A 144,179-nucleotide genomic window follows, 5' to 3' on the forward strand; every position below is an offset into this window, starting at 1 on the left:
GCCCTATAGTCTTCAAAGGGATCCGAAATATCTGTTCTCAGATTCCACAGAAATAAGGCTAGCAAAGAGATCCACGAAATACAGATGTAACTCTGTGAGATGAATTAACAGAACACTCAGCAGTTTCTCAGAAAGCTTCTTTCCAGATTTCATCTGAGGATATTTCCTTTTTCACCATAGCCCTCTATGGGCTTCCAAATATCACTTTGCCAATTCCACAAGAACTGTCTTAGCGAAAGGCTTCTTGAGGGGAAAGCTGTAACTCTGTGAGATGATTTCACAGAACACAAAAAGTTTCTCAGAAAGCTTCTTTCTCTTTGTTATCGGAGGATATTTCCTTTGGCCCTATAGTCTTCAAAGGTATCCGAAATATCTGTTCTCAGATTCCACAGAAATAAGGCTAGCAAAGAGATCCACGAAATACAGATGTAACTCTGTGAGATGAATTAACAGAACACTCAGCAGTTTCTCAGAAAGCTTCTTTCCAGATTTCATCTGAGGATATTTCCTTTTTCACCATAGCCCTCCATGGGCTTCCAAATATCACATTGCCAATTCCACAAGAACTGTCTTAGCGAAAGGCTTCTTGAGGGGAAAGCTGTAACTCTGTGAGATGATTTCACAGAACACAAAGAAGTTTCTCAGAAAGCTTCTTTCTCTTTGTTATCGGAGGATATTTCCTTTGGCCCTATAGTCTTCAAAGGGATCCGAAATATCTGTTCTCAGATTCCACAGAAATAAGGTTAGCAAAGAGATCCACGACATACAGATGTAACTCTGTGAGATGAATTAACAGAACACACAGCAGTTTCTCAGAAAGCTTCTTTCCAGATTTCATCTGAGGATATTTCCTTTTTCACCATAGCCCTCTATGGGCTTCCAAATATCACTTTGCCAATTCCACAAGAACTGTCTTAGCGAAAGGCTTCTTGAGGGGAAAGCTGTAACTCGGTGAGATGATTTAACAGAACACAAAGAAGTTTCTCAGAAAGCTTCTTTCTCTTTGTTATCGGAGGATATTTCCTTTGGCCTTATAGTCTTCAAAGGGATCCGAAATATCTGTTCTCAGATTCCACAGAAATAAGGTTAGCAAAGAGATCCGCGAAATACATATGTAACTCCGTGAGATGAATTAACAGAACACTCAGCAGTTTCTCAGAAAGCTTCTTTCCAGATTTCATCTGAGGATATTTCCTTTTTCACCATAGCCCTCTATGGGCCTAAAATATCACTTTGCCAATTCCACAAGATTGTCTTAGCGAAAGGCTTCTTGAGAGTAAAGCTGTAACTCTGTGAGATGATTTCAAAGAACACAAAGCAGTTTCTTACAAAGCTTCTTTCTCTTTGTTATCGGAGGATATTTCCTTTGGCACTGTAGTCTTCAAAGGGATCCGAAATATCTGTTCTCAGAATCCACAGAAATAAGGCTACCAAAGAGATCCACGAAATACAGATGTAACTCTGTGAGATGAAATAACAGAATACTCAGCAGTTTCTCAGAAAGCTTCTTTCCAGATTTCATCTGCGGATATTTCCTTTTCACCATAGCCCTCTTTGGCCTTCCAAATATCACTTTGCCAATTCCACAAGAACTGTCTTAGCGAAAGGCTTCTTGAAGGCAAAGCTGTAACTCTGTGAGATGATTTCACAGAACACAAAGAAGTTTCTCAGAAAGCTTCTTTCTCTATGTTATCGGAGGATATTTCCTTTGGCCCTATAGTCTTCAAAGGGATCCGAAATATCTGTTCACATATTCCACAGAAATAAGGCTAGCAAAGAGATCCGCGAAATACAAATGTAACTCTGTGAGATGAATTAACAGAACACTCAGCAGTTTCTCAGAAAGCTTCTTTCCAGATTTCATCTGAGGATATTTCCTTTTTCACCATAGCCCTCTATGGGCTTCCAAATATCACTTTGCCAATTCCACAAGAACTGTCTTAGCGAAAGGCTTCTTGAGGGGAAAGCTGTAACTCTGAGATGATTTCACAGAACACAAGGAAGTTTCTCAGAAAGCTTCCTTCTCTTTGTTATCGGAGGATGTTTCCTTTGGCCCTGTAGTCTTCAAAGGGATCCGAAATATCTGTTCTCAGATTCCACAGTAATAAGAGTAGCAAAGAGATCCACGACATACAGATGTAACTCAGTGAGATGAATTAAGAGAACACTCAGCATTTTCTCAGAAAGCTTCTTTCCAGATTTCATCTGCGGATATTTCCTTTTCACCATAGCCCTCTATGGGCTTTCAAATATCACTTTGCCAATTCCACAAGAACTGTCTTAGCGAAAGTCTTATTAAGAGGAAAGCTGTAACTCAGTGAGATGATTTCACAGAACACAAAGAAGTTTCTCAGAAAGCTTCTTTCTCTTTGTTATCGGAGGATATTTCCTTTGTCCTTATAGTCTTCAAAGGGATCCGAAATATCTGTTCTCAGATTCCACAGAAATAAGGCTAGCAAAGAGATCCACGAAATACAGATGTAACTCTGTGAGATGAATTAACAGAAAACTCAGCAGTTTCTCAGAAAGCTTCTTTCCAGATTTCATCTGAGGATATTTCCTTTTCAACATTGCCCTCTATGGGCTTCCAAATATCACTTTGCCAATTCCTCAAGAACTGTCTTAGCGAAAGGTTTCTTGAGGGCAAAGCTGTAACTCTGTGAGATGATTTCACAGAACACAAAGAAGTTTCTCAGAAAGCTTCTTTCTCTTTGTTATCGGAGGATATTTCCTTTGGCCCTATAGTCTTCAAAGGGATCCGAAATATCTGTTCTCACATTCCACAGAAATAAGGCTAGCAAAGAGATCCACGAAATACAGATGTAACTCTGTGAGATGAATTAACAGAACACTCAGCAGTTTCTCAGAAAGCTTCTTTCCAGATTTCATCTGAGGATATTTCCTTTTTCACCTTAGCCCTCTATGGGCTTCCAAATATCTCTTTGCCAATTCCACAAGAACTGTCTTAGCGAAAGGCTTCTTGAGGGGAAAGCTGTAACTCTGTGAGATGATTTCACAGAACACAAAGAAGTTTCTCAGAAAGCTTCTTTCTCGTTGTTATCGGAGGATATTTCCTTTGGCCCTATAGTCTTCAAAGGGATCCGAAATATCTGTTTTCAGATTCCACAGAAATAAGGCTACCAAAGAGATGCACGAAATACAGATGTAACTCTGTGAGATGAATTAACAGAACACTCAGCAGTTTCTCAGAAAACTTCTTTCTCTTTGTTATCGGAGGATATTTCCTTTGGCCCTATAGTCTTCAAAGGGATCCGAAATATCTGTTCTGAGATTCCACAGAAATAAGGCTAGCAAAGAGATGCCCGACATACAGATGTAACCCTGTGAGATGAATTAACAGAACACGCAGCAGTTTCTCAGAGAGCTTCTTTCCAGATTTCATCTGATGATATTTCCTTTTTCACCATAGCCTAATATGGGCTACCAAATATCACTTTGCCAATTCCACAAGAACTGTCTTAGCGAGAGGCTTCTTGAGGGGAAAGCTGTAACTCTGAGATGATTTCACAGAACACGAAGAAGTTTCTCAGAAAGCTTCTTTCTCTTTGTTATCGGAGGATATTTCCTTTCGCCCTATAGTCTTCAAAGGGATCCGATATATCTGTTCTCAGATTCCACAGAAATAAGGCTAGCAAAGAGATCCACGATATACAGATGTAACTCTGTGAGATGAATTACCAGAACACTCAGCAGTTTCTCAGAAAGCTTCTTTCCAGATTTCATCGGAGGATATTCCTTTTTCACCATAGCCCTCTATGGGCTTCCAAATATCACTTTGCCAATTCCACAAGAACTGTCTTAGCGAAAGGCTTCTTGAGGGGAAAGCTGTAACTCTGTGAGATGATTTCACAGAACACAAAGAAGTTTCTCAGAAAGCTTCTTTCTCTTTGTTATCGGAGGATATTTCCTTTGGCCCTATATTCTTCAAAGGGATCCGAAATATCTGTTCTCAGATTCCACAGAAGTAAGGCTAGCAAAGAGATCCACGAAATACAGATGTAACTCTGTGAGATGAATTAACAGAACACTCAGCAGTTTCTCAGAGAGCTTCTTTCCAGATTTCATCAGAGGATATATCATTTTTCACCATAGCTCTCTATGGGCTTCCAAATATCACTTTGCCAATTCCACAAGATTGTCTTAGGGAAAGGCTTCTTGAGAGGAAAGCTGTAACACAGTGAAATGATTTCACAGAACACAAAGAAGTTTCTTAGAAAGCTTCTTTCTCTTTGTTATCGGAGGATATTTCCTTTGGCCCTATAGTCTTCAAAGGGATCCGAAATATCTGTTCTCAGATTCCACAGAAATAAGGCTACCAAAGAGATCCACGAAATACAGATGTAACTCTCTGAGATGAATTAACAGAATACTCAGCAGTTTCTCAGAAAGCTTCTTTCCAGATTTCATCTGAGGATATTTCCTTTTTCACCGTACCCTCTATGGGCTTCCAAATATCACTTTGCCTATTCCACCAGAACTGTCTTAGCGAAAGCCTTCTTGAGGGAAAAGCTGTAACTCAGTGAGATGATTTCACAGAACACAAAGAAGTTTCTCAGAAAGCTTCTTTCTCTTTGTTATCGGAGGATATTTCCTTTGGCCCTATAGTCTTCAAAGGGATCCGAAATATCTGTTCTCAGATTCCACAGAAATAAGGCTAGCAAAGAGATCCACGAAATACAGATGTAACTCTGTGCGATGAATTAACAGAACACTCAACAGTTTCTCAGAGAGCTTCTTTCTAGATTTCATCTCAGGATATTTCCTTTTTCACCATAGCCCTCAATGGGCTTCCAAATATCACTTTGCCAATTCCACAAGAACTGTCTTAGGGAAAGCCTTCTTTTGGGGAAAGCTGTAACTCCGTGAGATGATTTCACAAAACACAAAGAAGTTTCTCAGAAAGCTTCTTTCTCTTTGTTATCGGAGGATATTTCCTTTGGCCCTATAGTCTTCAAAGGGATCCGAAATATCAGTTCTCAGATTCCACAGAAATAAGGCTAGCAAAGAGATCCACGAAATACAGATGTAACTCTGTGAGATGAATTAACAGAACACTCAGCAGTTTCTCAGAAAGCTTCTTTCCAGATTTCATCGGAGGATATTCCTTTTTCACCATAGCCCTCTATGGGCTTCCAAATATCACTTTGCCAATTCCACAAGAACTGTCTTAGCGAAAGGCTTCTTGAGGGGAAAGCTGTAACTCTGTGAGATGATTTCACAGAACACAAAGAAGTTTCTCAGAAAGCTTCTTTCTCTTTCTTATCGGAGGATATTTCCTTTGGCCCTATAGTCTTCAAAGGGATCCGAAATATCTGTTCTCAGATTCCACAGAAATAAGGTTAGCAAAGAGATCCAGAACATACAGATGTAACTCTGGGAGATGAATTAACAGAACACGCAGGAGTTTCTCAGAAAGCTTCTTTCCAGATTTCATCTGAGGATATTTCCTTTTTCACCATAGCCCTCTATGGGCTTCCAAATATCACTTTGCCAATTCCACAAGAACTGTCTTAGCGAAAGGCTTCTTGAGGGGAAAGCTGTAACTCTGTGAGATGATTTAACAGAACACAAAGAAGTTTCTCAGAAAGCTTCTTTCTCTTTGTTATCGGAGGATATTTCCTTTGGCCCTATATTCTTCAAAGGGATCCGAAATATCTGTTCTCAGATTCCACAGAAATAAGGCTAGCAAAGAGATCCACGAAATACAGATGTAACTCTGTGAGATGAATTAACAGAACACTCAGCAGTTTCTCAGAGAGCTTCTTTCCAGATTTCATCAGAGGATATTTCATTTTTCACCATAGCCCTCTATGGGCTTCCAAATATCACTTTGCCAATTCCACAAGATTGTCTTAGGGAAAGGCTTCTTGAGAGGAAAGCTGTAACACAGTGAAATGATTTCACAGAACACAAAGAAGTTTCTTAGAAAGCTTCTTTCTCTTTGTTATCGGAGGATATTTCCTTTGGCCCTATAGTCTTCAAAGGGATCCGAAATATCTGTTCTCAGATTCCACAGAAATAAGGCTACCAAAGAGATCCACGAAATACAGATGTAACTCTCTGAGATGAATTAACAGAATACTCAGCAGTTTCTCAGAAAGCTTCTTTCCAGATTTCATCTGAGGATATTTCCTTTTTCACCGTAGCCCTCTATGGGCTTCCAAATATCACTTTGCCTATTCCACCAGAACTGTCTTAGCGAAAGCCTTCTTGAGGGAAAAGCTGTAACTCAGTGAGATGATTTCACAGAACACAAAGAAGTTTCTCAGAAAGCTTCTTTCTCTTTGTTATCGGAGGATATTTCCTTTGGCCCTATAGTCTTCAAAGGGATCCGAAATATCTGTTCTCAGATTCCACAGAAATAAGGCTAGCAAAGAGATCCACGAAATACAGATGTAACTCTGTGCGATGAATTAACAGAACACTCAACAGTTTCTCAGAGAGCTTCTTTCTAGATTTCATCTCAGGATATTTCCTTTTTCACCATAGCCCTCAATGGGCTTCCAAATATCACTTTGCCAATTCCACAAGAACTGTCTTAGGGAAAGGCTTCTTTTGGGGAAAGCTGTAACTCTGTGAGATGATTTCACAAAACACAAAGAAGTTTCTCAGAAAGCTTCTTTCTCTTTGTTATCGGAGGATATTTCCTTTGGCCCTATAGTCTTCAAAGGGATCCGAAATATCAGTTCTCAGATTCCACAGAAATAAGGCTAGCAAAGAGATCCACGAAATACAGATGTAACTCTGTGAGATGAATTAACAGAACACTCAGCAGTTTCTCAGAAAGCTTCTTTCCAGATTTCATCTGAGGATATTTCCTTTTTCACCATAGCGCTTTATGGGCTTCCATATATCACTTTGCCAATTCCACAAGAACTGTCTTAGCGAAAGGCTTCTGGAGGGGAAAGCTGTAACTCTGTGAGATGATTTCACAGAACACAAAGAAGTTTCTCAGAAAGCTTCTTTCTCTTTTTTATAGGAGGATATTTCCTTTGGCCCTATAGTCTTCAAAGGGATCTGAAATATCTGTTCTCAGATTCCACAGAAATAAGGCTAGCAAAGAGATCCGCGAAATACAGATGTAACTCCGTGAGATGAATTAACAGAACACTCAGCAGTTTCTCAGAAAGCTTCTTTCCAGATTTCATCTGAGGATATTTCCTTTTTCACCATAGCCCTCTATGGGCCTAAAATATCACTTTGCCAATTCCACAAGATTGTCTTAGCGAAAGGCTTCTTGAGAGTAAAGCTGTAACTCTGTGAGATGATTTCAAAGAACACAAAGAAGTTTCTTAGAAAGCTTCTTTCTCTTTGTTATCGGAGGATATTTCCTTTGGCACTGTAGTCTTCAAAGGGATCCGAAATATCTGTTCTCAGATTCCACAGAAATAAGGCTACCAAAGAGATCCACGAAATACAGATGTAACTCTGTGAGATGAAATAACAAAATACTCAGCAGTTTCTCAGAAAGCTTCTTTCCAGATTTCATCTGCGGATATTTCCTTTACACCATAGCCCTCTTTGGGCTTCCAAATATCACTTTGCCAATTCCACAAGAACTGTCTTAGCGAAAGGCTTCTTGAGGGCAAAGCTGTAACTCTGTGAGATGATTTCACAGAACACAAAGAGGTTTCTCAGAAAGCTTCTTTCTCTTTGTTATCGGAGGATATTTCCTTTGGCCTTATTGTCTTCAAAGGGATCCGAAATATCTGTTCTCAGATTCCACAGAAATAAGGCTAGCAAAGAGATCCACGAAATACAGATGTAACTCTGTGAGATGAATTAATAGAACACTCAGCAGTTTCTCAGAAAGCTTCTTTCCAGATTTCATCTGAGGATATTTCCTTTTCAACATTGCCCTCTATGGGCTTCCAAATATCACTTTGCCAATTCCACAAGAACTGTCTTAGCGAAAGGTTTCTTGAGGGCAAAGCTGTAACTCTGTGAGATGATTTCACAGAACACAAAGAAGTTTCTCAGAAAGCTTCTTTCTCTTTGTTATCGGAGGATATTTCCTTTGGCCCTATAGTCTTCAAAGGGATCCGAAATATCTGTTCTCATATTCCACAGAAATAAGGCTAGCAAAGAGATCCACGAAATACAGATGTAACTCTGTGAGATGAATTAACAGAACACTCAGCAGTTTCTCAGAAAGCTTCTTTCCAGATTTCATCTGAGGATATTTCCTTTTTCACCATAGCCCTTTATGGGCTTCCATATATCACTTTGCCAATTCCACAAGAACTGTCTTAGCGAAAGGCTTCTGGAGGGGAAAGCTGTAACTCTGTGAGATGATTTCACAGAACACAAAGAAGTTTCTCAGAAAGCTTCTTTCTCTTTTTTATAGGAGGATATTTCCTTTGGCCCTATAGTCTTCAAAGGGATCCGAAATATCTGTTCTCAGATTCCACAGAAATAAGGCTAGCAAAGAGATCCGCGAAATACAGATGTAACTCCGTGAGATGAATTAACAGAACACTCAGCAGTTTCTCAGAAAGCTTCTTTCCAGATTTCATCTGAGGATATTTCCTTTTTCACCATAGCCCTCTATGGGCCTAAAATATCACTTTGCCAATTCCACAAGATTGTCTTAGCGAAAGGCTTCTTGAGAGTAAAGCTGTAACTCTGTGAGATGATTTCACAGAACACAAAGAAGTTTCTCAGGAAGCTTCTTTCTCTTTGTTATCGGAGGATATTTCCTTTGGCCCTATAGTCTTCAAAGGGATCCGAAATATCTGTTCTCAGATTCCACAGAAATAAGGCTAGCAAAGAGATCCACGAAATACAGATGGAACTCTGTGAGATGAATTAACAGAACACTCAGCAGTTTCTCAGAAAGCTTCTTTCAAGATTTCATCTGAGGATAATTCCTTTTTCACCATAGCCCTCTATGGGCTTCCAAATATCACTTTGCCAATTCCACAAGAACTGTCTTGCGAAAGGCTTCTTGAGGGGAAAGCTGTAACTCTGTGAGAATATTTCAAGGAACACAAAGAAGTTTCTCAGAAAGCTTCTTTCTCTTTGTTATCGGAGGATATTTCCTTTGGCCCTATAGTCTTCAAAGGGATCCGAAATATCTGTTCCCAGATTCCACAGAAATAAGGCTACCAAAGAGATCGACGAAACACAGATGTAACTTTGTGAGATGAATTAACAGAACACTCAGCAGTTTCTCAGAAAGCTTCTTTGCAGATTTCATCTCAATATATTTCCTTTTTCACCATAGCGCTCTAAGGGCTTCCAAATATCACTTTGCCAATTCCACAAGAACTGTCTTAGCGAAAGGCTTCTTGAGGGGAAATCTGTAACTCTGTGAGATGATTTCACAGAACACAAAGAAGTTTCTCAGGAAGCTTCTTTCTCTTTGTTATCGGAGGATATTTCCTTTGGCCCTATAGTCTTCAAAGGGATCCGAAATATCTGTTCTCAGATTCCACAGAAATAAGGCTAGCAAAGAGATCCACGAAATACAGATGGAACTCTGTGAGATGAATTAACAGAACACTCAGCAGTTTCTCAGAAAGCTTCTTTCCAGATTTCATCTGAGGATATTTCCTTTTTCACCACAGTCCTCTATGGGCTTCCAAATATCACTTTGCCAATTCCACAAGAACTGTCTTAGCGAAAGGCTTCTTGCGGGCAAAGCTGTAACTCTGTGAGATGATTTCACAGAACACAAAGAAGTTTCTCAGAAAGCTTCTTTCTCTTTGTTATCAGGGGATATTTCCTTTGGCCCTATAGTCTTCAAAGGGATCCGAAATATCTGTTCTGATTCCACAGAAATAAGGCTAGCAAAGAGATCCACGAAATACAGATGTAACTCTGTGAGTGGAAGTCACACATCACAGAGCAGTTTCTCAGAAAACTTCTTTCCCGATTTCATCTGAGGATATTTCCTTTTTCACCATAGCCCTCTATGGTCTTCAAAATATCACTTTGCCAATTCCATAAGAAAAGTCTTAGCGAAAGGCTTCTTGAGGGGAAAGCTGTAACTCTGTGAGATGATTTCACAGAACACAAAGAAGTTTCTCAGGAAGCTTCTTTCCCTTGTTATCAGAGGATATTTCCTTTGGCCCTATAGTCTTCAATGTAATCCGAAATATCTGTTCTCAGATTCCACAGAAATAAGGCTAGCAAAGAGATCCACGAAATACAGATGTAACTCTGTGAGATGAATTAACAGAACACTCAGCAGTTTCTCAGAAAGCTTCTTTCCAGATTTCATCTGAGGATATTTCCTTTTTCACCATAGCCCTCTATGGGCTTCCAAATATCACTTTGCCAATTCCACAAGAACTGTCTTAGCGAAAGGCTTCTTGAGGGGAAAGCTGTAACTCTGTGAGATGATTTCACAGAACACAAAGAAGTTTCTCAGGAAGCTTCTTTCTCTTTGTTATCGGAGGATATTTCCTTTGGCCCTATAGTCTTCAAAGGGAACCGAAATATCTGTTCTCAGATTCCACAGAAATAAGGCTAGCAAAGAGATCCACGAAATATAGATGTAACTCTGTGAGATGAATTAACAGCACACTCAGCAGTTTCTCGGAAAGCTTCTTTCCAGATTTCCTCTGAGGATATTTCCTTTTTCACCATAGCCCTCTAGGGGCTTCCATGTATCACTTTGCCAATTCCACAAGAACTGTCTTAGCGAGAGGCCTCTTGAGGGGAAAGCTGTAACTCTGTGAGATGATTTCACAGAACACAAAGACGTTTCTCAGAAAGCTTCTTTCTCTTTGTTATCGGAGGATATTTCCTTTGGCCCTATAGTCTTCAAAGGGATGTCATATATCTGTTCTCAGATTCCACAGAAATAAGGCTAGCAAAGAGATCCACGAAATACAGATGTAACTCTGTGAGATCAATTAACAGAACACTCAGCAGTTTCTCCGAAAGCTTCTTTCCAGATTTCATCTGAGGATATTTCCTTTTTCACCATAGCCCTCTATGGGCTTCCAAATATCACTTTTCCAATTACACAAGAACTGTATTAGCGAAAGGCTTCTTGAGGGCAAAGCTGTAACTCTTTGAGATGATTTCACAGAACAAGAAGAAGTTTCTCATAAAGCTTCTTTCTCTATGTTATCGGAGGATATTTCGTTTGGCCCTATAGTCTTCACAGGGATTCGAAATATCTGTTCTCAGATTCCACAGAAATAAGGCTAGCAAAGAGATCCACGAAATACAGATGTAACTCTGTGAGATGAATTAACAGAACACTCAGCAGTTTCTCAGAAAGCTTCTTTCCAGATTTCATCTGGGAATAATTCCTTTTTCACCATAGCCCTCTATGGGCTTCCAAATATCACTTTGCCAATTCCACAAGAACTCTCTTAGCGAAAGGCTTCTTAAGGGAAAGCTGTAAATCTTTGAGATGATTTCACAGAACACAAAGAAGTTTCTCAGAAAGCTTCTTTCTCTTTCTTATCGGAGGATATTTCCTTTGGCCCTATAGTCTTGAAAGGGGTCCGAAATATCTGTTCTCAGATTCCACAGAAATAACGCTAGCAAAGAGATGCACGAAATACAGATGTAACTCTGTGAGTGGAAGTCACACATCACAGAGCAGTTTCTCAGAAAGCTTATTTCCAGATTTCATCTGAGGATATTTCCGTTTTCACCATAGCCCACTATGGTCTTCCAAATATCACTTTGCCAATTCCACAAGAACTGTCTTAGCGAAAGGCTTCTTGAGGGGAAAGATGTAACTCTGTGAGATGATTTCAAAGAACACAAAGAAGTTTCTCAGAAAACTTCTTTCTCTTTGCTATCGGAGGATATTTCCTTTGGCCCTATAGTCTTCAAAGGGATCCGAAATATCTGTTCTCAGATTCCAGAGAAATAAGGCTAGCAAAGAGATCCACGAAATACAGATGTAACTCTGTGAGATGAATTAACAGAACACTCAGCAGTTTCTCAGAAAGCTTCTTTCCAGATTTCATCTGAGGATATTTCCTTTTTCACCATAGCCCTCTAGGGGCTTCCAAAGATCACTTTGCCAATTCAACAAGAACTGTCTTAGCGAAACGCTTCTTGAGGGGAAAGCTGTAACTCTGTGAGATGATTTCACAGAACACAAAGAAGTTTCTCAGAAAGCTTCTTTCTTTTTGTTATCGGAGGATATAACCTTTGGCCCTATAGTCTTCAAAGGGATCGGAAATATCTGTTCTCAGATTCCACAGATATAAGGCTAGCAAAGAGATCCACGAAATACAGATGTAACTCTGTGAGATGAATAAACAGAACACTCAGCAGTTTCTCAGAGAGCTTCTTTCCAGATTTCATCTGCGGATATTTCCTTTTTCACCATAGCCCTCTAAGGGCTTCCAAATATCACTTTGCCAATTCGACAAGAACTGTCTTAGCGAGAGGCTTCTTGAGGGGAAAGATGTAACTCTGGGAGATGATTTCACAGAACACAAAGACGTTTCTCAGAAAGCTTCTTTCTCTTTGTTATCGGAGGATATTTCCTTTGGTCCTATAGTCTTCAAAGGGATCCGAAATATCTGTTCTCAGATTCCACAGAAATAAGGCTAGCAAAGAGATCCACGAAATACAGATGTAACTCCGTGAGATGAATTAACAGAACACTCAGCAGATTCTCCGAAAGCTTCTTTCCAGATTTCATCTGAGGATATTTCCTTTTTCACCATAGCCCTCTATGGGCTTCCAAATATCACTTTGCCAATTCCACAAGAACTGTCTTAGCGAAAGGCTTCCTTAGGGGAAAGCTGTAACTCTGTGTGATGATTTCAAAGAACACAAAGAAGTTTCTCAGAAAACATCTTTCTCTTTGTTATCAGAGGATTTTTCCTTTGGCCCTATAGTCTTCAAAGGGATCTGAAATATCTGTTCTCAGATTCCTCAGAAATAAGGCTAGCAAGGAGATCCAAGAAATACAGATGTAACTCTGTGAGGCGAATTAACAGAACACTCAGCAGATTCTCCGAAAGCTTCTTTCCAGATTTCCTCTGAGGATATTTCCTTTTTCACCATAGCCCTCTATGGGCTTCCAAATATCACTTTGCCAATTCCACAAGAACTGTCTTAGCGAAAGGCTTCTTGAGGAGAAAGCTGTAACTCTGTGAGATGATTTCAAACAACACAAAGAAGTTTCTCAGAAAGCTTCTTTCTCGTTGTTATCGGAGGATATTTCCTTTGGCCCTATAGTCTTCAAAGGGATCCGAAATATCTGTTCTCAGATTCCACAGAAATAAGGCGACCAAAGAGATCCACGAAATACAGATGTAACCCTGTGAGATGAATTAACAGAACACTCAGTAGTTTCTCAGAAAGCTTCTTTCCAGATTTCATCTGAGGATATTTCCTTTTTCACCGTAGCCCTCTTTGGGCTTATAAATATCACTTTGCCAATTCCACAAGATATGTCTTAGCGAGATGCTTCTTGAGGGGAAAGCTGAAACTCTGGAATATGATTTCACAGAACACAAAGACGTTTCTCAGAAAGTTTCTTTCTCTTTGTTATCGGAGGATATTTCCTTTGGCCCTATAGTCTTCAAAGGTATCCGAAATATCTGTTCTCAGATTCCACAAAAATAAGGCTAGCAAAGAGATCCACGAAATACAGATGTAACTCCGTGAGATGAATTAACAGAACACTCAGCAGTTTCTCAGAAAGCTTCTTTCCAGATTTCATCTGAGGATATTTCCTTTTTCACCATAGCCCTCTATGGGCTTCCAAATATCACTTTGCCAATTCCACAAGAACTGTCTTAGCGAAAGGATTCTCGAGGGGAAAGCTGTAACTCTGTGAGATGATTTCAGAGAAAAAAAAGAAGTTTCTCAGAAAGCTTCTTTCTCTTTGTTATAGGAGGATATTTCCTTTGGCCCTATAGTCTTCAAAAGGGATCCGAAATATCTGTTCTCAGATTCCACAGAAATAAGGCTAGCAAAGAGATCCACGAAATACAGATGTAACTCTGTGAGATGAATTAACAGAACACTCAGCAGTTTCTCAGAAAGCTTCTTGCTCTTTGTTATAGGAGGATATTTCCTTTGGCCCTATACTCTTCAAAAGGATCTGATATATCTGTTCTCAGATTCCACAGAAATAAGGCTAGCAAAGAGATCCACGAAATACAAATGTAACTCTGGGAGATCAATTAACAGAACACTCAGCAGTTTCTCCGAAAGCTTCTTTCCAGATTTCATCTGAGGATATTTCCTTTTTCACCATAGCCCTCTATGGGCTTCCAAATATCACCTTTCCAATTACACAAGAACTGTATTGGCGAAAGGCTTCTTGAGGGCAAAGCTGTAACTCTTTGGGATGATTTCACAGAACAAGAAGAAGTTTCTCAGAAAGCTTCTTTATCTTTGTTATCGGAGGATATTTCGTTTGGCCCTATAGTCTTCAAAGGGATCCGAAATATCTGTTCTCAGATTCCACAGAAATAAGGCTAGCAAAGAGATCCACGAAATACAGATGTAACTCTGTGAGCTGAATTAACAGAACACTCAGCAGTTTCTCAGAAAGCTTCTTTCCAGATTTCATCTGAGAATAATTCCTTTTTCACCATAGCCCTCTATGGGCTTCCAAATATCACTTTGCCAATTCCACAAGAACTGTCTTAGCGAAAGGCTTCTTGAGGGCAAAGCTGTAAATCTTTGAGATGATTTCACAGAACACAAAGAAGTTTCTCAGAAAGCTTCTTTCTCTTTCTTATCGCAGGATATTTCCTTTGGCCCTATAGTCTTCAAAGGGATCCGAAATATCTGTTCTCAGATTCCACAGAAATAACGCTAGCAAAGAGATGCACGAAATACAGATGTAACTCTGTGAGTGGAAGTCACACATCACAGAGCAGTTTCTCAGAAAGCTTATTTCCAGATTACATCTGAGGATATTTCCATTTTCACCATAGCCCACTATGGTCTTCCAAATATCACTTTGCCAATTCCACAAGAACTGTCTTAGCGAAAGGCTTCTTGAGGGGAAAGCTGTAAGTCTGTGAGATGATTTCACAGAACACAAAGAAGTTTCTCAGAAAGCTTCTTTCTTTTTGTTATCGGAGGATATATCCTTTGGCCCTAAAATCCTCAAAGGGATCGGAAATATCTGTTCTCAGATTCCACAGATATAAGGCTATCAAAGAGATCCACGAAATACAGATGCAACTCTGTGAGATGAATAAGCAGAACACTCAGCAGTTTCTCAGAGAGCTTCTTTCCAGATTTCATCTGCGGATATTTCCTTTTTCACCCTAGCCCTATAAGGGCTTCCAAATATCACTTTGCCAATTCCACAAGAACTGTCTTAGCGAGAGGCTTCTTGAGGGGAAAGCTGTAACTCTGGGAGATGATTTCACAGAACACAAAGACGTTTCTCAGAAAGGTTCTTTCTCTTTGTTATCGGAGGATATTTCCTTTGGTCCTATAGTCTTCAAAGGGATCCGAAATATCTGTTCTCAGATTCCACAGAAATAAGGCTAGCAAAGAGATGCACGAAATACAGATGTAACTCTGAGAGATGAATTAACAGAACACTCAGCAGTTTCTCAGAAAGCTTCTTTCCAGATTTCATCTGAGGATATTTCCTTTTTCACCATAGCCCTCTAGTGGCTTCCAAAGATCACTTTGCCAATTCAACAAGAACTGTCTTAGCGAAAGGCTTCTTAAGGGGAAAGCTGTAAGTCTGTGAGATGATTTCACAGAACACAAAGAAGTTTCTCAGAAAGCTTCTTTCTCTTTGTTATTGGAGGATATTTCCTTTGGCCCTATAGTCTTCAAAGGGATCCGAAATATCTGTTCTCAGATTCCACAGAAATAAGGCTACCAAAGAGATCCACGAAATACAGATGTAACTCTGTGAGATGAATAAACAGAACACTCAGCAGTTTCTCAGAGAGCTTCTTTCCAGATTTCATCTGCGGATATTTCCTTTTTCACCCTAGCCCTCTAAGGGCTTCCAAATATCACTCTGCCAATTCCACAAGAACTGTCTTAGCGAGAGGCTTCTTGAGGGGAAAGCTGTAACTCTGGGAGATGATTTCACAGAACACAAAGACGTTTCTCAGAAAGCTTCTTTCTCTTTGTTATCGGAGGATATTTCCTTTGGTCCTATAGTCTTCAAAGGGATCCGAAATATCTGTTCTCAGATTCCACAGAAATAAGGCTAGCAAAGAGATCCACGAAATATAGATGTAACTCTGTGAGATGAATTAACAGAACACTCAGCAGTTTCTCAGAAAGCTTCTTTCCAAATTTCATCTGAGGATATTTCCTTTTTCACCATAGCACTCTAGGGGCTTCCAAAGATCACTTTGCCAATTCAACAAGAACTGTCTTAGCGAAAGGCTTCTTAAGGGGAAAGCTGTAAGTCTGTGAGATGATTTCACAGAACACAAAGAAGTTTCTCAGAAAGCTTCTTTCTCTTTGTTATTGGAGGATATTTCCTTTGGCCCTATAGTCTTCAAAGGGATCCGAAATATCTGTTCTCAGATTCCACAGAAATAAGGCTACCAAAGAGATCCACGAAATACAGATGTAACTCTGTGAGATGAATAAACAGAACACTCAGCAGTTTCTCAGAGAGCTTCTTTCCAGATTTCATCTGCGGATATTTCCTTTTTCACCCTAGCCCTCTAAGGGCTTCCAAATATCACTCTGCCAATTCCACAAGAACTGTCTTAGCGAGAGGCTTCTTGAGGGGAAAGCTGTAACTCTGGGAGATGATTTCACAGAACACAAAGACGTTTCTCAGAAAGCTTCTTTCTCTTTGTTATCGGAGGATATTTCCTTTGGTCCTATAGTCTTCAAAGGGATCCGAAATATCTGTTCTCAGATTCCACAGAAATAAGGCTAGCAAAGAGATCCACGAAATATAGATGTAACTCTGTGAGATGAATTAACAGAACACTCAGCAGTTTCTCAGAAAGCTTCTTTCCAAATTTCATCTGAGGATATTTCCTTTTTCACCATAGCACTCTAGGGGCTTCCAAAGATCACTTTGCCAATTCAACAAGAACTGTCTTAGCGAAAGGCTTCTTAAGGAGAAAGCTGTAAGTCTGTGAGATGATTTCACAGAACACAAAGAAGTTTCTCAGAAAGCTTCTTTCTCTTTGTTATTGGAGGATATTTCCTTTGGCCCTATAGTCTTCAAAGGGATCCGAAATAACTGTTCTCAGATTCCACAGAAATAAGGCTAGCAAAGAGATCCACGAAATACAGATGTAACTCTGTGAGATGAATTAACAGAACACTCAGCAGATTCTCCGAAAGGTTCTTTCCAGATTTCATCTGAGGATATTTCCTTTTTCAACATAGTCCTCTATGGGCTTCCAAATATCACTTTGCCAATTCCACAAGAACTGTCTTAGCGAAAGGCTTCTTGAGGGCAAAGCTGTAACTCTGTGAGATGATTTCACAGAACACAAAGAAGTTTCTCAGAAAGCTTCTTTCTCTTTGTTATCGGAGGATATTTCCTTTGGCCCTATAGTCTTCAAAGGGATCCGAAATATCTGTTCTCAGATTCCACAGAAATAAGGATAGCAAACAGATCCACGAAATACAGATGTAACTCTGTGAGATGAATTAACAGAACACTCAGCAGTTTCTCAGAAAGCTTCTTTCCAGATTTCATCTGGGAATAATTCCTTTTTCACCATAGCCCTCTATGGGCTTCCAAATATCACTTTGCCAATTCCACAAGAACTCTCTTAGCGAAAGGCTTCTTAAGGGAAAGCTGTAAATCTTTGAGATGATTTCACAGAACACAAAGAAGTTTCTCAGAAAGCTTCTTTCTCTTTCTTATCGGAGGATATTTCCTTTGGCCCTATAGTCTTGAAAGGGGTCCGAAATATCTGATCTCAGATTCCACAGAAATAACGCTAGCAAAGAGATGCACGAAATACAGATGTAACTCTGTGAGTGGAAGTCACACATCACAGAGCAGTTTCTCAGAAAGCTTATTTCCAGATTTCATCTGAGGATATTTCCGTTTTCACCATAGCCCACTATGGTCTTCCAAATATCACTTTGCCAATTCCACAAGAACTGTCTTAGCGAAAGGCTTCTTGAGGGGAAAGATGTAACTCTGTGAGATGATTTCAAAGAACACAAAGAAGTTTCTCAGAAAACTTCTTTCTCTTTGCTATCGGAGGATATTTCCTTTGGCCCTATAGTCTTCAAAGGGATCCGAAATATCTGTTCTCAGATTCCAGAGAAATAAGGCTAGCAAAGAGATCCACGAAATACAGATGTAACTCTGTGAGATGAATTAACAGAACACTCAGCAGTTTCTCAGAAAGCTTCTTTCCAGATTTCATCTGAGGATATTTCCTTTTTCACCATAGCCCTCTAGGGGCTTCCAAAGATCACTTTGCCAATTCAACAAGAACTGTCTTAGCGAAAGGCTTCTTGAGGGGAAAGCTGTAACTCTGTGAGATGATTTCACAGAACACAAAGAAGTTTCTCAGAAAGCTTCTTTCTTTTTGTTATCGGAGGATATAACCTTTGGCCCTATAGTCTTCAAAGGGATCGGAAATATCTGTTCTCAGATTCCACAGATATAAGGCTAGCAAAGAGATCCACGAAATACAGATGTAACTCTGTGAGATGAATAAACAGAACACTCAGCAGTTTCTCAGAGAGCTTCTTTCCAGATTTCATCTGCGGATATTTCCTTTTTCACCATAGCCCTCTAAGGGCTTCCAAATATCACTTTGCCAATTCGACAAGAACTGTCTTAGCGAGAGGCTTCTTGAGGGGAAAGATGTAACTCTGGGAGATGATTTCACAGAACACAAAGACGTTTCTCAGAAAGCTTCTTTCTCTTTGTTATCGGAGGATATTTCCTTTGGTCCTATAGTCTTCAAAGGGATCCGAAATATCTGTTCTCAGATTCCACAGAAATAAGGCTAGCAAAGAGATCCACGAAATACAGATGTAACTCCGTGAGATGAATTAACAGAACACTCAGCAGATTCTCCGAAAGCTTCTTTCCAGATTTCATCTGAGGATATTTCCTTTTTCACCATAGCCCTCTATGGGCTTCCAAATATCACTTTGCCAATTCCACAAGAACTGTCTTAGCGAAAGGCTTCCTTAGGGGAAAGCTGTAACTCTGTGTGATGATTTCAAAGAACACAAAGAAGTTTCTCAGAAAACATCTTTCTCTTTGTTATCAGAGGATTTTTCCTTTGGCCCTATAGTCTTCAAAGGGATCTGAAATATCTGTTCTCAGATTCCTCAGAAATAAGGCTAGCAAGGAGATCCAAGAAATACAGATGTAACTCTGTGAGGCGAATTAACAGAACACTCAGCAGATTCTCCGAAAGCTTCTTTCCAGATTTCCTCTGAGGATATTTCCTTTTTCACCATAGCCCTCTATGGGCTTCCAAATATCACTTTGCCAATTCCACAAGAACTGTCTTAGCGAAAGGCTTCTTGAGGAGAAAGCTGTAACTCTGTGAGATGATTTCAAACAACACAAAGAAGTTTCTCAGAAAGCTTCTTTCTCGTTGTTATCGGAGGATATTTCCTTTGGCCCTATAGTCTTCAAAGGGATCCGAAATATCTGTTCTCAGATTCCACAGAAATAAGGCGACCAAAGAGATCCACGAAATACAGATGTAACCCTGTGAGATGAATTAACAGAACACTCAGTAGTTTCTCAGAAAGCTTCTTTCCAGATTTCATCTGAGGATATTTCCTTTTTCACCGTAGCCCTCTTTGGGCTTATAAATATCTCTTTGCCAATTCCACAAGATATGTCTTAGCGAGATGCTTCTTGAGGGGAAAGCTGAAACTCTGGAAGATGATTTCACAGAACACAAAGACGTTTCTCAGAAAGTTTCTTTCTCTTTGTTATCGGAGGATATTTCCTTTGGCCCTATAGTCTTCAAAGGTATCCGAAATATCTGTTCTCAGATTCCACAAAAATAAGGCTAGCAAAGAGATCCACGAAATACAGATGTAACTCCGTGAGATGAATTAACAGAACACTCAGCAGTTTCTCAGAAAGCTTCTTTCCAGATTTCATCTGAGGATATTTCCTTTTTCACCATAGCCCTCTATGGGCTTCCAAATATCACTTTGCCAATTCCACAAGAACTGTCTTAGCGAAAGGATTCTCGAGGGGAAAGCTGTAACTCTGTGAGATGATTTCAGAGAAAAAAAAGAAGTTTCTCAGAAAGCTTCTTTCTCTTTGTTATAGGAGGATATTTCCTTTGGCCCTATAGTCTTCAAAAGGGATCCGAAATATCTGTTCTCAGATTCCACAGAAATAAGGCTAGCAAAGAGATCCACGAAATACAGATGTAACTCTGTGAGATGAATTAACAGAACACTCAGCAGTTTCTCAGAAAGCTTCTTGCTCTTTGTTATAGGAGGATATTTCCTTTGGCCCTATACTCTTCAAAAGGATCTGATATATCTGTTCTCAGATTCCACAGAAATAAGGCTAGCAAAGAGATCCACGAAATACAAATGTAACTCTGGGAGATCAATTAACAGAACACTCAGCAGTTTCTCCGAAAGCTTCTTTCCAGATTTCATCTGAGGATATTTCCTTTTTCACCATAGCCCTCTATGGGCTTCCAAATATCACCTTTCCAATTACACAAGAACTGTATTGGCGAAAGGCTTCTTGAGGGCAAAGCTGTAACTCTTTGGGATGATTTCACAGAACAAGAAGAAGTTTCTCAGAAAGCTTCTTTATCTTTGTTATCGGAGGATATTTCGTTTGGCCCTATAGTCTTCAAAGGGATCCGAAATATCTGTTCTCAGATTCCACAGAAATAAGGCTAGCAAAGAGATCCACGAAATACAGATGTAACTCTGTGAGCTGAATTAACAGAACACTCAGCAGTTTCTCAGAAAGCTTCTTTCCAGATTTCATCTGAGAATAATTCCTTTTTCACCATAGCCCTCTATGGGCTTCCAAATATCACTTTGCCAATTCCACAAGAACTGTCTTAGCGAAAGGCTTCTTGAGGGCAAAGCTGTAAATCTTTGAGATGATTTCACAGAACACAAAGAAGTTTCTCAGAAAGCTTCTTTCTCTTTCTTATCGCAGGATATTTCCTTTGGCCCTATAGTCTTCAAAGGGATCCGAAATATCTGTTCTCAGATTCCACAGAAATAACGCTAGCAAAGAGATGCACGAAATACAGATGTAACTCTGTGAGTGGAAGTCACACATCACAGAGCAGTTTCTCAGAAAGCTTATTTCCAGATTACATCTGAGGATATTTCCATTTTCACCATAGCCCACTATGGTCTTCCAAATATCACTTTGCCAATTCCACAAGAACTGTCTTAGCGAAAGGCTTCTTGAGGGGAAAGCTGTAAGTCTGTGAGATGATTTCACAGAACACAAAGAAGTTTCTCAGAAAGCTTCTTTCTTTTTGTTATCGGAGGATATATCCTTTGGCCCTAAAATCCTCAAAGGGATCGGAAATATCTGTTCTCAGATTCCACAGATATAAGGCTATCAAAGAGATCCACGAAATACAGATGTAACTCTGTGAGATGAATAAGCAGAACACTCAGCAGTTTCTCAGAGAGCTTCTTTCCAGATTTCATCTGCGGATATTTCCTTTTTCACCCTAGCCCTATAAGGGCTTCCAAATATCACTTTGCCAATTCCACAAGAACTGTCTTAGCGAGAGGCTTCTTGAGGGGAAAGCTGTAACTCTGGGAGATGATTTCACAGAACACAAAGACGTTTCTCAGAAAGGTTCTTTCTCTTTGTTATCGGAGGATATTTCCTTTGGTCCTATAGTCTTCAAAGGGATCCGAAATATCTGTTCTCAGATTCCACAGAAATAAGGCTAGCAAAGAGATGCACGAAATATAGATGTAACTCTGAGAGATGAATTAACAGAACACTCAGCAGTTTCTCAGAAAGCTTCTTTCCAGATTTCATCTGAGGATATTTCCTTTTTCACCATAGCCCTCTAGGGGCTTCCAAAGATCACTTTGCCAATTCAACAAGAACTGTCTTAGCGAAAGGCTTCTTAAGGGGAAAGCTGTAAGTCTGTGAGATGATTTCACAGAACACAAAGAAGTTTCTCAGAAAGCTTCTTTCTCTTTGTTATTGGAGGATATTTCCTTTGGCCCTATAGTCTTCAAAGGGATCCGAAATATCTGTTCTCAGATTCCACAGAAATAAGGCTACCAAAGAGATCCACGAAATACAGATGTAACTCTGTGAGATGAATAAACAGAACACTCAGCAGTTTCTCAGAGAGCTTCTTTCCAGATTTCATCTGCGGATATTTCCTTTTTCACCCTAGCCCTCTAAGGGCTTCCAAATATCACTCTGCCAATTCCACAAGAACTGTCTTAGCGAGAGGCTTCTTGAGGGGAAAGCTGTAACTCTGGGAGATGATTTCACAGAACACAAAGACGTTTCTCAGAAAGCTTCTTTCTCTTTGTTATCGGAGGATATTTCCTTTGGTCCTATAGTCTTCAAAGGGATCCGAAATATCTGTTCTCAGATTCCACAGAAATAAGGCTAGCAAAGAGATCCACGAAATATAGATGTAACTCTGTGAGATGAATTAACAGAACACTCAGCAGTTTCTCAGAAAGCTTCTTTCCAAATTTCATCTGAGGATATTTCCTTTTTCACCATAGCACTCTAGGGGCTTCCAAAGATCACTTTGCCAATTCAACAAGAACTGTCTTAGCGAAAGGCTTCTTAAGGGGAAAGCTGTAAGTCTGTGAGATGATTTCACAGAACACAAAGAAGTTTCTCAGAAAGCTTCTTTCTCTTTGTTATTGGAGGATATTTCCTTTGGCCCTATAGTCTTCAAAGGGATCCGAAATATCTGTTCTCAGATTCCACAGAAATAAGGCTACCAAAGAGATCCACGAAATACAGATGTAACTCTGTGAGATGAATAAACAGAACACTCAGCAGTTTCTCAGAGAGCTTCTTTCCAGATTTCATCTGCGGATATTTCCTTTTTCACCCTAGCCCTCTAAGGGCTTCCAAATATCACTCTGCCAATTCCACAAGAACTGTCTTAGCGAGAGGCTTCTTGAGGGGAAAGCTGTAACTCTGGGAGATGATTTCACAGAACACAAAGACGTTTCTCAGAAAGCTTCTTTCTCTTTGTTATCGGAGGATATTTCCTTTGGTCCTATAGTCTTCAAAGGGATCCGAAATATCTGTTCTCAGATTCCACAGAAATAAGGCTAGCAAAGAGATCCACGAAATATAGATGTAACTCTGTGAGATGAATTAACAGAACACTCAGCAGTTTCTCAGAAAGCTTCTTTCCAAATTTCATCTGAGGATATTTCCTTTTTCACCATAGCACTCTAGGGGCTTCCAAAGATCACTTTGCCAATTCAACAAGAACTGTCTTAGCGAAAGGCTTCTTAAGGGGAAAGCTGTAAGTCTGTGAGATGATTTCACAGAACACAAAGAAGTTTCTCAGAAAGCTTCTTTCTCTTTGTTATTGGAGGATATTTCCTTTGGCCCTATAGTCTTCAAAGGGATCCGAAATATCTGTTCTCAGATTCCACAGAAATAAGGCTAGCAAAGAGATCCACGAAATACAGATGTAACTCTGTGAGATGAATTAACAGAACACTCAGCAGATTCTCCGAAAGGTTCTTTCCAGATTTCATCTGAGGATATTTCCTTTTTCAACATAGTCCTCTATGGGCTTCCAAATATCACTTTGCCAATTCCACAAGAACTGTCTTAGCGAAAGGCTTCTTGAGGGCAAAGCTGTAACTCTGTGAGATGATTTCACAGAACACAAAGAAGTTTCTCAGAAAGCTTCTTTCTCTTTGTTATCGGAGGATATTTCCTTTGGCCCTATAGTCTTCAAAGGGATCCGAAATATCTGTTCTCAGATTCCACAGAAATAAGGCTAGCAAAGAGATCCACGAAATACAGACGTAAATCTGTGAGATGAATTAACAGAACACTCAGCAGTTTCTCAGAGAGCTTCTTTCCAGATTTCATCTGAGGATATTTCCTTTTTCACCATAGTCCTCTATGGGCTTCCAAATATCACTTTTCCAATTCCACAAGAACTGTCTTAGCGAAAGGCTTCTTGAGGGCAAAGCTGTAACTCTGTGAGATGATTACACAGAACACAAAGAAGTTTCTCAGAAAGCTTCTTTCTCTTTGTTATCGGAGGATATTTCCTTTGGCCCTATAGTCTTCAAAGGGATCCGAAACATCTGTTCTCAGATTCCACAGAAATAAGGCTAGCAAAGAGATCCACGAAATACAGATGTAACTCTGTGAGATGAATTAACAGAACACTCAGCAGATTCTCAGAAAGCTTCTTTCCAGATTTCATCTGAGGATATTTCCTTTATCACTATAGCCCTCTACGGGCTTCCAAATATCACTTTGCCAATTCCACAAGAACTGTCTTAGCGAAAGGCTTCTTGAGGGGAAAGCTGTAACTCTGTGAGATGATTTCAAAGAACACAAAGAAGTTTCTCAGAAAGCTTCTTTCTCGTTGTTATCGGAGGATGTTTCCTTTGGCCCTATAGTCTTCAAAGGGATCCGAAATATCTGTTCTCAGATTCCACAGAAATAAGGCTACCAAAGAGATCCACGAAATACAGATGTAACTCTGTGAGATGAATAAACAGAACACTCAGCAGTTTCTCAGAGAGCTTCTTTCCAGATTTCATCTGCGGATATTTCCTTTTTCACCCTAGCCCTCTAAGGGCTTCCAAATATCACTTTGCCAATTCCACAAGAACTGTCTTAGCGAGAGGCTTCTTGAGGGGAAAGCTGTAACTCTGGGAGATGATTTCACAGAACACAAAGACGTTTCTCAGAAAGCTTCTTTCTCTTTGTTATCGGAGGATATTTCCTTTGGTCCTATAGTCTTCAAAGGGATCCGAAATATCTGTTCTCAGATTCCACAGAAATAAGGCTAGCAAAGAGATCCACGAAATACAGATGTAACTCTGTGAGATGAATTAACAGAACACTCAGCAGATTCTCCGAAAGGTTCTTTCCAGATTTCATCTGAGGATATTTCCTTTTTCAACATAGTCCTCTATGGGCTTCCAAATATCACTTTGCCAATTCCACAAGAACTGTCTTAGCGAAAGGCTTCTTGAGGGCAAAGCTGTAACTCTGTGAGATGATTTCACAGAACACAAAGAAGTTTCTCAGAAAGCTTCTTTCTCTTTGTTATCGGAGGATATTTCCTTTGGCCCTATAGTCTTCAAAGGGATCCGAAATATCTGTTCTCAGATTCCACAGAAATAAGGCTAGCAAAGAGATCCACGAAATACAGACGTAAATCTGTGAGATGAATTAACAGAACACTCAGCAGTTTCTCAGAGAGCTTCTTTCCAGATTTCATCTGAGGATATTTCCTTTTTCACCATAGTCCTCTATGGGCTTCCAAATATCACTTTTCCAATTCCACAAGAACTGTCTTAGCGAAAGGCTTCTTGAGGGCAAAGCTGTAACTCTGTGAGATGATTACACAGAACACAAAGAAGTTTCTCAGAAAGCTTCTTTCTCTTTGTTATCGGAGGATATTTCCTTTGGCCCTATAGTCTTCAAAGGGATCCGAAACATCTGTTCTCAGATTCCACAGAAATAAGGCTAGCAAAGAGATCCACGAAATACAGATGTAACTCTGTGAGATGAATTAACAGAACACTCAGCAGATTCTCAGAAAGCTTCTTTCCAGATTTCATCTGAGGATATTTCCTTTATCACTATAGCCCTCTACGGGCTTCCAAATATCACTTTGCCAATTCCACAAGAACTGTCTTAGCGAAAGGCTTCTTGAGGGGAAAGCTGTAACTCTGTGAGATGATTTCAAAGAACACAAAGAAGTTTCTCAGAAAGCTTCTTTCTCGTTGTTATCGGAGGATGTTTCCTTTGGCCCTATAGTCTTCAAAGGGATCCGAAATATCTGTTCTCAGATTCCACAGAAATAAGGCTACCAAAGAGATCCACGAAATACAGATGTAACTCTGTGAGATGAATAAACAGAACACTCAGCAGTTTCTCAGAGAGCTTCTTTCCAGATTTCATCTGCGGATATTTCCTTTTTCACCCTAGCCCTCTAAGGGCTTCCAAATATCACTTTGCCAATTCCACAAGAACTGTCTTAGCGAGAGGCTTCTTGAGGGGAAAGCTGTAACTCTGGGAGATGATTTCACAGAACACAAAGACGTTTCTCAGAAAGCTTCTTTCTCTTTGTTATCGGAGGATATTTCCTTTGGTCCTATAGTCTTCAAAGGGATCCGAAATATCTGTTCTCAGATTCCACAGAAATAAGGCTAGCAAAGAGATCCACGAAATATAGATGTAACTCTGTGAGATGAATTAACAGAACACTCAGCAGTTTCTCAGAAAGCTTCTTTCCAAATTTCATCTGAGGATATTTCCTTTTTCACCATAGCCCTCTAGGGGCTTCCAAAGATCACTTTGCCAATTCAACAAGAACTGTCTTAGCGAAAGGCTTCTTAAGGGGAAAGCTGTAAGTCTGTGAGATGATTTCACAGAACACAAAGAAGTTTCTCAGAAAGCTTCTTTCTCTTTGTTATTGGAGGATATTTCCTTTGGCCCTATAGTCTTCAAAGGGATCCGAAATATCTGTTCTCAGATTCCACAGAAATAAGGCTAGCAAAGAGATCCACGAAATACAGATGTAACTCTGTGAGATGAATTAACAGAACACTCAGCAGATTCTCCGAAAGGTTCTTTCCAGATTTCATCTGAGGATATTTCCTTTTTCAACATAGTCCTCTATGGGCTTCCAAATATCACTTTGCCAATTCCACAAGAACTGTCTTAGCGAAAGGCTTCTTGAGAGCAAAGCTGTAACTCTGTGAGATGATTTCACAGAACACAAAGAAGTTTCTCAGAAAGCTTCTTTCTCTTTGTTATCGGAGGATATTTCCTTTGGCCCTATAGTCTTCAAAGGGATCCGAAATATCTGTTCTCAGATTCCACAGAAATAAGGCTAGCAAAGACATCCACGAAATACAGACGTAAATCTGTGAGATGAATTAACAGAACACTCAGCAGTTTCTCAGAGAGCTTCTTTCCAGATTTCATCTGAGGATATTTCCTTTTTCACCATAGTCCTCTATGGGCTTCCAAATATCACTTTGCCAATTCCACAAGAACTGTCTTAGCGAAAGGCTTCTTCAGGGGAAAGCTGTAACTCTGTGAGATGATTTCAAAGAACACAAAGAAGTTTCTCAGAAAGCTTCTTTCTCGTTGTTATTGGAGGATGTTTCCTTTGGCCCTATAGTCTTCAAAGGGATCCGAAATATCTGTTCTCAGATTCCACAGAAATAAGGCTAGCAAAGAGATCCACGAAATACAGATGTAACTCCGTGAGATGAATTAACAGAACACTCAGCAGTTTCTCAGAGAGCTTCTTTCCAGATTTCATCTGAGGATATTTCCTTTTTCACCATAGCCCTCTAAGGGCTTCCAAATATCACTTTGCCAATTCCACAAGAACTGTCTTAGCGAGAGGCTTCTTGAGGGGAAAGCTGTAACTCTGGGAGATGATTTCACAGAACACAAAGACGTTTCTCAGAAAGCTTCTTTCTCTTTGTTATCGGAGGTATTTCCTTTGGTCCTATAGTCTTCAAAGGGATCCGAAATATCTGTTCTCAGATTCCACAGAAATAAGGCTAGCCAAGAGATCCACAAAATACAGATGTAACTCCGTGAGATGAATTAACAAAACACTCAGCAGATTCTCCGAAAGCTTCTTTCCAGATTTCATCTGAGGATATTTCCTTTTTCACCATAGCCCTCTATGGGCTTCCAAATATCACTTTGCCAATTCCACAAGAACTGTCTTAGCGAAAGGATTCTCGAGGGGAAAGCTGTAACTCTGTGAGATGATTTCAGAGAACAAAAAGAAGTTTCTCAGAAAGCTTCTTTCTCTTTGTTATCAGAGGATATTTCCTTTGGCCCTATAGTCTTCAAAAGGGATCCGAAATATCTGTTCTCAGATTCCACAGAAATAAGGCTAGCAAAGAGATCCACGAAATACAGATGTAACTCTGGGAGATGAATTAACAGAACACTCAGCAGATTCTCAGAAAGCTTCTTTCCAGATATCATCTGAGGATATTTCCTTTATCACTATAGCCCTCTACGGGCTTCCAAATATCACTTTGCCAATTCCACAAGAACTGTCTTAGCGAAAGGCTTCTTGAGGGGAAAGCTGTAACTCTGTGAGATGATTTCAAAGAACATAAAGAAGTTTCTCAGAAAGCTTCTTTCTCGTTGTTATCGGAGGATGTTTCTTTTGGCCCTATAGTCTTCAAAGGGATCCGAAATATCTGTTCTCAGATTCCACAGAAATAAGGCTAGTAAAGAGATCCACGAAATACAGATGTAACTCAGTGAGATGAATTAACAGAACACTCAGCAGTTTCTCAGAAAGCTTCTTTCTCTTGGTTATAGGAGGATATTTCCTTTGGCCCTATAGTCTTCAAAGGGATCTGAAATATCTGTTCTGAGATCCCACAGAAATAAGGCTAGTAAAGAGATCCACGAAATACAGATGTAACTCTGTGAGATGAATTAACAGAACATTCAGCAGTTTCTCAGAAAGCTTCTTTCCAGATTTCATCTGAGGATATTTCCTTTTTCACCATAGTCCTCTATGGGCTTCCAAATATCACTTTGCCAATTCCACAAGAACTGTCTTAGCGAAAGGCTTCTTGAGGGCAAAGCTGTAACTCTGTGAGATGATTTCACAGAACACAAAGAAGTTTCTCAGAAAGCTTCTTTCTCTTTGTTATCGGAGGATATTTCCTTTGGCCCTATAGTCTTCAAAGGGATCCGAAATATCTGTTCTCAGATTCCACAGAAATAAGGCTAGCAAAGAGATCCACGAAATACAGATGTAACTCTGTGAGTGGAAGTCTCACATCACAGAGCAGTTTCTCAGAAAACTTCTTTCCCGATTTCATCTGAGGATATTTCCTTTTTCACCATAGCCCTCTATGGGCTTCCAAATATCACTTTGCCAATTCCACAAGAACTGTCTTAGCGAGAGGCTTCTTGAGGGGAAAGCTGTAACTCTGTGAGATGATTTCACAGAACACAAAGAAGTTTGTCAGAAAGCTTCTTTCTCTTTGTTATCGGAGGATATTTCCTTTGGCCCTATAGTCTTCAAAGGGATGCGAAATATCTGTTCTCAGATTCCACAGAAATAAGGCTAGCAAAGAGATCCACGAAATACAGATGTAACTCAGTGAGATGAATTAACAGAACACTCAGCAGTTTCTCAGAAAGCTTCTTTCCAGATTTCATCTGAGGATATTTCCTTTTTCACCATAGCCCTCTATGGGCTTCCAAATATCTCTTTGCCAATTCCACAAGAACTGTATTAGCGAAAGGCTTCTTGAGGGCAAAGCTGTAACTCTTTGAGATGATTTCACAGAACAAGAAGAAGTTTCTCAGAAAGCTTCTTTCTCTTTGTTATCGGAGGATATTTCGTTTGGCCCTATAGTCTTCAAAGGGATCCGAAATATCTGTTCTCAGATTCCACAGAAATAAGGCTAGCAAAGAGATCCACGAAATACAGATGTAACTCTGTGAGCTGAATTAACAGAACACTCAGCAGTTTCTCAGAAAGCTTCTTTCCAGATTTCATCTGAGAATAATTCCTTTTTCACCATAGCCCTCTATGTGCTTCCAAATATCACTTTGCCAATTCCACAAGAACTGTCTTAGCGAAAGGCTTCTTGAGGGCAAAGCTGTAAATCTTTGAGATGATTTCACAGAACACAAAGAAGTTTCTCAGAAAGATTCTTTCTCTTTCTTATCGCAGGATATTTCCTTTGGCCCTATAGTCTTCAAAGGGATCCGAAATATCTGTTCTCAGATTCCACAGAAATAACGCTAGCAAAGAGATGCACGAAATACAGATGTAACTCTGTGAGTGGAAGTCACACATCACAGAGCAGTTTCTCAGAAAACTTCTTTCCCGATTTCATCTGAGGATATTTCCTTTTTCACCATAGCCCTCTATGGTCTTCCAAATATCACTTTGCCAATTCCACAAGAACTCTCTTAGGGAAAGGCTTCTTGAGGGGAAAGCTGTAATTCTGTGAGATGAATTAACAGAACACAAAGAAGTTTCTCAGAAAGCTTCTTTCTCTTTGTTATCGGAGGATATTTCCTTTGGCCCTATAGTCTTCAAAGGGATCCGAAATATCTGTTCTCAGATTCCACAGAAATAAGGCTAGCAAAGAGATCCACGAAATACAGATGTAACTCTGTGAGATGAATTAACAGAACACTCAGCAGTTTCTCAGAAAGCTTCTTTCCAGATTTTATCTGAGGATATTTCCTTTTTCACCATAGCCCTCTATGGGCTTCCAAATATCACTTTGCCAATTCCACAAGAACTGTCTTAGCGAAAGGCTTCTTGAGGGGAAAGCTGTAACTCTGTGAGATGATTTCAAGGAACACAAAGAAGTTTGTCAGAAAGCTTCTTTCTCTTTGTTATCGGAGGATATTTCCTTTGGCCCTTTAGTCTTCAAAGGGATCCGAAATATCTGTTCTCAGATTCCACAGAAATAAGGCTAGCAAAGAGATCCACGAAATACAGATGTAACCCTGTGAGATGAATTAACAGAACACTCAGCAGTTTCTCAGAAAGCTCCTTTCGAGATTTCATCTGAGGATATTTCCTTTTTCACCATAGCCCTCTATGGGCTTCCAAATATCACTTTGCCAATTCCACAAGAACTGTCTTAGCGAAAGGCTTCTCGAGGGGAAAGCTGTATCTATGTGAGATGATTTCACAGAACAAAAAGAAGTTTCTCAGAAAGCTTCTTTCTCTTTGTTATCGGAGGATATTTCCTTTGGCCCTATAGTATTCAAAAGTTATCCGAAATATCTGTTCTCAGATTCCACAGAAATAAGGCGAGCAAAGAGATCCACGAAATACAGATGTATCTCTGTGAGATGAATTAACAGAACACTCAGCAGTTTCTCAGAAAGCTTCTTTCTCTTTGTTATAGGAGGATATTTCCTTTGGCCCTATAGTCTTCAAAGGGATCTGATATATCTGTTCTCAGATTCCACAGAAATAAGGCTAGCAAAGAGATCCACGAAATGCAGATTTAACTCTGTGTGGTCAATTAACAGAACACTCAGCAGTTTCTCAGAAAGCTTCTTTCCAGATTTCATCTGAGGATATTTCCTTTTTCACCATAGCCCTCTATGGACTTCCAAATATCACTTTACCAATTCCACAAGAACTGTATTAGCGAAAGGCTTCTTGAGGGCAAAGCTGTAACTCTTTGAGATGATTTCACAGAACACAAAGAAGTTTCTCAGAAAGCTTCTTTCTCTTTGTTATCGGAGGATATTTCCTTTGGCCCTATAGTCTTCAAAGGGATCCGAAATATCTGTTCTCAGATTCCACAGAAATAAGGCTAGCAAAGAGATCCACGAAATACAGACGTAAACTGTGAGATGAATTAACAGAACACTCAGCAGTTTCTCAGAGAGCTCCTTTCCAGATTTCATCTGAGGATATTTCCTTTTTCACCATAGTCCTCTATGGGCTTCCAAATATCACTTTGCCAATTCCACAAGAACTGTCTTAGCGAAAGGCTTCTTGAGGGCAAAGCTGTAACTCTGTGAGATGATTACACAGAACACAAAGAAGTTTCTCAGAAAGCTTCTTTCTCTTTGTTAACGGAGGATATTTCCTTTGGCCCTATAGTCTTCAAAGGGATCCGAAACATCTGTTCTCAGATTCCACACAAATAAGGCTAGCAAAGAGATCCACGAAATACAGATGTAACTCTGTGAGATGAATTAACAGAACACTCAGCAGATTCTCAGAAAGCTTCTTTCCAGATTTCATCTGAGGATATTTCCTTTATCACTATAGCCCTCTACGGGCTTCCAAATATCACTTTGCCAATTCCACAAGAACTGTCTTAGCGAAAGGCTTCTTGAGGGGAAAGCTGTAACTCTGTGAGATGATTTCAAAGAACACAAAGAAGTTTCTCAGAAAGCTTCTTTCTCGTTGTTATCGGAGGATGTTTCCTTTGGCCCTATAGTCTTCAAAGGGATCCGAAATATCTGTTCTCAGATTCCACAGAAATAAGGCTAGCAAAGAGATCCACGAAATACAGATGTAACTCTGTGAGATGAATAAACAGAACACTCAGCAGTTTCTCAGAGAGCTTCTTTCCAGATTTCATCTGCGGATATTTCCTTTTTCACCCTAGCCCTCTAAGGGCTTCCAAATATCACTTTGCCAATTCCACAAGAACTGTCTTAGCGAGAGGCTTCTTGAGGGGAAAGCTGTAACTCTGGGAGATGATTTCACAGAACACAAAGACGTTTCTCAGAAAGCTTCTTTCTCTTTGTTATCGGAGGATATTTCCTTTGGTCCTATAGTCCTCAAAGGGATCCGAAATATCTGTTCTCAGATTCCACAGAAATAAGGCTAGCAAAGAGATCCACGAAATATAGATGTAACTCTGTGAGATGAATTAACAGAACACTCAGCAGTTTCTCAGAAAGCTTCTTTCCAAATTTCATCTGAGGATATTTCCTTTTTCACCATAGCCCTCTAGGGGCTTCCAAAGATCACTTTGCCAATTCCACAAGAACTGTCTTAGCGAAAGGCTTCTTAAGGGGAAAGCTGTAAGTCTGTGAGATGATTTCACAGTACACAAAGAAGTTTCTCAGAAAGCTTCTTTCTCTTTGTTATTGGAGGATATTTCCTTTGGCCCTATAGTCTTCAAAGGGATCCGAAATATCTGTTCTCAGATTCCACAGAAATAAGGCTAGCAAAGAGATCCACGAAATACAGATGTAACTCTGTGAGATGAATTAACAGAACACTCAGCAGATTCTCCGAAAGGTTCTTTCCAGATTTCATCTGAGGATATTTCCTTTTTCAACATAGTCCTCTATGGGCTTCCAAATATCACTTTGCCAATTCCACAAGAACTGTCTTAGCGAAAGGCTTCTTGAGGGCAAAGCTGTAACTCTGTGAGATGATTTCACAGAACACAAATAAGTTTCTCAGAAAGCTTCTTTCTCTTTGTTATCGGAGGATATTTCCTTTGGCCCTATAGTCTTCAAAGGGATCCGAAATATCTGTTCTCAGATTCCACAGAAATAAGGCTAGCAAAGAGATCCACGAAATACAGACGTAAATCTGTGAGATGAATTAACAGAACACTCAGCAGTTTCTCAGAGAGCTTCTTTCCAGATTTCATCTGAGGATATTTCCTTTTTCACCATAGTCCTCTATGGGCTTCCAAATATCACTTTTCCAATTCCACAAGAACTGTCTTAGCGAAAGGCTTCTTGAGGGCAAAGCTGTAACTCTGTGAGATGATTACACAGAACACAAAGAAGTTTCTCAGAAAGCTTCTTTCTCTTTGTTATCGGAGGATATTTCCTTTGGCCCTATAGTCTTCAAAGGGATCCGAAACATCTGTTCTCAGATTCCACAGAAATAAGGCTAGAAAAGAGATCCACGAAATACAGATGTAACTCTGTGAGATGAATTAACAGAACACTCAGCAGATTCTCAGAAAGCTTCTTTCCAGATTTCATCTGAGGATATTTCCTTTATCACTATAGCCCTCTACGGGCTTCCAAATATCACTTTGCCAATTCCACAAGAACTGTCTTAGCGAAAGGCTTCTTGAGGGGAAAGCTGTAACTCTGTGAGATGATTTCAAAGAACACAAAGAAGTTAATCAGAAAGCTTCTTTCTCGTTGTTATCGGAGGATGTTTCCTTTGGCCCTATAGTCTTCAAAGGGATCCGAAATATCTGTTCTCAGATTCCACAGAAATAAGGCTACCAAAGAGATCCACGAAATACAGATGTAACTCTGTGAGATGAATAAACAGAACACTCAGCAGTTTCTCAGAGAGCTTCTTTCCAGATTTCATCTGAGGATATTTCCTTTTTCACCATAGCCCTCTAAGGGCTTCCAAATATCACTTTGCCAATTCCACAAGAACTGTCTTAGCGAGAGGCTTCTTGAGGGGAAAGCTGTAACTCTGGGAGATGATTTCACAGAACACAAAGACGTTTCTCAGAAAGCTTCTTTCTCTTTGTTATCGGAGGTATTTCCTTTGGTCCTATAGTCTTCAAAGGGATCCGAAATATCTGTTCTCAGATTCCACAGAAATAAGGCTAGCCAAGAGATCCACAAAATACAGATGTAACTCCGTGAGATGAATTAACAGAACACTCAGCAGATTCCCCGAAAGCTTCTTTCCAGATTTCATCTGAGAATATTTCCTTTTTCACCATAGCCCTCTATGGGCTTCCAAATATCACTTTGCCAATTCCACAAGAACTGTCTTAGCGAAAGGATTCTCGAGGGGAAAGCTGTAACTCTGTGAGATGATTTCAGAGAACAAAAAGAAGTTTCTCAGAGCTTCTTTCTCTTTGTTATCGGAGGATATTTCCTTTGGCCCTATAGTCTTCAAAGGGATCCGAAATATCTGTTCTCAGATTCCACAGAAATAAGGCTAGCAAAGAGATCCACGAAATACAGATGTAAATCTGTTTGATGAATTAACAGAACACTCAGCAGTTTCTCAGAGAGCTTCTTTCCAGATTTCATTTGAGGATATTTCCTTTTTCACCATAGCCCTCTATGGGCTTCCAAATATCACTTTGCCAATTCCACAAGAACTATCTTAGCGAGAGGCTTCTTGAGGGGAAAGCTGTAACTCTGTGAGATGATTTCACAGAACACAAAGACGTTTCTCAGAAAGCTTCTTTCTCTTTGTTATCGGAGGATATTTCCTTTGGCCCTATAGTCTTCAAAGGGATCCGAAATATCTGTTCTCAGATTCCACAGAAATAAGGCTAGCAAAGAGATCCACGAAATACAGATGTAACTCTGTGAGATGAATTAACAGAACACTCAGCAATTTCTCAGAAAGCTTCTTTCCAGATTTCATCTGAGGATATTTCCTTTTTCACCATAGTCCTCTGTGGGCTTCCAAATATCACTTTGCCAATTCCACAAGAACTGTCGTAGCGAAAGGCTTCTTGAGGGCAAAGCTGTAACTCTGTGAGATGATTTCACAGAAGACAAAGAAGTTTCTCAGAAAGCTTCTTTCTCTTTGTTATCGGAGGATATTTCCTTTGGCCCTATAATCTTCCAAGGTATCCGAAATATCTGTTCTAAGATTCCACAGAAATAAGGCTCGCAAAGAGAACCATGAAATACAGATGTAACTCTGTGAGATGAATTAACAGAACACTCAGCAGTTTCTCAGAAAGCTTCTTTCCAGATTTCATCTGAGGATATTTCCTTTTTCACCATAGCCCTCTATGGGCTTCCAAATATCACCTTGCCAATTCCACAAGAACTGTCTTAGCGAGAGGCTTCTTGAGGGGAAAGCTGTATCTCTGTGAGATGATTTCACAGAACACAAAGAAGTTTCTAAGAAAGCTTCTTTCTCTTTGTTACTGGAGAATATTTCCTTTGTCCCTATAGTCTTCAAAGGGATCCGAAATATCTGTTCTCAGATTCCACAGAAATAAGGCTAGCAAAGTGATCCACGAAATACAGATGTAACTCTGTGAGTGGAAGTCACATATCACAGAGCAGTTTCTCAGAAAGCTTCTTTCCAGATTTCATGTGAGGATATTTCCTTCTTCACCATAGCCCTCTATGGGCGTCCAAATATCACTTTGCCAATTCCACAAGAACTGTCTTAGAGAGAGGCTTCTTGAGGGGAAAGCTGTAACTCTGCTAGATGATTTCACAGAACACAAAGACGTTTCTGAAAAAGCTTCTTTCTCTTTGTTATCGGAGGATATTTCCTTTGGCCCTATAGTCTTCAAAGGGATGCGAAATATCTGTTCTCAGATTCCACAGAAATAAGGCTAGCAAAGAGGTCCACAAAATACAGACGTAACTCTGTGAGGTGAATTAACAGAACACTCAGCAGTTTCTCAGAAAGCTTCTTTCCAGATTTCATCTGAGGATATTTCCTTTTTCACCATACCCCTCTATGGGCTTCCAAATATCACTTTGAAAATTCCACAAGAACTGTCTTAGCGAAAGGCTTCTTGAGGGGAAAGCTATAACTCGGTGAGATGATTTCACACAACACAAAGTAGTTTCTCAGAAAGCTTCTTTCTCTTTGTTATCGGAGGATATTTCCTTTGGCCCTATAGTCTTCAAAGGGATCCGAAATATCTGTTCTCAGATTCCACAGAAATAAGGCTAGCAAAGAGATCCAGGAAATACAGATGTAACTTTTTGAGTGGAAGTCACATATCGCAAAGCAGTTTCTCAGAAAGCTTCTTTCCGGATTTCATCTGGGGATATTTCCTTTTTCACCATAGCCCTCTATGGGCTTCCAAATATCACTTTGCCAATTCCACAAGAACTGTCTTAGAGAGAGGCTTCTTGAGGGGAAAGCTGTAACTCTGTGAGATGATTTCACAGAACACAAAGAAGTTTCTCAGAAAGCTTCTTTATCTTTGTTATCGGAGGATATTTCCTTTGGCCCTATAGTTTTCATACGGATCCGAAATATCTGTTCTCAGATTCCACTGAGATAAGGCTAGCAAAGAGATCCACGAAATGCAGATGTAACTCTGTGAGGTGAATTAACAGAACACTCAGCAGTTTCTCAGATAGCTTCTTTCCAGATTTCATCTGAGGATATTTCCTTTTTCACCATAGCCCTCTAAGGGCTTCCAAATATCACTTTGCCAATTCCACAAGAACTGTCTAAGCCAAAGGCTTCTTGAGGGGAAAGCTCTAACTCTGTGAGATGATTTCACAGAACACAAAGAAGTTTCTCAGAAAGCTTCTTTCTCTTAGTTATCGGAGGATATTTCCTTTGGCCCTATAGTCTTCAACGGGATCCGAAATATGTGTTCTAAGATTCCACAGAAATAAGACTAGCAAAGAGATGTACAGATGTAACTCTGTGAGTGGAAGTCACACATCACAGAGCAGTTTCTCAGAAAGCTTCTTTCCAGATTTCATCGGAGGATATTTCCTTTTTCACCATAGCCCTCTATGGGCTTCCAAATATCACTTTGCCATTTGCACAAGAACTGTGTTAGCGAGAGGCTTCTTGAGCGGAAAGCTGTAATTCTGTGAGGTGATTTCACAGAACAGAAAGAAGTTTCTCAGAAAGCTTCTTTCTCTTTGTTATCGGAGGATATTTCCTTTGGCTCTATAGTCTTCAAAGGCATCCGAAATATCTGTTCTCAGATTCCACAGAAATAACCTAGCAAAGAGATCCACGAAATACAGATGTAACTCTGTGAGTGGAAGTCACATATCACAGAGCAGTTTCTCAGTAGGCTTCTTTCCAGATTTCATGTGAGGATATTTCCTTTTTCACCATAGCCCTCTATGGGCGTCCAAATATCACTTTGCCAATTCCGCAAGAACTGTCTTAGAGAGAGGCTTCTTGAGGGGAAAGCTGTAACTCTGTGAGATGATTTCACAGAACACAAAGACGTTTCTGAAAAAGCTTCTTTCTCTTTGTAATCGGAGGATATTTCCTTTGGCCCTATAGTCTTCAAAGGGATCCGAAATATCTGTTCTCAGATTCCACAGAAATAAGGCTAGCAAAGAGATCCACGAACTACAGATGTAACTCTGTGAGATGAATTAACAGAACACTCAGCAGTTTCTCAGAAAGCTTCTTTCCATATTTCATCTGAGGATACTTCCTTTTTCACCATAGCCCTCTATGGGCTTCCAAATATCACTTTGAAAATTTCACAAGAACTGTCTTAGCGAAAGGCTTCTTGAGGGGAAAGCTGTAACTCTGTGAGATGATTTCAAACAACACAAAGAAGTTTCTCAGAAAGCTTCTTTCTCTTTGTTTTCGGAGGATACTTCCTTTGGCCCTATAGTCTTCAAAGGGATCCGAAATATGTGTTCTCAGATTCCACAGAAATAAGGCCAGCAAAGAGATCCACGAAATACAGATGTAATTCTGTGAGTGGAAGTCACACATCTCAGAGCAGTTTCTCAGAAAGCTTATTTCCAGATTTCATCTGAGGATATTTCCTTTTTCACCATAGCCCTCTATGGGCTTCCAAATATCACTTTGCCATTTCCACAAGAACTGTCTTAGCGAGAGGCTTCTTGATGGGAAGGCTGTAACTCTGTGAGATGATTTCACAGAACACAAAGAAATTTCTCAGAAAGCTTCTTTCTCTTTGTTATCGGAGGATATTTGCTTTGGCCGTATAGTCTTCAAAGGGATCCGAAATATCTGTTCTCAGATTCCACAGAAATAAGGCTAGCAAAGCGATCCCCGAAATACAGATGTAACGTTTTGAGTGGAAGTCACATATCGCAGAGCAGTTTCTCAGAAACCTTCTTTCCAGATTTCATCTGGGGATATTTCCTTTTTCACCATAGCCCTCTATCGGCTTCCAAATATCACTTTGCCAATTCCACAAGAAGTGTCTTAGAGAGAGGCTTCTTGAGGGGAAAGCTGTAACTCTGTGAGATGATTTCACAGAACACAAAGAAGTTTCTCAGAAAGCTTCTTTCTCTTTGTTATCGGAGGATATTTCCATTGGCCCTATAGTCTCCAAAGGGATCCGAAATATCTGTTCTCAGATTCCACAGAAATAAGGCTAGCAAAGAGATCCACGAAATAAAGATGTAACTCTGTGAGATGAATTAACAAAACACTAAGCATTTTCTCAGAAAGCTTCTTTCCAGATTTCATCTGAGGATATTTCCTTTTTCACCATAGCCCTCTATGGGCTTCCAAATATCACTTTGCCAATTCCACAAGAACTGTCTTAGCGAGAGGCTTCTTGAGGGGATAGATGTAACTCTGTGAGATGATTTCACAGAACACAAAGAAGTTTCTCAGAAAGCGTCTTTCTCTTTGTTCTCGGAGGATATTTCCTTTGGCCCTATAGTCTCCAAAGGAATCCGAAATATCTGTTCTCAGATTCCACAGAAATAAGGCTAGCGAAGAGATCCACGAAATTCAGATGTAACTCTGTGAGTGGAAGTCAAACATCACAGAGCAGTTTCTCAGAAAGCTTCTTTCCAGATTTCATCTGTGGATATTTCCTTTTTCACAATAGCCCTCTATGGGCTTCCAAATATCACTTTGCCGATTCCACAAGAACTGTCTTAGCGAAAGGCTTCTTGAGGGGAAAGCTGTAACTCTGTGAGATGATTTCAGAGAACACAAAGAAGTTACTCAGAAAGCGTCTTTCTCTTTGTTATCGGAGGATATTTCCTTTGGCCCTATAGTCTTCAAAGGGATCCGAAATATCTGTTCTCAGATTCCACAGAAATAAGGCTACCAAAGAGATCCACGAAATACAGATGTAACTCTGTGAGGTGAATTAACAGAACACTCAGCAGTTTCTCAGATAGCTTCTTTCCAGATTTCATCTGAGGATATTTCCTTTTTCACCCTAGCCCTCTAAGGGGTTCCAAATATAACTTTGCCAATTCCACAAGAACTGTCTTAGCCAAAGGCTTCTTGAGGGGAAAGCTGTAACTCTGTGAGATGATTTCAAAGAACACAAAGAAGTTTCTCAGAAAGCTTCTTTCTCTTTGTTATCGGAGGATATTTCCTTTGGCCCTATAATCTTCCAAGGTATCCGAAATATCTGTTCTAAGATTCCACAGAAATAAGGCTCGCAAAGAGAACCATGAAATACAGATGTAACTCTGTGAGATGAATTAACAGAACACTCAGCAGTTTCTCAGAAAGCTTCTTTCCAGATTTCATCTGAGGATATTTCCTTTTTCACCATAGCCCTCTATGGGCTTCCAAATATCACCTTGCCAATTCCACAAGAACTGTCTTAGCGAGAGGCTTCTTGAGGGGAAAGCTGTATCTCTGTGAGATGATTTCACAGAACACAAAGAAGTTTCTAAGAAAGCTTCTTTCTCTTTGTTACTGGAGAATATTTCCTTTGTCCCTATAGTTTTCAAAGGGATCCGAAATATCTGTTCTCAGATTCCACAGAAATAAGGCTAGCAAAGCGATCCCCGAAATACAGATGTAACGTTTTGAGTGGAAGTCACATATCGCAGAGCAGTTTCTCAGAAACCTTCTTTCCAGATTTCATCTGGGGATATTTCCTTTTTCACCATAGCCCTCTATCGGCTTCCAAATATCACTTTGCCAATTCCACAAGAAGTGTCTTAGAGAGAGGCTTCTTGAGGGGAAAGCTGTAACTCTGTGAGATGATTTCACAGAACACAAAGAAGTTTCTCAGAAAGCTTCTTTCTCTTTGTTATCGGAGGATATTTCCATTGGCCCTATAGTCTCCAAAGGGATCCGAAATATCTGTTCTCAGATTCCACAGAAATAAGGCTAGCAAAGAGATCCACGAAATAAAGATGTAACTCTGTGAGATGAATTAACAAAACACTAAGCATTTTCTCAGAAAGCTTCTTTCCAGATTTCATCTGAGGATATTTCCTTTTTCTCCATAGCCCTCTATGGGCTTCCAAATATCACTTTGCCAATTCCACAAGAACTGTCTTAGCGAGAGGCTTCTTGAGGGGATAGATGTAACTCTGTGAGATGATTTCACAGAACACAAAGAAGTTTCTCAGAAAGCGTCTTTCTCTTTGTTCTCGGAGGATATTTCCTTTGGCCCTATAGTCTCCAAAGGAATCCGAAATATCTGTTCTCAGATTCCACAGAAATAAGGCTAGCGAAGAGATCCACGAAATTCAGATGTAACTCTGTGAGTGGAAGTCAAACATCACAGAGCAGTTTCTCAGAAAGCTTCTTTCCAGATTTCATCTGAGGATATTTCCTTTTTCACAATAGCCCTCTATGGGCTTCCAAATATCACTTTGCCGATTCCACAAGAACTGTCTTAGCGAAAGGCTTCTTGAGGGGAAAGCTGTAACTCTGTGAGATGATTTCAGAGAACACAAAGAAGTTACTCAGAAAGCGTCTTTCTCTTTGTTATCGGAGGATATTTCCTTTGGCCCTATAGTCTTCAAAGGGATCCGAAATATCTGTTCTCAGATTCCACAGAAATAAGGCTACCAAAGAGATCCACGAAATACAGATGTAACTCTGTGAGGTGAATTAACAGAACACTCAGCAGTTTCTCAGATAGCTTCTTTCCAGATTTCATCTGAGGATATTTCCTTTTTCACCCTAGCCCTCTAAGGGGTTCCAAATATAACTTTGCCAATTCCACAAGAACTGTCTTAGCCAAAGGCTTCTTGAGGGGAAAGCTGTAACTCTGTGAGATGATTTCAAAGAACACAAAGAAGTTTCTCAGAAAGCTTCTTTCTCTTTGTTATCGGAGGATATTTCCTTTGGCCCTATAATCTTCCAAGGTATCCGAAATATCTGTTCTAAGATTCCACAGAAATAAGGCTCGCAAAGAGAACCATGAAATACAGATGTAACTCTGTGAGATGAATTAACAGAACACTCAGCAGTTTCTCAGAAAGCTTCTTTCCAGATTTCATCTGAGGATATTTCCTTTTTCACCATAGCCCTCTATGGGCTTCCAAATATCACCTTGCCAATTCCACAAGAACTGTCTTAGCGAGAGGCTTCTTGAGGGGAAAGCTGTATCTCTGTGAGATGATTTCACAGAACACAAAGAAGTTTCTAAGAAAGCTTCTTTCTCTTTGTTACTGGAGAATATTTCCTTTGTCCCTATAGTCTTCAAAGGGATCCGAAATATCTGTTCTCAGATTCCACAGAAATAAGGCTAGCAAAGTGATCCACGAAATACAGATGTAACTCTGTGAGTGGAAGTCACATATCACAGAGCAGTTTCTCAGAAAGCTTCTTTCCAGATTTCATGTGAGGATATTTCCTTCTTCACCATAGCCCTCTATGGGCGTCCAAATATCACTTTGCCAATTCCACAAGAACTGTCTTAGAGAGAGGCTTCTTGAGGGGAAAGCTGTAACTCTGCTAGATGATTTCACAGAACACAAAGACGTTTCTGAAAAAGCTTCTTTCTCTTTGTTATCGGAGGATATTTCCTTTGGCCCTATAGTCTTCAAAGGGATGCGAAATATCTGTTCTCAGATTCCACAGAAATAAGGCTAGCAAAGAGGTCCACAAAATACAGACGTAACTCTGTGAGGTGAATTAACAGAACACTCAGCAGTTTCTCAGAAAGCTTCTTTCCAGATTTCATCTGAGGATATTTCCTTTTTCACCATACCCCTCTATGGGCTTCCAAATATCACTTTGAAAATTCCACAAGAACTGTCTTAGCGAAAGGCTTCTTGAGGGGAAAGCTATAACTCGGTGAGATGATTTCACACAACACAAAGTAGTTTCTCAGAAAGCTTCTTTCTCTTTGTTATCGGAGGATATTTCCTTTGGCCCTATAGTCTTCAAAGGGATCCGAAATATCTGTTCTCAGATTCCACAGAAATAAGGCTAGCAAAGAGATCCAGGAAATACAGATGTAACTTTTTGAGTGGAAGTCACATATCGCAGAGCAGTTTCTCAGAAAGCTTCTTTCCGGATTTCATCTGGGGATATTTCCTTTTTCACCATAGCCCTCTATGGGCTTCCAAATATCACTTTGCCAATTCCACAAGAACTGTCTTAGAGAGAGGCTTCTTGAGGGGAAAGCTGTAACTCTGTGAGATGATTTCACAGAACACAAAGAAGTTTCTCAGAAAGCTTCTTTATCTTTGTTATCGGAGGATATTTCCTTTGGCCCTATAGTTTTCATACGGATCCGAAATATCTGTTCTCAGATTCCACTGAGATAAGGCTAGCAAAGAGATCCACGAAATGCAGATGTAACTCTGTGAGGTGAATTAACAGAACACTCAGCAGTTTCTCAGATAGCTTCTTTCCAGATTTCATCTGAGGATATTTCCTTTTTCACCATAGCCCTCTAAGGGCTTCCAAATATCACTTTGCCAATTCCACAAGAACTGTCTAAGCCAAAGGCTTCTTGAGGGGAAAGCTCTAACTCTGTGAGATGATTTCACAGAACACAAAGAAGTTTCTCAGAAAGCTTCTTTCTCTTAGTTATCGGAGGATATTTCCTTTGGCCCTATAGTCTTCAACGGGATCCGAAATATGTGTTCTAAGATTCCACAGAAATAAGACTAGCAAAGAGATGTACAGATGTAACTCTGTGAGTGGAAGTCACACATCACAGAGCAGTTTCTCAGAAAGCTTCTTTCCAGATTTCATCGGAGGATATTTCCTTTTTCACCATAGCCCTCTATGGGCTTCCAAATATCACTTTGCCATTTGCACAAGAACTGTGTTAGCGAGAGGCTTCTTGAGCGGAAAGCTGTAATTCTGTGAGGTGATTTCACAGAACAGAAAGAAGTTTCTCAGAAAGCTTCTTTCTCTTTGTTATCGGAGGATATTTCCTTTGGCTCTATAGTCTTCAAAGGCATCCGAAATATCTGTTCTCAGATTCCACAGAAATAACCTAGCAAAGAGATCCACGAAATACAGATGTAACTCTGTGAGTGGAAGTCACATATCACAGAGCAGTTTCTCAGTAGGCTTCTTTCCAGATTTCATGTGAGGATATTTCCTTTTTCACCATAGCCCTCTATGGGCGTCCAAATATCACTTTGCCAATTCCGCAAGAACTGTCTTAGAGAGAGGCTTCTTGAGGGGAAAGCTGTAACTCTGTGAGATGATTTCACAGAACACAAAGACGTTTCTGAAAAAGCTTCTTTCTCTTTGTTATCGGAGGATATTTCCTTTGGCCCTATAGTCTTCAAAGGGATCCGAAATATCTGTTCTCAGATTCCACAGAAATAAGGCTAGCAAAGAGATCCACGAACTACAGATGTAACTCTGTGAGATGAATTAACAGAACACTCAGCAGTTTCTCAGAAAGCTTCTTTCCATATTTCATCTGAGGATACTTCCTTTTTCACCATAGCCCTCTATGGGCTTCCAAATATCACTTTGAAAATTTCACAAGAACTGTCTTAGCGAAAGGCTTCTTGAGGGGAAAGCTGTAACTCTGTGAGATGATTTCAAACAACACAAAGAAGTTTCTCAGAAAGCTTCTTTCTCTTTGTTTTCGGAGGATACTTCCTTTGGCCCTATAGTCTTCAAAGGGATCCGAAATATGTGTTCTCAGATTCCACAGAAATAAGGCCAGCAAAGAGATCCACGAAATACAGATGTAATTCTGTGAGTGGAAGTCACACATCTCAGAGCAGTTTCTCAGAAAGCTTATTTCCAGATTTCATCTGAGGATATTTCCTTTTTCACCATAGCCCTCTATGGGCTTCCAAATATCACTTTGCCATTTCCACAAGAACTGTCTTAGCGAGAGGCTTCTTGATGGGAAGGCTGTAACTCTGTGAGATGATTTCACAGAACACAAAGAAATTTCTCAGAAAGCTTCTTTCTCTTTGTTATCGGAGGATATTTGCTTTGGCCGTATAGTCTTCAAAGGGATCCGAAATATCTGTTCTCAGATTCCACAGAAATAAGGCTACCAAAGCGATCCCCGAAATACAGATGTAACGTTTTGAGTGGAAGTCACATATCGCAGAGCAGTTTCTCAGAAACCTTCTTTCCAGATTTCATCTGGGGATATTTCCTTTTTCACCATAGCCCTCTATCGGCTTCCAAATATCACTTTGCCAATTCCACAAGAAGTGTCTTAGAGAGAGGCTTCTTGAGGGGAAAGCTGTAACTCTGTGAGATGATTTCACAGAACACAAAGAAGTTTCTCAGAAAGCTTCTTTCTCTTTGTTATCGGAGGATATTTCCATTGGCCCTATAGTCTCCAAAGGGATCCGAAATATCTGTTCTCAGATTCCACAGAAATAAGGCTAGCAAAGAGATCCACGAAATAAAGATGTAACTCTGTGAGATGAATTAACAAAACACTAAGCATTTTCTCAGAAAGCTTCTTTCCAGATTTCATCTGAGGATATTTCCTTTTTCACCATAGCCCTCTATGGGCTTCCAAATATCACTTTGCCAATTCCACAAGAACTGTCTTAGCGAGAGGCTTCTTGAGGGGATAGATGTAACTCTGTGAGATGATTTCACAGAACACAAAGAAGTTTCTCAGAAAGCGTCTTTCTCTTTGTTCTCGGAGGATATTTCCTTTGGCCCTATAGTCTCCAAAGGAATCCGAAATATCTGTTCTCAGATTCCACAGAAATAAGGCTAGCGAAGAGATCCACGAAATTCAGATGTAACTCTGTGAGTGGAAGTCAAACATCACAGAGCAGTTTCTCAGAAAGCTTCTTTCCAGATTTCATCTGTGGATATTTCCTTTTTCACAATAGCCCTCTATGGGCTTCCAAATATCACTTTGCCGATTCCACAAGAACTGTCTTAGCGAAAGGCTTCTTGAGGGGAAAGCTGTAACTCTGTGAGATGATTTCAGAGAACACAAAGAAGTTACTCAGAAAGCGTCTTTCTCTTTGTTATCGGAGGATATTTCCTTTGGCCCTATAGTCTTCAAAGGGATCCGAAATATCTGTTCTCAGATTCCACAGAAATAAGGCTACCAAAGAGATCCACGAAATACAGATGTAACTCTGTGAGGTGAATTAACAGAACACTCAGCAGTTTCTCAGATAGCTTCTTTCCAGATTTCATCTGAGGATATTTCCTTTTTCACCCTAGCCCTCTAAGGGGTTCCAAATATAACTTTGCCAATTCCACAAGAACTGTCTTAGCCAAAGGCTTCTTGAGGGGAAAGCTGTAACTCTGTGAGATGATTTCAAAGAACACAAAGAAGTTTCTCAGAAAGCTTCTTTCTCTTTGTTATCGGAGGATATTTCCTTTGGCCCTATAATCTTCCAAGGTATCCGAAATATCTGTTCTAAGATTCCACAGAAATAAGGCTCGCAAAGAGAACCATGAAATACAGATGTAACTCTGTGAGATGAATTAACAGAACACTCAGCAGTTTCTCAGAAAGCTTCTTTCCAGATTTCATCTGAGGATATTTCCTTTTTCACCATAGCCCTCTATGGGCTTCCAAATATCACCTTGCCAATTCCACAAGAACTGTCTTAGCGAGAGGCTTCTTGAGGGGAAAGCTGTATCTCTGTGAGATGATTTCACAGAACACAAAGAAGTTTCTAAGAAAGCTTCTTTCTCTTTGTTACTGGAGAATATTTCCTTTGTCCCTATAGTCTTCAAAGGGATCCGAAATATCTGTTCTCAGATTCCACAGAAATAAGGCTAGCAAAGCGATCCCCGAAATACAGATGTAACGTTTTGAGTGGAAGTCACATATCGCAGAGCAGTTTCTCAGAAACCTTCTTTCCAGATTTCATCTGGGGATATTTCCTTTTTCACCATAGCCCTCTATCGGCTTCCAAATATCACTTTGCCAATTCCACCAGAAGTGTCTTAGAGAGAGGCTTCTTGAGGGGAAAGCTGTAACTCTGTGAGATGATTTCACAGAACACAAAGAAGTTTCTCAGAAAGCTTCTTTCTCTTTGTTATCGGAGGATATTTCCATTGGCCCTATAGTCTCCAAAGGGATCCGAAATATCTGTTCTCATATTCCACAGAAATAAGGCTAGCAAAGAGATCCACGAAATAAAGATGTAACTCTGTGAGATGAATTAACAAAACACTAAGCATTTTCTCAGAAAGCTTCTTTCCAGATTTCATCTGAGGATATTTCCTTTTTCTCCATAGCCCTCTATGGGCTTCCAAATATCACTTTGCCAATTCCACAAGAACTGTCTTAGCGAGAGGCTTCTTGAGGGGATAGATGTAACTCTGTGAGATGATTTCACAGAACACAAAGAAGTTTCTCAGAAAGCGTCTTTCTCTTTGTTCTCGGAGGATATTTCCTTTGGCCCTATAGTCTCCAAAGGAATCCGAAATATCTGTTCTCAGATTCCACAGAAATAAGGCTAGCGAAGAGATCCACGAAATTCAGATGTAACTCTGTGAGTGGAAGTCAAACATCACAGAGCAGTTTCTCAGAAAGCTTCTTTCCAGATTTCATCTGAGGATATTTCCTTTTTCACAATAGCCCTCTATGGGCTTCCAAATATCACTTTGCCGATTCCACAAGAACTGTCTTAGCGAAAGGCTTCTTGAGGGGAAAGCTGTAACTCTGTGAGATGATTTCAGAGAACACAAAGAAGTTACTCAGAAAGCGTCTTTCTCTTTGTTATCGGAGGATATTTCCTTTGGCCCTATAGTCTTCAAAGGGATCCGAAATATCTGTTCTCAGATTCCACAGAAATAAGGCTACCAAAGAGATCCACGAAATACAGATGTAACTCTGTGAGGTGAATTAACAGAACACTCAGCAGTTTCTCAGATAGCTTCTTTCCAGATTTCATCTGAGGATATTTCCTTTTTCACCCTAGCCCTCTAAGGGGTTCCAAATATAACTTTGCCAATTCCACAAGAACTGTCTTAGCCAAAGGCTTCTTGAGGGCAAAGCTGTAACTCTGTGAGATGATTTCACAGAAGACAAAGAAGTTTCTCAGAAAGCTTCTTTCTCTTTGTTATCGGAGGATATTTCCTTTGGCCCTATAATCTTCCAAGGTATCCGAAATATCTGTTCTAAGATTCCACAGAAATAAGGCTCGCAAAGAGAACCATGAAATACAGATGTAACTCTGTGAGATGAATTAACAGAACACTCAGCAGTTTCTCAGAAAGCTTCTTTCCAGATTTCATCTGAGGATATTTCCTTTTTCACCATAGCCCTCTATGGGCTTCCAAATATCACCTTGCCAATTCCACAAGAACTGTCTTAGCGAGAGGCTTCTTGAGGGGAAAGCTGTATCTCTGTGAGATGATTTCACAGAACACAAAGAAGTTTCTAAGAAAGCTTCTTTCTCTTTGTTACTGGAGAATATTTCCTTTGTCCCTATAGTCTTCAAAGGGATCCGAAATATCTGTTCTCAGATTCCACAGAAATAAGGCTAGCAAAGTGATCCACGAAATACAGATGTAACTCTGTGAGTGGAAGTCACATATCACAGAGCAGTTTCTCAGAAAGCTTCTTTCCAGATTTCATGTGAGGATATTTCCTTCTTCACCATAGCCCTCTATGGGCGTCCAAATATCACTTTGCCAATTCCACAAGAACTGTCTTAGAGAGAGGCTTCTTGAGGGGAAAGCTGTAACTCTGCTAGATGATTTCACAGAACACAAAGACGTTTCTGAAAAAGCTTCTTTCTCTTTGTTATCGGAGGATATTTCCTTTGGCCCTATAGTCTTCAAAGGGATGCGAAATATCTGTTCTCAGATTCCACAGAAATAAGGCTAGCAAAGAGGTCCACAAAATACAGACGTAACTCTGTGAGGTGAATTAACAGAACACTCAGCAGTTTCTCAGAAAGCTTCTTTCCAGATTTCATCTGAGGATATTTCCTTTTTCACCATACCCCTCTATGGGCTTCCAAATATCACTTTGAAAATTCCACAAGAACTGTCTTAGCGAAAGGCTTCTTGAGGGGAAAGCTATAACTCGGTGAGATGATTTCACACAACACAAAGTAGTTTCTCAGAAAGCTTCTTTCTCTTTGTTATCGGAGGATATTTCCTTTGGCCCTATAGTCTTCAAAGGGATCCGAAATATCTGTTCTCAGATTCCACAGAAATAAGGCTAGCAAAGAGATCCAGGAAATACAGATGTAACTTTTTGAGTGGAAGTCACATATCGCAAAGCAGTTTCTCAGAAAGCTTCTTTCCGGATTTCATCTGGGGATATTTCCTTTTTCACCATAGCCCTCTATGGGCTTCCAAATATCACTTTGCCAATTCCACAAGAACTGTCTTAGAGAGAGGCTTCTTGAGGGGAAAGCTGTAACTCTGTGAGATGATTTCACAGAACACAAAGAAGTTTCTCAGAAAGCTTCTTTATCTTTGTTATCGGAGGATATTTCCTTTGGCCCTATAGTTTTCATACGGATCCGAAATATCTGTTCTCAGATTCCACTGAGATAAGGCTAGCAAAGAGATCCACGAAATGCAGATGTAACTCTGTGAGGTGAATTAACAGAACACTCAGCAGTTTCTCAGATAGCTTCTTTCCAGATTTCATCTGAGGATATTTCCTTTTTCACCATAGCCCTCTAAGGGCTTCCAAATATCACTTTGCCAATTCCACAAGAACTGTCTAAGCCAAAGGCTTCTTGAGGGGAAAGCTCTAACTCTGTGAGATGATTTCACAGAACACAAAGAAGTTTCTCAGAAAGCTTCTTTCTCTTAGTTATCGGAGGATATTTCCTTTGGCCCTATAGTCTTCAACGGGATCCGAAATATGTGTTCTAAGATTCCACAGAAATAAGACTAGCAAAGAGATGTACAGATGTAACTCTGTGAGTGGAAGTCACACATCACAGAGCAGTTTCTCAGAAAGCTTCTTTCCAGATTTCATCGGAGGATATTTCCTTTTTCACCATAGCCCTCTATGGGCTTCCAAATATCACTTTGCCATTTGCACAAGAACTGTGTTAGCGAGAGGCTTCTTGAGCGGAAAGCTGTAATTCTGTGAGGTGATTTCACAGAACAGAAAGAAGTTTCTCAGAAAGCTTCTTTCTCTTTGTTATCGGAGGATATTTCCTTTGGCTCTATAGTCTTCAAAGGCATCCGAAATATCTGTTCTCAGATTCCACAGAAATAACCTAGCAAAGAGATCCACGAAATACAGATGTAACTCTGTGAGTGGAAGTCACATATCACAGAGCAGTTTCTCAGTAGGCTTCTTTCCAGATTTCATGTGAGGATATTTCCTTTTTCACCATAGCCCTCTATGGGCGTCCAAATATCACTTTGCCAATTCCGCAAGAACTGTCTTAGAGAGAGGCTTCTTGAGGGGAAAGCTGTAACTCTGTGAGATGATTTCACAGAACACAAAGACGTTTCTGAAAAAGCTTCTTTCTCTTTGTTATCGGAGGATATTTCCTTTGGCCCTATAGTCTTCAAAGGGATCCGAAATATCTGTTCTCAGATTCCACAGAAATAAGGCTAGCAAAGAGATCCACGAACTACAGATGTAACTCTGTGAGATGAATTAACAGAACACTCAGCAGTTTCTCAGAAAGCTTCTTTCCATATTTCATCTGAGGATACTTCCTTTTTCACCATAGCCCTCTATGGGCTTCCAAATATCACTTTGAAAATTTCACAAGAACTGTCTTAGCGAAAGGCTTCTTGAGGGGAAAGCTGTAACTCTGTGAGATGATTTCAAACAACACAAAGAAGTTTCTCAGAAAGCTTCTTTCTCTTTGTTTTCGGAGGATACTTCCTTTGGCCCTATAGTCTTCAAAGGGATCCGAAATATGTGTTCTCAGATTCCACAGAAATAAGGCCAGCAAAGAGATCCACGAAATACAGATGTAATTCTGTGAGTGGAAGTCACACATCTCAGAGCAGTTTCTCAGAAAGCTTATTTCCAGATTTCATCTGAGGATATTTCCTTTTTCACCATAGCCCTCTATGGGCTTCCAAATATCACTTTGCCATTTCCACAAGAACTGTCTTAGCGAGAGGCTTCTTGATGGGAAGGCTGTAACTCTGTGAGATGATTTCACAGAACACAAAGAAATTTCTCAGAAAGCTTCTTTCTCTTTGTTATCGGAGGATATTTGCTTTGGCCGTATAGTCTTCAAAGGGATCCGAAATATCTGTTCTCAGATTCCACAGAAATAAGGCTAGCAAAGCGATCCCCGAAATACAGATGTAACGTTTTGAGTGGAAGTCACATATCGCAGAGCAGTTTCTCAGAAACCTTCTTTCCAGATTTCATCTGGGGATATTTCCTTTTTCACCATAGCCCTCTATCGGCTTCCAAATATCACTTTGCCAATTCCACAAGAAGTGTCTTAGAGAGAGGCTTCTTGAGGGGAAAGCTGTAACTCTGTGAGATGATTTCACAGAACACAAAGAAGTTTCTCAGAAAGCTTCTTTCTCTTTGTTATCGGAGGATATTTCCATTGGCCCTATAGTCTCCAAAGGGATCCGAAATATCTGTTCTCAGATTCCACAGAAATAAGGCTAGCAAAGAGATCCACGAAATAAAGATGTAACTCTGTGAGATGAATTCACAAAACACTAAGCATTTTCTCAGAAAGCTTCTTTCCAGATTTCATCTGAGGATATTTCCTTTTTCACCATAGCCCTCTATGGGCTTCCAAATATCACTTTGCCAATTCCACAAGAACTGTCTTAGCGAGAGGCTTCTTGAGGGGATAGATGTAACTCTGTGAGATGATTTCACAGAACACAAAGAAGTTTCTCAGAAAGCGTCTTTCTCTTTGTTCTCGGAGGATATTTCCTTTGGCCCTATAGTCTCCAAAGGAATCCGAAATATCTGTTCTCAGATTCCACAGAAATAAGGCTAGCGAAGAGATCCACGAAATTCAGATGTAACTCTGTGAGTGGAAGTCAAACATCACAGAGCAGTTTCTCAGAAAGCTTCTTTCCAGATTTCATCTGTGGATATTTCCTTTTTCACAATAGCCCTCTATGGGCTTCCAAATATCACTTTGCCGATTCCACAAGAACTGTCTTAGCGAAAGGCTTCTTGAGGGGAAAGCTGTAACTCTGTGAGATGATTTCAGAGAACACAAAGAAGTTACTCAGAAAGCGTCTTTCTCTTTGTTATCGGAGGATATTTCCTTTGGCCCTATAGTCTTCAAAGGGATCCGAAATATCTGTTCTCAGATTCCACAGAAATAAGGCTACCAAAGAGATCCACGAAATACAGATGTAACTCTGTGAGGTGAATTAACAGAACACTCAGCAGTTTCTCAGATAGCTTCTTTCCAGATTTCATCTGAGGATATTTCCTTTTTCACCCTAGCCCTCTAAGGGGTTCCAAATATAACTTTGCCAATTCCACAAGAACTGTCTTAGCCAAAGGCTTCTTGAGGGGAAAGCTGTAACTCTGTGAGATGATTTCAAAGAACACAAAGAAGTTTCTCAGAAAGCTTCTTTCTCTTTGTTATCGGAGGATATTTCCTTTGGCCCTATAATCTTCCAAGGTATCCGAAATATCTGTTCTAAGATTCCACAGAAATAAGGCTCGCAAAGAGAACCATGAAATACAGATGTAACTCTGTGAGATGAATTAACAGAACACTCAGCAGTTTCTCAGAAAGCTTCTTTCCAGATTTCATCTGAGGATATTTCCTTTTTCACCATAGCCCTCTATGGGCTTCCAAATATCACCTTGCCAATTCCACAAGAACTGTCTTAGCGAGAGGCTTCTTGAGGGGAAAGCTGTATCTCTGTGAGATGATTTCACAGAACACAAAGAAGTTTCTAAGAAAGCTTCTTTCTCTTTGTTACTGGAGAATATTTCCTTTGTCCCTATAGTCTTCAAAGGGATCCGAAATATCTGTTCTCAGATTCCACAGAAATAAGGCTAGCAAAGTGATCCACGAAATACAGATGTAACTCTGTGAGTGGAAGTCACATATCACAGAGCAGTTTCTCAGAAAGCTTCTTTCCAGATTTCATGTGAGGATATTTCCTTCTCACCATAGCCCTCTATGGGCGTCCAAATATCACTTTGCCAATTCCACAAGAACTGTCTTAGAGAGAGGCTTCTTGAGGGGAAAGCTGTAACTCTGCTAGATGATTTCACAGAACACAAAGACGTTTCTGAAAAAGCTTCTTTCTCTTTGTTATCGGAGGATATTTCCTTTGGCCCTATAGTCTTCAAAGGGATGCGAAATATCTGTTCTCAGATTCCACAGAAATAAGGCTAGCAAAGAGGTCCACAAAATACAGACGTAACTCTGTGAGGTGAATTAACAGAACACTCAGCAGTTTCTCAGAAAGCTTCTTTCCAGATTTCATCTGAGGATATTTCCTTTTTCACCATACCCCTCTATGGGCTTCCAAATATCACTTTGAAAATTCCACAAGAACTGTCTTAGCGAAAGGCTTCTTGAGGGGAAAGCTATAACTCGGTGAGATGATTTCACACAACACAAAGTAGTTTCTCAGAAAGCTTCTTTCTCTTTGTTATCGGAGGATATTTCCTTTGGCCCTATAGTCTTCAAAGGGATCCGAAATATCTGTTCTCAGATTCCACAGAAATAAGGCTAGCAAAGAGATCCAGGAAATACAGATGTAACTTTTTGAGTGGAAGTCACATATCGCAGAGCAGTTTCTCAGAAAGCTTCTTTCCGGATTTCATCTGGGGATATTTCCTTTTTCACCATAGCCCTCTATGGGCTTCCAAATATCACTTTGCCAATTCCACAAGAACTGTCTTAGAGAGAGGCTTCTTGAGGGGAAAGCTGTAACTCTGTGAGATGATTTCACAGAACACAAAGAAGTTTCTCAGAAAGCTTCTTTATCTTTGTTATCGGAGGATATTTCCTTTGGCCCTATAGTTTTCATACGGATCCGAAATATCTGTTCTCAGATTCCACTGAGATAAGGCTAGCAAAGAGATCCACGAAATGCAGATGTAACTCTGTGAGGTGAATTAACAGAACACTCAGCAGTTTCTCAGATAGCTTCTTTCCAGATTTCATCTGAGGATATTTCCTTTTTCACCATAGCCCTCTAAGGGCTTCCAAATATCACTTTGCCAATTCCACAAGAACTGTCTAAGCCAAAGGCTTCTTGAGGGGAAAGCTCTAACTCTGTGAGATGATTTCACAGAACACAAAGAAGTTTCTCAGAAAGCTTCTTTCTCTTAGTTATCGGAGGATATTTCCTTTGGCCCTATAGTCTTCAACGGGATCCGAAATATGTGTTCTAAGATTCCACAGAAATAAGACTAGCAAAGAGATGTACAGATGTAACTCTGTGAGTGGAAGTCACACATCACAGAGCAGTTTCTCAGAAAGCTTCTTTCCAGATTTCATCGGAAGATATTTCCTTTTTCACCATAGCCCTCTATGGGCTTCCAAATATCACTTTGCCATTTGCACAAGAACTGTGTTAGCGAGAGGCTTCTTGAGCGGAAAGCTGTAATTCTGTGAGGTGATTTCACAGAACAGAAAGAAGTTTCTCAGAAAGCTTCTTTCTCTTTGTTATCGGAGGATATTTCCTTTGGCTCTATAGTCTTCAAAGGGATCCGAAATATCTGTTCTCAGATTCCACAGAAATAAGGCTACCAAAGAGATCCACGAAATACAGATGTAACTCTGTGAGGTGAATTAACAGAACACTCAGCAGTTTCTCAGATAGCTTCTTTCCAGATTTCATCTGAGGATATTTCCTTTTTCACCATAGCCCTCTAAGGGGTTCCAAATATCACTTTGCCAATTCCACAAGAACTGTCTTAGCGAAAGGCTTCTTGAGGGGAAAGCTGTAACTCTGTGAGATGATTTCAAAGAACACAAAGAAGTTTCTCAGAAAGCTTCTTTCTCTTTGTTATCGGAGGATATTTCCTTTGGCCCTATAATCTTCAAAGGGATCCGGAATATCTGTTCTCAGATTCCACAGAATTAAGGCTAGCAAAGAGGTCCACAAAATACAGATGTAACTCTGTGAGAGGAATTAACAGAACACTAAGCAGTTTCTCAGAAAGCTTCTTTCCAGTTTTCATCTGAGGATATTTCCTTTTTCACCATAGCCCTCTATGGGCTTCTAAATATTACATTGCCAATTCCACAAGAACTGTCTTAGCGAAAGGCTTCTTGAGGGGAAAGCTGTAACTCTGTAAGATGATTGCACAGAACACAAAGAAGTTTCTCAGAAAGCTTTTTTCTCTTTGTTATCGGAGGATATTTCCTTTGGCCTTAGAGTCTTCAAAGGGATCCGAAATATCTGTTCTCGGATTCCACAGAAATAAGGCTAGCAAAGAGATCCACGAAATACAGATGTAACTCTGTGAGATGAATTAACAGAACACTAAGCAGTTTCTCAGAAAGCTTCTTTCCAGATTTCATCTGAGGATATTTCCTTTTTCACCATAGCCCTCTATGGGCTTCCAAATGTCACCTTGCCAATTCCACAAGAACTGTCTTAGCGCGAGGCTTCTTGAGGGGAAAGCTGTAACTCTGTGAGATGATTTCACAGAACACAAAGAAGTTTCTCAGAAAGCTGCTTTCTCTTCGTTATCGGAGGATATTTCCTTTGTCCCAATAGTCTTCAAAGGGATCCGAAATATGTGTTCTCAGATTCCACAGAAATAAGGCTAGCAAAGAGATCCACGAAATACAGATGTAACTCTGTGAGTGGAAGTCACACATCACAGAGCAGTTTTTCAGAAAGCTTCTTTCCAGATTTCATCTGAGGATATTTCCTTTTTCACCATAGCCCTCTATGGGCTTCCAAATATCACTTTGCATTTCCACAAGAACTCTCTTAGCCAGAGGCTTCTTGAGGGGGAAGCTGTAACTCTGTGAGATGATTTCACAGAACACAAAGAAGTTTCTCAGAAAGCGTCTTTCTCTTTGTTATCGGAGGATATTTGCTTTGGCCGTATAGTCTCCAAAGGGATCCGAAATATCTGTTCTCAGATTCCACAGAAATAAGGCTAGCAAAGAGATCCACGAAATACAGATGTAACTCTGTGAGATGAATTAACAGAACACTAAGCATTTTCTCAGAAAGCTTCTTTCCAGATTTCATCTGAGGATATTTCCTTTTTTACCATAGCCCTCTATGGGCTTCCAAATATCACTTTGCCAATTCCACAAGAACTGTCTTAGCGAAAGACTTCTTGAGGGTAAAGCTGTAACTCTGTGAGATGATTTCACAGAACACAAAGAAGTTTCTCAGAAAGCTTCTTTCTCTTTGTTATCGGAGGATATTTCCTTTGGCCCTATAGTCTTCAAACGGATCCGAAATATCTGTTCTCAGATTCCACTGAAATAAGGCTAGCAAAGAGATCCACGAAATACAGATGTAACTCTGTGAGGTGAATTAACAGAACACTCAGCAGTTTCTCAGATAGCTTCTTTCCAGATTTCATCTGAGGATGTTTCCTTTTTCACCACAGTCCTCTATGGGCTTCCAAATATCACTTTGCCAATTCCACAAGAACTGTCCTAGCGAAAGGCATCTTGAGGGGAAAGCTGTATCTCTGTGAGAAGATTTCACAGAACACAAAGAAGTTTCTAAGAAAGCTTCTTTCTCTTTGTTACTGGAGGATATTTCCTTTGTCCCTATAGTCTCCAAAGGGATCCGAAATATTTGTTTTCAGATTCCACAGATATAAGGCTAGCAAAGAGATCCACGAAATACAGATGTAACTCTGTGAGTGGAAGTCAAACATCACAGAGCAGTTTCTCAGAAAGCTTCTTTCCAGATTTCATCTGAGGATATTTCCTTTTTCACCATAGCCCTCTATGGGCTTCCAAATATCACTTTGCCAATTCCACAAGAACTGTCTTAGCGAGAGGCTTCTTGAGGGGAAAGCTGTAACTCTGTGAGATGATTTCACAGAACACAAAGAAGTTTCTCAGAAAGCTTCTTTCTCTTTGTTATCGGAGGATATTTCCTTTGGCCCTATAGTCTTCAAGGGATCCGAAATATGTGTTCTCAGATTCCACAGAAATAAGGCTAGCAAAGAGATCCACGAAATACAGATGTAATTCTGTGAGTGGAAGTCACACATCACCGAGCAGTTTCTCAGAAAGCTTCTTTCCACATTTCATCTGAGGATATTTCCTTTTTCACCGTAGCCCTCTATGGGCTTCCAAATATCACTTTGCCATTTCCACAAGAACTGTCTTAGCGAGAGGCTTCTTGATGGGAAAGCTGTAACTCTGTGAGATGATTTCACAGAACACGAAGAAGTTTCTCAGAAAGCTTCTTTCTCTTTGTTATCGGAGGATATTTGCTTTGGCCGTATAGTCTTCAAAGGGATCCGAAATATCTGTTCTCAGATTCCACAGAAATAAGGCTAGCAAAGAGATCCACGAAATACAGATGTAACTTTTTGAGTGGAAGTCACATATCGCAGAGCAGTTTCTCAGAAATCTTCTTTCCGGATTTCATCTGGGGATATTTCCTTTTTCACCATAGCCCTCTATGGGATTCCAAATATCACTTTACCAATTCCACAAGAACTGTCTTAGAGAGAGGCTTCTTGAGGGGAAAGCTGTAACTCTTTGAGATGATTTCACAGAACACAAAGAAGTTTCTCAGAAAGCTTCTTTCTCTTTGTTATCGGAGGATATTTCCTTTGGCCCTGTAGTCTTCAAAGGGATCCGAAATATCTGTTCTCAGATTCCACAGAAATAACGCTAGCAAAGAGGTCCACAAAATACAGATGTAACTCTGTGAGATGAATTAACAGAACACTAAGCAGTTTCTCAGAAAGCTTCTTTCCAGATTTCATCTGAGGATATTTCCTTTTTCACCATAGCCCTCTAAGGGCTTCCAAATATTACATTGCCAATTCCACAAGAACTGTCTTAGCGAAAGGCTTCTTGAGGGGAAAGCTGTATCTCTGTAAGATGATTTCACAGAACACAAAGAAGTTTCTCAGAAAGCTTCTTTCTCTTTGTTATAGGAGGATATTTCCTTTGGCCTTAGAGTCTTCAAAGGGATCCGAAATATCTGTTCTCAGATTCCACAGAAATAAGGCTAGCAAAGAGATCCACGAAATACAGATATAACTCTGTGAGATGAATTAACAGAACACTAAGCAGTTTCTCAGAAAGCTTCTTTCCAGATTTCATCTGAGGATATTTCCTTTTTCACCGTAGCCCTCTATGGGCTTCCAAATGTCACCTTGCCAATTCCACAAGAACTGTCTTAGCGCGAGGCTTCTTGAGGGGAAAGCTGTAACTCTGTGAGATGATTTCACAGAACACAAAGAAGTTTCTTAGAAAGCTGCTTTCTCTTCGTTATCGGAGGATATTTCCTTTGTCCCAATAGTCCTCAAAGGGATCCGATATATGTGTTCTCAGATTCCCCAGAAATAAGGCTAGCAAAGAGATCCACGAAATACAGATGTAACTCTGTGAGTGGAAGTCACACATCACAGCGTAGTTTTTCAGAAAGCTTCTTTCCAGATTTCATCTGAGGATATTTCCTTTTTCACCATAGCCCTCTATGGGCTTCAAAATATCACTTTGCATTTCCACAAGAACTCTATTAGCGAGAGGCTTCTTGAGGGGAAAGCTGTAACTCTGTGAGATGATTTCACAGAATACAAAGAAGTTTCTCAGAACGCTTCTTTCTCTTTGTTATCGGAGGATATTTTCTTTGGCCCTATAGTCTCCAAAGGGATCCGAAATATCTGTTCTCAGATTCCACAGAAATAAGGCTAGCAAAGAGTTCCACGAAATACAGATGTAACTCTGTGAGATGAATTAACAGAACACTCAGCATTTTCTCAGAAAGCTTCTTTACAGATTTCATCTGAGGATATTTCCTTTTTCACCATAGCCCTCTATGGGCTTCCAAATATCACTTTGCCAATTCCACAAGAACTGTCTTAGCGAAAGGCTTCTTGAGGTTAAAGCTGTAACTCTGTGAGATGATTTCAGAGAACACAAAGAAGTTACTCAGAAAACTTCTTTCTCTTTGTTTTCGGAGGATATTTCCTTTGGCCCCATAGTCTTCAAACGGATCCGAAATATCTGTTCTCAGATTCCACTGAAATAAGGCCAGCAAAGAGATCCACGAAATACAGATGTAACTCTGTGAGGTGAATTAACAGAACACTAGGCAGTTTCTCAGATAGCTTCTTTCCAGATTTCATCTGAGGATATTTCCTTTTTCACCATAGCCCTCTAAGGGGTTCCAAATATCACTTTGCCAATTCCACAAGAACTGTCTTAGCCAAAGGCTTCTTGAGGGGACAGCTGTAACTCTGTGAGATGATTTCATAGAACACAAAGAAGTTTCTTAGAAAACTTCTTTCCCTTTGTTATCGGAGGATATTTCCTTTGGCCCTATAGTCTTCAAAGGGATCCGAAATATCTGTTCTCAGATTCCACAGAAATAAGGCTAGCAAAGAGATCCACGAAATACAGATGTAATTCCGTGTGATGAATTAACAGAACACTAAGCAGTTTCTCAGAAAGCTTCTTTCCAGATTTCATCTGAGGATGTTTCCTTTTTCACCAGAGCCCTCTATGGGCTTCCAAATATCACTTTGCCAATTCCACAAGAACTGTCTTAGAGAGAGGCTTCTTGAGGGGAAAGCTGTAACTCTGTGACATGATTTCACAGAACACAAAGAAGTTTCTCAGAAAGCTTCTTTCTCTTTGTTATCGGAGTATATTTCCTTTGGCCCTATAGTCTTCAAAGTGATCCGAAATATCTGTTCTCAGATTCCACTGAAATAAGGCTAGCAAAGAGATCCACGAAATACAGATGTAACTCTGTGAGGTGAATTAACAGAACACTCAGCAGTTTCTCAGATAGCTTCTTTCCAGATTTCATCTGAGGATATTTCCTTTTTCACCATAGCCCTCTAAGGGGTTCCAAATATCACTTTGCCAACTCCTCAAGAACTGTCTTAGCCAAAGGCTTCTTGAGGGGAATGCTGAAACTCTGTGAGATGATTTCAAAGAACCAAAGAAGTTTCTTAGAAAGCTTCTTTCCCTCTGTTATCGGAGGATATTTCCTTGGGCCCTATAATCTTTAAAGGGATCCGAAATATCTGTTCGAAGATACTACAGAAATAAGGCTAGCAAAGAGATCCACGAAATACAGATGTAACTCTGTGAGATGAATTAACAGAACACTAAGCAGTTTCTCAGAAAGCTTCTTTCCAGATTTCATCTGAGGATATTTCCTTTTTCACCATAGCCCTCTATGGGCTTCCAAATATCACTTTGCAAATTCCACAAGAACTGTCTTAGCCCAAGGCTTCTTGAGGGGAAAGCTGTAACTCTTTGAGATGATTTCACAGGTCACAAAGAAGTTTCTCAGAAAGCTTCTTTCTCTTTGTTATCGGAGGATATTTACTTTGGCCCTATAGTCTTCAAAGGGATCCGAAATATCTGTTCTCAGATTCCACAGAAATAAGGCTAGCAAAGAGATCCATGAAATACAGATGTAACTCTGTGAGATGAATTAACAGAACACTCAGCAGTTTCTCAGAAAGTTTCTTTCCATATTTCATCTGAGGATATTTCCTTTTTCACCATAGCCCTCTATTGGCTTCCAAGTATCACTTTGCCAATTCCAAAAGAACTGTCTTAGCGAGAGGCTTCTTGAGGGGAAAGCTGTATCTCTGTGAGATGATTTCACAGAACACAAAGAAGTTTCTCAGAAAGCTTCTTTCTCTTTGTTACTGGAGGATATTTCCTTTGTCCCTATAGTCTTCAAAGGGATCCGAAATATCTGTTCTCAGATTCCACAGAAATAAGGCTAGCAAAGAGATCCACGAAATACAGATGTAACTCTGTGAGTGGAAGTCACATATCACAGAGCAGTTTCTCAGAAAGCTTCTTTCCAGATTTCATGTGAGGATATTTCCTTTTTCAGCATAGCCCTCTACGGGCTTCCAAATATCACTTTGCCAATTCCACAAGAACTGTCTTAGCGAAACGCATCCTGAGGGGAAAGCTGTAAGTCTGTGAGATGATTTCACAGAACACAAAGAAGTTTCTCAGAAAGCTTCTTTCTCTTTGTTATCGGAGTATATTTCCTTTGGCCCTATAGTCTTCAATGGGATCTGAAATATCTGTTCTCAGATTCCACAGAAATGAGGGTAGCAAAGAGATCCACGAAATACAGATGTCACTCTGTGAGATGAATTAACAGAACACTAAGCAGTTCCTCAGAAAGCTTCTTTCCAGATTTCATCTGAGGATATTTCCTTTTTCACCATAGCCCCCTACGGGCTTCCAAATATCACTTTGCCATTTCCACAAGAACTGTCTTAGCGAAAGGCTGCTTGAGGGGAAAGCTGTAACTCTGTGAGATGATTTCACAGAACACAAAGAAGTTTCTCAGAAAGCTTCTTTCTCTTTGTTATCGGAGGATATTTCCTTTGGCCTCATAGTCTCCAAAGGGATCCGAAATATCTGTTCTCAGATTCCTCAGAAATAAGGCTAGGAAAGAGATCCACGAAATACAGATGTAAATGTGTGAGATGAATTAACAGAACACTAAGCAGTTTCTCAGAAAGCTTCTTTCCAGATTTCATCTGAGAATGTTTCCTTTTTCACCATAGCCCTCTATGGGCTTCCAAATATCACTTTGCCAATTCCACAAGAACTGTCTTAGCGAAAGGCTCCTTGAGGGCAAAGCTGTAACTCTGTGAGATGATTTCACAGAACACAAAGAAGTTTCTCAGAAAGAGTCTTTCTCTTTGTTATCGGAGGATATTTCCTTTGGCACTATTTTCTTCAAAGGGATCCGAAATATCTGTTCTCAGATACCACAGAAATAAGGCTAGGAAAGAGATCCACGAAATACAGATGTAACTCTGTGAATGAATTAAAAGAACACTCAGCAGTTTCTCAGAAAGTTTCTTTCCAGATTTCATCTGAGGATATTTCCTTTTTCACCATAGCCCTCTATGGGCTTCCAAATATCACTTTGCCAATTCCACAAGAACTGTCTTAGCGAAAGGCTTCTTGAGGGGAAAGCTGTAACTCTGTGAGATGATTTTACAGAACACAAAGAAGTTTCTCAGAAAGCTTCTTTTTTTTGTTATCGGAGGATATTTCCTTTGGCCCTATAGTCTTCAAAGGGATCCGAAATATCTGTTCTCAGATTCCACAGAAATAAGGCTAGCAAAGAGATCCACGAGATACAGATGTAACTCTGTGAGATGAATTAACAGAACACTCAGCAGTTTCTCAGAAAGCTTCTTTCCAGATTTCATCTGAGGATATTTCCTTTTTCACCGTAGCCCTCTATGGGCTTCCAAATATCACTTTGCCAATTCCCCAAGAATTGTCTTAGCGAAAGGCTTCTTGAGGGGAAAGTTGTAACTCTGTGAGATGATTTCACAGAACACAAAGAAGTTTCTCAGAAAGCTTCTTTCTCTTTGTTATCGGAGGATATTTCCTTTGGCCCTATAGTCTTCAATGGGATCCGAAATATCTGTTCTCAGATTCCACAGAAAAAAGGCTAGCAAAGAGATCCACGAAATACAGACGTAACTCTGTGAGATGAATTCACAGAACACTAAGCAGTTTCTCAGAAAGCTTCTTTCCAGATTTTCTGAGGATATTTCCTTTTTCACCATAGCCCTCTATGGGCTTCCAAATATCACTTTGCCAATTCCACAAGAACTGTCTTAACGAAAGGCTTCTTGAGGGGAAAGCTGTAACTCTGTGAGATGATTTCACAGAACACAAAGAAGTTTCTCAGAAAGCTTCTTTCTCTTTGTTATCGGAGGATATATCTTTTGGCCCTATAGACTTCAAAGGGATCTGAAATATCTGTTCTCAGATTCCACAGAAATAAGGCTAGCAAAGAGATCCATGAAATACAGATGTAACTCTGTGAGATGAATTAACAGAGCACTAAGCAGTTTCTCAGACAGCTTCTTTCCAGGTTTCATCTGAGGATATTTCCTTTTTCACCATAGCCCTCTATGGGCTTCCAAATATCACTTTGCCAATTCCACAAGAATTGTCTTAGCGAAAGGCTTCTTGAGTGGAAAGCTGTAACTCTGTGAGATGATTTCAAAGAACACAAAGAAGTTTATCAGAAAACTTCTTTCTCTTTGCTATCAGAGGATATTTCCTTTGGCCCTATAGTGTTCAAAGGGATCCGAAATATCTGTTCTCAGCTTCCTCAGAAATAAGGCTAGCAAAGAGATCCACGAAATACAGATGTAACTCTGTGAGATGAATTAACAGAACACTCAGCATTTTGTCAGAAAGCTTCTTTCCAGATTTCATCTGAGAATATTTCCTTTTTCACCATAGCCCTCTATGGGCTTCCAAATATCACTTTGCCAATTCCACAAGAACTGTCTAAGCGAAAGGCTTCTTGAAGGGAAAGCTGTAATTCTTTGAGATGATATCACAGAACACAAAGAAGTTTCTCAGAAAGCTTCTTTCTCTTTTTTATCGGAGGATATTTCCTTTGTCCCTATAGTCTTCAATGGGATCCGAAATATCTCTTCTCAGTTTCCACAGAAATAAGGCTAGCAAAGAGATCCACGAAATACAGAGGTAACTCTGTGAGATGAATTAACAGAACACTCAGCAGATTCTCCGAAAGCTTCTTTCCAGATTTCATCTGAGGATATTTCCTTTTTCACCATAGCCCTCTAAGGGCTTCCAAATATCACTTTGCCAATTCCACAAGAACTGTCTTAGCGAAAGGCTTCTTGAGGGGAAAGTTGTAACTCTGTGAGATGATTTCACAGAACACAAAGAAGTTCCTCAGAAGGCTTCTTTCCCTTTCTTTTCGGAGGATATTTACTTAGGCCATATAGTCTTCAAAGGGATCCGAAGTATCTGTTCTCAGATTCCACAGAAATAAGGCTAGCAAAGAGATCCACGAAATACAGATGTAACTCTGTGAGATGAATTAACAGAACACTCAGCAGTTTCTGAGAAAGCTTCTTTCCAGATTTCATCTAAGGATATTTCCTTTTTCACCATAGCCCTCTATGGGCTTCCAAATATCACTTTGCCAATTCCACAAGAACTATCTTAGCGAAAGGCTTCTTGAGGGGAAAGCTGTAACTCTGTGAGATGATTTCACAGAACACAAAGAAGTTTCTCAGAAAGCTTCTTTCCCTTTGTTATCGGAGGATATTTACTTAGGCCCTATAGTCTTCAGAGGGATTAGAAGTATCTGTTCTCAGATTCGACAGAAATAAGGCTAGCAAAGACATCCACGAAATACAGATGTAACTCTGTGAGATGAATTAACAGAACACTCAGCAGTTTCTCAGAAATTTTTTTCCAGATTTCATCTAAGGATATTTCCTTTCTCACCATAGCCCTCTATGTGCTTCCAAATATCACTTTGCCTATTCCACAAGAACTGTCTTAGCTAAAGGATTCTTGAGGGGAAAGCTGTAACTCTGTGAGATGATTTCACAGAACACAAAGAAGTTTCTCAGAAAGCTTCTTTCTCTTTGTTATCGGAGGATATTTCCTTTGGCCCTATAGTCTTCAAAGGGATCCGAAATATCTGTTCTCAGATTCCACAGAAATAAGGCTAGCAAAGAGATCCACGAAATACAGATGTAACTCTGTGAGATGAATTAACAGAACACTCAGCAGTTTCTGAGAAAGCTTCTTTCCAGATTTCATCTGAGGATATTTCCTTTTTCACCATAGCCCTCTAAGGGCTTCCAAATATCACTTTGCCAATTCCACAAGAACTGTCTTAGCGAAAGGCTTCTTGAGGGGAAAGTTGTAACTCTGTGAGATGATTTCACAGAACACAAAGAAGTTCCTCAGAAAGCTTCTTTCCCTTTCTTTTCGGAGGATATTTCCTTAGGCCATATAGTCTTCAAAGGGATCCGAAGTATCTGTTCTCAGATTCCACAGAAATAAGGCTAGCAAAGAGATCCACGAAATACAGATGTAACTCTGTGAGATGAATTAACAGAACACTCAGCAGTTTCTGAGAAAGCTTCTTTCCAGATTTCATCTAAGGATATTTCCTTTTTCACCATAGCCCTCTATGGGCTTCCAAATATCACTTTGCGAATTCCACAAGAACTATCTTAGCGAAAGGCTTCTTGAGGGGAAAGCTGTAACTCTGTGAGATGATTTCACAGAACACAAAGAAGTTTCTCAGAAAGCTTGTTTCCCTTTGTTATCGGAGGATATTTACTTAGGCCCTATAGTCTTCAAAGGGATTCGAAGTATCTGTTCTCAGATTCGACAGAAATAAGGCTAGCAAAGAGATCCACGAAATACAGATGTAACTCTGTGAGATGAATTAACAGAACACTCAGCAGTTTCTCAGAATTTTTTTTCCAGATTTCATCAAAGGATATTTCCTTTTTCACCATAGCCCTCTAGGTGCTTCCAAATATCACTTTGCCTATTCCACAAGAACTGTCTTAGCTAAAGGCTTCTTGAGGGGAAAGCTGTAAATCTGTGAGATGATTTCACAGAACACAAAGAAGTTTCTCAGAAAGCTTCTTACTCTTTGTTATCGGAGGATATTTCCTTTGGCCCTATAGTCTTCAAAGGGATCCGAAATATCTGTTCTCAGATTCCACAGAAATAAGGCTAGCAAAGAGATCCACGAAATACAGAGGTAACTCTGTGAGATGAATTAACAGAACACTAAGCAGTTTCTCAGAAAGCTTCTTTCCAGATTTCATCTGAAGATATTTCCTTTTTCACCATAGCCCTCTATGGGCTTCCAAGTATCACTTTGCCAATTCCACAAGAACTGTCTTAGCGAAAGGGTTCTTGAGGGGAATGCTGTAACTCTGTGAGATGATTTCACAGAACACAAAGAAGTTACTCAGAAAGCTTCTTTCTCTTTGTTATCGGAGGATATTTCCTTTGGCCCTATAGTCTTCAAAGTGATCCGAAATATCTGTTCTCAGATTCCACAGAAATATGTCTAGCAAAGAGATCCACGAAATACAGATGTTACTCTGTGAGATGAATTAACAGAACACTCAGCAGTTTCTCCGAAAGCTTCTTTCCAGATTTCATCTGAGGATATTTCCTTTTTCACCATAGCCCTCTATGGGCTTCCAAATATCACTTTGCCAATTCCACAAGAATGGTCTTAGCCTAAGGCTTCTAGAGGGGAAAGCTGTAACTCTGTGAGATGATTTCAAAGAAAACAAAGAAGTTTCTCAGAAAACTTCTTTCTCTTTGCTATCGGAGGATATTTCCTTTGGCCCTACATTCTTCAAAGGGATCCGAAATATCTGTTCTCAGATTCCTCAGAAATAAGGCTAGCAAAGAGATCCACGAAATACAGATGTAACTCTGTGAGATGAATTAACAGAACACTCAGCAGTTTCTCAGAAAGCTTCTTTCCAGATTTCATCTGAGAATATTTCCTTTTTCACCATAGCCCTCTATGGGCTTCCAAATATCTATTTGCCAATTCCACAAGAACTGTATTAGCGAAAGTCTTCTTGAGGGGAAAGCTGAAACTCTGTGAGATGATGTCACAGAACACAAAGAAGTTTCTCAGAAAGCTTCTTTCTCTTTGTTATCGGAGGATATTTCCTTTGTCCCTATAGCCTCCAAGGCTTCCGAAATATCTGTTCTAAGTTTCCACAGAAATAAGTCTAGCAAAGAGATCCAGGAAATACAGAGGTAATTCTGTGAGATGAATTAACAGAACACTCAGCAGTTTCTCAGACAGCTTCTTTCCAGATTTCATCTGAGGATATTTCCTTTTTCAACATAGCCCTCTATGGGCTTCCAAATATCACTTTGCCAATTCCACAAGAACTGTCTTAGCGAAAGGCTTCTTGAGGGGAAAGCTGTAACTCTGTGAGATGATTTCACAGAACACAAAGCAGTTTCTCAGAAAGCTTCTTTCTCTTTGTTATCGGAGGATATTTCCTTTGGACCTATAGTCTCCAAAGGGATCCGAAATATCTGTTCTCAGATTCCACAGAAATAAGGCTAGCAAAGAGATACACGAAATACAGATGTAACTCTGTGAGATGAATTAACAGAACACTAAGCAGTTTCTCAGAAAGCTTCTTTCCATATTTCCTCTGAGGGTATTTCCTTTTTCACCATAGCCCTCTATGGGCTTCCAAATATCACTTTTCCAATTCCACAAGAACTGTCTTAGCGAAAGGCTTCTTGAGGGGAAAGCTGTAACTCTGTGAGATGATTTCAAAGAACACAAAGAAGTTTCTCAGAAAAAATCTTTCTCTTTGTTATCGGCGAATATTTCCTTTGGCCCTATTGTCTTCAAAGGGATCCGAAATATCTTTTCTCAGATTCCTCAGAAATAAGGCTAGCAAAGAGATCCACGAAATACAGATGTAACTCTGTGAGATGAATTAACAGAACACTCAACAGTTTCTCAGAAAGCTTCTTTCCAGATTTCATCTGAGGATATTTCCTTTTTCACCGTAGCCCTCTATGGGCTTCCTAATATCACTTTGCCAATTCCACAAGAACTGTCTTAGCGAAAGGCTTCTTGAGGGGAAACCTGTAACTCTGTGAGATGATTTCACAGAACACAAAGAAGTTTCTCAGAAAGCTTCTTTCTCTTTGTTATCGGAGGATATTTCCCTTGGCCCTATAGTCTTCAAAGGGATCCGAAATATCTGTACTCAGATTCCACAGAAATGAGGCTAGCAAAGAGATCCACGAAATACAGATGTAACTCTGTGAGATGAATTAACAGAACACTCAGCAGTTTCTCCGAAAGCTTCTTTCCAGATTTCATCTGAGGATATTTCCTTTTTCACCATAGCCCTCTATGGGCTTCCAAATATCACTTTGTCAATTCCATAAGAACTGTTTTAGCGAGAGGCTTCTTGAGGGGAAAGCTGTAAATCTGTGAGATGATTTCACAGAACACAAAGAAGTTTCTCGGAAAGCTTCTTTCTCTTTGTTATCGGAGGATATTTCCTTTGGCCCTATAGTCTTCAAAGGGATCAGAAATATCTGTTCTCAGATTCCACAGAAATAAGGCTAGCAAGGAAATCCACAAAATACAGATGAAACTCTGTGAGATGAATTAAGAGAACACTCAGCAGTTTCTCAGAAAGCTTCTTTCCAGATTTCATCTGAGGATATTTCCTTTTTCACCATAGCCCTCTATGGGCTTCCAAATATCACTTTGCCAATTCCACAAGAACTGTCTTAGCGAAAGGCTTCTTGAGGGGAAAGCTGTAACTCTGTGAGATGATTTCAAAGAACAAAAAGAAGTTTCTCAGAAAGCTTCTTTCTCTTTGCTATCGGAGGATTTTTCCTTTGGTCGTATAGTCTTCAAAGGGATCCGAATTATCTGTTCTCAGATTCCACAGAAATAAGGCTAGCAAAGAGATCCACGAAATACAGATGTAACTCTGTGAGATGAATGAACAGAACACTCAGCAGTTTCTCAGAGAACTTCTTTCCAGATTTCATCTGAGGATATTTCCTTTTTCACCATAGCCCTCTATGGGCTTCCAAATATCACTTTGCCAATTCCACAAGAACTGTCTTAGCGAGAGGCTTCTTGAGGGGAAAGCTGTAAATCTGTGAGATGATTTCACAGAACACAAAGAAGTTTCTCAGAAAGCTTCTTTCTCTTTGTTATCGGAGGATATTTCCTTTGGCCCTACAGTCTTCAAAGGGATCCGTAATATCTGTTGTCAGATTCCACAGAAATAAGGCTAGCAAAGAGATCCACGAAATACAGATGTAACTCTGTGAGATGAATTAAGAGAACACTCAGAAGTTTCTCAGAAAGCTTCTTTCCAGATTTCATCTGAGGATATTTCCTTTTTCACCATAGCCCTCTATGGGTTTCCAAATATCACTTTGCCAATTCCACAAAAACTGTCTTAGCGAGAGGCTTCTTGAGGGGAAAGCTGTAACTCTGTGAGATGATTTCACAGAACACAAAGAAGTTTTTCAGAAAGCTTCTTTCTCTTTGTTAGCGGAGGATATTTCCTTTGGCTCTATAGTCTTCAAAGGGATCCGAAATATCTGTTCTCAGATTCCACATAAATAAGGCTAGCATAGAGATCCACGAAATACAGATGTAACTCTGTGAGATGAATTAACAGAACACTCAGCAGTTTCTCAGAAAGCTTCTTTCCAGATTTCATCTGAGGATATTTCCTTTTTCACCATAGCCCTCTATGGGCTTCCAAATATCACTTTGCCAATTCCACAAGAACTGTCTTAGCGAAAGGCTTCTTGAGGGGAAAGCTGTAACTCTGTGAGATGATTTCAAAGAGCACAAAGAAGTTTCTCAGAAAGCTTCTTTCTCTTTTTTATCGGAGGATTTTTCCTTTGGAACTATAGTCTTCCAAGGGATCCGAAATATCTGTTATCAGATTCCTCAGAAATAAGGATAGCAAAGACATCCACGAAATACAGATGTAACTCTGTGAGATGAATTAAGAGAACACTCAGCAGTTTCTCGTAAGCTTCTTTCCGCATTTCCTCTGAGGGTATTTCCTTTTTCACCATAGCCCTCTATGGGCTTCCAAATATCACTTTTCCAATTCCACAAGAACTGTCTTAGCGAAAGGCTTCTTGAGGGGAAAGCTGTAACTCTGTGAGATGATTTCAAAGAACACAAAGAAGTTTCTCAGGAAAATTCTTTCTCTTTGTTATCGGCGAATATTTCCTTTGGCCCTATAGTCTTCAAAGGGATCCGAAATATCTGTTCTCAGATTCCTCAGAAATAAGGCTAGCAAAGAGATCCATGAAATACAGATGTAAGTCTGTGAGATGAATTAACAGAACACTCAGCAGTGTCTCAGAAAGCTTCTTTCCAGATTTCATCTGAGGATATTTCCTTTTTCACCGTAGCCCTCTATGGGCTTCCTAATATCACTTTGCCAATTCCACAAGAACTGTCTTAGCGAAAGGCTTCTTGAGGGGAAAGCTGTAACTCTGTGAGATGATTTCACAGAACACAAAGAAGTTGCTCAGAAAGCTTCTTTCTCTTTGTTATCGGAGGATATTTCCCTTGGCCCTATAGTCTTCAAAGGGATCCGAAATATCTGTTCTCAGATTCCACAGAAATGAGGCTAGCAAAGAGATCCACGAAATACAGATGTAACTCTGTGAGATGAATTAACAGAACACTCAGCAGTTTCTCAGAAAGCTTCTTTCCAGATTTCATCTGAGGATATTTCCTTTTTCACCATAGCCCTCTATGGGCTTCCAAATATCACTTTGCCAATTCCACAAAAACTGTCTTAGCGAGAGGCTTCTTGAGGGGAAAGCTGTAAATCTGTGAGATTATTTCACAGAACACAAAAAATTTTCTCAGAAAGCTTCTTTCTCTTTGTTATCGGAGGATATTTCCTATGGCCCTATAGTCTTCCAAGGGATCCGAAATATCTGTTATGAGATTCCTCAGAAATAAGGATAGCAAGGAGATCCACGAAATACAGATTGAACACTGTGAGATGAATTAACAGAACACTCAGCAGTTTCTCTGAAAGCTTCTTTCCAGATTTCATCTGAGGATATTTCCTTTTTCACCATAGCCCTCTATGGGCTTCCAAATATCACTTTTCCAATTCCACAAGAACTGTTTTAGCGAAAGGCTTCTTGAGGGGAAAACTGTAACTCTGTGAGATGATTTCGCAGAACACAAAGAAGTTTCTCAGAAAGCTTCTTTCTCTTTGTTATAGGAGGATATTTCCTTTGGCCCAATAGTCTTCAAAGGGATCTGAAATATCTGTTCTCAGATTCCACAGAAATTAGGCTAGCAAAGAGATCCACGAAATACAGATGTAACTCTGTGAGATGAATTAACAGAACACTCAGCAGTTTCTCAGGGAGCTTCTTTCCAGATTACATCTGAGGATATTTCCTTTCTCACCATAGCCCTCTAAGGTCTTCCAAATATCACTTTGCCCATTCCACAAGAACTGTTTTAGCGAGAGGCTTCTTGAGGGGAAAGCTGTAACTCTGTGAGATGATTTCACAGAACACAAAGACGTTTCTCAGAAAACTTCTTTCTCTTTGTTATCGGAGGATATTTCCTTTGGCCCAATAGTCTTCAAAGGGATCTGAAATATCTGTTCTCAGATTCCTCAGAAATAAGGATAGCAAAGAGATCCACGAAATACAGATGTAACTCTGTGAGATGAATTAAGAGAACACTCAGCAGTTTCTCGTAAGCTTCTTTCCGCATTTCCTCTGAGGGTATTTCCTTTTTCTCCATAGCCCTCTATGGGCTTCCAAATATCACTTTTCCAATTCCACAAGAACTGTCTTAGCGAAAGGCTTCTTGAGGGGAAAGCTGTAACTCTGTGAGATGATTTCAAAGAACACAAAGAAGTTTCTCAGAAAAATTCTTTCTCTTTGTTATCGGCGAATATTTCCTTTGGCCCTTTAGTCTTCAAAGGGATCCGAAATATCTGTTCTCAGATTCCTCAGAAATAAGGCTAGCAAAGAGATCCACGAAATACAGATGTAACTCTGTGAGATGAATTAACAGAACACTCAGCAGTTTCTCAGAAAGCTTCTTTCCAGATTTCATCTGAGGATATTTCCTTTTTCACCGTAGCCCTCTATGGGCTTCCTAATATCACTTTGCCAATTCCACAAGAACTGTCTTAGCGAAAGGCTTCTTGAGGGAAAAGCTGTAACTCTGTGAGATGATTTCACAGAACACCAAGAAGTTTCTCAGAAAGCTTCTTTCTCTTTGTTATCGGAGGATATTTCCCTTGGCCCTATAGTCTTCAAAGGGATCCGAAATATCTGTTCTCAGATTCCACAGAAATGAGGCTAGCAAAGAGATCCAGGAAATACAGAGGTAATTCTGTGAGATGAATTAAGAGAACACTCAGCAGTTTCTCAGACAGCTTCTTTCCAGATTTCATCTGAGGATATTTCCTTTTTCACCATAGCCCTCTATGGGCTTCCAAATATCACTTTGCCAATTCCACAAGAATGGTCTTAGCCTAAGGCTTCTAGAGGGGAAAGCTGTAACTCTGTGAGATGATTTCAAAGAAAACAAAGAAGTTTCTCAGAAAACTTCTTTCTCTTTGCTATCGGAGGATATTTCCTTTGGCCCTACATTCTTCAAAGGGATCCGAAATATCTGTTCTCAGATTCCTCAGAAATAAGGCTAGCAAAGAGATCCACGAAATACAGATGTAACTCTGTGAGATGAATTAACAGAACACTCAGCAGTTTCTCAGAAAGCTTCTTTCCAGATTTCATCTGAGAATATTTCCTTTTTCACCATAGCCCTCTATGGGCTTCCAAATATCTATTTGCCAATTCCACAAGAACTGTATTAGCGAAAGTCTTCTTGAGGGGAAAGCTGAAACTCTGTGAGATGATGTCACAGAACACAAAGAAGTTTCTCAGAAAGCTTCTTTCTCTTTGTTATCGGAGGATATTTCCTTTGTCCCTATAGCCTCCAAGGCTTCCGAAATATCTGTTCTAAGTTTCCACAGAAATAAGTCTAGCAAAGAGATCCAGGAAATACAGAGGTAATTCTGTGAGATGAATTAACAGAACACTCAGCAGTTTCTCAGACAGCTTCTTTCCAGATTTCATCTGAGGATATTTCCTTTTTCAACATAGCCCTCTATGGGCTTCCAAATATCACTTTGCCAATTCCACAAGAACTGTCTTAGCGAAAGGCTTCTTGAGGGGAAAGCTGTAACTCTGTGAGATGATTTCACAGAACACAAAGCAGTTTCTCAGAAAGCTTCTTTCTCTTTGTTATCGGAGGATATTTCCTTTGGACCTATAGTCTCCAAAGGGATCCGAAATATCTGTTCTCAGATTCCACAGAAATAAGGCTAGCAAAGAGATACACGAAATACAGATGTAACTCTGTGAGATGAATTAACAGAACACTAAGCAGTTTCTCAGAAAGCTTCTTTCCATATTTCCTCTGAGGGTATTTCCTTTTTCACCATAGCCCTCTATGGGCTTCCAAATATCACTTTTCCAATTCCACAAGAACTGTCTTAGCGAAAGGCTTCTTGAGGGGAAAGCTGTAACTCTGTGAGATGATTTCAAAGAACACAAAGAAGTTTCTCAGAAAAAATCTTTCTCTTTGTTATCGGCGAATATTTCCTTTGGCCCTATTGTCTTCAAAGGGATCCGAAATATCTTTTCTCAGATTCCTCAGAAATAAGGCTAGCAAAGAGATCCACGAAATACAGATGTAACTCTGTGAGATGAATTAACAGAACACTCAACAGTTTCTCAGAAAGCTTCTTTCCAGATTTCATCTGAGGATATTTCCTTTTTCACCGTAGCCCTCTATGGGCTTCCTAATATCACTTTGCCAATTCCACAAGAACTGTCTTAGCGAAAGGCTTCTTGAGGGGAAACCTGTAACTCTGTGAGATGATTTCACAGAACACAAAGAAGTTTCTCAGAAAGCTTCTTTCTCTTTGTTATCGGAGGATATTTCCCTTGGCCCTATAGTCTTCAAAGGGATCCGAAATATCTGTACTCAGATTCCACAGAAATGAGGCTAGCAAAGAGATCCACGAAATACAGATGTAACTCTGTGAGATGAATTAACAGAACACTCAGCAGTTTCTCCGAAAGCTTCTTTCCAGATTTCATCTGAGGATATTTCCTTTTTCACCATAGCCCTCTATGGGCTTCCAAATATCACTTTGCCAATTCCATAAGAACTGTTTTAGCGAGAGGCTTCTTGAGGGGAAAGCTGTAAATCTGTGAGATGATTTCAAAGAACACAAAGAAGTTTCTCGGAAAGCTTCTTTCTCTTTGTTATCGGAGGATATTTCCTTTGGCCCTATAGTCTTCAAAGGGATCAGAAATATCTGTTCTCAGATTCCACAGAAATAAGGCTAGCAAGGAAATCCACAAAATACAGATGAAACTCTGTGAGATGAATTAAGAGAACACTCAGCAGTTTCTCAGAAAGCTTCTTTCCAGATTTCATCTGAGGATATTTCCTTTTTCACCATAGCCCTCTATGGGCTTCCAAATATCACTTTGCCAATTCCACAAGAACTGTCTTAGCGAAAGGCTTCTTGAGGGGAAAGCTGTAACTCTGTGAGATGATTTCAAAGAACAAAAAGAAGTTTCTCAGAAAGCTTCTTTCTCTTTGCTATCGGAGGATTTTTCCTTTGGCCGTATAGTCTTCAAAAGGATCCGAATTATCTGTTCTCAGATTCCACAGAAATAAGGCTAGCAAAGAGATCCACGAAATACAGATGTAACTCTGTGAGATGAATGAACAGAACACTCAGCAGTTTCTCAGAGAACTTCTTTCCAGATTTCATCTGAGGATATTTCCTTTTTCACCATAGCCCTCTATGGGCTTCCAAATATCACTTTGCCAATTCCACAAGAACTGTCTTAGCGAGAGGCTTCTTGAGGGGAAAGCTGTAAATCTGTGAGATGATTTCACAGAACACAAAGAAGTTTCTCAGAAAGCTTCTTTCTCTTTGTTATCGGAGGATATTTCCTTTGGCCCTACAGTCTTCAAAGGGATCCGTAATATCTGTTGTCAGATTCCACAGAAATAAGGCTAGCAAAGAGATCCACGAAATACAGATGTAATTCTGTGAGATGAATTAAGAGAACACTCAGAAGTTTCTCAGAAAGCTTCTTTCCAGATTTCATCTGAGGATATTTCCTTTTTCACCATAGCCCTCTATGGGTTTCCAAATATCACTTTGCCAATTCCACAAAAACTGTCTTAGCGAGAGGCTTCTTGAGGGGAAAGCTGTAACTCTGTGAGATGATTTCACAGAACACAAAGAAGTTTTTCAGAAAGCTTCTTTCTCTTTGTTAGCGGAGGATATTTCCTTTGGCTCTATAGTCTTCAAAGGGATCCGAAATATCTGTTCTCAGATTCCACATAAATAAGGCTAGCATAGAGATCCACGAAATACAGATGTAACTCTGTGAGATGAATTAACAGAACACTCAGCAGTTTCTCAGAAAGCTTCTTTCCAGATTTCATCTGAGGATATTTCCTTTTTCACCATAGCCCTCTATGGGCTTCCAAATATCACTTTGCCAATTCCACAAGAACTGTCTTAGCGAAAGGCTTCTTGAGGGGAAAGCTGTAACTCTGTGAGATGATTTCAAAGAGCACAAAGAAGTTTCTCAGAAAGCTTCTTTCTCTTTTTTATCGGAGGATTTTTCCTTTGGAACTATAGTCTTCCAAGGGATCCGAAATATCTGTTATCAGATTCCTCAGAAATAAGGATAGCAAAGACATCCACGAAATACAGATGTAACTCTGTGAGATGAATTAAGAGAACACTCAGCAGTTTCTCGTAAGCTTCTTTCCGCATTTCCTCTGAGGGTATTTCCTTTTTCACCATAGCCCTCTATGGGCTTCCAAATATCACTTTTCCAATTCCACAAGAACTGTCTTAGCGAAAGGCTTCTTGAGGGGAAAGCTGTAACTCTGTGAGATGATTTCAAAGAACACAAAGAAGTTTCTCAGAAAAATTCTTTCTCTTTGTTATCGGCGAATATTTCCTTTGGCCCTATAGTCTTCAAAGGGATCCGAAATATCTGTTCTCAGATTCCTCAGAAATAAGGCTAGCAAAGAGATCCATGAAATACAGGTGTAAGTCTGTGAGATGAATTAACAGAACACTCAGCAGTGTCTCAGAAAGCTTCTTTCCAGATTTCATCTGAGGATATTTCCTTTTTCACCGTAGCCCTCTATGGGCTTCCTAATATCACTTTGCCAATTCCACAAGAACTGTCTTAGCGAAAGGCTTCTTGAGGGGAAAGCTGTAACTCTGTGAGATGATTTCACAGAACACAAAGAAGTTGCTCAGAAAGCTTCTTTCTCTTTGTTATCGGAGGATATTTCCCTTGGCCCTATAGTCTTCAAAGGGATCCGAAATATCTGTTCTCAGATTCCACAGAAATGAGGCTAGCAAAGAGATCCACGAAATACAGATGTAACTCTGTGAGATGAATTAACAGAACACTCAGCAGTTTCTCAGAAAGCTTCTTTCCAGATTTCATCTGAGGATATTTCCTTTTTCACCATAGCCCTCTATGGGCTTCCAAATATCACTTTGCCAATTCCACAAAAACTGTCTTAGCGAGAGGCTTCTTGAGGGGAAAGCTGTAAATCTGTGAGATTATTTCACAGAACACAAAAAATTTTCTCAGAAAGCTTCTTTCTCTTTGTTATCGGAGGATATTTCCTATGGCCCTGTAGTCTTCCAAGGGATCCGAAATATCTGTTATGAGATTCCTCAGAAATAAGGATAGCAAGGAGATCCACGAAATACAGATTGAACACTGTGAGATGAATTAACAGAACACTCAGCAGTTTCTCTGAAAGCTTCTTTCCAGATTTCATCTGAGGATATTTCCTTTTTCACCATAGCCCTCTATGGGCTTCCAAATATCACTTTTCCAATTCCACAAGAACTGTTTTAGCGAAAGGCTTCTTGAGGGGAAAACTGTAACTCTGTGAGATGATTTCGCAGAACACAAAGAAGTTTCTCAGAAAGCTTCTTTCTCTTTGTTATAGGAGGATATTTCCTTTGGCCCAATAGTCTTCAAAGGGATCTGAAATATCTGTTCTCAGATTCCACAGAAATTAGGCTAGCAAAGAGATCCACGAAATACAGATGTAACTCTGTGAGATGAATTAACAGAACACTCAGCAGTTTCTCAGGGAGCTTCTTTCCAGATTACATCTGAGGATATTTCCTTTCTCACCATAGCCCTCTAAGGTCTTCCAAATATCACTTTGCCCATTCCACAAAAACTGTTTTAGCGAGAGGCTTCTTGAGGGGAAAGCTGTAACTCTGTGAGATGATTTCACAGAACACAAAGACGTTTCTCAGAAAACTTCTTTCTCTTTGTTATCGGAGGATATTTCCTTTGGCCCAATAGTCTTCAAAGGGATCTGAAATATCTGTTCTCAGATTCCTCAGAAATAAGGATAGCAAAGAGATCCACGAAATACAGATGTAACTCTGTGAGATGAATTAAGAGAACACTCAGCAGTTTCTCGTAAGCTTCTTTCCGCATTTCCTCTGAGGGTATTTCCTTTTTCTCCATAGCCCTCTATGGGCTTCCAAATATCACTTTTCCAATTCCACAAGAACTGTCTTAGCGAAAGGCTTCTTGAGGGGAAAGCTGTAACTCTGTGAGATGATTTCAAAGAACACAAAGAAGTTTCTCAGAAAAATTCTTTCTCTTTGTTATCGGCGAATATTTCCTTTGGCCCTTTAGTCTTCAAAGGGATCCGAAATATCTGTTCTCAGATTCCACAGAAATAAGGCTAGCAAAGAGATCCACGAAATACAGATGTAACTCTGTGAGATGAATTAACAGAACACTCAGCAGTTTCTCAGAAAGCTTCTTTCCAGATTTCATCTGAGGATATTTCCTTTTTCACCGTAGCCCTCTATGGGCTTCCTAATATCACTTTGCCAATTCCACAAGAACTGTCTTAGCGAAAGGCTTTTGAGGGAAAAGCTGTAACTCTGTGAGATGATTTCACAGAACACCAAGAAGTTTCTCAGAAAGCTTCTTTCTCTTTGTTATCGGAGGATATTTCCCTTGGCCCTATAGTCTTCAAAGGGATCCGAAATATCTGTTCTCAGATTCCACAGAAATGAGGCTAGCAAAGAGATCCACGAAATACAGATGTAACTCTGTGAGATGAATTAACAGAACACTCAGCAGTTTCTCAGAAAGCTTCTTTCCAGATTTCATCTGAGGATATTTCCTTTTTCACTGTAGCCCCTATGGGCTTCCTAATATCACTTTGCCAATTCCACAAGAACTGTCTTATCGAAAGGCTTCTTGAGGGGAAAGCTGTAACTCTGTGAGATGATTTCACAGAACACAAAGAAGTTTCTCAGAAAGCTTCTTTCTCTTTGTTATCGGAGGATATTTCCCTTGGCCCTATAGTCTTCAAAGGGATCCGAAATATCTGTTCTCAGATTCCACAGAAATGAGGCTAGCAAAGAGATGCACGAAATACAGATGTAACTCTGTGAGATGAATTAACAGAACACTCAGCAGTTTCTCCGAAAGCTTCTTTCCATATTTCATCTGAGGATATTTCCTTTTTCACCATAGCCCTCTATGGGCTTCCAAATATCACTTTGCCAATTCCATAAGAACTGTTTTAGCGAGAGGCTTCTTGAGGGGAAAGCTGTAAATATGTGAGATGATTTCACAGAACACAAAGCAGTTTCTCAGAAAGCTTCTTTCTCTTTGTTATCGGAGGATATTTCCTTTGGCCCTATAGTCTTCAAAGGGATCAGAAATATCTCTTCTCAGATTCCACAGAAATAAGGCTAGCAAGGAGATCCACGAAATACAAATGTAACTCTGTGAGATGAATTAAGAGAACACTCAGAAGTTTCTCAGAAAGCTTCTTTCCAGATTTCATCTGAGGATATTTCCTTTTTCACCTTAGCCCTCTATGGGCTTCCAAATATCACTTTGCCAATTCCACAAAACTGTCTTAGCGAAAGGCTTCTTGAGGGGAAAGCTGTAACTCTGTGAGATGATTTCAAAGAACACAAAGAAGTTTCTCAGAAAGCTTCTTTCTCTTTTTTATCGGAGGATTTTTCCTATGGCCCTATAGTCTTCCAAGGGATCCGAAATATCTGTTATCAGATTCCTCAGATATAAGGCTAGCAAAGAGATCCACGAAATACAGATGTAACTCTGTGAGATGAATGAAGAGAACACTCAGCAGTTTCTGGCAAGCTTCTTTCCGCATTTCCTCTGAGGGTATTTCCTTTTTCACCATAGCCCTCTATGGGCTTCCAAATATCACTTTTCCAATTCCACAAGAACTGTCTTAGCGAAAGGCTTCTTGAGGGGAAAGCTGTAACTCTGTGAGATGATTTCAAAGAACACAAAGAAGTTTCTCAGAAAAATTCTTTCTCTTTGTTATCGGCGAATATTTCCTTTGGCCCTATAGTCTTCAAAGGGATCCGAAATATCTGTTCTCAGATTCCACAGAAATAAGGCTAGCAAAGAGATCCACGAAATGCAGATGTAAGTCTGTGAGATGAATTAACAGAACACTCAGCAGTTTCTCAGAAAGCTTCTTTCCAGATTTCATCTGAGGATATTTCCTTTTTCACCATAGCCGTCTATGGGCTTCCTAATATCACTTTGCCAATTCCACAAGAACTGTCTTAGCGAAAGGCTTCTTGAGGGGAAAGCTGTAACTCTGTGAGATGATTTCACAGAACACAAAGAAGTTTCTCAGAAAGCTTCTTTCTCTTTGTTATCGGAGGATATTTCCCTTGGCCCTATAGTCTTCAAAGGGATCCGAAATATCTGTTCTCAGATTCCACAGAAATGAGGCTAGCAAAGAGATCCACGAAATACAGATGTAACTCTGTGAGATGAATTAACAGAACACTCAGCAGTTTCTCAGAAAGCTTCTTTCCAGATTTCATCTGAGGATATTTCCTTTTTCACCGTAGCCCCTATGGGCTTCCTAATATCACTTTGCCAATTCCACAAGAACTGTCTTAGCGAAAGGCTTCTTGAGGGGAAAGCTGTAACTCTGTGAGATGATTTCACAGAACACAAAGAAGTTTCTCAGAAAGCTTCTTTCTGTTTGTTATCGGAGGATATTTCCCTTGGCCCTAAAGTCTTCAAAGGGATCCGAAATATCTGTTCTCAGATTCCACAGAAATAAGGCTAGCAAAGAGATCCACGAAATACAGATGTAACTCTGTGAGATGAATTAACAGAACACTCAGCAGTTTCTGAGAAAGCTTCTTTCCAGATTTCATCTAAGGATATTTCCTTTTTCACCATAGCCCTCTATGGGCTTCCAAATATCACTTTGCGAATTCCACAAGAACTATCTTAGCGAAAGGCTTCTTGAGGGGAAAGCTGTAACTCTGTGAGATGATTTCACAGAACACAAAGAAGTTTCTCAGAAAGCTTCTTTCCCTTTGTTATCGGAGGATATTTACTTAGGCCCTATAGTCTTCAAAGGGATTCGAAGTGTCTGTTCTCAGATTCGACAGAAATAAGTCTAGCAAAGAGATCCACGAAATACAGATGTAACTCTGTGAGATGAATTAACAGAACACTCAGCAGTTTCTCAGAAATTTTTTTCCAGATTTCATCTGAGGATATTTCCTTTTTCACCATAGCCCTCTATGGGCTTCCAAATATCACTTTGCCAATTCCACAAGAATTGTCTTAGCCTAAGGCTTCTAGAGGGGAAAGCTGTAACTCTGTGAGATGATTTCAAAGAAAACAAAGAAGTTTCTCAGAAAACTTCTTTCTCTTTGCTATCTGAGGATATTTCCTTTGGCCCTACAGTCTTCAAAGGGATCCGAAATATCTGTTCTCAGATTCCTCAGAAATAAGGCTAGCAAAGAGATCCACGAAATACAGATGTAACTCTGTGAGATGAATTAACAGAACACTCAGCAGTTTCTCTGAAAGCTTCTTTCCAGATTTCATCTGAGAATATTTCCTTTTTCACCATTGCCCTCTATGGGCTTCCAAATATCACTTTGCCAATTCCACAAGAACTGTCTTAGCGAAAGTCTTCTTGAGGGGAAAGCTGAAACTCTGTGAGATGATGTCACAGAACACAAAGAAGTTTCTCAGAAAGCTTCTTTCTCTTTGTTATCGGAGGATATTTCCTTTGTCCCTATAGCCTCCAAGGCGTCCGAAATATCTGTTCTAAGTTTCCACAGAAATAAGTCTAGCAAAGAGATCCAGGAAATACAGAGGTAATTCTGTGAGATGAATTAACAGAACACTCAGCAGTTTCTCAGAGAGCTTCTTTCCAGATTTCATCTGAGGATATTTCCTTTTTCAACATAGCCCTCTATGGGCTTCCAAATATCACTTTGCCAATTCCACAAGAACTGTCTTAGCGAAAGGCTTCTTGAGGGCAAAGCTGTAACTCTGTGAGATGATTTCACAGAACACAAAGCAGTTTCTCAGAAAGCTTCTTTCTCTTTGTTATCGGAGGATATTTCCTTTGGACCTATAGTCTCCAAAGGGATCCGAAATATCTCTTCTCAGATTCCACAGAAATAAGGCTAGCAAAGAGATCCACGAAATACAGAGGTAACTCTGTGAGATGAATTAACAGAACACTAAGCAGTTTCTCAGAAAGCTTCTTTCCATATTTCCTCTGAGGGTATTTCCTTTTTCACCATAGCCCTCTATGGGCTTCCAAATATCACTTTTCCAATTCCACAAGAACTGTCTTAGCGAAAGGCTTCTTGAGGGGAAAGCTGTAACTCTGTGAGATGATTTCAAAGAACACAAAGAAGTTTCTCAGAAAAAATCTTTCTCTTTGTTATCGGCGAATATTTCCTTTGGCCCTATTGTCTTCAAAGGGATCCGAAATATCTGTTCTCAGATTCCTCAGAAATAAGGCTAGCAAAGAGATCCACGAAATACAGATGTAACTCTGTGAGATGAATTAACAGAACACTCAACAGTTTCTCAGAAAGCTTCTTTCCAGATTTCATCTGAGGATATTTCCTTTTTCACCGTAGCCCTCTATGGGCTTCCTAATATCACTTTGCCAATTCCACAAGAACTGTCTTAGCGAAAGGCTTCTTGAGGGGAAACCTGTAACTCTGTGAGATGATTTCACAGAACACAAAGAAGTTTCTCAGAAAGCTTCTCTCTCTTGGTTATCGGAGGATATTTCCCTTGGCCCTATAGTCTTCAAAGGGATCCGAAATATCTGTTCTCAGATTCCACAGAAATGAGGCTAGCAAAGAGATCCACGAAATACAGATGTAACTCTGTGAGATGAATTAACAGAACACTCAGCAGTTTCTCAGAAAGCTTCTTTCCAGATTTCATCTGAGGATATTTCCTTTTTCACCGTAGCCCTCTATGGGCTTCCTAATATCACTTTGCCAATTCCACAAGAACTGTCTTAGCGAAAGGCTTCTTGAAGGGAAAGCTGTAACTCTGTGAGATGATTTCACAGAACACAAAGAAGTTTCTCAGAAAGCTTCTTTCTCTTTGTTATCGGAGGATATTTCCCTTGGCCCTATAGTCTTCAAAGGGATCCGAAATATCTGTACTCAGATTCCACAGAAATGAGGCTAGCAAAGAGATCCACGAAATACAGATGTAACTCTGTGAGATGAATTAACAGAACACTCAGCAGTTTCTCCGAAAGCTTCTTTCCAGATTTCATCTGAGGATATTTCCTTTTTCACCATAGCCCTCTATGGGCTTCCAAATATCACTTTGTCAATTCCATAAGAACTGTTTTAGCGAGAGGCTTCTTGAGGGGAAAGCTGTAAATCTGTGAGATGATTTCACAGAACACAAAGAAGTTTCTCAGAAAGCTTCTTTCTCTTTGTTATCGGAGGATATATCCTTTGGCCCTATAGTCTTCAAAGGGATCAGAAATATCTGTTCTCAGATTCCACAGAAATAAGGCTAGCAAGGAAATCCACAAAATACAGATGAAACTCTGTGAGATGAATTTAGAGAACACTCAGCAGTTTCTCAGAAAGCTTCTTTCCAGATTTCATCTGAGGATATTTCCTTTTTCACCATAGCCCTCTATGGGCTTCCAAATATCACTTTGCCAATTCCACAAGAACTGTCTTAGCGAAAGGCTTCTTGAGGGGAAAGCTGTAACTCTGTGAGATGATTTCAAAGAACAAAAAGAAGTTTCTCAGAAAGCTTCTTTCTCTTTGCTATCGGAGGATTTTTCCATTGGCCGTATAGTCTTCAAAGGATTCCGAATTATCTGTTCTCAGATTCCTCAGAAATAAGGCTAGCAAAGAGATCCACGAAATACAGATGTAACTCTGTGAGATGAATGAACAGAACACTCAGCAGTTTCTCAGAGAACTTCTTTCCAGATTTCATCTGAGGATATTTCCTTTTTCACCATAGCCCTCTATGGGCTTCCAAATATCACTTTGCCAATTCCACAAGAACTGTCTTAGCGAGAGGCTTCTTGAGGGGAAAGCTGTAAATCTGTGAGATGATTTCACAGAACACAAAGAAGTTTCTCAGAAAGCTTCTTTCTCTTTGTTATCGGAGGATATTTCCTTTGGCCCTACAGTCTTCAAAGGGATCCGTAATATCTGTTCTCAGATTCCACAGTAATAAGGCTAGCAAAGAGATCCACGAAATACAGATGTAACTCTGTGAGATGAGTTAAGAGAACACTCAGCAGTTTCTCAGAAAGCTTCTTTCCAGATTTCATCTGAGGATATTTCCTTTTTCACCATAGCCCTCTATGGGTTTCCAAATATCACTTTGCCAATTCCACAAAAACTGTCTTAGCGAGAGGCTTCTTGAGGGGAAAGCTGTAACTCTGTGAGATGATTTCACAGAACACAAAAAAGTTTTTCAGAAAGCTTCTTTCTCTTTGTTAGCGGAGGATATTTCCTTTGGCTCTATAGTCTTCAAAGGGAACCGAAATATCTGTTCTCAGATTCCACATAAATAAGGCTAGCATAGAGATTCACGAAATACAGATGTAACACTGTGAGATGAATTAACAGAACACTCAGCAGTTTCTCAGAAAGCTTCTTTCCAGATTTCATCTGAGGATATTTCCTTTTTCACCATAGCCCTCTATGGGCTTCCAAATATCACTTTGCCAATTCCACAAGAACTGTCTTAGCGAAAGGCTTCTTGAGGGCAAAGCTGTAACTCTGTGAGATGATTTCACAGAACACAAAGAATTTTCTCAGAAAGCTTCATTCTCTTTGTTATCGGAGGATATTTCCTATGGCCCTATAGTCTTCAAAGGGATCCGAAATATCTGTTCTCAGATTCCACAGAAATAAGGCTAGCAAAGAGATCCACGAAATACAGATGTAACTCTGTGAGATGAATTAAGAGAACACTCAGAAGTTTCTCAGAAAGCTTCTTTCCAGATTTCACCTGAGGATATTTCCTTTTTCACCTTAGCCCTCTATGGGCTTCCAGATATCACTTTGCCAATTCCACAAGAACTGTCTTAGCGAAAGGCTTCTTGAGGGGAAAGCTGTAACTCTGTGAGATGATTTCAAAGAACACAAAGAAGTTTCTCAGAAAGCTTCTTTCTCTTTTTTATCGGAGGATTTTTCCTTTGGAACTATAGTCTTCCAAGGGATCCGAAATATCTGTTATCAGATTCCTCAGAAATAAGGATAGCAAAGACATCGACGAAATACAGATGTAACTCTGTGAGATGAATTAAGAGAACACTTAGCAGTTTCTCGTAAGCTTCTTTCCGCATTTCCTCTGAGGGTATTTCCTTTTTCACCATAGCCCTCTATGGGCTTCCAAATATCACTTTTCCAATTCCACAAGAACTGTCTTAGCGAAAGGCTTCTTGAGGGGAAAGCTGTAACTCTGTGAGATGATTTCAAAGAACACAAAGAAGTTTCTCAGAAAAATTCTTTCTCTTTGTTATCGGCGAATATTTCCTTTGGCCCTATAGTCTTCAAAGGGATCCGAAATATCTGTTCTCAGATTCCTCAGAAATAAGGCTAGCAAAGAGATCCATGAAATACAGATGTAAGTCTGTGAGATGAATTAACAGAACACTCAGCAGTGTCTCAGAAAGCTTCTTTCCAGATTTCATCTGAGGATATTTCCTTTTTCACCGTAGCCCTCAATGGGCTTCCTAATATCACTTTGCCAATTCCACAAGAACTGTCTTAGCGAAAGGCTTCTTGAGGGGAAAGCTGTAACTCTGTGAGATGATTTCAAAGAACACAAAGAAGTTTCTCAGAAAGCTTCTTTCTCTTTTTTATCGGAGGATTTTTCCTTTGGCCCTATTGTCTTCCAAGGGATCCGAAATATCTGTTCTCAGATTCCTCAGAAATAAGGCTAGCAAAGAGATCCACGAAATACAGATGTAACTCTGTAAGATGAATTAAGAGAACACTCAGCAGTTTCTCGTAAGCTTCTTTCCGCATTTCCTCTGAGGGTATTTCCTTTTTCACCATAGCCCTCTATGGGCTTCCAAATATCACTTTGCCAATTCCACAAGAACTGTCTTAACGAAAGGCTTCTTGAGGGGAAAGCTGTAACTCTGTGAGATGATTTCAAAGAACACAAAGAAGTTTCTCAGAAAAATTCTTTCTCTTTGTTATCGGAGGATATTTCCTTCGTCCCTATAGTCTTCAAAGGGATCCGAAATATCTGTTCTCAGATTCCACAGAAATAAGGCTACCAAAGAGATGCACGAAATACAGAAGTAACTCTGTCAGATGAATTAACAGAACACTCAGCAGTTTCTCAGAAAGCTTCTTTCCAGATTTCATCTGAGGATATTTCCTTTTTCACCATAGCCCTCTATGGGCTTCCAAATATCACTTTGCCAATTCCACAAGAACTGTCTTAGCGAAAGGCTTCTTGAGGGGAAAGCTGTAACTCTGTGAGATGATTTCACAGAACACAAAGAAGTTTCTCAGAAAGCTTCCTTCTCTTTGTTATCGGAGGATATTTCCTTTGGCCCTATAGTCTTCAAAGGGATCCGAAATATCTGTTCTCAGATTCCACAGTAATAAGGCTAGCAAAGAGATCCACGACATACAGAGGTAACTCTGTGAGATGAATTAAGAGAACTCTCAGCAGTTTCTCAGAAAGCTTCTTTCCAGATTTCATCTGAGGATATTTCCTTTTTCACCATAGCCCTCTATGGGCTTCCAAATATCACTTTGCCAATTCCACAAGAACTGTTTTAGCGAAACGCTTCTTGAGGGGAAAGCTGTAACTCTGTGAGATGATTTCACAGAACACAAAGAAGTTTCTCAGAAAACTTCTTTCTCTTTGTTATCAGAGGATTTTTCCTTTGGCCCTATAGTCTTCCAAGGGATCCGAAATATCTGTTATCAGATTCCACAGAAATGAGGCTAGCAAAGAGATCCACGAAATACAGATGTAACTCTGTGAGATGAATTAACAGAACACTCAGCAGTTTCTCAGAAAGCTTCTTTCCAGATTTCATCTGAGGATATTTCCTTTTTCACCGTAGCCCCTATGGGCTTCCTAATATCACTTTGCCAATTCCACAAGAACTGTCTTATCGAAAGGCTTCTTGAGGGGAAAGCTGTAACTCTGTGAGATGATTTCACAGAACACAAAGAAGTTTCTCAGAAAGCTTCTTTCTCTTTGTTATCGGAGGATATTTCCCTTGGCCCTATAGTCTTCAAAGGGATCCGAAATATCTGTTCTCAGATTCCACAGAAATGAGGCTAGCAAAGAGATCCACGAAATACAGATGTAACTCTGTGAGATGAATTAACAGAGCACTCAGCAGTTTCTCCGAAAGCTTCTTTCCAGATTTCACCTGAGGATATTTCCTTTTTCACCTTAGCCCTCTATGGGCTTCCAAATATCACTTTGCCAATTCCACAAGTACTGTCTTAGCGAAAGGCTTCTTGAGGGGAAAGCTGTAACTCTGTGAGATGATTTCAAAGAACACAAAGAAGTTTCTCAGAAAGCTTCTTTCTCTTTTTTATCGGAGGATTTTTCCTATGGCCCAATAGTCTTCCAAGGGATCCGAAATATCTGTTATCAGATTCCTCAGATATAAGGCTAGCAAAGAGATCCAAGAAATACAGCTGTAACTCTGTGAGATGAATTAAGAGAACACTCAGCAGTTTCTGGCAAGCTTCTTTCCGCATTTCCTCTGAGGGTATTTCCTTTTTCACCATAGCACTCTATGGGCTTCCAAATATCACTTTTCCAATTCCACAAGAACTGTCTTAGCGAAAGGCTTCTTGAGGGGAAAGCTGTAACTCTGTGAGATGATTTCGAAGAACACAAAGAAGTTTCTCAGAAAAATTCTTTCTCTTTGTTATCGGCGAATATTTCCTTTGGCCCTATAGTCTTCAAAGGGATCCGAAATATCTGTTCTCAGATTCCACAGAAATAAGGCTAGCAAAGAGATCCACGAAATACAGATGTAAGTCTGTGAGATGAATTAACAGAACACTCAGCAGTTTCTCAGAAAGCTTCTTTCCAGATTTCATCTGAGGATATTTCCTTTTTCACCGTAGCCGTCTATGGGCTTCCTAATATCACTTTGCCAATTCCACAAGAACTGTCTTAGCGAAAGGCTTCTTGAGGGGAAAGCTGTAACTCTGTGAGATGATTTCACAGAACACAAAGAAGTTTCTCAGAAAGCTTCTTTCTCTTTGTTATCGGAGGATATTTCCCTTGGCCCTATAGTCTTCAAAGGGATCCGAAATATCTGTTCTCAGATTCCACAGAAATGAGGCTAGCAAAGAGATCCACGAAATACAGATGTAACTCTGTGAGATGAATTAACAGAACACTCAGCAGTTTCTGAGAAAGCTTCTTTCCAGATTTCATCTGAGGATATTTCCTTTTTCACCGTAGCCCCTATGGGCTTCCTAATATCACTTTGCCAATTCCACAAGAACTGTCTTAGCGAAAGGCTTCTTGAGGGGAAAGCTGTAACTCTGTGAGATGATTTCACAGAACACAAAGAAGTTTCTCAGAAAGCTTCTTTCTCTTTGTTATCAGAGGATTTTTCCTTTGGCCCTATAGTCTTCCAAGGGATCCGAAATATCTGTTCTCAGATTCCACAGAAATGAGGCTAGCAAAGAGATCCACGAAATACAGATGTAACTCTGTGAGATGAATTAACAGAACACTCAGCAGTTTCTCAGAAAGCTTCTTTCCAGATTTCATCTGAGGATATTTCCTTTTTCACCGTAGCCCCTATGGGCTTCCTAATATCACTTTGCCAATTCCACAAGAACTGTCTTATCGAAAGGCTTCTTGAGGGGAAAGCTGTAACTCTGTGAGATGATTTCACAGAACACAAAGAAGTTTCTCAGAAAGCTTCTTTCTCTTTGTTATCGGAGGATATTTCCCTTGGCCCTATAGTCTTCAAAGGGATCCGAAATATCTGTTCTCAGATTCCACAGAAATGAGGCTAGCAAAGAGATCCACGAAATACAGATGTAACTCTGTGAGATGAATTAACAGAGCACTCAGCAGTTTCTCCGAAAGCTTCTTTCCAGATTTCACCTGAGGATATTTCCTTTTTCACCTTAGCCCTCTATGGGCTTCCAAATATCACTTTGCCAATTCCACAAGAACTGTCTTAGCGAAAGGCTTCTTGAGGGGAAAGCTGTAACTCTGTGAGATGATTTCAAAGAACACAAAGAAGTTTCTCAGAAAGCTTCTTTCTCTTTTTTATCGGAGGATTTTTCCTATGGCCCAATAGTCTTCCAAGGGATCCGAAATATCTGTTATCAGATTCCTCAGATATAAGGCTAGCAAAGAGATCCAAGAAATACAGCTGTAACTCTGTGAGATGAATTAAGAGAACACTCAGCAGTTTCTGGCAAGCTTCTTTCCGCATTTCCTCTGAGGGTATTTCCTTTTTCACCATAGCCCTCTATGGGCTTCCAAATATCACTTTTCCAATTCCACAAGAACTGTCTTAGCGAAAGGCTTCTTGAGGGGAAAGCTGTAACTCTGTGAGATGATTTCGAAGAACACAAAGAAGTTTCTCAGAAAAATTCTTTCTCTTTGTTATCGGCGAATATTTCCTTTGGCCCTATAGTCTTCAAAGGGATCCGAAATATCTGTTCTCAGATTCCACAGAAATAAGGCTAGCAAAGAGATCCACGAAATACAGATGTAAGTCTGTGAGATGAATTAACAGAACACTCAGCAGTTTCTCAGAAAGCTTCTTTCCAGATTTCATCTGAGGATATTTCCTTTTTCACCGTAGCCGTCTATGGGCTTCCTAATATCACTTTGCCAATTCCACAAGAACTGTCTTAGCGAAAGGCTTCTTGAGGGGAAAGCTGTAACTCTGTGAGATGATTTCACAGAACACAAAGAAGTTTCTCAGAAAGCTTCTTTCTCTTTGTTATCGGAGGATATTTCCCTTGGCCCTATAGTCTTCAAAGGGATCCGAAATATCTGTTCTCAGATTCCACAGAAATGAGGCTAGCAAAGAGATCCACGAAATACAGATGTAACTCTGTGAGATGAATTAACAGAACACTCAGCAGTTTCTGAGAAAGCTTCTTTCCAGATTTCATCTGAGGATATTTCCTTTTTCACCGTAGCCCCTATGGGCTTCCTAATATCACTTTGCCAATTCCACAAGAACTGTCTTAGCGAAAGGCTTCTTGAGGGGAAAGCTGTAACTCTGTGAGATGATTTCACAGAACACAAAGAAGTTTCTCAGAAAGCTTCTTTCTCTTTGTTATCAGAGGATTTTTCCTTTGGCCCTATAGTCTTCCAAGGGATCCGAAATATCTGTTCTCAGATTCCACAGAAATGAGGCTAGCAAAGAGATCCACGAAATACAGATGTAACTCTGTGAGATGAATTAACAGAACACTCAGCAGTTTCTCAGAAGGCTTCTTTCCAGATTTCATCTGAGGATATTTCCTTTTTCACCGTAGCCCCTATGGGCTTCCTAATATCACTTTGCCAATTCCACAAGAACTGTCTTATCGAAAGGCTTCTTGAGGGGAAAGCTGTAACTCTGTGAGATGATTTCACAGAACACAAAGAAGTTTCTCAGAAAGCTTCTTTCTCTTTGTTATCGGAGGATATTTCCCTTGGCCCTATAGTCTTCCAAGGGATCCGAAATATCTGTTCTCAGATTCCACAGAAATGAGGCTAGCAAAGAGATCCACGAAATACAGATGTAACTCTGTGAGATGAATTAACAGAGCACTCAGCAGTTTCTCCGAAAGCTTCTTTCCAGATTTCACCTGAGGATATTTCCTTTTTCACCTTAGCCCTCTATGGGCTTCCAAATATCACTTTGCCAATTCCACAAGAACTGTCTTAGCGAAAGGCTTCTTGAGGGGAAAGCTGTAACTCTGTGAGATGATTTCAAAGAACACAAAGAAGTTTCTCAGAAAGCTTCTTTCTCTTTTTTATCGGAGGATTTTTCCTATGGCCCAATAGTCTTCCAAGGGATCCGAAATATCTGTTATCAGATTCCTCAGATATAAGGCTAGCAAAGAGATCCAAGAAATACAGCTGTAACTCTGTGAGATGAATTAAGAGAACACTCAGCAGTTTCTGGCAAGCTTCTTTCCGCATTTCCTCTGAGGGTATTTCCTTTTTCACCATAGCCCTCTATGGGCTTCCAAATATCACTTTTCCAATTCCACAAGAACTGTCTTAGCGAAAGGCTTCTTGAGGGGAAAGCTGTAACTCTGTGAGATGATTTCAAAGAACACAAAGAAGTTTCTCAGAAAAATTCTTTCTCTTTGTTATCGGCGAATATTTCCTTTGGCCCTATAGTCTTCAAAGGGATCCGAAATATCTGTTCTCAGATTCCACAGAAATAAGGCTAGCAAAGAGATCCACGAAATACAGATGTAAGTCTGTGAGATGAATTAACAGAACACTCAGCAGTTTCTCAGAAAGCTTCTTTCCAGATTTCATCTGAGGATATTTCCTTTTTCACCGTAGCCGTCTATGGGCTTCCTAATATCACTTTGCCAATTCCACAAGAACTGTCTTAGCGAAAGGCTTCTTGAGGGGAAAGCTGTAACTCTGTGAGATGATTTCACAGAACACAAAGAAGTTTCTCAGAAAGCTTCTTTCTCTTTGTTATCGGAGGATATTTCCCTTGGCCCTATAGTCTTCAAAGGGATCGGAAATATCTGTTCTCAGATTACACAGAAATGAGGCTAGCAAAGAGATCCACGAAATACAGATGTAACTCTGTGAGATGAATTAACAGAACACTCAGCAGTTTCTGAGAAAGCTTCTTTCCAGATTTCATCTGAGGATATTTCCTTTTTCACCGTAGCCCCTATGGGCTTCCTAATATCACTTTGCCAATTCCACAAGAACTGTCTTAGCGAAAGGCTTCTTGAGGGGAAAGCTGTAACTCTGTGAGATGATTTCACAGAACACAAAGAAGTTTCTCAGAAAGCTTCTTTCTCTTTGTTATCGGAGGATATTTCCCTTGGCCCTATAGTCTTCAAAGGGATCCGAAATATCTGTTCTCAGATTCCACAGAAGTGAGGCTAGCAAAGAGATCCACGAAATACAGATGTAACTCTGTGAGATGAATTAACAGAACACTCAGCAGTTTCTCAGAAAGCTTCTTTCCAGATTTCATCTGAGGATATTTCCTTTTTCACCGTAGCCCCTATGGGCTTCCTAATATCACTTTGCCAATTCCACAAGAACTGTCTTAGCGAAAGGCTTCTTGAGGGGAAAGCTGTAACTCTGAGAGATGATTTCACAGAACACAAAGAAGTTTCTCAGAAAGCTTCTTTCTCTTTGTTATCGGAGGATATTTCCCTTGGCCCTATAGTCTTCAAAGGGATCCGAAATATCTGTTCTCAGATTCCACAGAAATAAGGCTAGCAAAGAGATCCACGAAATACAGATGTAACTCTGTGAGATGAATTAACAGAACACTCAGAAGTTTCTCAGAAAGCTTCTTTCCAGATTTCACCTGAGGATATTTCCTTTTTCACATTAGCCCTCTATGGCCTTCCAAATATCACTTTGCCAATTCCACAAGAACTGTCTTAGCGAAAGGCTTCTTGAGGGGAAAGCTGTAACTCTGTGAGATGATTTCAAAGAACACAAAGAAGTTTCTCAGAAAGCTTCTTTCTCTTTTTTATCGGAGGATTTTTCCTTTGGCCCTATAGTCTTCCAAGGGATCCGAAATATCTGTTATCAGATTCCTCAGATATAAGGCTAGCAAAGAGATCCACGAAATACAGATGTAACTCTGTGAGATGAATTAAGAGAACACTCAGCAGTTTCTGGCAAGCTTCTTTCCGCATTTCCTCTGAGGGTATTTCCTTTTTCACCATAGCCCTCTATGGGCTTCCAAATATCAGTTTTCCAATTCCACAAGAACTGTCTTAGCGAAAGGCTTCTTGAGGGGAAAGCTGTAACTCTGTGAGATGATTTCAAAGAACACAAAGAAGTTTCTCAGAAAAATTCTTTCTCTTTGTTATCGGCGAATATTTCCTTTGGCCCTATAGTCTTCAAAGGGATCCGAAATATCTGTTCTCAGATTCCTCAGAAATAAGGCTAGCAAAGAAATCCACGAAATACAGATGTAAGTCTGTGAGATGAATTAACAGAACACTCAGCAGTTTCTCAGAAAGCTTCTTTCCAGATTTCATCTGAGGATATTTCCTTTTTCACCGTAGCCCTCTATGGGCTTCCTAATATCACTTTGCCAATTACACAAGAACTGTCTTAGCGAAAGGCTTCTTGAGGGTAAAGCTGTAACTCTGTGAGATGATTTCACAGAACACAAAGAAGTTTCTCAGAAAGCTTCTTTCTCTTTGTTATCGGAGGATATTTCCCTTGGCCCTATAGTCTTCAAAGTGATCCGAAATATCTGTTCTCAGATTCCACAGAAATGAGGCTAGCAAAGAGATCCACGAAATACAGATGTAACTCTGTGAGATGAATTAACAGAACACTCAGCAGTTTCTCTGAAAGCTTCTTTCCAGATTTCATCTGAGGATATTTCCTTTTTCACCGTAGCCCCTATGGGCTTCCTAATATCACTTTGCCAATTCCACAAGAACTGTCTTAGCGAAAGGCTTCTTGAGGGGAAAGCTGTAACTCTGTGAGATGATTTCACAGAACACAAAGAAGTTTCTCAGAAAGCTTCTTTCTCTTTGTTATCGGAGGATATTTCCCTTGGCCCTATAGTCTTCAAAGGGATCCGAAATATCTGTTCTCAGATTCCACAGAAGTGAGGCTAGCAAAGAGATCCACGAAATACAGATGTAACTCTGTGAGATGAATTAACAGAACACTCAGCAGTTTCTCAGAAAGCTTCTTTCCGGATTTCATCTGAGGGTATTTCCTTTTTCACCATAGCCCTCTATGGGCTTCCAAATATCACTTTGCCAATTCCACAAGAACTGTCTTAGCGAAAGGCTTCTTGAGGGGAAAGCTGTAACTATGTGAGTTGATTACAAAGAACACAAAGAAGTTTCTCAGAAAAATTCTTTCTCTTTGTTATCGGAGGATATTTCCTTCGTCCCTATAGCCTTCAAAGGGATCCGAAATATCTGTTCTCAGATTCCACAGAAATAAGGCTAGCAAAGAGATGCACGAAATACAGAAGTAACTCTGTCAGATGAATTAACAGAACACTCAGCAGTTTCTCAGAAAGCTTCTTTCCAGATTTCATCTGAGGATATTTCCTTTTTCACCATAGCCCTCTATGGGCTTCCAAATTTCACTTTGCCAATTCCACAAGAACTGTCTTAGCGAAAGGCTTCTTGAGGGGAAAGCTGTAACTCTGTGAGATGATTTCACAGAACACAAAGAAGTTTCTCAGAAAGCTTCCTTCTCTTTGTTATCGGAGGATATTTCCTATGGCCCTGTAGTCTTCAAAGGGATCCGAAATATCTGTTCTTAGATTCCACAGAAATAAGGCTAGCAAGGAGATCCACGACATACAGATGTTACTCTGTGAGATGAATTAAGAGAACACTCAGCAGTTTCTCAGAAAGCTTCTTTCCAGATTTCATCTGAGGATATTTCCTTTTTCACCATAGCCCTCTAGGGGCTTCCAAATATCACTTTGCCAATTCCACAAGAACTGTCTTAGCGAAAGTCTTCTTGAGGGGAAAGCTGAAACTCTGTGAGATGATGTCACAGAACACAAAGAAGTTTCTCAGAAAGCTTCTTTCTCTTTGTTATCGGAGGATATTTCCTTTGTCCCTATAGCCTCCAAGGCGTCCGAAATATCTGTTCTAAGTTTCCACAGAAATAAGTCTAGCAAAGAGATCCAGGAAATACAGAGGTAATTCTGTGAGATGAATTAACAGAACACTCAGCAGTTTCTCAGAGAGCTTCTTTCCAGATTTCATCTGAGGATATTTCCTTTTTCAACATAGCCCTCTATGGGCTTCCAAATATCACTTTGCCAATTCCACAAGAACTGTCTTAGCGAAAGGCTTCTTGAGGGGAAAGCTGTAACTCTGTGAGATGATTTCACAGAACACAAAGCAGTTTCTCAGAAAGCTTCTTTCTCTTTGTTATCGGAGGATATTTCCTTTGGACCTATAGTCTCCAAAGGGATCCGAAATATCTCTTCTCAGATTCCACAGAAATAAGGCTAGCAAAGAGATCCACGAAATACAGAGGTAACTCTGTGAGATGAATTAACAGAACACTAAGCAGTTTCTCAGAAAGCTTCTTTCCATATTTCCTCTGAGGGTATTTCCTTTTTCACCATAACCCTCTATGGGCTTCCAAATATCACTTTTCCAATTCCACAAGAACTGTCTTAGCGAAAGGCTTCTTGAGGGGAAAGCTGTAACTCTGTGAGATGATTTCAAAGAACACAAAGAAGTTTCTCAGAAAAAATCTTTCTCTTTGTTATCGGCGAATATTTCCTTTGGCCCTATTGTCTTCAAAGGGATCCGAAATATCTGTTCTCAGATTCCTCAGAAATAAGGCTAGCAAAGAGATCCACGAAATACAGATGTAACTCTGTGAGATGAATTAACAGAACACTCAACAGTTTCTCAGAAAGCTTCTTTCCAGATTTCATCTGAGGATATTTCCTTTTTCACCGTAGCCCTCTATGGGCTTCCTAATATCACTTTGCCAATTCCACAAGAACTGTCTTAGCGAAACGCTTCTTGAGGGGAAACCTGTAACTCTGTGAGATGATTTCACAGAACACAAAGAAGTTTCTCAGAAAGCTTCTCTCTCTTGGTTATCGGAGGATATTTCCCTTGGCCCTATAGTCTTCAAAGGGATCCGAAATATCTGTTCTCAGATTCCACAGAAATGAGGCTAGCAAAGAGATCCACGAAATACAGATGTAACTCTGTGAGATGAATTAACAGAACACTCAGCAGTTTCTCAGAAAGCTTCTTTCCAGATTTCATCTGAGGATATTTCCTTTTTCACCGTAGCCCTCTATGGGCTTCCTAATGTCACTTTGCCAATTCCACAAGAACTGTCTTAGCGAAAGGCTTCTTGAAGGGAAAGCTGTAACTCTGTGAGATGATTTCACAGAACACAAAGAAGTTTCTCAGAAAGCTTCTTTCTCTTTTTTATCGGAGGATATTTCCCTTGGCCCTATAGTCTTCAAAGGGATCCGAAATATCTGTACTCAGATTCCACAGAAATGAGGCTAGCAAAGAGATCCACGAAATACAGATGTAACTCTGTGAGATGAATTAACAGAACACTCAGCAGTTTCTCCGAAAGCTTCTTTCCAGATTTCATCTGAGGATATTTCCTTTTTCACCATAGCCCTCTATGGGCTTCCAAATATCACTTTGTCAATTCCATAAGAACTGTTTTAGCGAGAGGCTTCTTGAGGGGAAAGCTGTAAATCTGTGAGATGATTTCACAGAACACAAAGAAGTTTCTCAGAAAGCTTCTTTCTCTTTGTTATCGGAGGATATATCCTTTGGCCCTATAGTCTTCAAAGGGATCAGAAATATCTGTTCTCAGATTCCACAGAAATAAGGCTAGCAAGGAAATCCACAAAATACAGATGAAACTCTGTGAGATGAATTAAGAGAACGCTCAGCAGTTTCTCAGAAAGCTTCTTTCCAGATTTCATCTGAGGATATTTCCTTTTTCACCATAGCCCTCTATGGGCTTCCAAATATCACTTTGCCAATTCCACAAGAACTGTCTTAGCGAAAGGCTTCTTGAGGGGAAAGCTGTAACTCTGTGAGATGATTTCAAAGAACAAAAAGAAGTTTCTCAGAAAGCTTCTTTCTCTTTGCTATCGGAGGATTTTTCCTTTGGCCATATAGTCTTCAAAGGGATCCGAATTATCTGTTCTCAGATTCCACAGAAATAAGGCTAGCAAAGAGATCCACGAAATAAAGATGTAACTCTGTGAGATGAATGAACAGAACAATCAGCAGTTTCTCAGAGAACTTCTTTCCAGATTTCATCTGAGGATATTTCCTTTTTCACCATAGCCCTCTATGGGCTTCCAAATATCACTTTGCCAATTCCACAAGAACTGTCTTAGCGAGAGGCTTCTTGAGGCGAAAGCTGTAAATCTGTGAGATGATTTCACAGAACACAAAGAAGTTTCTCAGAAAGCTTCTTTCTCTTTGTTATCGGAGGATATTTCCTTTGGCCCTACAGTCTTCAAAGGGATCCGTAATATCTGTTCTCAGATTCCACAGTAATAAGGCTAGCAAAGAGATCCACGAAATACAGATGTAACTCTGTGAGATGAATTAAGAGAACACTCAGAAGTTTCTCAGAAAGCTTCTTTCCAGATTTCATCTGAGGATATTTCCTTTTTCACCATAGCCCTCTATGGGTTTCCAAATATCACTTTGCCAATTCCACAAAAACTGTCTTAGCGAGAGGCTTCTTGAGGGGAAAGCTGTAACTCTGTGAGATGATTTCACAGAACACAAAGAAGTTTTTCAGAAAGCTTCTTTCTCTTTGTTAGCGGAGGATATTTCCTTTGGCTCTATAGTCTTCAAAGGGAACCGAAATATCTGTTCTCAGATTCCACATAAATAAGGCTAGCATAGAGATTCACGAAATACAGATGTAACACTGTGAGATGAATTAACAGAACACTCAGCAGTTTCTCAGAAAGCTTCTTTCCAGATTTCATCTGAGGATATTTCCTTTTTCACCATAGCCCTCTATGGGCTTCCAAATATCACTTTGCCAATTCCACAAGAACTGTCTTAGCGAAAGGCTTCTTGAGGGCAAAGCTGTAACTCTGTGAGATGATTTCACAGAACACAAAGAATTTTCTCAGAAAGCTTCATTCTCTTTGTTATCGGAGGATATTTCCTATGGCCCTATAGTCTTCAAAGGGATCCGAAATATCTGTTCTCAGATTCCACAGAAATAAGGCTAGCAAAGAGATCCACGAAATACAGATGTAACTCTGTGAGATGAATTAAGAGAACACTCAGAAGTTTCTCAGAAAGCTTCTTTCCAGATTTCACCTGAGGATATTTCCTTTTTCACCTTAGCCCTCTATGGGCTTCCAAATATCACTTTGCCAATTCCACAAGAACTGTCTTAGCGAAAGGCTTCTTGAGGGGAAAGCTGTAACTCTGTGAGATGATTTCAAAGAACACAAAGAAGTTTCTCAGAAAGCTTCTTTCTCTTTTTTATCGGAGGATTTTTCCTTTGGAACTATAGTCTTCCAAGGGATCCGAAATATCTGTTATCAGATTCCTCAGAAATAAGGATAGCAAAGACATCCACGAAATACAGATGTAACTCTGTGAGATGAATTAAGAGAACACTCAGCAGTTTCTCGTAAGCTTCTTTCCGCATTTCCTCTGAGGGTATTTCCTTTTTCACCATAGCCCTCTATGGGCTTCCAAATATCACTTTTCCAATTCCACAAGAACTGTCTTAGCGAAAGGCTTCTTGAGGGGAAAGCTGTAACTCTGTGAGATGATTTCAAAGAACACAAAGAAGTTTCTCAGAAAAATTCTTTCTCTTTGTTATCGGCGAATATTTCCTTTGGCCCTATAGTCTTCAAAGGGATCCGAAATATCTGTTCTCAGATTCCTCAGAAATAAGGCTAGCAAAGAGATCCATGAAATACAGATGTAAGTCTGTGAGATGAATTAACAGAACACTCAGCAGTGTCTCAGAAAGCTTCTTTCCAGATTTCATCTGAGGATATTTCCTTTTTCACCGTAGCCCTCTATGGGCTTCCAAATATCACTTTGCCAATTCCACAAGAACTGTCTTAGCGAAAGGCTTCTTGAGGGGAAAGCTGTAACTCTGTGAGATGATTTCAAAGAACACAAAGAAGTTTCTCAGAAAGCTTCTTTCTCTTTTTTATCGGAGGATTTTTCCTTTGGCCCTATTGTCTTCCAAGGGATCCGAAATATCTGTTATCAGATTCCACAGAAATAAGGCTAGCAAAGAGATCCACGAAATACAGATGTAACTCTGTGAGATGAATTAAGAGAACACTCAGCAGTTTCTCGTAAGCTTCTTTCCGCATTTCCTCTGAGGGTATTTCCTTTTTCACCATAGCCCTCTATGGGCTTCCAAATATCACTTTGCCAATTCCACAAGAACTGTCTTAACGAAAGGCTTCTTGAGAGGAAAGCTGTAACTCTGTGAGATGATTTCAAAGAACACAAAGAAGTTTCTCAGAAAAATTCTTTCTCTTTGTTATCGGAGGATATTTCCTTTGACCCTATAGTCTTCAAAGGGATCCGAAATATCTGTTCTCAGATTCCACAGTAATAAGGCTAGCAAAGAGATCCACGACATACAGATGTTACTCTGTGAGATGAATTAAGAGAACTCTCAGCAGTTTCTCAGAAAGCTTCTTTCCAGATTTCATCTGAGGATATTTCCTTTTTCACCATAGCCCTCTATGGGCTTCCAAATATCACTTTGCCAATTCCAGAAGAACTGTTTTAGCGAAACGCTTCTTGAGGGGAAAGCTGTAACTCTGTGAGATGATTTCACAGAACACAAAGAAGTTTCTCAGAAAACTTCTTTCTCTTTGTTATCAGAGGATTTTTCCTTTGGCCCTATAGTCTTCCAAGGGATCCGAAATATCTGTTATCAGATTCCTCAGAAATAAGGATAGCAAAGAGATCCACGAAATACAGATTGAACACTGTGAGATGAATTAACAGAACACTCAGCAGTTTCTCTGAAAGCTTCTTTCCAGATTTCATCTGAGGATATTTCCTTTTTCACCATAGCCCTCTATGGGCTTCCAAATATCACTTTTCCAATTCCACAAGAACTGTTTTAGCGAAAGGCTTCTTGAGGGGAAAACTGTAACTCTGTGAGATGATTTCGCAGAACACAAAGAAGTTTCTCAGAAAGCTTCTTTCTCTTTGTTATAGGAGGATATTTCCTTTGGCCCAATAGTCTTCAAAGGGATCTGAAATATCTGTTCTCAGATTCCACAGAAATTAGGCTAGCAAAGAGATCCACGAAATACAGATGTAACTCTGTGAGATGAATTAACAGAACACTCAGCAGTTTCTCAGAGAGCTTCTTTCCAGATTACATCTGAGGATATTTCCTTTCTCACCATTGCCCTCTAAGGTCTTCCAAATATCACTTTGCCCATTCCACAAGAACTGTTTTAGCGAGAGGCTTCTTGAGGGGAAAGCTGTAACTCTGTGAGATGATTTCACAGAACACAAAGACGTTTCTCAGAAAACTTCTTTCTCTTTGTTATCGGAGGATATTTCCTTTGGCCCTATAGTCTTCAAAGGGATCCGAAATATCTGTTCTCAGATTCCTCAGAAATAAGGATAGCAAAGAGATCCACGAAATACAGATGTAACTCTGTGAGATGAATTAAGAGAACACTCAGCAGTTTCTCGTAAGCTTCTTTCCGCATTTCCTCTGAGGGTATTTCCTTTTTCTCCATAGCCCTCTATGGGCTTCCAAATATCACTTTTCCAATTCCACAAGAACTGTCTTAGCGAAAGGCTTCTTGAGGGGAAAGCTGTAACTCTGTGAGATGATTTCAAAGAACACAAAGAAGTTTCTCAGAAAAATTCTTTCTCTTTGTTATCGGCGAATATTTCCTTTGGCCCTTTAGTCTTCAAAGGGATCCGAAATATCTGTTCTCAGATTCCTCAGAAATAAGGCTAGCAAAGAGATCCACGAAATACAGATGTAACTCTGTGAGATGAATTAACAGAACACTCAGCAGTTTCTCAGAAAGCTTCTTTCCAGATTTCATCTGAGGATATTTCCTTTTTCACCGTAGCCCTCTATGGGCTTCCTAATATCACTTTGCCAATTCCACAAGAACTGTCTTAGCGAAAGGCTTCTTGAGGGGAAAGCTGTAACGCTGTGAGATGATTTCACAGAACACCAAGAAGTTTCTCAGAAAGCTTCTTTCTCTTTGTTATAGGAGGATATTTCCCTTGGCCCTATAGTCTTCAAAGGGATCCGAAATATCTGTTCTCAGATTCCACAGAAATGAGGCTAGCAAAGAGATCCACGAAATACAGATGTAACTCTGTGAGATGAATTAACAGAACACTCAGCAGTTTCTCAGAAAGCTTCTTTCCAGATTTCATCTGAGGATATTTCCTTTTTCACCGTAGCCCCTATGGGCTTCCTAATATCACTTTGCCAATTCCACAAGAACTGTCTTATCGAAAGGCTTCTTGAGGGGAAAGCTGTAACTCTGTGAGATGATTTCACAGAACACAAAGAAGTTTCTCAGAAAGCTTCTTTCTCTTTGTTATCGGAGGATATTTCCCTTGGCCCTATAGTCTTCAAAGGGATCCGAAATATCTGTTCTCAGATTCCACAGAAATGAGGCTAGCAAAGAGATCCACGAAATACAGATGTAACTCTGTGAGATGAATTAACAGAACACTCAGCAGTTTCTCCGAAAGCTTCTTTCCAGATTTCATCTGAGGATATTTCCTTTTTCACCATAGCCCTCTATGGGCTTCCAAATATCACTTTGCCAATTCCATAAGAACTGTTTTAGCGAGAGGCTTCTTGAGGGGAAAGTTGTAAATATGTGAGATGATTTCACAGAACACAAAGAAGTTTCTCAGAAAGCTTCTTTCTCTTTGTTATCGGAGGATATTTCCTTTGGCCCTATAGTCTTCAAAGGGATCAGAAATATCTGTTCTCAGATTCCACAGAAATAAGGCTAGCAAGGAGATCCACAAAATACAGATGAAACTGTGTGAGATGAATTAAGAGAACACTCAGCAGTTTCTCAGAAAGCTTCTTTCCAGATTTCATCTGAGGATATTTCCTTTTTCACCATAGCCCTCTATGGGCTTCCAAATATCACTTTGCCAATTCCACAAGAACTGTCTTAGCGAAAGGCTTCTTGAGGGGAAAGTTGTAACTCTGTGAGATGATTTCAAAGAACACAAAGAAGTTTCTCAGAAACCTTCTTTCTCTTTGTTATCGGAGGATTTTTCCTTTGGCCCTATAGTCTTCAAAGGGATCCGAAATATCTGTTCTCAGATTCCACAGAAATAAGGCTAGCAAAGAGATCCACGAAATACAGATGTAACTCTGTGAGATGAATTAACAGAACACTCAGCAGTTTCTCAGAAAGCTTCTTTCCAGATTTCATCTGAGGATATTTCCTTTTTCAACATAGCCCTCAATGGGCTTCCAAATATCACTTTGCCAATTCCACAAGAACTGTCTTAGCGAAAGGCTTCTTGAGGGGAAAGCTGTAACTCTGTGAGATGATTTCACAGAACACAAAGAATTTTCTCCGAAAGCTTCTTTCTCTTTGTTATCGGAGGATATTTCCTATGGCCCTATAGTCTTCAAAGGGATCCGAAATATCTGTCCTCAGATTCCACAGAAATAAGGCTAGCAAAGAGATCCACGAAATACAGATGTAACTCTGTGAGATGAATTAAGAGAACACTCAGAAGTTTCTCAGAAAGCTTCTTTCCAGATTTCACCTGAGGATATTTCCTTTTTCACATTAGCCCTCTATGGGCTTCCAAATATCACTTTGCCAATTCCACAAGAACTGTCTTAGCGAAAGGCTTCTTGAGGGGAAAGCTGTAACTCTGTGAGATGACTTCAAAGAACACAAAGAAGTTTCTCAGAAAGCTTCTTTCTCTTTTTTATCGGAGGATTTTTCCTTTGGCCCTATAGTCTTCCAAGGGATCCGAAATATCTGTTATCAGATTCCTCAGATATAAGGCTAGCAAAGAGATCCACGAAATACAGATGTAACTCTGTGAGATGAATTAAGAGAACACTCAGCAGTTTCTGGCAAGCTTCTTTCCGCATTTCCTCTGAGGGTATTTCCTTTTTCACCATAGCCCTCTATGGGCTTCCAAATATCACTTTTCCAATTCCACAAGAACTGTCTTAGCGAAAGGCTTCTTGAGGGGAAAGCTGTAACTCTGTGAGATGATTTCAAAGAACACAAAGAAGTTTCTCAGAAAAATTCTTTCTCTTTGTTATCGGCGAATATTTCCTTTGGCCCTATAGTCTTCAAAGGGATCCGAAATATCTGTTCTCAGATTCCTCAGAAATAAGGCTAGCAAAGAAATCCACGAAATACAGATGTAAGTCTGTGAGATGAATTAACAGAACACTCAGCAGTTTCTCAGAAAGCTTCTTTCCAGATTTCATCTGAGGATATTTCCTTTTTCACCGTAGCCCTCTATGGGCTTCCTAATATCACTTTGCCAATTCCACAAGAACTGTCTTAGCGAAAGGCTTCTTGAGGGTAAAGCTGTAACTCTGTGAGATGATTTCACAGAACACAAAGAAGTTTCTCAGAAAGCTTCTTTCTCTTTGTTATCGGAGGATATTTCCCTTGGCCCTATAGTCTTCAAAGTGATCCGAAATATCTGTTCTCAGATTCCACAGAAATGAGGCTAGCAAAGAGATCCACGAAATACAGATGTAACTCTGTGAGATGAATTAACAGAACACTCAGCAGTTTCTCAGAAAGCTTCTTTCCAGATTTCATCTGAGGATATTTCCTTTTTCACCGTAGCCCCTATGGGCTTCCTAATATCACTTTGCCAATTCCACAAGAACTGTCTTAGCGAAAGGCTTCTTGAGGGGAAAGCTGTAACTCTGTGAGATGATTTCACAGAACACAAAGAAGTTTCTCAGAAAGCTTCTTTCTCTTTGTTATCGGAGGATATTTCCCTTGGCCCTATAGTCTTCAAAGGGATCCGAAATATCTGTTCTCAGATTCCACAGAAGTGAGGCTAGCAAAGAGATCCACGAAATACAGATGTAACTCTGTGAGATGAATTAACAGAACACTCAGCAGTTTCTCAGAAAGCTTCTTTCCGGATTTCATCTGAGGGTATTTCCTTTTTCACCATAGCCCTCTATGGGCTTCCAAATATCACTTTGCCAATTCCACAAGAACTGTCTTAGCGAAAGGCTTCTTGAGGGGAAAGCTGTAACTATGTGAGTTGATTACAAAGAACACAAAGAAGTTTCTCAGAAAAATTCTTTCTCTTTGTTATCGGAGGATATTTCCTTCGTCCCTATAGTCTTCAAAGGGATCCGAAATATCTGTTCTCAGATTCCACAGAAATAAGGCTAGCAAAGAGATGCACGAAATACAGAAGTAACTCTGTCAGATGAATTAACAGAACACTCAGCAGTTTCTCAGAAAGCTTCTTTCCAGATTTCATCTGAGGATATTTCCTTTTTCACCATAGCCCTCTATGGGCTTCCAAATATCACTTTGCCAATTCCACAAGAACTGTCTTAGCGAAAGGCTTCTTGAGGGGAAAGCTGTAACTCTGTGAGATGATTTCACAGAACACAAAGAAGTTTCTCAGAAAGCTTCCTTCTCTTTGTTATCGGAGGATATTTCCTATGGCCCTGTAGTCTTCAAAGGGATCCGAAATATCTGTTCTTAGATTCCACAGAAATAAGGCTAGCAAAGAGATCCACGAAATGCATATGTTCTCTGTGAGATGAATTAACAGAACACTCAGCAGTTTCTCAGAAAGCTTCTTTCCAGATTTCATCTGAGGATATTTCCTTTTTCACCATAGCCCTCTAAGGGCTTCCAAATATCACTTTGCAAATTCCACAAGAACTGTCTTAGCGAAAGGCTTCTTGAGGGGAAGGCTGTAACTCTGTGAGATGATTTCACAGAACACAAAGATGTTTCTCAGAAAACTTATTTCTCTTTGTTATGGGAGGATATTTCCTTTTTCCCTATAAACTTCAAAGGGATCCGATATATCTGTTCTCAGATTCCACAGCAATAAGGCTTGCAAAGAGATACACGAAATACACATGTAACTCTGTGAGATGAATTAACAGAACACTCAGCAGTTTCTCAGAAAGCTCCTTTCCAGATTTCATCTGAGGATATTTCCTTTTTCACCGTAGCCCTCTGTGGGCTTCCTAATATCACTTTGCCAATTCCACAAGAACTGTCTTAGCGAAAGGCTTCTTGAGGGGAAAGCTGTAACTCTGTGAGATGATTTCACAGAACACAAAGACGTTTCTCAGAAAGCTTATTTCTCTTTGTTATCGGAGGATATTTCCCTTGGCCCTATAGTCTTCAAAGGGATCCGAAATATCTGTTCTCAGATTCCACAGAAATGAGGCTAGCAAAGAGATCCACGAAATACAGATGTAACTCTGTGAGATGAATTAACAGAACACTCAGCAGTTTCTCCGAAAGCTTCTTTCCAGATTTCATCTGAGGATATTTCCTTTTTCACCATAGCCCTCTATGGGCTTCCAAATATCACTTTGCCAATTCCACAAGAACTGTCTTAGCGAAAGGCTTCTTGAGGGGAAAGCTGTAAATCTGTGAGATGATTTCACAGAACACAAAGAAGTTTCTCAGAAAGCTTCTTTCTCTTTGTTATCGGAGGATATTTCCTTTTTCCCTATAGTCTTCAAAGGGATCAGAAATATATGTTCTCAGATTCCACAGAAATAAGGCTAGCAAGGAGATCCACAAAATACAGATGAAACTCTGTGAGATGAATTAAGAGAACACTCAGCAGTTTCTCAGAAAGCTTATTTCCAGATTTCATCTGAGGATATTTCCTTTTTCAACATAGCCCTTTATGGGCTTCCAAATATCACTTTGCCAATTCCACAAGAACTGTCTTAGCGAAAGGCTTCTTGAGGGGAAAGCTGTAACTCTGTGAGATGATTTCAAAGAACACAAAGAAGTTTCTCAGAAAGCTTCTTTCTCTTTGTTATCGGAGGATTTTTCCTTTGGCCCTATAGTCTTCAAAGGGATCCGAAATATCTGTTATCAGATTCGTCAGAAATAAGGCTAGCAAAGAGATTCACGAAATACAGATGTAACTCTGTGAGATGAAGTAACAGAACACTCAGCAGTTTCTCAGAAAGCTTCTTTCCGGATTTCAACTGGGGGTATTTCCTTTTTCACCATAGCCCTCTATGGGCTTCCAAATATCACTTTGCCAATTCCACAAGAACTGTCTTAGCGAAAGGCTTCTTGAGGGGAAAGCTGTAACTCTGTGAGATGATTTCACACAACACAAAGACGTTTCTCAGAAAGCTTCTTTCTCTTTGTTATCGGAGGATATTTCCTTTGGCCCTATAGTCTTCAAAGGGATCCGAAATATCTGTTCTCAGATTCCACAGAAATAAGGCTAGCCAATAGATCCACGAAATACAGATATAACTCTGTGAGATGAATTAACAGAACACTCAGCAGTTTCTCAGAAAGCTTCTTTCCAGATTTCATCTGAGGATATTTCCTTTTTCAACATAGCCCTCTATGGGCTTCCAAATATCACTTTGCCAATTCCACAAGAACTCTCTTAGCGAAAGGCTTCTTCAGGGGAAAGCTGTAACTCTGTGAGATGATTTCACAGAACACAAAGAAGTTTCTCAGAAAGCTTCCTTCTCTTTGTTATCGGAGGATATTTTCTTTGACCCTGTAGTCTTCAAAGGGATCCGAAATACCTGTTCTCAGATTCCACAGTAATAAGGCTAGCAAAGAGATACACGACTTACAGATGTAACTCTGTGAGATGAATTAAGAGAACACTCAGCAGTTTCTCAGAAAGCTTCTTTCCAGATTTCATGTGAGGATATTTCCTTTTTCACCATAGCCCTCTATGGGCTTCCAAATATCACTTTGCCAATTCCACAAGAACGGTCTTAGCGAAAGGCTTCTTGAGGGGAAAGCTGTAACTCTGTGAGATGATTTCACAGAACACAAAGAAGTTTCTCAGAAAGCTTCCTTCTCTTTGTCATCGGAGTATATTTCCTTTTTCAATATAGTCTTCAAAGGGATAGGAAATATCTCTTCTCAGATTCCACAGAAATAAGACTAGCAAAGAGATCCACGAAATACAGATGTAACTCTGTGAGATGAATTAACAGAACACTTAGCAGTTTCTCAGAAAGCTTCTTTCCAGATTTCATCTGAGGATATTTCCTTTTTCACCATAGCCCTCTATGGGCTTCAAAATATCACTTTGCCAATGCCACAAGAACTGTCTTAGCGAAAGGCTTCTTGAGGGGAAAGCTGTAACTCTGTGAGATGATTTCACAGAACACAAACACGTTTCCCAGACAGCTTCTTTCTCTTTGTTATCAGAGGATATTTCCTTTGGCCCTATAGTCTTCAAAGGGATCCGAAATATCTGTTCTCAGATTCCACAGAAATAAGGCTAGCAAAGAGATCCACGAAATACAGAATTAACTCTGTGAGATGAATTAACAGAACACTCAGCAGTTTCTCAGAAAGCTTCTTTCCGGATTTCATCTGAGGGTATTTCCTTTTTCACCATAGACCTCTATGGGCTTCCAAATATCACTTTGCCAATTTAACAAGAACTGTCTTAGCGAAAGGCTTCTTGAGGGGAAAGCTGTAACTCTGTGAGATGATTTCAAAGAACACAAAGAAGTTTCTCAGAAAAATTCTTTCTCTTTGTTATCGGAGGATATTTCCTTTGGCCCTATAGTCTTCAAAGGGATCCGAAATATCTGTTCTCAGATTCCTCAGAAATAAGGCTAGCAAAGTGATCCACGAAATACTGATGTAACTCTGTGAGATGAATTAACAGAACACTCAGCAGTTTCTCAGAAAGCTTCTTTCCAGATTTCATCTTTGGATTTTTCCTTTTTCACCATAGCCCTCTATGGGCTTCCAAATATCACTTTGCCAATTCCACAAGAACTGTCTTAGCGAAAGGCTTCTAGTGGGGAAAGCTGTAACTCTGTGAGATGATTTCACAGAACACAAAGCTGTTTCTCAGAAAACTTCTTTCTCTTTGTTATCAGAGGATTTTTCCTTTGGCCCTATAGTCTTCAAAGGTTCCGAAATATCTGTTCTCAGATTCCTCAGAAATAAGGCTAGCAAGGAGATCCACGAAATACAGATGGAACTCTGTGAGATGAATTAACAGAACACTCAGCAGTTTCTCAGAAAGCTTCTTTCCAGATTTCATCTGAGGATATTTCCTTTTTCACCATAGCCCTCTGGGGGCTTCCAAATATCACTTTGCCAATTCCACAAGAACTGTCTTAGCGAGAGGCTTCTTGAGGGGAAAGCTGTAACTCTGTGAGATGATTTCAGAGAACACAAAGAAGTTTTTTAGAAAGCTTCTTTCTCTTTGTTAGCGGAGGATATTTCCTTTGGCCCTATAGTCTTCAAAGGGATCCGAAATATCAGTTCTCAGATTCCACAGAAATAAGGCGACCATAGAGATCCACGAAATACATATGTAACTCTCTGAGATGAATTAACAGAACACTCAGCAGTTTCTCAGAAAGCTTCTTTCCAGATTTCATCTGAGGATATTTCCGTTTTCACCATAGCCCTCTATGTGCTTCCAAATATCACTTTGCCAATTCCACAGGAACTGTCTTAGCGAAAGGCTTCTTGAGGGGAAGGATGTAACTCTTTGAGATGATTTCACAGAACACAAAGAAGGTTCTCAGAAAGCTTCTTTCTCTTTGTTATCGGAGGATATTTCCTATGGCCCTATAGTCTTCAAAGGGATCCGAATTATCTGTTCTCAGATTCCACAGAAATAAGGCTAGCAAAGAGATACACGAAATACAGAAGTAACTCTGTCAGATGAATTAACAGAACACTCAGCAGTTTGTCAGAAAGCTTCTTTCCAGATTTCATCTGAGGATATTTCCTTTTTCACCATAGCCCTCTATGGACTTCCAAATATCACATTGCAAATTCCACAAGAACTGTCTTAGCGAAAGGCTTCTTGAGGGGTAAGCTGTAACTCTGTGAGATGATTTCACAGAACACAAAGAAGTTTCTCAGAAAGCTTCCTTCTCTTTCTTATCGGAGGATATTTCCATTGGCCCTGTAGTCTTCAAAGGGATCCGAAATATCTGTTCTCAGACTCCACAGTAATAAGGCTAGCAAAGAGATCCCCGACATACAGATGTTACTCTGTGAGATGAATTAAGAGAACACTCAGCAGTTTCTCAGAAAGCTTCTTTCCAGATTTCATCTGAGGATATTTCCTTTTTCACCATAGCCCTCTATGGGCTTCCTAATATCACTTTGCCAATTCCACAATAACTGTCTTGGCGAGAGGCTTCTTGAGGGCAAAGCTGTAACTCTGTGAGATGATTTCACAGAACACAAAGAAGTTTCTCAGAAAACTTCTTTCTCTTTGTTAACAGAGGATTTTTCCTTTGGCCCTATAGTCTTCCAAGAGATCCGAAATATCTGTTATCGGATACCTCAGAAATAAGGCTAGCAAGGAGATCCACGATATACAGATTGAACTCTGTGAGATGAATTAACAGAACACTCAGCAGTTTCTCAGAAAGCTTCTTTCCAGATTTCATCTGAGGATATTTCCTTTTTCACCATAGCCCTCTAGGGGCTTCCAAATATCACTTTGCCAATTCCACAGAAACTGTCGTAGCGAAAGGCTTCCTGAGGGGAAAACTGTAACTCTGTGAGATGATTTTACAGAACACAAAGAAGTTTCTCAGAAAGCTTCTTTCTCTTTGTCATCGGAGGATATTTCCTTTGGCCCAATAGTCTTCAAAGGGATCTGAAATATCTGTTCTCAGATTCCACAGAAATAAGGCTAGCAAAGAGATCCACGAAATACAGATGTAACTCTGTGAGATGAATTAACAGAACACTCAGCAGTTTCTCAGAGAGCTTCTTTCCAGATTTCATCTGAGGATATTTCCTTTTTCAACATAGCCCTCTATGGGCTTCCAAATATCACTTTTCCAATTCCACAAGAACTGACTTAGCGAAAGGCTTCTTCAGGGGAAAGCTGTAACTCTGTGAGATGATTTCACAGAACACAAAGAAGTTTCTTAGAAAGCTTCCTTCTCTTTGTTATCGGAGGATATTTTCTTTGGCCCTGTAGTCTTCAAAGGGATCCGAAACACCTGTTCTCAGATTCCACAGTAATAAGGCTAGCAAAGAGATCCACGACATACAGATGTAACTCTGTGAGATGAATTAACAGAACACTCAGCAGTTTCTCAGAAAGCTTCTTACCAGATTTCATGTGAGGATATTTCCTTTTTCACCATAGCCCTCTATGGGCTTCCAAATATCACTTTGCCAATTCCACAAGAACTGTCTTAGCGAAAGGCTACTTGAGGGGAAAGCTGTAACTCTGTGAGATGATTTCAAAGAACACAAAGAAGTTTCTCAGAAAGCTTCTTTCTCTTTGTTATCGGAGGATATTTCCTTTGGCCCTATAGTCTTCAAAGGAATCCGAAATATCTGTTCTCAGATTCCTCAGAAATAAGGCTACCAAAGAGATCCACGAAATACAGATGTAACTCTGTGAGATGAATTAACAGAACACTCAGCAGTTTCTCTGAAAGCTTCTTTCCAGATTTCATCTGAGGATATTTCCTTTTTAACCATAGCCCTCTACGGGCTTCCAAATATCACTTTGCCAATTCCACAAGAACTGTCCTAGCGAAAGGCTTCTTGAGGGGAAAGCTGTAACTCTGTGAGATGATTTCACAGAACACAAAGAAGTTTCTCAGAAAGCTTCTTTCTCTTTCTCATCGGAGGATATTTCCTTTCTCAATATAGTCTTCAAAGGGATAGGAAATATCTGTTCTCAGATTCCACAGAAATAAGACTAGCAAAGAGATCCACGAAATACAGATGTAACTCTGTGAGATGAATTAACAGAACACTTAGCAGTTTCTCAGAAAGCTTCTTTCCAGATTTCATCTGAGGATATTTCCTTTTTCACCATAGCCCTCTATGGGCTTCAAAATATCACTTTGCCAATGCCACAAGAACTGTCTTAGCGAAAGGCTTCTTGAGGGGAAAGCTGTAACTCTGTGAGATGATTTCACAGAACACAAACACGTTTCCCAGACAGCTTCTTTCTCTTTGTTATCAGAACATATTTCCTTTGGCCCTATAGTCTTCAAAGGGATCCGAAATATCTGTTCTCAGATTCCACAGAAATAAGGCTAGCAAAGAGATCCACGAAATACAGAATTAACTCTGTGAGATGAATTAACAGAACACTCAGCAGTTTCTCAGAAAGCTTCTTTCCGGATTTCATCTGAGGGTATTTCCTTTTTCACCATAGACCTCTATGGGCTTCCAAATATCACTTTGCCAATTTAACAAGAACTGTCTTAGCGAAAGGCTTCTTGAGGGGAAAGCTGTAACTCTGTGAGATGATTTCAAAGAACACAAAGAAGTTTCTCAGAAAAATTCTTTCTCTTTGTTATCGGAGGATATTTCCTTTGGCCCTATAGTCTTCAAAGGGATCCGAAATATCTGTTCTCAGATTCCTCAGAAATAAGGCTAGCAAAGAGATCCACGAAATACTGATGTAACTCTGTAAGATGAATTAACAGAACACTCAGCAGTTTCTCAGAAAGCTTCTTTCCAGATTTCATCTTTGGATATTTCCTTTTTCACCATAGCCCTCTATGGGCTTCCAAATATCACTTTGCCAATTCCACAAGAACTGTCTTAGCGAAAGGCTTCTAGTGGGGAAAGCTGTAACTCTGTGAGATGATTTCACAGAACACAAAGCTGTTTCTCAGAAAACTTCTTTCTCTTTGTTATCAGAGGATTTTTCCTTTGGCCCTATAGTCTTCAAAGGTTCCGAAATATCTGTTCTCAGATTGCTCAGAAATAAGGCTAGCAAGGAGATCCACGAAATACAGATGGAACTCTGTGAGGTGAATTAACAGAACACTCAGCAGTTTCTCAGAAAGCTTCTTTCCAGATTTCATCTGAGGATATTTCCTTTTTCACCATAGCCCTCTGGGGGCTTCCAAATATCACTTTGCCAATTCCACAAGAACTGTCTTAGCGAGAGGCTTCTTGAGGGGAAAGCTGTAACTCTGTGAGATGATTTCAGAGAACACAAAGAAGTTTTTTAGAAAGCTTCTTTCTCTTTGTTAGCGGAGGATATTTCCTTTGGCCCTATAGTCTTCAAAGGGATCCGAAATATCAGTTCTCAGATTCCACAGAAATAAGGCGACCATAGAGATCCACGAAATACATATGTAACTCTCTGAGATGAATTAACAGAACACTCAGCAGTTTCTCAGAAAGCTTCTTTCCAGATTTCATCTGAGGATATTTCCGTTTTCACCATAGCCCTCTATGTGCTTCCAAATATCACTTTGCCAATTCCACAGGAACTGTCTTAGCGAAAGGCTTCTTGAGAGGAAGGATGTAACTCTTTGAGATGATTTCACAGAACACAAAGAAGGTTCTCAGAAAGCTTCTTTCTCTTTCTTATCGGAGGATATTTCCTATGGCCCTATAGTCTTCAAAGGGATCCGAATTATCTGTTCTCAGATTCCACAGAAATAAGGCTAGCAAAGAGATACACGAAATACAGAAGTAACTCTGTCAGATGAATTAACAGAACACTCAGCAGTTTGTCAGAAAGCTTCTTTCCAGATTTCATCTGAGGATATTTCCTTTTTCACCATAGCCCTCTATGGACTTCCAAATATCACATTGCAAATTCCACATGAACTGTCTTAGCGAAAGGCTTCTTGAGGGGTAAGCTGTAACTCTGTGAGATGATTTCACAGAACACAAAGAAGTTTCTCAGAAAGCTTCCTTCTCTTTCTTATCGGAGGATATTTCCATTGGCCCTGTAGTCTTCAAAGGGATCCGAAATATCTGTTCTCAGACTCCACAGTAATAAGGCTAGCAAAGAGATCCCCGACATACAGATGTTACTCTGTGAGATGAATTAAGAGAACACTCAGCAGTTTCTCAGAAAGCTTCTTTCCAGATTTCATCTGAGGATATTTCCTTTTTCACCATAGCCCTCTATGGGCTTCCAAATATCACTTTGCCAATTCCACAATAACTGTCTTGGCGAGAGGCTTCTTGAGGGCAAAGCTGTAACTCTGTGAGATGATTTCACAGAACACAAAGAAGTTTCTCAGAAAACTTCTTTCTCTTTGTTAACAGAGGATTTTTCCTTTGGCCCTATAGTCTTCCAAGAGATCCGAAATATCTGTTATCGGATACCTCAGAAATAAGGCTAGCAAGGAGATCCACGATATACAGATTGAACTCTGTGAGATGAATTAACAGAACACTCAGCAGTTTCTCAGAAAGCTTCTTTCCAGATTTCATCTGAGGATATTTCCTTTTTCACCATAGCCCTCTATGGGCTTCCAAATATCACTTTGCCAATTCCACAGAAACTGTCGTAGCGAAAGGCTTCCTGAGGGGAAAACTGTAACTCTGTGAGATGATTTTACAGAACACAAAGAAGTTTCTCAGAAAGCTTCTTTCTCTTTGTCATCGGAGGATATTTCCTTTGGCCCAATAGTCTTCAAAGGGATCTGAAATATCTGTTCTCAGATTCCACAGAAATAAGGCTAGCAAAGAGATCCACGAAATACAGATGTAACTCTGTGAGATGAATTAACAGAACACTCAGCAGTTTCTCAGAAAGCTTCTTTCCAGATTTCATCTTTGGATTTTTCCTTTTTCACCATAGCCCTCTATTGGCTTCCAAATATCACTTTGCCAATTCCACAAGAACTGTCTTAGCGAAAGGCTTCTAGTGGGGAAAGCTGTAACTCTGTGAGATGATTTCACAGAACACAAAGCTGTTTCTCAGAAAACTTCTTTCTCTTTGTTATCAGAGGATTTTTCCTTTGGCCCTATAGTCTTCAAAGGATCCGAAATATCTGTTCTCAGATTCCTCAGAAATAAGGCTAGCAAGGAGATCCACGAAATACAGATGGAACTCTGTGAGATGAATTAACAGAACACTCAGCAGTTTCTCAGAAAGCTTCTTTCCAGATTTCATCTGAGGATATTTCCTTTTTCACCATAGCCCTCTATGGGCTTCCAAATATCACTTTGCCAATTCCACAAGAACTGTCTTAGCGAAAGGCTTCTTGAGGGGAAAGCTGTAACTCTGTGAGATGATTTCAAAGAACACAAAGAAGTTTCTCAGAAAAATTCTTTCTCTTTGTTATCGGAGGATATTTCCTTCGTCCCTATAGTCTTCAAAGGGATCCGAAATATCTCTTCTCAGATTCCACAGAAATAAGGCTAGCAAAGAGATGCACGAAATACAGAAGTAACTCTGTCAGATGAATTAACAGAACACTCAGCAGTTTCTCAGAAAGCTTCTTTCCAGATTTCATCTGAGGATATTTCCTTTTTCACCATAGCCCTCTATGGGCTTCCAAATATCACTTTGCCAATTCCACAAGAACTGTCTTAGCGAAAGGCTTCTTGAGGGGTAAGCTGTAACTCTGTGAGATGATTTCACAGAACACAAAGAAGTTTCTCAGAAAGCTTCCTTCTCTTTGTTATCGGAGGATATTTCCTTTGGCCCTGTAGTCTTCAAAGGGATCCGAAATATCCGTTCTCAGATTCCACAGTAATAAGGTTAGCAAAGAGATCCACGACATACAGATGTTACTCTGTGAGATGAATTAAGAGAACACTCAGCAGTTTCTCAGAAAGCTTCTTTCCAGATTTCATCTGAGGATATTTCCTTTTTCACCATAGCCCTCTATGGGCTTCCAAATATCACTTTGCCAATTCCACAATAACTGTCGTGGCGAGAGGCTTCTTGAGGGCAAAGCTGTAACTCTGTGAGATGATTTCACAGAACACAAAGAAGTTTCTCAGAAAACTTCTTTCTCTTTGTTATCAGAGGATTTTTCCTTTGGCCCTATAGTCTTCCAAGGGATCCGAAATATCTGTTATCAGATTCCTCAGAAATAAGGCTAGCAAGGAGATCCACGAAATACAGATGTAACTCTGTGAGATAAATTAACAGAACACTCAGCAGTTTCTCAGAAAGCTTCTTTCCAGATTTCATCTGAGGATATGTCCTTTTTCACCATAGCCCTCTATGGGCTTCCAAATATCACTTTGCCAATTCCACAAGAACTGTCTTAGCTAAAGGCTTCTTGAGGGGAAAACTGTAACTCTGTGAGATGATTTCACAGAACACAAAGAAGTTTCTCAGAAAGCTTCCTTCTCTTTGTCATCGGAGGATATTTCCTTTCTCAATATAGTCTTCAAAGGGATAGGAAATATCTGTTCTCAGATTCCACAGAAATAAGACTAGCAAAGAGATCCACAAAATACAGATGTATCACTGTGAGATGAATTAACAGAACACTAAGCAGTTTCTCAGAAAGCTTCTTTCCAAATTTCATCTGAGGATATTTCCTTTTTCACCATAGCCCTCTATGGGCTTCCAAATATCACTTTGCCAATGCCACAAGAACTGTCTTAGCGAAAGGCTTCTTGAGGGGAAAGCTGTAACTCTGTGAGATGATTTCACAGAACACAAACACGTTTCCCAGACAGCTTCTTTCTCTTTGTTATCAGAGGATATTTCCTTTGGCCCTATAGTCTTCAAAGGGATCCGAAATATCTGTTCTCAGATTCCCCAGAAATAAGGCTAGCAAAGAGATCCACGAAATACAGAATTAACTCTGTGAGATGAATTAACAGAACACTCAGCAGTTTCTCAGAAAGCTTCTTTCCGGATTTCATCTGAGGGTATTTCCTTTTTCACCATAGACCTCTATGGGCTTCCTAATATCACTTTGCCAATTCAACAAGAACTGTCTTAGCGAAAGGCTTCTTGAGGGGAAAGCTGTAACTCTGTGAGATGATTTCAAAGAACACAAAGAAGTTTCTCAGAAAAATTCTTTCTCTTTGTTATCGGAGGATATTTCCTTTGGCCCTATAGTCTTCAAAGGGATCCGAAATATCTGTTCTCAGATTCCTCAGAAATAAGGCTAGCAAAGAGATCCACGAAATACAGATGTAACTCTGGGAGATGAATTAACAGAACACTCAGCAGTTTCTCAGAAAGCTTCTTTCCAGATTTCATCTTTGGATTTTTCCTTTTTCACCATAGCCCTCTATTGGCTTCCAAATATCACTTTGCCAATTCCACAAGAACTGTCTTAGCGAAAGGCTTCTAGTGGGGAAAGCTGTATCTCTGTGAGATGATTTCACAGAACACAAAGCTGTTTCTCAGAAAACTTCTTTCTCTTTGTTATCAAAGGATTTTTCCTTTGGCCCTATAGTCTTCAAAGGATCCGAAATATCTGTTCTCAGATTCCTCAGAAATAAGGCTAGCAAGGAGATCCACGAAATACAGATGGAACTCTGTGAGATGAATTAACAGAACACTCAGCAGTTTCTCAGAAAGCTTCTTTCCAGATTTCATCTGAGGATATTTCCTTTTTCACCATAGCCCTCTGTGGGCTTCCAAATATCACTTTGCCAATTCCACAAGAACTGTCTTAGCGAGAGGCTTCTTGAGGGGAAAGCTGTAACTTTGTGAGATGATTTCACAGAACACAAAGAAGTTTTTTAGAAAGCTTCTTTCTCTTTGTTAGCGGAGGATATTTCCTTTGGCCCTATAGTCTTCAAAGGGATCCGAAATATCAGTTCTCAGATTCCACAGAAATAAGGCGACCATAGAGATCCACGAAATACATATGTAACTCTCTGAGATGAATTAACAGAACACTCAGCAGTTTCTCAGAAATCTTCTTTCCAGATTTCATCTGAGAATATTTCCTTTTTCACCATAGCGCTCTATGGGCTTCCAAATATCACTTTGCCAATTCCACAAGAAATGTCTTAGCGAAAGGCTTCTTGAGAGGAAGGCTGTAACTCTTTGAGATGATTTCACAGAACACAAAGAAGGTTCTCAGAAAGCTTCTTTCTCTTTGTTATCGGAGGATATTTCCTATGGCCCTATAGTCTTGAAAGGGATCCGAATTATCTGTTCTCAGATTCCACAGAAATAAGGCTAGCAAAGAGATCCACGAAATACAGATGTAACTCTGTGAGATGAATTAAGAGAACACTCAGAAGTTTCGCAGAAAGCTTCTTTCCAGATTTCATGTGAGGATATTTCCTTTTTCACCGTAGCCCTCAATGGGCAACCAAATATCACTTTGCCAATTCCACAAGAACTGTCTTAGCGAAAGGCTTCTTGAGGGGAAAGCTGTAACTCTGTGAGATGATTTCACAGAGCACAAAGAAGTTTCTCAGAAAACTTCTTTCTCTTTGTTATCAGAGGATTTTTCCTTTGGCCCTACAGTCTTCAAAGGATCCGAAATATCTGTTCTCAGATTCCACAGAAATAAGGCTAGCAAGGAGATCCACGAAATAGAGATGGAACACTGTGAGATGAATTAAGAGAACACTCAGCAGTTTCTCAGAAAGCTTCTATCCAGATTTCATCTCAGGATATTTCCTTTTTCAACATAGCCCTCTATGGGTTTCCAAATATCACTTTGCCAATTCCACAAGAACTGTCTTAGCGAAAGGCTTCTTGAGGGGAAAGCTGTAACTCTGTGAGATGATTCCACAGAACACAAAGAAGTTTCTCAGAAAGCTTCTTTCTCTTTGTTATAGGAGGATATTTCCTTTGGCCCTATAGTCTTCAAAGGGATCCGAAATATCTGTTCTCAGATTCCAAAGAAATAAGGCTAGCAAAGAGATCCACGAAATGCATATGTTCTCTGTGAGATGAATTAACAGAACACTCAGCAGTTTCTCAGAAAGCTTCTTTCCAGATTTCATCTGAGGATATTTCCTTTTTCACCATAGCCCTCTAAGGGCTTCCAAATATCACTTTGCAAATTCCACAAGAACTGTCTTAGCGAAAGGCTTCTTGAGGGGAAGGCTGTAACTCTGTGAGATGATTTCACAGAACACAAAGATGTTTCTCAGAAAACTTATTTCTCTTTGTTATGGGAGGATATTTCCTTTTTCCCTATAAACTTCAAAGGGATCCGATATATCTGTTCTCAGATTCCACAGCAATAAGGCTTGCAAAGAGATACACGAAATACACATGTAACTCTGTGAGATGAATTAACAGAACACTCAGCAGTTTCTCAGAAAGCTCCTTTCCAGATTTCATCTGAGGATATTTCCTTTTTCACCGTAGCCCTCTGTGGGCTTCCTAATATCACTTTGCCAATTCCACAAGAACTGTCTTAGCGAAAGGCTTCTTGAGGGGAAAGCTGTAACTCTGTGAGATGATTTCACAGAACACAAAGACGTTTCTCAGAAAGCTTATTTCTCTTTGTTATCGGAGGATATTTCCCTTGGCCCTATAGTCTTCAAAGGGATCCGAAATATCTGTTCTCAGATTCCACAGAAATGAGGCTAGCAAAGAGATCCACGAAATACAGATGTAACTCTGTGAGATGAATTAACAGAACACTCAGCAGTTTCTCCGAAAGCTTCTTTCCAGATTTCATCTGAGGATATTTCCTTTTTCACCATAGCCCTCTATGGGCTTCCAAATATCACTTTGCCAATTCCACAAGAACTGTCTTAGCGAAAGGCTTCTTGAGGGGAAAGCTGTAAATCTGTGAGATGATTTCACAGAACACAAAGAAGTTTCTCAGAAAGCTTCTTTCTCTTTGTTATCGGAGGATATTTCCTTTTTCCCTATAGTCTTCAAAGGGATCAGAAATATATGTTCTCAGATTCCACAGAAATAAGGCTAGCAAGGAGATCCACAAAATACAGATGAAACTCTGTGAGATGAATTAAGAGAACACTCAGCAGTTTCTCAGAAAGCTTATTTCCAGATTTCATCTGAGGATATTTCCTTTTTCAACATAGCCCTTTATGGGCTTCCAAATATCACTTTGCCAATTCCACAAGAACTGTCTTAGCGAAAGGCTTCTTGAGGGGAAAGCTGTAACTCTGTGAGATGATTTCAAAGAACACAAAGAAGTTTCTCAGAAAGCTTCTTTCTCTTTGTTATCGGAGGATTTTTCCTTTGGCCCTATAGTCTTCAAAGGGATCCGAAATATCTGTTATCAGATTCGTCAGAAATAAGGCTAGCAAAGAGATTCACGAAATACAGATGTAACTCTGTGAGATGAAGTAACAGAACACTCAGCAGTTTCTCAGAAAGCTTCTTTCCGGATTTCAACTGGGGGTATTTCCTTTTTCACCATAGCCCTCTATGGGCTTCCAAATATCACTTTGCCAATTCCACAAGAACTGTCTTAGCGAAAGGCTTCTTGAGGGGAAAGCTGTAACTCTGTGAGATGATTTCACACAACACAAAGACGTTTCTCAGAAAGCTTCTTTCTCTTTGTTATCGGAGGATATTTCCTTTGGCCCTATAGTCTTCAAAGGGATCCGAAATATCTGTTCTCAGATTCCACAGAAATAAGGCTAGCCAATAGATCCACGAAATACAGATATAACTCTGTGAGATGAATTAACAGAACACTCAGCAGTTTCTCAGAAAGCTTCTTTCCAGATTTCATCTGAGGATATTTCCTTTTTCAACATAGCCCTCTATGGGCTTCCAAATATCACTTTGCCAATTCCACAAGAACTCTCTTAGCGAAAGGCTTCTTCAGGGGAAAGCTGTAACTCTGTGAGATGATTTCACAGAACACAAAGAAGTTTCTCAGAAAGCTTCCTTCTCTTTGTTATCGGAGGATATTTTCTTTGACCCTGTAGTCTTCAAAGGGATCCGAAATACCTGTTCTCAGATTCCACAGTAATAAGGCTAGCAAAGAGATACACGACTTACAGATGTAACTCTGTGAGATGAATTAAGAGAACACTCAGCAGTTTCTCAGAAAGCTTCTTTCCAGATTTCATGTGAGGATATTTCCTTTTTCACCATAGCCCTCTATGGGCTTCCAAATATCACTTTGCCAATTCCACAAGAACGGTCTTAGCGAAAGGCTTCTTGAGGGGAAAGCTGTAACTCTGTGAGATGATTTCACAGAACACAAAGAAGTTTCTCAGAAAGCTTCCTTCTCTTTGTCATCGGAGTATATTTCCTTTTTCAATATAGTCTTCAAAGGGATAGGAAATATCTCTTCTCAGATTCCACAGAAATAAGACTAGCAAAGAGATCCACGAAATACAGATGTAACTCTGTGAGATGAATTAACAGAACACTTAGCAGTTTCTCAGAAAGCTTCTTTCCAGATTTCATCTGAGGATATTTCCTTTTTCACCATAGCCCTCTATGGGCTTCAAAATATCACTTTGCCAATGCCACAAGAACTGTCTTAGCGAAAGGCTTCTTGAGGGGAAAGCTGTAACTCTGTGAGATGATTTCACAGAACACAAACACGTTTCCCAGACAGCTTCTTTCTCTTTGTTATCAGAGGATATTTCCTTTGGCCCTATAGTCTTCAAAGGGATCCGAAATATCTGTTCTCAGATTCCACAGAAATAAGGCTAGCAAAGAGATCCACGAAATACAGAATTAACTCTGTGAGATGAATTAACAGAACACTCAGCAGTTTCTCAGAAAGCTTCTTTCCGGATTTCATCTGAGGGTATTTCCTTTTTCACCATAGACCTCTATGGGCTTCCAAATATCACTTTGCCAATTTAACAAGAACTGTCTTAGCGAAAGGCTTCTTGAGGGGAAAGCTGTAACTCTGTGAGATGATTTCAAAGAACACAAAGAAGTTTCTCAGAAAAATTCTTTCTCTTTGTTATCGGAGGATATTTCCTTTGGCCCTATAGTCTTCAAAGGGATCCGAAATATCTGTTCTCAGATTCCTCAGAAATAAGGCTAGCAAAGTGATCCACGAAATACTGATGTAACTCTGTGAGATGAATTAACAGAACACTCAGCAGTTTCTCAGAAAGCTTCTTTCCAGATTTCATCTTTGGATTTTTCCTTTTTCACCATAGCCCTCTATGGGCTTCCAAATATCACTTTGCCAATTCCACAAGAACTGTCTTAGCGAAAGGCTTCTAGTGGGGAAAGCTGTAACTCTGTGAGATGATTTCACAGAACACAAAGCTGTTTCTCAGAAAACTTCTTTCTCTTTGTTATCAGAGGATTTTTCCTTTGGCCCTATAGTCTTCAAAGGTTCCGAAATATCTGTTCTCAGATTCCTCAGAAATAAGGCTAGCAAGGAGATCCACGAAATACAGATGGAACTCTGTGAGATGAATTAACAGAACACTCAGCAGTTTCTCAGAAAGCTTCTTTCCAGATTTCATCTGAGGATATTTCCTTTTTCACCATAGCCCTCTGGGGGCTTCCAAATATCACTTTGCCAATTCCACAAGAACTGTCTTAGCGAGAGGCTTCTTGAGGGGAAAGCTGTAACTCTGTGAGATGATTTCAGAGAACACAAAGAAGTTTTTTAGAAAGCTTCTTTCTCTTTGTTAGCGGAGGATATTTCCTTTGGCCCTATAGTCTTCAAAGGGATCCGAAATATCAGTTCTCAGATTCCACAGAAATAAGGCGACCATAGAGATCCACGAAATACATATGTAACTCTCTGAGATGAATTAACAGAACACTCAGCAGTTTCTCAGAAAGCTTCTTTCCAGATTTCATCTGAGGATATTTCCGTTTTCACCATTGCCCTCTATGTGCTTCCAAATATCACTTTGCCAATTCCACAGGAACTGTCTTAGCGAAAGGCTTCTTGAGGGGAAGGATGTAACTCTTTGAGATGATTTCACAGAACACAAAGAAGGTTCTCAGAAAGCTTCTTTCTCTTTGTTATCGGAGGATATTTCCTATGGCCCTATAGTCTTCAAAGGGATCCGAATTATCTGTTCTCAGATTCCACAGAAATAAGGCTAGCAAAGAGATACACGAAATACAGAAGTAACTCTGTCAGATGAATTAACAGAACACTCAGCAGTTTGTCAGAAAGCTTCTTTCCAGATTTCATCTGAGGATATTTCCTTTTTCACCATAGCCCTCTATGGACTTCCAAATATCACATTGCAAATTCCACAAGAACTGTCTTAGCGAAAGGCTTCTTGAGGGGTAAGCTGTAACTCTGTGAGATGATTTCACAGAACACAAAGAAGTTTCTCAGAAAGCTTCCTTCTCTTTCTTATCGGAGGATATTTCCATTGGCCCTATAGTCTTCAAAGGGATCCGAAATATCTGTTCTCAGACTCCACAGTAATAAGGCTAGCAAAGAGATCCCCGACATACAGATGTTACTCTGTGAGATGAATTAAGAGAACACTCAGCAGTTTCTCAGAAAGCTTCTTTCCAGATTTCATCTGAGGATATTTCCTTTTTCACCATAGCCCTCTATGGGCTTCCTAATATCACTTTGCCAATTCCACAATAACTGTCTTGGCGAGAGGCTTCTTGAGGGCAAAGCTGTAACTCTGTGAGATGATTTCACAGAACACAAAGAAGTTTCTCAGAAAACTTCTTTCTCTTTGTTAACAGAGGATTTTTCCTTTGGCCCTATAGTCTTCCAAGAGATCCGAAATATCTGTTATCGGATACCTCAGAAATAAGGCTAGCAAGGAGATCCACGATATACAGATTGAACTCTGTGAGATGAATTAACAGAACACTCAGCAGTTTCTCAGAAAGCTTCTTTCCAGATTTCATCTGAGGATATTTCCTTTTTCACCATAGCCCTCTAGGGGCTTCCAAATATCACTTTGCCAATTCCACAGAAACTGTCGTAGCGAAAGGCTTCCTGAGGGGAAAACTGTAACTCTGTGAGATGATTTTACAGAACACAAAGAAGTTTCTCAGAAAGCTTCTTTCTCTTTGTCATCGGAGGATATTTCCTTTGGCCCAATAGTCTTCAAAGGGATCTGAAATATCTGTTCTCAGATTCCACAGAAATAAGGCTAGCAAAGAGATCCACGAAATACAGATGTAACTCTGTGAGATGAATTAACAGAACACTCAGCAGTTTCTCAGAGAGCTTCTTTCCAGATTTCATCTGAGGATATTTCCTTTTTCAACATAGCCCTCTATGGGCTTCCAAATATCACTTTTCCAATTCCACAAGAACTGACTTAGCGAAAGGCTTCTTCAGGGGAAAGCTGTAACTCTGTGAGATGATTTCACAGAACACAAAGAAGTTTCTTAGAAAGCTTCATTCTCTTTGTTATCGGAGGATATTTTCTTTGGCCCTGTAGTCTTCAAAGGGATCCGAAACACCTGTTCTCAGATTCCACAGTAATAAGGCTAGCAAAGAGATCCACGACATACAGATGTAACTCTGTGAGATGAATTAACAGAACACTCAGCAGTTTCTCAGAAAGCTTCTTACCAGATTTCATGTGAGGATATTTCCTTTTTCACCATAGCCCTCTATGGGCTTCCAAATATCACTTTGCCAATTCCACAAGAACTGTCTTAGCGAAAGGCTACTTGAGGGGAAAGCTGTAACTCTGTGAGATGATTTCAAAGAACACAAAGAAGTTTCTCAGAAAGCTTCTTTCTCTTTGTTATCGGAGGATATTTCCTTTGGCCCTATAGTCTTCAAAGGAATCCGAAATATCTGTTCTCAGATTCCTCAGAAATAAGGCTACCAAAGAGATCCACGAAATACAGATGTAACTCTGTGAGATGAATTAACAGAACACTCAGCAGTTTCTCTGAAAGCTTCTTTCCAGATTTCATCTGAGGATATTTCCTTTTTAACCATAGCCCTCTACGGGCTTCCAAATATCACTTTGCCAATTCCACAAGAACTGTCCTAGCGAAAGGCTTCTTGAGGGGAAAGCTGTAACTCTGTGAGATGATTTCACAGAACACAAAGAAGTTTCTCAGAAAGCTTCTTTCTCTTTCTCATCGGAGGATATTTCCTTTCTCAATATAGTCTTCAAAGGGATAGGAAATATCTGTTCTCAGATTCCACAGAAATAAGACTAGCAAAGAGATCCACGAAATACAGATGTAACTCTGTGAGATGAATTAACAGAACACTTAGCAGTTTCTCAGAAAGCTTCTTTCCAGATTTCATCTGAGGATATTTCCTTTTTCACCATAGCCCTCTATGGGCTTCAAAATATCACTTTGCCAATGCCACAAGAACTGTCTTAGCGAAAGGCTTCTTGAGGGGAAAGCTGTAACTCTGTGAGATGATTTCACAGAACACAAACACGTTTCCCAGACAGCTTCTTTCTCTTTGTTATCAGAGGATATTTCCTTTGGCCCTATAGTCTTCAAAGGGATCCGAAATATCTGTTCTCAGATTCCACAGAAATAAGGCTAGCAAAGAGATCCACGAAATACAGAATTAACTCTGTGAGATGAATTAACAGAACACTCAGCAGTTTCTCAGAAAGCTTCTTTCCGGATTTCATCTGAGGGTATTTCCTTTTTCACCATAGACCTCTATGGGCTTCCAAATATCACTTTGCCAATTTAACAAGAACTGTCTTAGCGAAAGGCTTCTTGAGGGGAAAGCTGTAACTCTGTGAGATGATTTCAAAGAACACAAAGAAGTTTCTCAGAAAAATTCTTTCTCTTTGTTATCGGAGGATATTTCCTTTGGCCCTATAGTCTTCAAAGGGATCCGAAATATCTGTTCTCAGATTCCTCAGAAATAAGGCTAGCAAAGAGATCCACGAAATACTGATGTAACTCTGTGAGATGAATTAACAGAACACTCAGCAGTTTCTCAGAAAGCTTCTTTCCAGATTTCATCTTTGGATTTTTCCTTTTTCACCATAGCCCTCTATGGGCTTCCAAATATCAGTTTGCCAATTCCACAAGAACTGTCTTAGCGAAAGGCTTCTAGTGGGGAAAGCTGTAACTCTGTGAGATGATTTCACAGAACACAAAGCTGTTTCTCAGAAAACTTCTTTCTCTTTGTTATCAGAGGATTTTTCCTTTGGCCCTATAGTCTTCAAAGGTTCCGAAATATCTGTTCTCAGATTGCTCAGAAATAAGGCTAGCAAGGAGATCCACGAAATACAGATGGAACTCTGTGAGATGAATTAACAGAACACTCAGCAGTTTCTCAGAAAGCTTCTTTCCAGATTTCATCTGAGGATATTTCCTTTTTCACCATAGCCCTCTGGGGGCTTCCAAATATCACTTTGCCAATTCCACAAGAACTGTCTTAGCGAGAGGCTTCTTGAGGGGAAAGCTGTAACTCTGTGAGATGATTTCAGAGAACACAAAGAAGTTTTTTAGAAAGCTTCTTTCTCTTTGTTAGCGGAGGATATTTCCTTTGGCCCTATAGTCTTCAAAGGGATCCGAAATATCAGTTCCAAGATTCCACAGAAATAAGGCGACCATAGAGATCCACGAAATACATATGTAACTCTCTGAGATGAATTAACAGAACACTCAGCAGTTTCTCAGAAAGCTTCTTTCCAGATTTCATCTGAGGATATTTCCTTTTTCACCATAGCCCTCTATGGACTTCCAAATATCACTTTGCAAATTCCACAAGAACTGTCTTAGCGAAAGGCTTCTTGAGGGGTAAGCTGTAACTCTGTGAGATGATTTCACAGAACACAAAGAAGTTTCTCAGAAAGCTTCCTTCTCTTTGTTATCGGAGGATATTTCCTTTGGCCCTGTAGTCTTCAAAGGGATCCGAAATATCTGTTTTCAGATTCCACAGTAATAAGGCTAGCAAAGAGATCCCCGACATACAGATGTTACTCTGTGAGATGAATTAAGAGAACACTCAGCAGTTTCTCAGAAAGCTTCTTTCCAGATTTCATCTGAGGATATTTCCTTTTTCACCATAGCCCTCTATGGGCTTCCAAATATCACTTTGCCAATTCCACAATAACTGTCTTGGCGAGAGGCTTCTTGAGGGCAAAGCTGTAACTCTGTAAGATGATTTCACAGAACACAAAGAAGTTTCTCAGAAAACTTCTTTCTCTTTGTTATCAGAGGATTTTTCCTTTGGCCCTATAGTCTTCCAAGCGATCCGAAATATCTGTTATCGGATACCGCAGAAATAAGGCTAGCAAGGAGATCCACGAAATACAGATTGAACTCTGTGAGATGAATTAACAGAACACTCAGTAGTTTCTCAGAAAGCTTCTTTCCAGATTTCATCTGAGGATATTTCCTTTTTCACCATAGCCCTCTATGGGCTTCCAAATATCACTTTGCCAATTCCACAAGAACTGTCTTAGCGAAAGGCTTCTTCAGGGGAAAGTTGTAACTCTGTGAGATGATTTCACAGAACACAAAGAAGTTTCTCAGAAAGCTTCCTTCTCTTTGTTATCGGAGGATATTTTCTTTGGCCCTGTAGTCTTCAAAGGGATCCGAAATACCTGTTCTCAGATTCCACAGTAATAAGGCTAGCAAACAGATCCACGAAATACAGATGTAACTCTGTGAGATGAATTAACAGAACACTCAGCAGTTTCTCAGAGAGCTTCTTTCCAGATTTCATCTGAGGATATTTCCTTTTTCACCATAGCCCTCTATGCGCTTCCAAATATCACTTTGCCAATTCCACAAGAACTGTCTTAGCGAGAGGCTTCTTGAGGGGAAAGCTGTAACTCTGTGAGATGATTTCACAGAACACAAAGACGTTTCTCAGAAAGCTTCTTTCTGTTTGTTATCGGAGGATATTTCCTTTGGCCTATAGTCCTCAAAGGGATCCGAAATATCTGTTCTCAGATTCCACAGAAATAAGGCTAGCAAAGAGATCCACGAAATACAGATATAACTCTGTGAGATGAATTAACAGAACACTCAGCAGTTTCTCAGAAACCTTCTTTCCAGATTTCATCTGAGGATATTTCCTTTATCACCATAGCCCTCTATGGGCTTCCAAATATCACTTTGCCAATTCCACAAGAACTGTCTTAGCGAAAGGCTTCTTGAGCGGAAAGCTGTAACTCTGTGAGATGATTTCACAGAACACAAAGAAGTTTCTCAGAAAGCTTCCTTCTCTTTGTTATCGGAGGATATTTCCTTTTGCCCTGTAGTCTTCAAAGGGATCCGAAATATCTTTTCTCAGATTCCACAGTAATAAGGCTAGCAAAGAGATCCACGACATACAGATGTAACACTGTGAGATGAATTAAGAGAACAGTCAGCAGTTTCTCAGAAAGCTTCTTTCCAGATTTCATCTGAGGATATTTCCTTTTTCACCATAGCCCTCTATGGGCTTCCAAATATCACTTTGCCAATTCCACAAGAACTGTCTTAGCGAAAGGCTTCTTTATGGGAAAGCTGTAACTCTGTGAGATGATTTCAAAGAACACAAGGAAGTTTCTCAGAAAGCTTCTTTCTCTTGGTTATAGGAGTATATTTCCTTTGGCCCTATAATATTCAAAGGTATCTGAAATATCTTTTCTCAGATTCCACAGAAATAAGGCTAGCAAAGAGATCCACGAAATACAGATGTAACTCTGTGAGATGTATTAACAGAACACTCAGCAGTTTCTCAGAAAGCTTCTTTCCAGATTTCATCTGAGGATATTTCCTTTTTCACCAAAGCCCTCTATGGGTTTCCAAATAGCACTTTGTCAATTCCACAATAACTGTCTTGGCGAGAGGCTTCTTGAGGGCAAAGCTGTAACTCTGTGAGATGATTTCACAGAACACAAAGAAGTTTCTCAGAAAGCTTCTTTCTCTTTGTTATCGGAGGATATTTCCTTTGGCCCTATAGTCTCTAAAGGGATCCGAAATATCTGTTCTCATATTCCACAGAAATAAGGCTAGCAAAGAGATCCACGAAATACAGATGTAACTCCGTGAGATGAATTAACAGAACACTCAGCAGTTTCTCAGAAAGCTTCTTTCCAGATTTCATCTGAGGATATTTCCTTTTTCACCATAGCCCTCTATGGGCTTTCAAATATAACTTTGCCAATTCCACAAGAACTCTCTTGGCGAGAGGCTTCTTGAGGAGAATTCTGTAACTCAGTGAGATGATTTCACAGAACACAAAGAAGTTTCTCAAAAAGCTTCTTTCTCTTTGTTTTCGGAGGATATTTCCTTTGGCCCTATAGTCTTCAAAGGGATCCGAAATATGTGTTCTCAGATTCCACAGAAATAAGGCTAGCATAGAGATCCACGAAATACAGATGTAACTCTGTGAGATGAATTAACAGAACACTCAGCAGTTTCTCAGAAAGCTTCTTTCCAGATTTCATCTGAGGATATTTCCTTTTTCACCATAGCCCTCTAAGGGCTTCCAAATATCACTTTGCCAATTCCACAACAACTGTCTTAGCGAAAGGCTTCTTGAAGGGAAAGCTGTAACTCTGTGAGATGATTTCACAGAATACAAAGAAGTTTCTCAGAAAACTTCTTTCTCTTTGTTATCAGAGGATTTTTCCTTTGGCTTTATAGTCTTCAAAGGGATCCGAAATATCTGTTCTCAGATTCTTCAGAAATAAGGCTAGCAAGGAGATCCACGAAATACAGATGGAACTCTGTGAGATGAATTAACAGAACACTCAGCAGTTTCTCAGAAAGCTTCTTTCCAGATTACATCTGAGGATATTTCCTTTTTCACCGTAGCCCTCTATGGGCTTGCAAATATCACTTTGCCAATTCCACAAGAACTGTCTTAGCGAACGGCTTCTTGAGGAAAAGCTGTAACTCTGTGAGGTGATTTCACAGAACACAAAGAAGTTTCTCAGAAAGCTTCTTTCTCTTTGTTATAAGAGGATATTTCCTTTGGCCCTATAGTCTTCAAAGGGATCTGAAATATCTGTTCTCAGATTCCACAGAAATAAGGGTAGCAAAGAGATCCACGAAATACAGATGTAACTCTGTGAGATGAATTAACAGAACTCTCAGCAGTTTCTCAGAGAGCTTCTTTCCAGATTTCATCTGAGGATATTTCCTTTTTCACCATAGCCCTCTATGGGCTTTCAAATATCACTTTGCCAATTCCACAAGAACTCCCTTGGCGAGAGGCTTCTTGAGGGGAATTCTGTAACTCAGTGAGATGATTTCACAGAACACAAAGACGTTTCTCAGAAAGCTTCTTTCTCTTTGTTATCGGAGGATATTTCCTTTGGCCCTATAGTCTTCAAAGGGATCCGAAATATCTGTTCTCAGATTCCACAGAAATAAGGCTAGCAAAGAGATCCACGAAATACAGATATAACTCTGTGAGATGAATTAACAGAACACTCAGCAGTTTCTCAGAAAGCTTCTTTCCAGATTTCATCTGAGGATATTTCCTTTTTCACCATAGCCCTCTAGGGGCTTCCAAATATCACTTTGCCAATTCCACAAGAACTGTCTTAGCGAAAGGCTTCTTGAGGGGAAAGCTGTAACTCTGTGAGATGATTTCACAGAACACAAAGAAGTTTCTCAGAAAACTTCTTTCTCTTTGTTATCAGAGGATTTTTCCTTTGGCCCTATAGTCTTCCAAGCGATCCGAAATATCTGTTATCGGATACCGCAGAAATAAGGCTAGCAAGGAGATCCACGAAATACAGATTGAACTCTGTGAGATGAATTAACAGAACACTCAGCAGTTTCTCAGAAAGCTTCTTTCCAGATTTCATCTGAGGATATTTCCTTTTTCACCATAGCCCTCTATGGGCTTCCAAATATCACTTTGCCAATTCCACAAGAACTGTCTTAGCGAAAGGCTTCTTCAGGGGAAAGCTGTAACTCTGTGAGATGATTTCACAGAACACAAAGAAGTTTCTCAGAAAGCTTCCTTCTCTTTGTTATCGGAGGATATTTTCTTTGGCCCTGTAGTCTTCAAAGGGATCCGAAATACCTGTTCTCAGATTCCACAGTAATAAGGCTAGCAAACAGATCCACGAAATACAGATGTAACTCTGTGAGATGAATTAACAGAACACTCAGCAGTTTCTCAGAGAGCTTCTTTCCAGATTTCATCTGAGGATATTTCCTTTTTCACCATAGCCCTCTATGCGCTTCCAAATATCACTTTGCCAATTCCACAAGAACTGTCTTAGCGAGAGGCTTCTTGAGGGGAAAGCTGTAACTCTGTGAGATGATTTCAAAGAACACAAGGAAGTTTCTCAGAAAGCTTCTTTCTCTTGGTTATAGGAGTATATTTCCTTTGGCCCTATAGTATTCAAAGGTATCTGAAATATCTTTTCTCAGATTCCACAGAAATAAGGCTAGCAAAGAGATCCACGAAATACAGATGTAACTCTGTGAGATGAATTAACAGAACACTCAGCAGTTTCTCAGAAAGCTTCTTTCCAGATTTCATCTGAGGATATTTCCTTTTTCACCATAGCCCTCTGTGGGCTTCCAAACATCACCTTGCCAATTCCACAAGAACTGTCTTGGCGAGAGGCTTCTTGAGGGGAAAGCTGTAACTCTGTGAGATGAATTCACAGAACAAAAAGAAGTTTCTCAGAAAGCTTCTTTCTCTTTGTTATCGGAGGATATTTCCTTTGGCCCTATAGTCTTCAAAGGGATCCGAAATATCTGTTCTCAGATTCCACAGAAATAAGGCTAGCAAAGAGATCCACGAAATACAGATGTAACTCTGTGAGATGAATTAACAGAACACTCAGCAGTTTCTCAGAAAGCTTCTTTCCAGATTTCATCAGAGGATATTTCCTTTTTCACCAAAGCCCTCTATGGGTTTCCAAATAGCACTTTGTCAATTCCACAATAACTGTCTTAGCGAGAGGCTTCTTGAGGGCAAAGCTGTAACTCTGTGAGATGATTTCACAGAACACAAAGAAGTTTCTCAGAAAGCTTCTTTCTCTTTGTTATCGGAGGATATTTCCTTTGGCCCTATAGTCTCTAAAGGGATCCGAAATATCTGTTCTCATATTCCACAGAAATAAGGCTAGCAAAGAGATCCACGAAATACAGATGTAACTCCGTGAGATGAATTAACAGAACACTCAGCAGTTTCTCAGAAAGCTTCTTTCCAGATTTCATCTGAGGATATTTCCTTTTTCACCAAAGCCCTCTATGGGTTTCCAAATAGCACTTTGTCAATTCCACAATAACTGTCTTGGCGAGAGGCTTCTTGAGGGCAAAGCTGTAACTCTGTGAGATGATTTCACAGAACACAAAGAAGTTTCTCAGAAAGCTTCTTTCTCTTTGTTATCGGAGGATATTTCCTTTGGCCCTATAGTCTCTAAAGGGATCCGAAATATCTGTTCTCATATTCCACAGAAATAAGGCTAGCAAAGAGATCCACGAAATACAGATGTAACTCCGTGAGATGAATTAACAGAACACTCAGCAGTTTCTCAGAAAGCTTCTTTCCAGATTTCATCTGAGGATATTTCCTTTTTCACCATAGCCCTCTATGGGCTTTCAAATATAACTTTGCCAATTCCACAAGAACTCTCTTGGCGAGAGGCTTCTTGAGGAGAATTCTGTAACTCAGTGAGATGATTTCACAGAACACAAAGAAGTTTCTCAAAAAGCTTCTTTCTCTTTGTTTTCGGAGGATATTTCCTTTGGCCCTATAGTCTTCAAAGGGATCCGAAATATGTGTTCTCAGATTCCACAGAAATAAGGCTAGCATAGAGATCCACGAAATACAGATGTAACTCTGTGAGATGAATTAACAGAACACTCAGCAGTTTCTCAGAAAGCTTCTTTCCAGATTTCATCTGAGGATATTTCCTTTTTCACCATAGCCCTCTAAGGGCTTCCAAATATCACTTTGCCAATTCCACAACAACTGTCTTAGCGAAAGGCTTCTTGAAGGGAAAGCTGTAACTCTGTGAGATGATTTCACAGAATACAAAGAAGTTTCTCAGAAAACTTCTTTCTCTTTGTTATCAGAGGATTTTTCCTTTGGCTTTATAGTCTTCAAAGGGATCCGAAATATCTGTTCTCAGATTCTTCAGAAATAAGGCTAGCAAGGAGATCCACGAAATACAGATGGAACTCTGTGAGATGAATTAACAGAACACTCAGCAGTTTCTCAGAAAGCTTCTTTCCAGATTACATCTGAGGATATTTCCTTTTTCACCGTAGCCCTCTATGGGCTTGCAAATATCACTTTGCCAATTCCACAAGAACTGTCTTAGCGAACGGCTTCTTGAGGAAAAGCTGTAACTCTGTGAGGTGATTTCACAGAACACAAAGAAGTTTCTCAGAAAGCTTCTTTCTCTTTGTTATAAGAGGATATTTCCTTTGGCCCTATAGTCTTCAAAGGGATCTGAAATATCTGTTCTCAGATTCCACAGAAATAAGGGTAGCAAAGAGATCCACGAAATACAGATGTAACTCTGTGAGATGAATTAACAGAACTCTCAGCAGTTTCTCAGAGAGCTTCTTTCCAGATTTCATCTGAGGATATTTCCTTTTTCACCATAGCCCTCTATGGGCTTTCAAATATCACTTTGCCAATTCCACAAGAACTCCCTTGGCGAGAGGCTTCTTGAGGGGAATTCTGTAACTCAGTGAGATGATTTCACAGAACACAAAGACGTTTCTCAGAAAGCTTCTTTCTCTTTGTTATCGGAGGATATTTCCTTTGGCCCTATAGTCTTCAAAGGGATCCGAAATATCTGTTCTCAGATTCCACAGAAATAAGGCTAGCAAAGAGATCCACGAAATACAGATATAACTCTGTGAGATGAATTAACAGAACACTCAGCACTTTCTCAGAAAGCTTCTTTCCAGATTTCATCTGAGGATATTTCCTTTTTCACCATAGCCCTCTAGGGGCTTCCAAATATCACTTTGCCAATTCCACAAGAACTGTCTTAGCGAAAGGCTTCTTGAGGGGAAAGCTGTAACTCTGTGAGATGATTTCACAGAACACAAAGAAGTTTCTCAGAAAACTTCTTTCTCTTTGTTATCAGAGGATTTTTCCTTTGGCCCTATAGTCTTCCAAGCGATCCGAAATATCTGTTATCGGATACCGCAGAAATAAGGCTAGCAAGGAGATCCACGAAATACAGATTGAACTCTGTGAGATGAATTAACAGAACACTCAGCAGTTTCTCAGAAAGCTTCTTTCCAGATTTCATCTGAGGATATTTCCTTTTTCACCATAGCCCTCTATGGGCTTCCAAATATCACTTTGCCAATTCCACAAGAACTGTCTTAGCGAAAGGCTTCTTCAGGGGAAAGCTGTAACTCTGTGAGATGATTTCACAGAACACAAAGAAGTTTCTCAGAAAGCTTCCTTCTCTTTGTTATCGGAGGATATTTTCTTTGGCCCTGTAGTCTTCAAAGGGATCCGAAATACCTGTTCTCAGATTCCACAGTAATAAGGCTAGCAAACAGATCCACGAAATACAGATGTAACTCTGTGAGATGAATTAACAGAACACTCAGCAGTTTCTCAGAGAGCTTCTTTCCAGATTTCATCTGAGGATATTTCCTTTTTCACCATAGCCCTCTATGCGCTTCCAAATATCACTTTGCCAATTCCACAAGAACTGTCTTAGCGAGAGGCTTCTTGAGGGGAAAGCTGTAACTCTGTGAGATGATTTCAAAGAACACAAGGAAGTTTCTCAGAAAGCTTCTTTCTCTTGGTTATAGGAGTATATTTCCTTTGGCCCTATAGTATTCAAAGGTATCTGAAATATCTTTTCTCAGATTCCACAGAAATAAGGCTAGCAAAGAGATCCACGAAATACAGATGTAACTCTGTGAGATGAATTAACAGAACACTCAGCAGTTTCTCAGAAAGCTTCTTTCCAGATTTCATCTGAGGATATTTCCTTTTTCACCATAGCCCTCTGTGGGCTTCCAAACATCACCTTGCCAATTCCACAAGAACTGTCTTGGCGAGAGGCTTCTTGAGGGGAAAGCTGTAACTCTGTGAGATGAATTCACAGAACAAAAAGAAGTTTCTCAGAAAGCTTCTTTCTCTTTGTTATCGGAGGATATTTCCTTTGGCCCTATACTCTTCAAAGGGATCCGAAATATCTGTTCTCAGATTCCACAGAAATAAGGCTAGCAAAGAGATCCACGAAATACAGATGTAACTCTGTGAGATGAATTAACAGAACACTCAGCAGTTTCTCAGAAAGCTTCTTTCCAGATTTCATCAGAGGATATTTCCTTTTTCACCAAAGCCCTCTATGGGTTTCCAAATAGCACTTTGTCAATTCCACAATAACTGTCTTAGCGAGAGGCTTCTTGAGGGCAAAGCTGTAACTCTGTGAGATGATTTCACAGAACACAAAGAAGTTTCTCAGAAAGCTTCTTTCTCTTTGTTATCGGAGGATATTTCCTTTGGCCCTATAGTCTCTAAAGGGATCCGAAATATCTGTTCTCATATTCCACAGAAATAAGGCTAGCAAAGAGATCCACGAAATACAGATGTAACTCCGTGAGATGAATTAACAGAACACTCAGCAGTTTCTCAGAAAGCTTCTTTCCAGATTTCATCTGAGGATATTTCCTTTTTCACCATAGCCCTCTATGGGCTTTCAAATATAACTTTGCCAATTCCACAAGAACTCTCTTGGCGAGAGGCTTCTTGAGGAGAATTCTGTAACTCAGTGAGATGATTTCACAGAACACAAAGAAGTTTCTCAAAAAGCTTCTTTCTCTTTGTTTTCGGAGGATATTTCCTTTGGCCCTATAGTCTTCAAAGGGATCCGAAATATGTGTTCTCAGATTCCACAGAAATAAGGCTAGCATAGAGATCCACGAAATACAGATGTAACTCTGTGAGATGAATTAACAGAACACTCAGCAGTTTCTCAGAAAGCTTCTTTCCAGATTTCATCTGAGGATATTTCCTTTTTCACCATAGCCCTCTAAGGGCTTCCAAATATCACTTTGCCAATTCCACAACAACTGTCTTAGCGAAAGGCTTCTTGAAGGGAAAGCTGTAACTCTGTGAGATGATTTCACAGAACACAAAGAAGTTTCTCAGAAAACTTCTTTCTCTTTGTTATCAGAGGATTTTTCCTTTGGCTCTATAGTCTTCACAGGGATCCGAAATATCTGTTCTCAGATTCCTCAGAAATAAGGCTAGCAAGGAGATCCACGAAATACAGATGGAACTCTGTGAGATGAATTAACAGAACACTCAGCAGTTTCTCAGAAAGCTTCTTTCCAGATTACATCTGAGGATATTTCCTTTTTCACCGTAGCCCTCTATGGGCTTGCAAATATCACTTTGCCAATTCCACAAGAACTGTCTTAGCGAACGGCTTCTTGAGGGAAAAGCTGTAACTCTGTGAGGTGATTTCACAGAACACAAAGAAGTTTCTCAGAAAGCTTCTTTCTCTTTGTTATAAGAGGATATTTCCTTTGGCCCTATAGTCTTCAAAGGGATCTGAAATATCTGTTCTCAGATTCCACAGAAATAAGGGTAGCAAAGAGATCCACGAAATACAGATGTAACTCTGTGAGATGAATTAACAGAACTCTCAGCAGTTTCTCAGAGAGCTTCTTTGCAGATTTCATCTGCGGATATTTCCTTTTTCACCATAGCCCTCTATGGGCTTTCAAATATCACTTTGCCAATTCCACAAGAACTCTCTTGGCGAGAGGCTTCTTGAGGGGAATTCTGTAACTCAGTGAGATGATTTCACAGAACACAAAGACGTTTCTCAGAAAGCTTCTTTCTCTTTGTTATCGGAGGATATTTCCTTTGGCCCTATAGTCTTCAAAGGGATCCGAAATATCTGTTCTCAGATTCCACAGAAATAAGGCTAGCAAAGAGATCCACGAAATACAGATATAACTCTGTGAGATGAATTAACAGAACACTCAGCAGTTTCTCAGAAAGCTTCTTTCCAGATTTCATCTGAGGATATTTCCTTTTTCACCATAGCCCTCTAAGGGCTTCCAAATATCACTTTGCCAATTCCACAAGAACTGTCTTAGCGAAAGGCTTCTTGAGGGGAAAGCTGTAACTCTGTGAGATGATTTCACAGAACACAAAGAAGTTTCTCAGAAAACTTCTTTCTCTTTGTTATCAGAGGATTTTCCCTTTGGCCCTATAGTCTTCAAAGGGATCCGAAATATCTGTTCTCAGATTCCTCAGAAAAAAGGCTAGCAAGGAGATCCACGAAATACAGATGGAACTCTGTGAGATGAATTATCAGAACACTCAGCAGTTTCTCAGAAAGCTTCTTTCCAGATTTCATCTGAGGATATTTCCTTTTTCACCTTAACCCTCTATGGGCTTCCAAATATCACTTTGCCAATTCCACAAGAACTGTCTTAGCGAAAGGCTTCTTGAGGGGAAAGCTGTAATTCTGTGAGATGATTTCACAGAACACAAAGAAGTTTCTCAGAAAGTTTCCTTCTCTTTGTTATCGGAGGATATTTCCTTTTGCCCTGTAGACTTCAAAGGGATTCGAAATATCTGTTCTCAGATTCCACAGTAATAAGGCTAGCAAAGAGATCCACGACATGCAGATGTAACACAGTGAGATGAATTAAGAGAACACTCAGCAGTTTCTCAGAAAGCTTCTTTCCAGATTTCATCTGAGGATATTTCCTTTTTCACCATAACCCTCTATGGACTTCCAAATATCACTTTGCCAATTCCACAAGAACTGTCTTAGCGAAAGGCTTCTTGAGGGGAAAGCTGTAACCCTGTGAGATGATTTCGCAGAACACAAAGAAGTTTCTCAGAAAACTTCTTTCTCTTTCTTATCAGAGGATATTTCCTTTGGCCCTATAGTCTTCAAAGGGATCCGAAATATCTGTTCTCAGATTCCTCAGAAATAAGGCTAGCAAAGAGATCCACGAAATGCAGATGTTCTCTGTGAGATGAATTAACAGAACACTCAGCAGTTTCTCAGAAAGCTTCTTTTCAGATTTCATCTAAGGATATTTCCTTTTTCACCATAGCCCTCTATGGGCTTCCAAATATCACCTTGCCAATTCCACAAGAACTGTCTTGGCGAGAGGCTTCTTGAGGGGAAAGCTGTAACTCTGTGAGATGAATTCACAGAACAAAAAGAAGTTTCTCAGAAAGCTTCTTTCTCTTTGTTATCGGAGGATATTTCCTTTGGCCCTATAGTCTTCAAAGGGATCCGAAATATCTGTTTCCAGATTCCACAGAAATAAGGCTAGCAAAGAGATCCACGAAATACAGATGTAATCGTGTGAGATGAATTAAGAGAACACTCAGCAGTTTCTCAGAAAGCTTCTTTCCAGATTTCATCTGAGGATATTTCTTTTTTCACCATAGCCCTCTATGGACTTCCAAATATCACTTTGTCAATTCCACAATAACTGTCTTGGCGAGAGGCTTCTTGAGGGGAAAGCTGTAACTCTGTGAGATGATTTCACAGAACACAAAGAAGTTTCTCAGAAAGCTTCTTTCTCTTTGTTATAGGAGGATATTTCCTTTGGCCCTATAGTCTTCAAAGGGATCTGAAATATCTGTTCTCAGATTCCACAGAAATAAGGCTAGCAAACAGATCCACGCAATACAGATGTAACTCTGTGAGATGAATTAACAAAACACTCAGCAGTTTCTCAGAGAGCTTCTTTCCAGATTTCATCTGAGGATATTTCCTTTTTCACCATAGCCCTCTATGCGCTTCCAAATATCACTTTGCCAATTCCACAAGAACTGTCTTAGCGAGAGGCTTCTTGAGGGGAAAGCTGTAACTCTGTGAGATGATTTCACAGAACACAAAGACGTTTCTCAGAAAGCTTCTTTCTGTTTGTTATCGGAGGATATTTCCTTTGGCCTATAGTCCTCAAAGGGATCCGAAATATCTGTTCTCAGATTCCACAGAAATAAGGCTAGCAAAGAGATCCACGAAATACAGATATAACTCTGTGAGATGAATTAACAGAACACTCAGCAGTTTCTCAGAAACCTTCTTTCCAGATTTCATCTGAGGATATTTCCTTTTTCACCATAGCCCTCTATGGGCTTCCAAATATCACTTTGCCAATTCCACAAGAACTGTCTTAGCGAAAGGCTTCTTGAGCGGAAAGCTGTAACTCTGTGAGATGATTTCACAGAACACAAAGAAGTTTCTCAGAAAGCTTCCTTCTCTTTGTTATCGGAGGATATTTCCTTTTGCCCTGTAGTCTTCAAAGGGATCCGAAATATCTGTTCTCAGATTCCACAGTAATAAGGCTAGCAAAGAGATCCAAGACATACAGATGTAACACTGTGAGATGAATTAAGAGAACAGTCAGCAGTTTCTCAGAAAGCTTCTTTCCAGATTTCATTTGAGGATATTTCCTTTTTCACCATAGCCCTCTATGGGCTTCCAAATATCACTTTGCCAATTCCACAAGAACTGTCTTAGCGAAAGGCTTCTTGAGCGGAAAGCTGTAACTCTGTGAGATGATTTCACAGAACACTAAGAAGTTTCTCAGAAAACTTCTTTCTCTTTGTTATCAGAGAATTTTTCCTTTGGCCCTATAGTCTTCAAAGGGATCCGAACTATCTGTTCTCAGATTCCTCAGAAATAAGGCTAGCAAGGAGATCCACGAAATACAGATGGAACTCTGTGAGATGAATTAAGAGAACACTCAGCAGTTTCTCAGAAAGCTTCTTTCCAGATTTCATCTGAGGATATTTCCTTTTTCACCATAGCCCTCTATGGGCTTCCAAATATCACTTTGCCAATTCCACAAGAACTGTCTTAGCGAAAGGCTTCTTGAGGGGAAAGCTGTAACTCTGTGAGATGATTTCAAAGAACACAAAGAAGTTTCTCAGAAAGCTTCTTTCTCTTGGTTATAGGAGTATATTTCCTTTGGCCCTATAGTATTCAAAGGTATCTGAAATATCTTTTCTCAGATTCCACAGAAATAAGGCTAGCAAAGAGATCCACGAAATACAGATGTAACTCTGTGAGATGAATTAACAGAACACTCAGCAGTTTCTCAGAAAGCTTCTTTCCAGATTTCATCTGAGGATATTTCCTTTTTCACCATAGCCCTCTAAGGGCTTCCAAATATCACCTTGCCAATTCCACAAGAACTGTCCTGGCGAAAGGCTTCTTGAGGGGAAAGCTGTAACTCTGTGAGATGAATTCACAGAAGAAAAAGAAGTTTCTCAGAAAGCTTCTTTCTCTTTGTTATCGGAGGATATTTCCTTTGGCCCTATAGTCTTCAAAGGGATCCGAAATATCTGTTCTCAGATTCCACAGAAATAAGGCTAGCAACGAGATCCACGAAATACAGATATAACTCTGTGAGATGAATTAACAGAACACTCAGCAGTTTCTCAGAAAGCTTCTTTCCAGATTTCATCTGAGGATATTTCCTTTTTCACCATAGCCCTCTAAGGGCTTCCAAATATCACTTTGCCAATTCTACAAGAACTGTCTTAGCGAAAGGCTTCTTGAGGGGAAAGCTGTAACTCTGTGAGATGATTTCACAGAACACAAAGAAGTTTCTCAGTAAACTTCTTTCTCTTTGTTATCAGAGGATTTTCCCTTTGGCCCTATAGTCTTCAAAGGGATCCGAAATATCTGTTCTCAGATTCCTCAGAAAAAAGGCTAGCAAGGAGATCCACGAAATACAGATGGAACTCTGTGAGATGAATTAACAGAACACTCAGCAGTTTCTCAGAAAGCTTCGTTCCAGATTTCATCTGAGGATATTTCCTTTTTCACCATAGCCCTCTATGGGCTTTCAAATATCACTTTGCCAATTCCACAAGAACTCTCTTGGCGAGAGGCTTCTTGAGGGGAATTCTGTAACTCAGTGAGATGATTTCACAGAACACAAAGAAGTTTCTCAGAAAGCTTCTTTCTCTTTGTTAACGGAGGATATTTCCTTTGGCCCTATAGTCTTCAAAGGGATCCGAAATATCTGTTCTCAGATTCCACAGAAATAAGGCTAGCAAAGAGATCCACGAAATACAGATATAACTCTGTGAGATGAATTAACAGAACACTCAGCAGTTTCTCAGAAAGCTTATTTCCAGATTTCATCTGAGGATATTTTCTTTTTCACCATTGCCCTCTATGGGTTTCAAAATATCACTTTGCCAATTCCACAAGAACTGTCTTAGCGAAAGGCTTCTTGAGGGGAAAGCTGTAACTCTGTGAGATGATTTCACAGAACTCAAAGAAGTTTCTCAGAAAGCTTCCTTCTCTTTGTTATCGGAGGATATTTCCTTTGGCCCTGTAGTCTTCAAAGGGATCCGAAATATCTGTTCTCAGATTCCACAGTAATAAGGCTAACAAAGAGATCTACGACATACAGATGTAACTCTGTGAGATGAATTAAGAGAACACTCAGCAGTTTCTCAGAAAGCTTCTTTCCAGATTTCATCTGAGGATATTTCCTTTTTCACCATAGCCCTCTATGGGCTTCCAAATATCACTTTGCCAATTCCACAAGAACTGTCTTAGCGAAAGGCTTCTTGAGGTGAAAGCTGTAACTCTGTGAGATGATTTCACAGAACACAAAGAAGTTTCTCAGAAAGCTTCTTTCTCTTTGTTCTCGGAGGATATTTCCTTTGGTCCTATAGTCTTAAAAGGGATCTGAAATATCTGTTCTCAGATTCCACAGAAATAAGGCTAGCAAAGAGATCCACGAAATACAGATGTAACTCTGTGAGATGAATTAACAGAAAAGTAAGCAGATTCTCAGAAAGCTTCTTTCCAGATTTCATCTGAGGATATTTCCTTTTTCACCATAGCCCTCTAAGGGCTTCCAAATATCACCTTGCCAATTCCACAAGAACTGTCTTGGCGAGAGGCTTCTTGAGGAGAAAGCTGTAACTCTGTGAGATGATTTCACAGAACACAAAGACGTTTCTCAGAAAGCTTCTTTCTGTTTGTTATCGGAGGATATTTCCTTTGGCCCTATAGTCTTCAAAGGGATCCGAAATATCTGTTCTCAGATTCCACAGAAATAAGGCTAGCAAAGAGATCCACGAAATACAGATATAACTCTGTGAGATGAATTAACAGAACACTCAGCAGTTTCTCAGAAAGCTTCTTTCCAGATTTCATCTGAGGATATTTCCTTTTTCACCTTAACCCTCTATGGGCTTCCAAATATCACTTTGCCAATTCCACAAGAACTGTCTTAGCGATAGGCTTCTTGAGGGGAAAGCCGTAACTCTGTGAGATGATTTCACAGAACACAAAGAAGTTTCTCAGAAAGCTTCCTTCTCTTTGTTATCGGAGGATATTTCCTTTTGCCCTGTAGTCCTCAAAGGGATTCGAAATATCTGTTCTCAGATTCCACAGTAATAAGTCTAGCAAAGAGATCCACGACATACAGATGTAAAACTGTGAGATGAATTAAGAGAACAGTCAGCAGTTTCTCAGAAAGCTTCTTTCCAGATTTCATCTGAGGATATTTCCTTTTTCACCATAGCCCTCTATGGGCTTCCAAATATCACTTTGCCAATTCCACAAGAACTGTCTTAGCGAAAGGCTTCTTGATCGGAAAGCTGTAACTCTGTGAGATCATTTCACAGAACACAAAGAAGTTTCTCAGAAAACTTCTTTCTCTTTGTTATCAGAGGATTTTTCCTTTGGCCCTATAGACTTCAAAGGGATCCGAAATATCTGTTCTCAGATTCCACAGAAATAAGGCTAGCAAAGAGATCCACGAAATACAGATATAACTCTGTGAGATGAATTAACAGAACACTCAGCAGTTTCTCAGAAAGCTTATTTCCAGATTTCATCTGAGGATATTTTCTTTTTCACCATTGCCCTCTATGGGTTTCAAAATATCACTTTGCCAATTCCACAAGAACTGTCTTAGCGAAAGGCTTCTTGAGGGGAAAGCTGTAACTCTGTGAGATGATTTCACAGAACTCAAAGAAGTTTCTCAGAAAGCTTCCTTCTCTTTGTTATCGGAGGATATTTCCTTTGGCCCTGTAGTCTTCAAAGGGATCCGAAATATCTGTTCTCAGATTCCACAGTAATAAGGCTAACAAAGAGATCTACGACATACAGATGTAACTCTGTGAGATGAATTAAGAGAACACTCAGCAGTTTCTCAGAAAGCTTCTTTCCAGATTTCATCTGAGGATATTTCCTTTTTCACCATAGCCCTCTATGGGCTTCCAAATATCACTTTGCCAATTCCACAAGAACTGTCTTAGCGAAAGGCTTCTTGAGGTGAAAGCTGTAACTCTGTGAGATGATTTCACAGAACACAAAGAAGTTTCTCAGAAAGCTTCTTTCTCTTTGTTCTCGGAGGATATTTCCTTTGGTCCTATAGTCTTAAAAGGGATCTGAAATATCTGTTCTCAGATTCCACAGAAATAAGGCTAGCAAAGAGATCCACGAAATACAGATGTAACTCTGTGAGATGAATTAACAGAAAAGTAAGCAGATTCTCAGAAAGCTTCTTTCCAGATTTCATCTGAGGATATTTCCTTTTTCACCATAGCCCTCTAAGGGCTTCCAAATATCACCTTGCCAATTCCACAAGAACTGTCTTGGCGAGAGGCTTCTTGAGGAGAAAGCTGTAACTCTGTGAGATGATTTCACAGAACACAAAGACGTTTCTCAGAAAGCTTCTTTCTGTTTGTTATCGGAGGATATTTCCTTTGGCCCTATAGTCTTCAAAGGGATCCGAAATATCTGTTCTCAGATTCCACAGAAATAAGGCTAGCAAAGAGATCCACGAAATACAGATATAACTCTGTGAGATGAATTAACAGAACACTCAGCAGTTTCTCAGAAAGCTTCTTTCCAGATTTCATCTGAGGATATTTCCTTTTTCACCTTAACCCTCTATGGGCTTCCAAATATCACTTTGCCAATTCCACAAGAACTGTCTTAGCGATAGGCTTCTTGAGGGGAAAGCCGTAACTCTGTGAGATGATTTCACAGAACACAAAGAAGTTTCTCAGAAAGCTTCCTTCTCTTTGTTATCGGAGGATATTTCCTTTTGCCCTGTAGTCCTCAAAGGGATTCGAAATATCTGTTCTCAGATTCCACAGTAATAAGTCTAGCAAAGAGATCCACGACATACAGATGTAAAACTGTGAGATGAATTAAGAGAACAGTCAGCAGTTTCTCAGAAAGCTTCTTTCCAGATTTCATCTGAGGATATTTCCTTTTTCACCATAGCCCTCTATGGGCTTCCAAATATCACTTTGCCAATTCCACAAGAACTGTCTTAGCGAAAGGCTTCTTGATCGGAAAGCTGTAACTCTGTGAGATCATTTCACAGAACACAAAGAAGTTTCTCAGAAAACTTCTTTCTCTTTGTTATCAGAGGATTTTTCCTTTGGCCCTATAGACTTCAAAGGGATCCGAAATATCTGTTCTCAGATTCCTCAGAAATAACGCTGGCAAGGAGATCCACGAAATACAGATGGAACTCTGTGAGATGAATTAACAGAACACTCAGCATTTTCTCAGAAAGCTTCTTTCCAGATTTCATCTAAGGATATTTCCTTTTTCACCATAGCCCTCTATGGGCTTCCAAATATCACTTTGCCAATTCCACAAGAACTGCCTTAGCGAAAGGCTTCTTGAGGGCAAAGCTGTAACTCTGTGAGATGATTTCACAGAACACAAAGAAGTTTCTCAGAAAACTTCTTTCTCTTTGTTATCAGAGGATTTTTCCTTTGGCCCTATAGTCTTCAAAGGGATCCAAAATATCTGTTCTCAGATTCCTCAGAAATAAGGCTAGCAAAGAGATCCACGAAATGCAGATGTTCTCTGTGAGATGAATTAACAGAACACTCAGCAGTTTCTCAGAAAGCTTCTTTCAGGATTTCATCTGAGGATATTTCCTTTTTCACCATAGCCCTCTATTGGCTTCCAAATATCACTTTGCCAATTCCACAAGAACTGTCTTAGCGAAAGTCTTCTGTAGGGGAAAGCTGTAACTCTGTGAGATGATTTCACAGAACACAAAGATGTTTCTCAGAAAGCTTCTTTCTCTTTGTTATAGGAGTATATTTCCTTTGGTCCTATAGTCTTAAAAGGGATCTGAAATATCTGTTCTCAGATTCCACAGAAATAAGGCTAGCAACGAGATACACGAAATACAGATGTAACTCTGTGAGATGAATTAACAGAACAGTAAGCAGTTTCTCAGAAAGCTTCTTTCCAGATTTCATCTGAGGATATTTCCTTTTTCACCATAGCCCTCTAAGGGCTTCCAAATATCACCTTGCCAATTCCACAAGAACTGTCTTGGCGAGAGGCTTCTTGAGGGGAAAGCTGTAACTCTGTGAGATGAATTCACAGAACAAAAAGAAGTTTCTCAGAAAGCTTCTTTCTCTTTGTTATCGGAGGATATTTCCTTTGGCCCTATAGTCTTCAAAGGGATCCGAAATATCTGTTCTCAGATTCCACAGAAATAAGGCTAGCAAAGAGATCCACGAAATACAGATGTAACTCTGTGAGATGAATTAACAGAACACTCAGCAGTTTCTCAGGAAGCTTCTTTCCAGATTTCATCTGAGGATATTTCCTTTTTCACCAAAGACCTCTATGGGCTTTCAAATATCACTTTGCCAATTCCACAAACTCTCTTGGCGAGAGGCTTCTTGAGGGGAATTCTGTAACTCAGTGAGAGGATATCACAGAACACAAAGAAGTTTCTCAGAAAGCTTCTTTCTCTTTGTTTTTGGAGGATATTTCCTTTGGCCCTATAGTCTTCAAAGGGATCCGAAATATCTGTTCTCAGATTCCACAGAAATAAGGCTAGCAAAGAGATCCACGAAATACAGATATAACTCTGTGAGATGAATTAACAGAGCACTCAGCAGTTTCTCAGAAAGCTTCTTTCCAGATTTCATCTGAGGATATTTCCTTTTTCACCATAGCCCTGTATGGGCTTCCAAATATCACTTTGCCAATTCCACAAGAACTGTCTTAGCGAAAGGCTTCTTGAGGGGAAAGCTGTAACTCTGTGAGATGATTTCAAAGAACACAAAGAAGTTTCTCAGAAAGCTTCCTTCTCTTTGTTATCGGAGGATATTTCCTTTGGCCCTGTAGTCTTCAAAGGGATCCGAAATATCTGTTCTCAGATTCCACAGTAATAAGGCTAACAAAGAGATCCACGAAATACAGATGTAACTCTGTGAGATGAATTAAGAGAACACTCAGAAGTTTCTCAGAAAGCTTCTTTCCAGATTTCATCTGAGGATATTTCCTTTTTCATCATAGCCCTCTATGGGCTTCCAAATATCACTTTGCCAATTCCACAAGAACTGTCTTAGCGAAAGGCTTCTTGAGGGGAAAGCTGTAACTCTGTGAGATGATTTCACAGAACACAAAGAAGTTTCTCAGAAAACTTCTTTCTCTTTGTTATCAGAGGATTTTTCCTTTGGCCCTATAGTCTTCAAAGGGATCTGAAATATCTGTTCTCAGATTCCTCAGAAATAAGGCTAGCAAAGAGATCCGCGAAATACAGATGTAACTCTGTGAGATGAATTAACAGAACACTCAGCAGTTTCTCAGAAAGCTTCTTTCCAGATTTCGTCTGAGGATATTTCCTTTTTCACCTTAACCCTCTATGGGCTTCCAAATATCACTTTGCCAATTCCACAAGAACTGTCTTAGCGAAAGGCTTCTTGAGGGGAAAGCTGTAACTCTGTGAGATGATTTCACAGTACACAAAGAAGTTTCTCAGAAAGCTTCCTTCTCTTTGTTATCGGAGGATATTTCCTTTTGCCCTGTAGTCTTCAGAGGGATCCGAAATATCTGTTCTCAGATTCCACAGTAATAAGGCTAGCAAAGAGATCCACGACATACAGATGTAACACTGTGAGATGAATTAAGAGAACAGTCAGCAGTTTCTCAGAAAGCTTCTTTCCAGATTTCATCTGAGGATATTTCCTTTTTCACCATAGCCCTCTATGGGCTTCCAAATATCACTTTGCCAATTCCACAAGAACTGTCTTAGCGAAAGGCTTCTTGAGCGGAAAGCTGTAACTCTGTGAGATGATTTCACAGAACACAAAGAAGTTTCTCAGAAAGCTTCTTTCTCTTTGTTATCGGAGGATATTTCCTTTGGCCCTATACTCTTCAAAAGGATCCGAAATATCTGTTCCCAGATTCCACCGAAATAAGGCTAGCAAAGAGATCCACGAAATACAGATGTAACTCTGTGAGATGAATTAACAGAACAGTAAGCAGTTTCTCAGAAAGCTTCTTTCCAGATTTCATCTGAGGATATTTCCTTTTTCACCATAGCCCTCTATGGGCTTCCAAATATCACTTTGCCAATTCCACAAGAACTGTCTTAGCGAAAGGCTTGTTGAGCGGAAAGCTGTAACTCTGTGAGATGATATCACAGAACACAAAGAAGTTTCTCAGAAAGCTTCTTTCTCTTTGTTATCGGAGGATATTTCCTTTGGTCCTATAGTCTTAAAAGGGATCTGAAATATCTGTTCTCAGATTCCACAGAAATAAGGCTAGCAAAGAGAT

Source organism: Macaca mulatta, chromosome 7 (assembly GCF_049350105.2).
Source record: "Macaca mulatta isolate MMU2019108-1 chromosome 7, T2T-MMU8v2.0, whole genome shotgun sequence".
Lineage (NCBI taxonomy): Eukaryota > Metazoa > Chordata > Mammalia > Primates > Cercopithecidae > Macaca > Macaca mulatta.